Source organism: Rhinoderma darwinii, chromosome 10 (assembly GCF_050947455.1).
Source record: "Rhinoderma darwinii isolate aRhiDar2 chromosome 10, aRhiDar2.hap1, whole genome shotgun sequence".
Classification (NCBI taxonomy): Eukaryota; Metazoa; Chordata; class Amphibia; order Anura; family Rhinodermatidae; genus Rhinoderma; species Rhinoderma darwinii.
The window spans coordinates 46,506,638-46,609,377 of NC_134696.1; the positions used below are offsets into that span (position 1 = coordinate 46,506,638).

The 102,740-nt window shown below is 44.7% G+C and overlaps 3 protein-coding genes across 3 annotated transcripts; 2 read left to right on the plus strand and 1 right to left on the minus strand.

The window, feature by feature from the left end:
* Positions 1–11,354: 11,354 nt before the first annotated feature.
* LOC142662598 (circularly permutated Ras protein 1-like) lies at positions 11,355–44,035 on the plus strand. Its single transcript, XM_075840810.1, has 25 exons — positions 11,355–11,392; positions 12,476–12,512; positions 14,603–14,717; positions 15,330–15,404; positions 17,011–17,082; positions 17,583–17,720; positions 18,044–18,196; positions 22,265–22,327; positions 23,258–23,383; positions 23,975–24,052; positions 24,455–24,537; positions 26,615–26,800; positions 27,047–27,100; positions 29,699–29,788; positions 31,198–31,349; positions 31,492–31,573; positions 33,517–33,644; positions 34,295–34,379; positions 34,912–35,018; positions 38,468–38,580; positions 38,687–38,798; positions 39,375–39,515; positions 39,879–39,972; positions 40,581–40,637; positions 43,146–44,035. Exons 1-25 carry the CDS (start codon positions 11,355–11,357, stop codon positions 43,233–43,235), a joined length of 2,469 nt encoding a protein of 822 aa, XP_075696925.1. The 3' UTR covers positions 43,236–44,035.
* A 3,809-nt stretch (positions 44,036–47,844) lies between these two features.
* LOC142661422 (ferritin light chain, oocyte isoform-like) lies at positions 47,845–53,239 on the minus strand. Its single transcript, XM_075838813.1, has 4 exons — positions 52,977–53,239; positions 49,411–49,557; positions 48,991–49,116; positions 47,845–48,122 (listed from the first exon to the last, which is right to left on the minus strand). Exons 1-4 carry the CDS (start codon positions 53,076–53,078, stop codon positions 47,964–47,966), a joined length of 534 nt encoding a protein of 177 aa, XP_075694928.1. The 5' UTR covers positions 53,079–53,239; the 3' UTR covers positions 47,845–47,963.
* A 32,126-nt stretch (positions 53,240–85,365) lies between these two features.
* LOC142661423 (protein kinase C delta type-like) lies at positions 85,366–93,456 on the plus strand. The gene is made up of 7 exons (XM_075838814.1): positions 85,366–85,594; positions 87,320–87,408; positions 90,253–90,411; positions 90,574–90,665; positions 91,167–91,229; positions 91,995–92,454; positions 92,575–93,456. The coding sequence occupies exons 1-7, from the start codon at positions 85,390–85,392 to the stop codon at positions 92,671–92,673; spliced, it is 1,167 nt and encodes a 388-aa protein (XP_075694929.1). The 5' UTR covers positions 85,366–85,389; the 3' UTR covers positions 92,674–93,456.
* The last annotated feature ends 9,284 nt before the right edge of the window (positions 93,457–102,740 follow it).

The window sequence follows — 102,740 nt, forward strand, 5'->3', positions numbered from 1 at the left end:
GGGAGCAGCGTTTAAGGAGGGAGGCATGAAACACGTCGTGTATTCGAAAAGATGGGGGCAACTCCAGTCGGAAGGAGACAGGATTGAGGACTTCAATGACCTTATACGGCCCAATAAACCGGGGAGCAAACTTCTTGGACGGGACCTTAAGGCGCAAGTTCCTAGACGATAACCACACCAGATCCCCGACCATAAACAAGGGGTTAGCAGAACGTCTTCTATCAGCCTGAGTTTTTTGTACGCTCTGGGACGCCTCTAGGTTCTTCTGAACCTGGGCCCAGACTGTGCACAGTTCCCGATGAACGACCTCTACCTCGGGATTGTTGGAACTACCAGGTGAAACGGAGGAGAACCGTGGATTAAACCCAAAATTACAGAAAAAGGGGGAGACCCCTGACGAGTTACTGACCCGGTTATTAAGGAAAAATTCGGCGAGGGGAATGAATGAGACCCAATCATATTGACAGTCAGAGATAAAACACCTTAAATATTGTTCTAGAGATTGATTAGTCCTCTCAGTTTGGCCATTAGTTTCAGGATGGAAGGCAGAGGAGAAGGACAGATCAATCTCCAACTTTTTACAGAAGGCTCTCCAAAACAATGAAACAAATTGTACCCCTCTGTCCGAAACAATATTGACAGGGACCCCATGGAGACGCAGGATGTGTTTGACAAACAAGGTAGCTAACGTCTTGGCATTGGGTAGTTTCTTGAGGGGCACAAAGTGGCACATCTTACTGAAGCGGTCTACTACAATCCACACCACCGACTTGCCTTGAGATGGATGCAAATCGGTGATAAAATCCATGGAGATATGGGTCCAAGGTCTCTGGGGAATGGGCAAAGAACGTAGTAAGCCCGCTGGTCGGGACCTGGGAGTCTTGGACCTAGCACAAACCTCACAAGCGGCGACGTAGGCCTTAACGTCTTTAGGCAACCCAGGCCACCAATAGTTTCTGGCAATGAGGTGTTTGGTACCCAGGACGCCTGGATGACCAGATAGTGCGGAGTCATGATTTTCCCTAAGTACCCTTAGCCGGAATTGCAGGGGAACAAACAGCTTGTCCTCAGGAAGGTTCCCGGGAGCTGAACCTTGATCAGCCGCAATTTCAGAGACTAAATCAGAATCAATAGAAGAAATGATTATACCAGGAGGCAAAATACAAGCAGGATCTTCCTCCGACGGAGGGCTGGCCATGAAGCTACGCGACAGTGCATCGGCCTTAATATTTTTAGACCCAGCCCTATAGGTAACCAAAAAGTTGAATCTGGTAAAAAATAGCGCCCATCGAGCTTGTCTCGGGTTTAGCCTCCGGGCAGATTCTAGGAAAACCAGATTCTTGTGGTCGGTAAAGACTGTTACCTGGTGCCTAGCCCCCTCCAGGAAGTGGCGCCACTCTTCAAATGCCCATTTAATGGCTAAGAGTTCGCGGTTGCCAATATCATAGTTACTCTCAGTGGGCGAAAACTTCCTGGAGAAGTAGGCACAGGGACGGAGATGGGTGAGGGACCTGGTACCCTGGGACAAGACAGCCCCCACTCCCACCTCGGATGCGTCAACTTCCACGATAAATGGCTCCATTTGGTTGGGCTGAACCAGCACCGGGGCTGAGATAAAGCACTTCTTACGGACCTCAAAAGCCTGGACAGCCTCAGGAGGCCAGTGGAGGAGATCAGCACCTTTGCGAGTGAGGTCCATAAGAGGCTTAGCGATGACCGAGAAGTTAGCAATAAATCTCCTGTAATACTTAGCGAACCCCAAGAAACACTGTAACGCCTTCAGGGAGGCAGGTTGGACCCATTCCGCCACAGCCTGGACCTTGGCGGGGTCCATGCGGAATTCATAAGGAGTGAGGATTTGACCCAAAAATGGTATCTCCTGTACCCCAAACACACATTTTTCGGTTTTCGCAAACAGTTTGTTTTCCCAATGGACCTGGAGTACCTTCCTGACATGCTCAATGTGGGAGGACAAGTCCTTGGAAAACACCAGTATGTCATCAAGGTACACTACAAGAAATACCCCCAGGTAATCTCTTAAAATCTCATTTATGAAATTCTGGAAGACCGCAGGAGCATTACACAACCCAAAGGGCATGACGAGGTATTCGAAATGACCTTCGGGCGTGTTAAACGCAGTCTTCCACTCATCCCCCTCTTTGATGCGGATAAGGTTATACGCCCCCCGTAGATCAAACTTAGAGAACCATTGGGCCCCCTGAACCTGATTAAAGAGATCAGGAATCAAAGGTAGGGGATACTGGTTCCTTACAGTGACCTTATTCAGGTTACGGTAGTCAATGCATGGCCTAAGACCACCATCCTTCTTCCCTACGAAGAAGAAGCCAGCACCTACCGGAGAAGTAGAGGGACGAATGTAACCCTTGGCCAGGTATTCCTGGATATACTCTCTCATGGCTTCACGTTCGGGACAAGAAAGATTAAATATCCTACCCTTAGGGAGCTTAGCTCCTGGTACCAATTCGATAGCGCAATCGTATTCTCTATGAGGAGGTAACACTTCGGAGGCCTCCTTAGAGAAAACATCAGCGAAGTCCTGAACAAACTCAGGTAGCGTGTTCACTTCCTCAGGGGGAGAAATAGAATTAACAGAAAAACATGACGTCAAGCATTCATTACCCCATTTGGTAAGCTCCCCAGTATTCCAGTCAAACGTGGGATTATGCAACTGCAACCAGGGAAGGCCTAAAACCAAATCGGACGATAATCCCTGCATCAACAGTACAGAGCACTGCTCCAAATGCATGGAGCCAACAAGGAGATCAAAAACAGGGGTATGCTGTGTAAAATAACCATTAGCAAGAGGAGTGGAGTCGATACCCACTACCAGGACAGGTTTAGGCAAATCAATCAAAGGCATAGCTAGAGACATAGCAAATTCCACAGACATGATATTAGCAGAAGACCCTGAATCCACGAAAGCACTGCCGGTAGCAGACCTACCACCAAAAGAGACCTGAAAGGGAAGCAAGATTTTATTACGTTTCATATGTACGGGAAATACCTGTGCGCCCAAGTGACCTCCCCGATGATCACTTAGGCGCGGAAGTTTTCCGGCTGCTTATTCTTACGCCTAGGACAGGTGTTCACTTGATGCTTGTCATCCCCACAATAGAAGCAGAGACCATTCTTCCTGCGGAACTCTCTACGTTGTCGGGGGGACACGGAGGCCCCGAGTTGCATAGGTACCTCCGAGTCTTCCGTGGAAGAGCGAAGCAACGGGACCTCGGGAGGCATCATGGGGGAGTCAGAGGGGAAAACACAAGAACGTTCAAGTTGTCGTTCCCTGAGACGTCGGTCAAGTCGTACCTCTAAAGCCATAACCTGGTCTAGGGAGTCAGAAGAGGGATAGCTAACTAGCAGGTCTTTCAGGGCGTTCGACAGACCCAACCTAAACTGGCACCTTAAGGCAGGGTCATTCCACCGAGAAGCTACGCACCACTTCCTAAAGTCAGAACAATACTCAACAGGTCTCTTACCCTGACGTAAGGTCACCAGCTGACTCTCGGCAAAGGCAATCCTGTCAGTCTCGTCATAAATGAGTCCGAGAGCAGAAAAGAAACGGTCAACGGAGGAAAGTTCAGGGGCGTCAGGAGCCAAGGAGAAGGCCCACTCTTGGGGCCATTCCTGGAGCCAGGAAATAATTATACCCACCCGCTGGCTCTCAGAGCCTGAGGAGTGAGGCTTTAAGCGAAAGTAGAGCCTACAACTCTCTCGAAAGGAGAGAAAAGTCCTCCGGTCCCCTGAGAACCGGTCAGGCAGCTTGAGGTGAGGTGAGGGGCACTACCATGGTAGCGTCAGGCTGGTTGACCCTCTGAGCCAGGGCCTGGACCTGTAGGGAGAGACCCTGCATTTGCTGGGCCAGGGTCTCAAGGGGGTCCATAGTAGTGTCAGGGACCAGGGTAGACTAGGTATATGGGCTTGTGATTATGTAATGATGGGGGTAGGGAAACGGACAAGTGAGCCCTAATCTACCCGCCACTCTGTCCCTGCCTACTTGCAACGACCCTCCCTAGGCGACGGGGTACAACTGGGCGGCGGTCCCTACGCTCAGTAAGTGCACGAGACAAACAGACAAGGGTACACAAAGCTAAGGGAAATGGGGCAGTTGCCCACGGCAATACCGTGAGCAACAAGAGTGGTGAACGAGCCGAGTCAAACCAGGAGTGCACGAGGTACCAAACGCAGAGCAGGACAGTAGTCAGTAAGCCAGGGTCAGTATGGAGCAGGATCAAATTTTTTATTTTTTTTTATAAATTCTTTTATTTTGATTTTGTATTATGAATATCAACAGACAATTAGACAGAAATCATCAGAAAACACTCAGATGAGTTATTAACCATGGCCACAGGCCCGATACATACATTACATAAATTAAAAAAGAACAACATGAAGTGCAACATCTCTCAGAGTGATTTTGGAAGGCTTGCAGCTATGCACCCTGAACCCGCAGCGATGCATAAAATTCCATTGCAAAACAGAAATATAGAAAAGGAAACCAGAAAAGCGCAGAGACAAAAGGAAGGGAAAGAAAGGATAGACAAGTGTCTGACATACTTGGGCCTAGGGAGGGAAACCCTGAGCCATGATGACCTTGTATTCCTCAGAAGATTGAAACCTGATCCATTCCCGCCAGGTTTTGAGGAAGGTAGAGTGAGACCCTTTCATTGATGCTGTGAGGTCCTCCATTCTCATGATCTCCTGGATCTTGTGACACCACATGCCAACCGACGGGGGACATGTCTGTCTCCACAACGCTGGTACACATGCTCTCGCCGCGTTCACTAAGTGGCGGACGACTGAGCGTTTGTACATGGGCAATGGCATCTCACACAGATGGAGCAGAAATAGATCCGGTGATCTTGGCAGGGTGAAGTCCGTAAATTTAGAGGAAATGCGCCACACCTCAGACCAAAAATCAGCCAAGAGTGGACAGTCCCAAAAAATGTGTAAGATTGTACCCACCTGGTCCCCACATCTCCAGCACAGGGGTGAGACCGCTGGGAACATAACGTGCAATCTGGAAGGCACCCTATACCAACGAGACAGTATTTTATACCCTGCCTCCTGATATCTGCTGGCCATGGAAGACTTCTGTGTCATATTAAACAAGCGATCCTGTTGTTCAGAAGTGAATGTGAGCCCCAGATCCTGTTCCCAGTTTAGCAGGTAGGAAGTGGGGAGCTGATTAGGTGGTGAGACCAAAAGCCTGTATAATGTGGACAGAGAATGTCGCATTGTGCCCGTACCTGTGCATAAAAGTTCAAACGGAGAGCTAGCCCGCGCATACTCTGCTGGGTTGGGTAAGCTCACCAGGAAATGTCGTATCTGGGTGACCTGCCATGTAGAAAAGGGGGCAGGGTCTGACAAGGACTGTATGAGTGTGTTCGACATCCAATTTTCCTCCTGCATGAAATGTGTCGCACGTCCCTTCCCCGCGCTCCGCCATAGCAGGAAGGGACCACCTTCCTGCCCTGGAGGAAAAGCAGGGTTTCCCAAGATCGGGTACATGGGGGAGGGTGACGGAGAGATCCCTGCCCTGGGGAATATTCGTGCCGCCACTGCCAAGGTGGGCCCGATCGTCGGGTGCGTCCGTGCGGCTAGGGGAGTATGATTGCCTAACCATGGTAGGGTCTGCAAGGGGACCGGTAGGAATGTCTTGTCCATAGACACCCATTCCTTAATCTCCGTATGTCTGATCCAGTCTATGATTCGAGCCAAGTGGGAGGCGTGGTGGTAGGATATAAAATCTGGAAGACCCACACCCCCCTCCCACTTTGTACGAAAAAGCAAGGAACGGGCGATACGTGCAGGTTTCCCGGCCCAGATAAATTTGTGTATGAGAGACAACAGAGATTGAAAGAACGAACGAACGAACGAACGAACGAACGAACGAACGAACGAACGAACGAACGAACGAACGAACGAACGAACGAACGTGGGACGTGTATCGGGAGGGCTTGGAAGAGGTACAGGATCCTTGGCAAGATATTCATTTTGAAAATTGCGCACCTCCCAAACCAGGTGAAAGTACCCGAAGTCCATGTGTCCAGGTCTCGTTTCACCCGTTGAAGCAAGGGAGGGAAGTTCACTGCATAGAGGCGAGAGAGGTCCCCCGGAAGCTGCACCCCCAGATATTTAAGGGAGTCCTTTGCCCATTTAAACGGGAAGGACTCTGCCAAATCGTCTACCAATTTTTGCGGCAGCGAAATGTTGAGGGCTTCGGACTTCTGATAATTAACCTTGAAGTTAGACAGTTTCGAATATCTATTTAATTCTGCCATGAGATTGGGCAGGGAGATCCGGGGGGACGTGAGGAAGAAGAGCAAGTCGTCTGCATAGGCCGCGACCTTATGAACCCGTTCGCCCAGGGTTATGCCCGATATGTCTGGATTGGATCGAATATGACACAAGAAAGGCTCCAAACATAGTATGAAAATTAATGGGGACAGAGGGCAGCCCTGTCTTGTGCCATTGGTAATCGTAAATGAGGAGGAGTGATATCCGTTGACCTTAACCTGTGCCGACGGGGAAGAGTAAAGACCTGAGATCCACTCTATCATGTGTGTTCCTAAGCCCACGTGCCGCAGGGTAGCCTGCATAAAGTCCCAGTTGACTCTGTCGAATGCCTTTTCGGCATCCGTTGACAGAAAGCAAGTGGGAGGGGTAGCAATGGCCGCTTGGTACATTAAATTGATCGTTCGCGTGGTATTATCCCGTGCCTCACGCAATGGCATAAAGCCCACCTGGTCTCTATGAATCACGCTGTGCAGGAGCGGAGTCAGCCTCTGTGCCAGTATCTTGGCAAAAAGTTTCAAGTCCACATTAAGTAGTGAAATGGGACGGTAATTCTGGCAAAGAGAGGAGTCCTTCCCTTCCTTCAGAATGACCGTGATGTGGGCCCTCAAGGTGTCTCGGGGAAAGACCCCCCCCCTCAGTAATGGAATTGAATGCCTGGAGAAAGTGGGGTGAGAGTAAGTCCGCATAGACCCTGTAATATTGAAGGGGCAAACCATCTGGGCCTGGTGCCTTCCCCGTGGGTGAGTCCTTCAGTGCCCATGCCAGTTCTTCCGGTGAAATGGGTGCCTCTAGAGCCGTGATTGCCTCAGGAGGGATACACTTCATCCCTGATGACCGGAGATATTGGTCAATCTTTTCCAGGCGACCTCCACCGTCCGCAGGAGGTGGTGCACTGGGAAGATTATAAAGAGCGTGATAGTAGGCACGGAAGGCTTCTGAAATGTTTGTGGAAGCTGGAGTCGGCGATTTTGTGGACCTTGAACATAGGGGACGTATGTACGGGTGCGGGTCTTCCTAAGTGCTCTAGCCAAGGTCCTTCCGGGTTTGTTACTAAATTCATAAAAATGACGTCTACATTTGACTATGGAGGCCTTCGCCTTGGCCAGACATATTGAACGCACCTGTTCTCTCAGCCGTCTCAATTCCGTCCCCACCTCCCTATCCTGAGTTGTCTTATGTGACTGCTCCAGTTTGTTTATTCGGGTCAATAAGTCCCTCAAAAGTGCAGTTCGTTCCTTTTTAAGTTTAGTACCCACCCGGATGAAAGCCCCGCGCACCACGTATTTGTGGGCTTCCCAGATGCAAAAGGGATCTACCCCTGCTGTGACGTTTAGTGCAATGTACTCCACTAAGTCCCTGCGAATCTCCCCAGCCACCGTCTGGTCCTGAAGAAGCGTCTCATTTAGTCGCCACTGCCACGAGCGGGAGTGAACGGACGGGCGGGATAGAGTAAGAGTAATGAGGGCATGGTTAGAAAGTGTGATGCTATCAATGGATGCCGATGCGAGGCTAGGGAGGTGCGTGTGGCGCAGGAAAAAGTAGTAGAGTCTGGAGTAGGAGTTATGGGGCGCAGAGAAAAACGTGTAGTCCCTGGCTGCTGGATGTAGGACCCGCCATGTGTCCACTAGCTGGTGTTCGTGCAAAAGCCGACGCAGCCGGCGGTGCGCCGCCCGAGATAAAGAGGAATGGCCTCTTGAGTCTAACAAGGGGTCAAGTGTGATGTTCAAATCCCCCCCCAGTATAAGAGTGCCTTCCATAAAGCCGTCCAGCGCCCCAAGGAACCTCTCCAAGAAGGCCACTTGACCCGTGTTGGGGAGGTAGTAGGTAGCCAGTGTGTACAGCGTGTCGTCTAGCTTACCCTTCACGAAGAGGTACCGGCCTGCTCCATCTGTGCAAGTCTCCACATGTTCCCAATGTAGAGCGCGGGAAATCAGGATAGAAACCCCTTTGGTCTTGGAGTCAGGGGACGTGCTGTGATACACATCCGGGTAGTTGAGGTCTGTGAGCCGCTGTATACCGTCAGCTCGAAAGTGGGTCTCCTGCAGGAACGCCACATGTGCTTTCTTTTTCCATAGGAGACGGAGAATGGAGGACCTCTTCTCAGGAATATTCAGCCCCTGTGCGTTCAGAGAAATAACAGTTATGTCAGACATGATGGCAGACGGATATATGGAAAGGAGGGGGGGTGGGAGAGGGAAGGAAAGAAAAGATGAAGAGAAAAACGTAAGACACAAACACTCTAAGATTGGAGTGCTAAAACCTCCAGTACTCTACGAGAGCTACGCCTTCCCAGAGGAAGTCTCCCGCCACTGCGCAGCTCCCGGAACCCTAGTGGGGAACGCGGAAGGACAGAAGTGCAGAAAGAACAGTGTCACAAAACCACAGTAATTTAACAGTAAAAAATGCAATAAATTGTATCAAAGCTCCGAACCCACCCGAACATCTATCAAATGGGCCCAACCCCGTCTTCAAAACTTAAACTGCAGTAGTAGCCTCCCCCACCAATATAAACCTGCTTCCCGAACCCTCCATTTGAGCTTTATCTCTAAGGCGACCCTTTCAACGCCAACAGTTACCGCTCCGTGAAAATCCTGCTGGAAAGAAAAGGAAAGGAAAAAGGGGGGGAAAGCAGAGGTTTGCAGTTATCTGTCCATATTTAAAGACACGAGAGTAATCAGTCTCTTCGTGGAGAGCGGCGTCCTGGTGGACTGGCTTCCATAGGCCCGTTTCTGCGGTCTCCGTGCTGGGGTCGTCGCTCAGGAGGACGGGTCACCGATTGCCCCTCTCCATGCCGAGGCGGGAAGCGGGACACGAACTCTGGGAACGGACCCCCTCTGAGTGTGGACGTTGCCGGGGGTTCGGTCCAATCAGGTAGCCGTAGATCTCCAAGAACCGGAACGCTTCTTCTAGGTCATCTGGGGACCGAACTGCAAATGATTGTCCCAACCTGCGGAGAATAATATGAAAGGGATGTCCCCATCTGTAGGTTTTGCCAGCAGCCTTTGTCGCTTCCAGCAAGGGTCGGACCAATCTACGCATGGAGAGCGTCAACCGCGATACATCTGGCAGGATTGTAATGTCAGCGCCTTCAAATGGAACAGACCCTTTCTCCCAGGCTCTCCTGGCTATTTCTTCTTTTTGCTTGTAGAAGTGTATTCTACAAATCACGTCCCTGGGTTGGTTACCTTCTCTGTTCCGGGAACCCGCTAGTCTGTGGACTCTGTCCATTTCGATGGCCATGTCACGCGGTCGGTTAAGGAGAGTGTTGAAAATTTGTGACACTGTGTCATAAAGTCCATCCGGGGGGACCGACTCTGGTATGCCTCTTAATTTCAGGTTGTTCCGTCTCCCCCTGTTTTCTACATCATCCAGGTGTAAAGAGAAGTCCCGCATTTGCGTAGCTTGGATGGCCTGGGACTGTGATAAGACCGAGATGTCTAGTGAGGATATGGAATGCTGTCGCTCCAAAGTTTCAACCCTAGTGGTTAGTGCGCGTACCTCCTGTGTGACTGCGCCAATGGCCTGATCGTGTTTTTCTTCCAACCGGGCAAGACGGTGGTCAAGGTCGGTTTTGGTAGGGAGCACTTTTACCATCTCCCATAATTCTGCTAGGGTTCGCTCCATGGATAACGGGGGGCCATGGAAAGGGGCTGACTGTGGCTCCCTGGAGTATGTTGGCGTGGCCTGTGACCCCCTAAAGATGGCCGGCGTGACCTGGCTTAGGGAACCTGGTTGTGGCAGCGGGGGCTGCTGCTGTGCTGCCGCGTGTGATGGCGCCCCTGGTGTCCCCTGGTCGGGAGCTTCCTGCAGCAATATAGAGAGCAGGGCCGTGGGCTGGAGTGGGGAAGCCGCTCTTAAGCCACCCCCTGAACACTGACCTCCTGCCTGGGACGACATCTCTCCTCCTGGATGGTACCAGCGGCCGCCGGGCGGATCCCGTTCTGTGAGGAGAGGAGGCGGGGCGGCTCCACACGACGACGGAGGCTGAGTGCGGCCTACAGGCGGTAGTGAAGAGGAGCACGGCGGAGTGATGTCCTGTGCCGACCGGAGGTATCGGCCAATGGAGGGAGTTCCCGAAGTGTCCGGCGGGTTCCTTCGGCTTCTCCCCTTCGTCATGCTGCGCCGGGGGTCGGTAAGCATGCCCGTAACGGGCGATTTCTGAGGTGTGGGTCCGGAGCTCCGAGCAGACACGTCTCTACTCCCTCATGTCCAAGCCACGCCCAGGATCAAATAGTTAGTAGCTGTAGCTGGGCCAGGAAACCACACGAGAAGAATCACAAGTTGCTCTTGTTGCTCACGGTGTTGCTGTGGGCAACTGCCCCATTTCCCTTAGCTTTGTGTACCCTTGTCTGTTTGTCTCGTGCACTTACTGAGCGTAGGGACCGTCGCCCAGTTGTACCCCGTCGCCTAGGGCGGGTCGTTGCAAGTAGGCAGGGACAGAGTGGCGGGTAGATTAGGGCTCACTTGTCCGTTTCCCTACCCCCATCATTACACAAGCAAAGGAGGAACAGGAAAGGCAGGTATAAATAGACAGAGGGCGGGAGCTAGCTCCGTCTGGCCAGGCTGCGATAGGCTCTCCCACTCCTAAGCCTGCCATCCTTAGTGGTGGAAGATGGAGTCAGTCTCAGAGACATAGACTCAGGTGCAGACTGATTACCTATGGGCGTATACAAAGAAGTTGTGCCTGGCAGATCCTTTACAGATGGTATACTTGCCTAAATTTTTGTATCTATTTCGTGCCTGTCCTGTGGTGCTGCAGAAGAAATTCTGCAGAAGAAATTCTTTCAACAGTTTGATAGTATACTGCGATCATTTTACTGGCAGGGTGGTACTCCTCGGTTCAGCCATAGTCATTTGCAATCCTTGGTTGCCTCATTTTGAATCGCTCCAGGGAGCAGGGATGTGGTTGGGGGCAGGGGTCAAATTTTTGGGTCAGGTATTTACGGTGGAGTCTGGTTTTGTATCCTTTTCCGAACTGAAGGATAGATTTAACATTTCAGAAAAAGTGTTTTTTCATTACCTGCAGTTGCGGCATGCCTGGTGTGCCCAATTTGGCTCTATGTCACCTCAGGTGGGGTTCTCTAGGCTAGAGGACCTTCTTGGGGCTCCGGATCTCTCAAAGGTCCTTACCCAATTATACACCTTCATGACATCCCTGGGTGCTAGGCCATTTAATAAGGCGTATCTGCAATGGTGGGGTGATGTTCCCACCTTGACGGAGGTGGACTGGCGGGAGGTATAATCCTCCTTTTTTGATTCGGTGGTAAGCGCAAGGGACTTCCTCATACAGTTTTGGTTCCTGCATAGGATTTATTACACTCCAGTTAGGCTTAAGTGGATGGGGGCATTGGCTTCGGATAGTTGTTTTAGATGTCAATCGGAGGTTGGTACCTTTCTGCATTGTGTGTGGATGTGTCGTAGAATTGCCCCCTTTTGGTCGGAGGTGGTGGAGTTTCTTCATACCCATTATGATTTGCCGCTACTTCTTTCCCCCCAGATGTGCCTCTTGGGCATTATGGATGAAGTTATTCATAATCACTATGCTAAGATATTCTTTTCTTTTGTTCTTTTTTGTGCCCGGGAGATTATATTTATGGCTTGGAAGAATACATATAGTCCGAGTATACTGCACCGGCAACAACTAGTGAATAAATATATACCTATGTATAAAAAGTTGTATCTTAGTAGGAAATGTCCAAATAAACTTGGGAATATTTGGTCCAGGTGGATAGAGACTATTGGCACTGCAGTATAATAGTCGCTTGAAAATGACTGAGATGTGGAAGTGTGGGGGGGGGGGGGGGATGTTCAGAGCACAAGGATGTTTGTGTGTGAGTGAGTAAGTGTTTCGATTCAGTTAGGCTTTCGGAGGTAATGCAGCTGTCCGACTTGACATTTATATGTGATGATACAGCCTCTCTGAATGTCTTTATTTTGTACTGTTTGTATATTTGTACGTGTTTTTCACAACAAAATTTTGAAAATAAAGCCTTTTAAAAAAAGAAAGAAAGTGGAGTGGACCAGTAGGAGACAGAGACCTATTTTCTCCAGATTTTCTCCAAGATTGTTTGTTTACTTCAGGAGTTTTAGAACGTTTTCCCAGAGTAACAAATGGTAAATGTTGCTATCATTGTTTTTTCTCATTCTTTTCTAGGGTCAGTGTCCTTTTAAAAGGAGGTTCCGAACAAGAGGCAAGTACCTCCACACGTTTAAACAATACAAAAAAAGTGATCAAAGCCATGAGCTGATTACATTTTTACTAACAGAAGTGTTATGTTGCCCAACTGGCAGCATGGTGGGCACTGCATCTTGCCTACAGTGCCATGTCATGTATTTATTTGGTTGGAAGTGAATGAGCTGCTACAGTGTATAAAGTCTTTGACTAATGTTGTATTGCAGGAGTTGTCACTGCTTCTCATGTAGTGCTCTAAATTTCTTATATTCTCTGTGTTAAAATTCACCAACAAAGTAATAGACAGCGCTCACATCTCGATGCAAATAAAGTATGATAACTTTAGCTTTAATCCGGTCGTGCAACGTTTCGACTCAACAGCCTTTCTCAAGCACAGAGCAGAAACATTACATTACCGGATTTAAGTTAAAGTTATCATACTTTTTTGCATCAAGAGGTGAGTCCTGTCTATTAATTAGTTGGTGGATATTGTGTTGGGGCCTGCCCATGCTATTGGGAATTTGGTTTTGTATGCCATCTTTTTTTTGTTCTTTTTGCACCTGTGTCAAATTTTAGTCACCAAGATCTGATTGCAGGGACTGTGTCTTTGAGAGTGGGTGAGTAGTTGGTACACGTAGCTCCCATTTAGGCCTCATTTACACGAGCGTGTGCGTTTTGCGCACGCAAAAAAACGCTGCGTTTTGCGTGCGCAAAAGGCAATTGACAGCTCCGTGTGTCATCCGTGTATGATGCGCGGCTGCGTGATTTTCGCGCAGCCGCCATCATAGAGATGAGGTAGTCGACGGCCGTCACTGTCCAAGGTGCTGAAAGAGCTAACTGATCGGCAGTAACTCTTTCAGCACCCTCGACAGTGAATGCCGATCACAATCTACACCAACCTGTGAATAAAAAAAGACGTTCACACTTACCATGAACTGCCTGCTTCCTCCAGTCCGGTCTCCCGGCCGTTGCCTTGGTGACGCGTCCCTCTCTTGTCATCCGGCCCCACCTCCCAGGATGACGCGGCAGGCCATGAGACCGCTGCAGCCTGTGATTGGCTGCAGCCTGTGCTTGGCCTGTGATTGGCTGCAGCTGTCACTTGGCCTGAATTGTCATCCCGGGAGGTCGGACTGGAGGAAGAAGCCGGGAGTTATCGGTAAGTCAGAACTTCTTTTTTTTTTTACACGTATATGTATATTGTGATCGAAAGTCACTGTCCATGGTGCTGAAACAGTTTAAGTCTTTCAGCACCGTGGGCAGTGACTGTCTCCTGACGTCGCGTACCCGAACATTTTTTGACGGGTTCGGTTAAAACGAGTTCGGCCGAACCCGGTGAAGTTCGGTGCGCTCATCTCTAATTTGACACTCCGTTTGGATGTTTGTAACCAGAAAAGCACGTGGTGCTTTTCTGTTTACATTCATCCTTTTGACAGCTCTTGCGTGATTTTCGCGCATGCAACGCAGGACCGTCAGTGTGGCATGCGTTGTTTTCACGCACCCATTGAAGTCAATGGGTGCGTGTTGCGTGAAAAACGCAAGAATATAGAACATGTCGTGAGTTTTACGCAACGCACTCACGCTGCGCAAAATTCACGCATCGTCTAAACAGCCCCATAGACTATTATAGGTGCGTACGACACGCGTGAAAAGCACGCGCGTCGCACGCGCGTATAATACGCTCGTGTAAATGAGGCCTTATAGTGATCTATGTACTATATGTTTAAATGGATGACTAAATATAAACAAGCGATTTACATTCAGCCTACTGGCCCTATAGATCACTGCCCAGGGACCACACTTTTACAGAGCATATACTAGGAATTTACACAGCTATTGTTATCATAAGTCTGACCCTGGCCACTACTTTGTGGTTTGATATTTCTATGGGTTAACATGGGATGTATAATATTGCACCTAGAGTCCATTTTATTTAGCAGAATATCCCCAATTTTTTTTTTTTTAGCTTTGTGCCCTCGTTATTGCCTCTCCCTGTCCCAGTCTACACAGCAAAGCTAAGCTCAGTGTGAAAACTGAAAAATGTCAAGATTTTTTGTAAAATTGTTATTTTCCTGATGCTTCTAATATTCTATTTAATAACATTTATTTCAGGTTCGTGACATGGAGTTTAGCTGCAGATATATTTATGTAGATGAGTCCAGAGCTCAAAATAAGGCACAGCAAGAAAGTCACCTGTCTCCATTAACAGTCCCAGAGTCCCAGGATGGTATGTAAATGTACAGAACCTACAATGTATTATTTATTTATATAGCAACATATCCTGCAGCGCTGTATAGAAGTTGTCCCCACTCACAGTCCCCGGTTGGGCTCGCAATCTAAATTTCCCTTAATCAGAAGATGTGGTAACAATTCTTCCCATTATTACAAATCCCCTGCAGATTTTTTTCTCTTTCATAGGAAAACCTTGAAGTTACGCAATAGTCGCGGACCGCGGCTCGCGGTAACTTGAATCTTCACCATGAACATTGCACGACTAAAAGTCACCTTGTAGCCCAAGCCATATAGTCTGACATTTCTCCCACCATTTTCAAACAAATACACCCCCTAATTTACGTTCTTCTTTAGTTCTTTTTGGATCCTGTTTTTTAGATCAGCAAGGTCCCATGAAAATGAAGTATATTGGTAGATGTGCTATGATCAACAGTTTTATTGTTTTATTAATCTGAAGATTTACACCTCTTGACAGTATTTTTCAGTTCATAGAAGACCCCACTATGTGTAAAGTGTGTAAATCGAATATTTTTTATTAACGGATGACACATTACATCAGTTTTGTCTTAATTTTTAAGAGCTTTCGCCTTTTGATGTGTTATTACAGGTTTTGTCCTTGGCCCAGGTTTTTATGATAATTTCCATTGTGGAGAGAGAGCAAGAAATGATGTAGAGGTTAATGGTAAGAGCCAGGGCAAAAACAAACAGCAGAAGTCTGGACAGTCTGTGGGCCCCTTTATCTCTGCAGCTGATTTGTTGAGAGTGAAGTTCCTTAACAAAGAGTGTCTATTCCATGGTCCCTTAAGGCTTCATTCACATCTGTGTCAGGGCGCCATTTTGACGTTCCGTCAGAACGGAGCCTTGACTGACACAAACAGAAACCCCACATATATGAATCACATAAACAACGCAAAAGTTTGAACAGCACATTCCAACAAAATAAAACAAAACGTGTATACAGGTGCAGGGACGCCTGTGACTGCAAATTTATACAGCAGACAAAAAATGTCAACAGCACACTGCGAACACTAATACCACCTAAGCCACTAAATATAAATAAATATGCATTACTGCAAAATCTACTTACAACCGGGAGTTTCTTGGGGCACGTTCTGATTAAATTGTGTTTGCCCACCTGCCACGACAAGGCGTCCTCCATAAGTGGGGACCTACTCTGCTCATACACCCAGAACTGGGACTAAGCCTACATATATCTGGGGATGGTAGGAACCAGCATTAAACTAATTAAAGTGAAGTTCTTAGTGCACATTTTGATCAAATTGTGTTTGTCCACCTGCCACGGCAAGGTGTCCTCCAGGGGTTTCTGTGACAGATCCAGTGCCAATGGTTTCCGTTTGTTTCCGTTATGCAAGGGTTCTGTCGTTTTGACAGAATTAATAGCATAGTCAACTACACTATTGATTCCGTCAAAACGACAGAACCCTTGCACAATGGAGACAAACAGAAACCATTGGCACCGGATCCTTTACCATTTAAATCAATGGATAGTGATGGAAACGGAAACCTATGGTTTCCGTTTGTGTCAGTCAGGGCTCCGTTCGGAGGGAAAGCTACGACGGCATGTCGGAACGGAGACCTGACGCAGATGTGAACGAGGCCTAACAGAAATACTTTAAGGGTACTTCCGCATAGCATAAACACTGCAGAATTCCACAGGGTTTTTGCAAGAGAAATTGACATGTTGCAGATTGATAATGCGCAAAGCAATTCAATTTATGCACTTTTACTGCATATTCTTTCTGCAGCGTGTGGATGAGATTTGTTGAAATCTCATCCCATGTGCTGCTATTGTAATACAGTGAGGATTTTCTGCAATGAAATCTATTGTGGAGAATCCACAGCTAATCCACCCCGTGTGCACCTACCTTTAGAAAATTTTGAGATTCCGTTCTACTTGGGGCTCACACTGCTTCTTTTCTACATGGGCATCTAGAAAAATGGCTGCACTTTGTAGGGTACTGTCTTAGCGACAGGAAACATTTGAAACTTGATGTCTACGCTGTTTTCATAACTCCCCACCATATAACCAGGAAGTGGCCGGGAGTCAGCGAGAGCAGAAAAAGATAGAACAGAGTTTAGGGGGCCCAGTTCTAGGGATAGATGCGTGTCTATCTGACATTTATGACATATCCTGTGGATATGTCATAAATGTCCCTCATGGGAAAACCCCTTTAAGACAGATTTCACATTGCAGTTATGAACTTCATAACTTGCAGGTTGATTGCATATAATTATTAATGCACGATCTTATTTTTCTGTGACTACAGGTGTACTTGACCCAGCTGTTTATGACAACTTACATTCTGCAGAGGGGCCCAGAAGTGATGCAGGAGTTAATGGTAAGGGTGTAGCTTAATATATAGATATAAGATGGAGAGATAGATAGATAGATAGATAGATAGATAGATAGATAGATAGATAGATAGATAAATAGATAGATATGAGATAAGATTTTATTGATAGATCTTCTGTTGTATTAACTATTTATACTTCACAAGTTCTCAGTTTGATATTAAGGCCCTTTTACATGGGCCAATGAACGGGTGAATGCGCACACTTTCGTTCGCTGCTTCCAACATGCCCAGCAATTAGTTGACAAACGAGCAAATGCGTGCATAAACATCACCGGTTGTCGACAGCACGTCTCCCCGTGGAAACAGCGATGTGCTGCTGACAATTCCCAGCAATGTGGGAGCATGAGCTATTAATGCAGTATTAGTAGACATAATTACCATTGGGCAAGGTGGATGACCATCCCTGCGGAGTTATAATCACAAACATATAGCTTGTCACCCATATGTAATAACTTTGCCATATTTAGGTTGTGTTATCCTTTCAGGGCTGGAGGAGCAACACTGCAGACTCTCTGAAGACTCTAATGTATATGTGGGTTTACAGCCAACATCTCCTGTGAAGGTAGAACGCAAGAAGACACCTCCTCCAGTTCCATATCCCAGAAAAACGTCTACAAACTCAGGTGCAGTTATTTTATTTCTAGGGTTAGATGACCAGAATCTCCTCCAGTGGGCCAAGGATTAGGGTTATAGTAGAGCCCAGTCATAACAGGGCTCATAACAGGGACCACTTTTTCAGATGCAAATTGCAGATGCAAATGCACCATATTTATAAAGTATCTGGCCACCATTCGTTTCATGTTTTCCTTATGGCCAACAGTTTCCAGTTTGGTCTAATTTGTGGTAAATGTCTGACGGATTAAATTTGCAGGACGGGAGATATTATCTTTGCTAAAAAAAAAAAACTGTCAGCAAGCCTGTAGGTCTCTGATCTTTCTTGTTTCAGAAATACCAACCACCTCCACGCGTAATAGTATGTATCATGCCACCAATGAAGGCCAAGCTGCGCAGCCAACCATCATCATGAGTTCTACAGCACAAAACAGACGACCACCTATTCCGGACCGCAAGCTGAAACCTTCTATATATAAACCATCTGGTAAAAGAACTGCATGGGATTTCCTCTCTCTGTTCGACATTATTGATATATAATACAATACTAGCATTTCTACAGCATTGCATGCCTACATTCTGGGGGTAGTCCTCAAATATCGTGCCAGCAGCTAGAGCAGAGAATGGCTACAAGGAGCTTCTCGCTCTCTCTCTCCCTCTCTCTCTATCGCTCTTTCTCTCTCTGGAGGACCCAGCATGTCTGTGTGAGGACAGCCCGTTCATTTCAATGGGCACAATGTAATGCTTCATTTTCTCTATAGAGGCGCTGCAGGGGCATTGAACACTTCCTTCTATTCTCCCATTGATTACAGCTAATCCCTGGGGTCTTAGTGGTGGGACACACTCTAATCAGCTAATTTCCTGGGGTCCTGATTATAAAAAAGCATCATACAAATTGGAAAACCTCTTTAACAGATTTCCAATTATTGTGCTACTCCAGTCAGCACAAAACTTACATTTTCTTTGTTCGTACTTCTACTGCAAACAGGAAAGTACTGTGTATTGTTATATTCTTCTTTAGGGACAGAAGTGTTGGGTCATGGGCCAGTGGGACTGTCCTGCTTCATCTGGCACACTTTAAGGCTATATACACCTTTTGGAAGTAATTGTATTTATTAAATGAATGTATTTTGTATTTTATGCAACTTTGAAATTCATTTTATCTGTAAAAAGGTAATAAAATCAGCAAAAATACAAAATGAAAGGCAGGTGGCCAAGGATAGTAAAACAAATCCCAAAAAAATCCTTCAAGTATATGAATGGAAAAAAGCCAAGGTCTGAACATATGGGACCCCTAGATAGTGGTAATGGGGGGTTGGTCACAGGGGATCAAGAGAAGGTAGAGTTACTAAATGGGTTCTTCAGCTCTGTATATACAACAGAAGAAAGAGCAGCTGATGTAGCTGGTGCCAGTGCTGTTAATATATCAGTTGATATACTGAATTGGATGAATGTAGATATGGTGCAAGCTAAATTAAATAAAATAAATGTACACAAGACATCGGGACCAGATGGGTTACACCCTAGAGTTCTTAAGGAGCTTAGTTCAGTTATTTCTTTCCCCCTCTTCATAATATTTAGAGAGTCTCTCATGACTGGTATAGTGCCAAGGGACTGGCGCAGGGCAAATGTGGTGCCTATTTTCAAAAAGGGTCTAGGTCTTCTCTGGGTAATTATAGACCAGTAAGCTTAACATCCATCGTGGGGAAAATGTTTGAGGGGCTATTGAGGGACTATATACAGGATTATGTGACAAAAAATAGCATTATAAGTGACAGCCAGCACGGTTTTACTAAGGACAGAAGTTGTCAAACGTATCTGATACGTTTTTATGAAGAGGTGAGTAGAAGCCTAGACAGAGGGGTCGCTGTGGATATAGTGTTTTTGGACTTTGCAAAGGCATTTGACACTGTCCCTCATAGACGTCTAATGGGTAAATTAAGGACTATAGGTTTAGAAAGTATCGTTTGGAATTGGATTGAGAATTGGCTCAAGTACCGTATCCAGAGAGTTGTGGTCAATGATTCCTACTCTGAATGGTCCCCAGTTATAAGTGGTGTACCCAGGGTTCAGTGCTGGGACCACTATTATTCAACTTATTTATTAATGATATAGAGGATGGGATTAATATCACTATTTCTATTTTTGCAGATCACACCAAGCTATGTAGTATTGTTCAGTCTATGGAAGATGTTCATGAATTACAGGCAGATTTAAACAAACTAAGTGTTTGGGCGTCCAGTTGGCAAATTAAGTTTAATGTAGATAAATGTAAAGTTATGCATCTGGGTACGAACAACCTGCATGCATCATATGTCCTAGGGGGAGCTACACTGGGGGAGTCACTTGTTGAGAAGGATCTGGGTGTACTTGTAGATCATAGACTAAATAACAGCATGCAATGTCAATCAGCTTCTTCAAAGGCCAGCAAGATATTGTCGTGTATTAAAAGAGGCATGGACTCGCGGGACAGGGATGTAATATTACCACTTTACAAAGCATTAGTGAGGCCTCATCTGGAATATGCAGTTCAGTTCTGGGCTCCAGTTCATAGAAAGGATGCCCTGGAGTTAGAAAAAATACAAAGAAGAGCAACGAAACTAATAAGGGGCATGGAGAATCTAAGTTATGAGGAAAGATTGAAAGAATTAAACCTATTTAGCCTTGAAAAAAGACGACTAAGGGGGGACATGATTAATTGATATAAATATATGAATGGCACATACAAAAAATATGGTGAAATCCTGTTCTATGTAAAACCCCCTCAAAAAACAAGGGGGCACTCCCTCCGTCTGGAAAAAAAAGGTTCAACCTGCAGGGGCGACAAGCCTTCTTTACTGTGAGAACTGTGAATCTATGGAATAGCCTACCGCAGGAGCTGGTCACAGCAGGGGCAGTAGATGGCTTTACAAAAGGGTTAGATAATTTCCTAGAACAAAAAAGTATTAGCTCCTATGTGTAGACATTTTTTACTTCCCCTTTCCCATCCCTTGGTTGAACTTGATGGACATGTGTCTTTTTTCAACCGTACAAACTATGTAACTATATAACTTTTATTAAAAAAAATTTGCCCGGCTGAGTGCGGATCCCGTGTGTCTCTGACACACAGCATCCAGCTAATATCGCTCACATCTAAGTTATAAACTTAGATGTGAGCGATATTAACTGGATGATTTTGTGATCGATATTAGCTGGATCCTATGTGTCAGAGACACGCAGAACCCGCTCTCATCCGAGTCGTCAGTTCAGCTCAACTGACAAATTTGGCTGAGACAGAATGATACAGAATCTGTATTGTAAAAAGTTAATATTTTTTTTTTTTATAAAAGTGAATTTTAAAGTTGCAGAAAAATACAAAATACATTCATTTAATAAAAAAAAAATTGCTTCCAAAGGTGTACATAGCCTTTGAGAGGCATGCCACAGCTCATGAAGAATTGGTTTAAAACACGGCTCTATAGTTTCTAATCTTATCATTTTAAAGGGGTTTTCCAGCCACTAAAAATTGATGGCCTTTTCCCAGGATACGCATTTGGTGGTGATACACAGGTATTGCAGCCTTTTCTTCCATTGAAAGAGGCTCTGTCACCAGATTTTGCAACCCCTATCTGCTATTGCAGCAGATAGGCGCTGCAATGAAGATTACAGTTTTTACTACTTTTACTAGCTGGGCGTTCTGACGAGAAGTATCATCGACTTACCTGCAAACGCCGATGCTGCTGCAGAATCAAATGTAGCCTCTGGTGCCGATGTGTCCTCGCTCGTCTGACACGATGCAGGACCTGTGAGTGACGTCACAGCGTGATCTCTCGAGAACACGCTCTGTGTCTGCACTGCCAGAAGCTGGGCGTTCTGAAGAGAAGTGGATGATACTTCTCATCAGAACGCCCAGCTAGTAAAAGTAGTAAACACGCCCAGATGTACGCACATAATACACGCCCAGTTGGACTTTTACTTTAAACACGCCCACTTGGACTTTTTCAAGCCTCATTTGCATAAATACAAAAATGGTCATAACTTGGCCAAAAATGCTCGTTTTTTTAAAATAAAAACGTTACTGTAATCTACATTGCAGCGCCGATCTGCTGCAATAGCAGATATGGGTTGCAAAATCTGGTGACAGAGCCTCTTGAAGTGAATGTAAGAAGGCTGCAATACCTGTGAATTGCCACTAAATGTGTGTCCACGATTCACAGTGAGCAAGAAAAAATTAAAGGGAAGCAGCACTTGTCCGAGCGCTGCAGCCCCTTCAAAACAGCTGTTTGGTGGGGGTCCCGAAAGTCGGATCCTGACCTATCAGCTATTGATGGTCTATCCTGAGGATAGGCCATACATTTTTACTGGCTGGGAACCCCCTTTACTGATAGTCCCGACAGCTGCATATATGTAATATAAATGTGGCACTCTTCATATAGTTATTACTAGTCTTCAAGCTTCTTTGGTTTTTTACTTTTTCTTTTTGTTTTCAATTTCTCCTACTACCTTTACAATTCTCACTAAACCTATATGTAAATTTTTGTTCTATTCATTTATACGAGATTTACCAATTCTATAGTTGTACTCAAGCCTGAAGCACTCGTATATGATTATGCAACCTGTGAAGATTTGAAACCAACTGGTAAGAAGAAAACCTTTCCAAAAAGAGCACAGATAAAGATGTAAATGATTGCCTCGTAGTTGACACTCACATATGCTTAGTTGATAAAATGCTTATATATAGAAATATACAAAACAAATGGCTGTGCTATTATTTTTATACTATAAATACTGCAGTTTTTAATTTGGAAGCATGATCCAGCAAAGGGTAGTAGGTGCCCCATGTATGTACAGTACTAAGAATACAAATTTACAAACCTTAAGGTATTCTGAGAATTATTTTTCTGCAATCCAAGCACATAAATGTTCCCCCATAAAAATGTTAGGTCACAAAAAAAAGTTTATAGCAATCAATAAATGTCATTTACTGAGTTTCTACAAATACCTATAATTTTTCTTGTATAATAGTTTCTTCTGCTTTTAAACCACGGTGGTCGTTTTTGTTTATTCCACCACATACATTTCATATTTTCTTTAAAAAGTTCTAATTTTGCCCCAGTATGATACAACTTGTGGCCCAGACCCGACCACATGACACTCATGAAAGACGTGAATAAATCAAAAGTGTACATCAACTGTTCATAACTGTAAGGCTTCGTTCACATCTGCGTCGGGGTTCCATTCATGGGTTCCGTCAGACCTTTCAGTCAGGGAAACCCATGACCAGAAACCAAACAGAAACCATAGCTTTCCGTTTGCATTACTATTGATTTCAATGGTACTGCTTCCGTTGCTAATGGTTTCTGTTTCTCTCCTTTCCGTAAGGTTTCCGTTTTTTTTGGTGGAATCAATAACGTAGTCGACTACGCTATAGATTCCGCCAGATAAACAGAAACCCTACAGAACGGAGAGAAAAACGGAAAATAATATGATTACTATATATGTACAGATTTATGGATTTCAGGGAGGGCTGTTCATAGTTTAATCTCTACAACCATTTTCTTGTTCGTAGATGTGCCCCAGGGTATAACCATAGCACCATTTGGCCATGAGTACTTGACAGTGCTGCCCACACTCCCCAGCGATCTGAAAGTACAGACGGCTAAACCTCCAGACTGTCCGCTGGCAACTTCACCTGGTAACCGTACACCACCTACGTATTACTGATATTTTCTAGTGTTTGTCATCTGTACAGTAAAAATCCTATAATCGGGAATTATGGGGACCTGATCGTTTGGATTAACAAATTATTCTGTATGATCAAATATCAGCTATAACAGCCCTCTCTTCTTGGAAGGCTTTCCACAAGATTTTGGAGAGTGTCTGTGGGAATATATGCCCATTCAGCCAAAAAAAGCATTTGTCCTATCTATCTATCTATCTATCTATCTATCTATCTATCTATCTATCTATCTATCTATCTATCTATCGCCCTATCTATCTATCTATCGCTCTATCTATCGCTCTATCTATCTAATCTATCTATCTATCTATCTATCTATCTATCTATCTATCTATCTATCTATCTATCTATCTATCTATCTATCTATCTATCTATCTATCTATCGCTCTGTCTGTCTGTCTGTCTATCTATCTATCTATCTATCTATCTATCTATCTATCTATCTATCTATCTATCTATCTATCTATCTATCTTCAGAATACTTTTGGTTTGCTCATTCTGTTGAGATGGTGAGATGGTTTTCTAACATATCTTTATTATGTGTAGTCCCTTCTATTGAACAACGATTGCCAGCCAACTGCAACATACTGCTTCTGAACATTGGAAAGATGATCGAGGACTCTGGTAAGAGGACAGAAATATTTATACTATGAAGTTTTAGACATGGATGGTACATGATATGATATATAAAATTGAACATAAATAATACAGGAGTAGTCTTCCACACAGGAACACTCACATACCTGAGAAGACCATCACAAACGTCATACCACTTCTCTGCAGACAACCCTGGGCATACATGCTCTACATTTCTCAAGCCGAGGTTGGGTTAGACAAAAAACCACAGTGGCTCAGTTGCCAGGGCCCAAATCCACCTGAAAACGGCCCTCCTTTATTTGTCAGTTGTAATTAACCTTATGGCCTCAATGTCTGAGATAAGTCTCAGCACTTACATGTCTACGTACTGACGGGGTGGATCATTTCCTAGTAGTAATATGTGCTAAAAATCATGTTTTTATTCCTTAGATACTCATATCCAAGTACCCCCATTACTGTGCAGCGGCTGCTCTGCTGCCTGCTCGAAGCTCAACTATGTAGATGATACCAAGGTAAGTGACCGTACACAAAAACATCAAACATATGCAGTTGTCTGGTTTGTATTGTTGCGTCCCAAACAGATACGTAACAAATAAATTCTGGTTCTTGAGGATTGGTAGCATCTATTGAAAGCAATGCTGCAGCTTCTTTTTACCTTGCAGTTCTTCATTGATAGCATCTGCACAACCCCTTTAAAATATGGAGACACAAAAACAAATAATTTTGAAAAAAAAGTGTTTTTACTGTGTATAAAAGTAGTAAAACATAAAAAACCTAAGTTAATAAAAAGTTAATCAATAAATTATATGCAGCCCAAAATGGTGCTATTAAAAATACATGTCCTGCAAAAAAAAAAAGAAGTCCTTATACAGCTATGTCGATGGAAATATAAAAAAGTTATAGCTCTTTGAATGCGACGATGGAAAATCTTCAAAAATTGCTTGGTCATTAAGGTTTAAAATACCTTCAGTATTAAGGCACCCTGTCAAAACAAAACGAAAAATATGGTTTTAGGTAAGATTAGCATAATGAAATAACCAAATATTACTTTCTGGTCCATTATTCTGATAGGTAAATTGTCATTTAATCCTGAAAATCAAGACAGAAAAAAAAATATTTTAGGGTTATTTGCTATTAGGACACAGGGATTCTCTCTTTTTGTTCCTTTGTCAGCACCCCCCCCCCCTCAGGACCTGCCTTTGCTCATCAGTACCACAGCATATGGAGATGAATTGTCCAGTAACATAGTTAGCAAGATTGAAAAAAGTCTATCAAGCTCAACCTATTATCCTGCCGTGTTAATCCAGAGGAATCCAATGAGACAGTTGTTAATTGCCTGATTTTAAGAGGAAAATATTATTTCTAACTCCAAATATGGCAATCAGTATAAATCCCTGGATCAACGACCCATCTCTAATAATCTAGTCCTCATAATTTGTGATATTATAACTTTCAAGAAAGCCGTCCAGACTCCTAATGAACTCTTTTAATTATTCAACCATCACAACATCCTCTGGCAGAGAGTTCCCTAGTGTCACTGCTCTTACAGTAAAGAATCCCCTTCTTTGTTTGTGTAGTAATCTTCTATCTGTAGAGGGTGCCCCCTTGTTATAGTTACAGGCATAGGTATAAACAGATCATTAGAGAGATCTCTGTACTGTCCATTGACAATTTTTGTAGATAGTTATTAGATAGCCCCTGAGTCTTTCTTTTAAAACCCATTCCCTAATTAACCTGTTCGCCTTCCTCAGCAACCACTCCAGTTCAGTAAAGGGATTGTCGTACCAGGACATATTGTCGTCGTAGAAGGGGTCCCCTGCTAAGTACCCCATCTATGAGCCAGGCCAGGGAGCTGCATTGTAAGATCTAAATGCCCACCATGTAATATTACATTTCCCTTGCAGTGGCCGACTAAGTCAGACAAGGGTTCTCACAGCAAAATCAGCTGATTTTTGGGGGTGCCAGAAGCTGATCCCCACTGGGGCTGCATTCTAAAAGGCATTGTCTCTGATTGCTGTAAGCCTTTGAGATTTACAAAGCAAAATATGGCAAAAAATGTACATGGTATGCACCAACGTCAACAGTTTTTAAAACGGTCTAGAAAAAGAGATATGCGTAAGTCATAAGTCATAAAATGCGAATGGAAATTTAAATTTCCATTTAAAGGTATGCCCCATATTTTGGGAGAAAATACTGGTGTACAAGTAAAGCAACCATGAGGTGGTATAAAGAAGAAAAATATCCTATCAAGCCTATAAAGTTTTACTTGTCTTGTAAATTGATGCATCCTACATCAGGAAAAAAATCTCCTCCTAAAGTGTGAAAGTGCGCCCCTCTTCCGCTTTATCCTGCATTGTACACTGAGCTGGTTCTTTACCCCACCTATCCCTTTTTATAGAGTGTGTAGATCACATGAGCATGGCTAAAACGTAAACTAGCTGCAAAGATGAACTAGTCATAATAACAAAATGTCAGGGGAAATTATACAATTGCCTCACTTACCTTGTAATGTGAGTTTTGCACCTTCTGATAACTTTCACCCTATGGCACTTTAGTACATTTTTAATGCATTTATTGTATTTCCTTCAGGCATGGACTTGTGTTTTCTGTACTGCTGAAAATCCCTTGTCCGATGATAACAGATTTGAGATAAGAGAAGAGGGGGATGAAATTTACGCTCAAGACGCCCAGCCTGAGAGCGAATACTCATTTGCTGAGCAAACCATGATAATATTCTGCATTGATATATCAGGGAGCATGAGTGTGACCACAGAGGTGAGGAGTCAGTGTCCATATTTATCTACAGCTGGTTACCATTGACAATGTCCCTCCGCAACAGCTTTCTTACTCCGGTACTTTTTCGTCCTTCTCTTGCATGGTTTTATCTTGAAGCTGCCGGTTTCTTGTGTTAAACTAGTCTGTGTAGCATGGACAGGCAGTATATTGTACATCAAACAACTTCAGTACATTTCTTAAAGTGCTTTTATTATGCTGGAAAACATATTTCACATTCTATTGCAGGTGACACAAGACCAGAGCAATGATTATAATGTAGTCTACAAAACAAGAATGGAGGTAAACAACAATATACACAATCTATACTTTATTATAATATATATATTACATGGGAGTGCCTCTTTTGGTCTCGTTTAAAGAATATATTGGCTAATTACAGAAATCTCTGCCCTGGAATCTTACTTATGAGGAAAGAATTAAAAGAATTCTATTTTTTTTTAGTCTGAGAAGAGAAGGAAGCTGCGGGAGGGGGTGGGGAGTGGGTGGTTTCGACAAATTTGTGTGTGTATATATATATATATATACTAGTAGCTAGTAGCTTGAGATAGGTTCTGAGACTAACCGAAACGTCGCTCACTTGAGGTGAATAAATCCACCCTATTTCATCTACTCTGAAGTCCTGGTGCTGTTATTTTGTTCTATGGTATATATACAAGCTGAGGAACTGATTCATCCCCTGATAACGAGCACATGGCCTAATATATAGGTACATGGATATATATAGCCTGTACAAGAAACACAATAAACAGCTTTTCAATGTGAAGTTCACTCAAAAGACAAGAATCTCCCTCCGGGCTGAAGAGGTGCAATCTCCAGAGACGACAAGCCTTCTATATTTAGAGCAGTGAATCTGTGGAATAGTCTAAGCCTAAGGAACTGGTTTTATCAGAAACAGTTGATAGCTTCAAGAAAGGCCTAGATGATTTATTAGTATAAATGGATACCAACGGCGCCCAACGAACCCCATTGACTTACAATGTGGTCCGTCTAGTTCTGTCGGGTAAATGAATACTTATATATTTATAAATATAGTTAATATAGCAGTAATGCAATATGAAATACCCCATATATTCAATGTGTGCGTATATCTTAGCACCTGCAGAGTGCTGCTGTATGCTTGCGTTTGTTTGCTTTGCATTGCAGTCACAACAGACCTGCCCCTATATAATTATTTTACTTTTTAGGAGGTGCTGACCAACTTTGTTTTTTTGCATGGTTCCGTGATGGTGTCTGGTGCTTTGACAGGAAAAATAGCGCCATTCTTCCTGTGAGATTTAACAGAACTGAAGAGGTGCCAAACAGACCCTCCAATTCAGAAGTGACCAAAGCTTTAGTCATATCCCTCACGTAATGCCAGGGTGGTAAAATACCTCTTGCCATAGACGTTGAGTTGGCCTGGTGGCAACTGCTATTGACAGTAAATTCGCTATTGTAACATTTCCTATGGTGCTATGTAAATACTGCTCTGACTTAAAGAGGCTCTGTCACCAGATTTTGCAGCCCCTATCTGCTATTGCAGCAGATAGGCGCTGCAATGTAGATTACAGTAACGTTTTTATTTTTAAAAAACGAGCATTTTTGGCCAAGTTATGACCATTTTCGTATTTATGCAAATGAGGCTTGCAAAAGTACAACTGGGCGTGTTTAAAAGTACAAGTACAACTGGGCGTGTATTATGTGCGTACATCGGGGCGTGTTTACTACTATTACTAGCTGGGCGTTGTGTATAGAAGTGTCATCCACTTCTCTTCACAACGCCCAGCTTCTGGCAGTGCAGATCTGTGACGTCACTCACAGGTCCTGCATCGTGACGGCCACATCGGCACCAGAGGCTACAGTTGATTCTGCAGCAGCATCAGCATTTGCAGGTAAGTAGCTACATCGACTTACCTGCAAACGCCGATGCTGCTGCAGAATCATCTGTAGCCTCTGGTGCCGACACGATGCAGGACCTGTGAGTGACGTCACAGTGCTGCACTGCCAGAAGCTGGGCGTTGTGAAGAGAAGTGGATGACACTTCTATACACAACGCCCAGCTAGTAAAAGTAGTAAACACGCCCCGATGTACGCACATAATACACGCCCACTTGGACTTTTACTTTTCAACACGCCCACTTGGACTTTTGCAAGCCTCATTTGCATAAATACGAAAATGGTCATAACTTGGCCAAAAATGCTCGTTTTTTAAAAATAAAAACGTTACTGTAATCTACATTGCAGCGCCTATCTGCTGCAATAGCAGATAGGGGCTGCAAAATCTGGTGACAGAGCCTCTTTAAAGGGGTTTCCCATCAGAGACATGTATGACATATTCACAGGACATGTCATAAATGTCAGATAGATGCGGGTTTATATGACTATATGGTCGGGAGTTACGAAGACAGCATAGCTCGCTGAGCTACGCTGTTTCCGTAACTCCCACAGTAGTGAATAGCAGTTACGGAAGCAGTGTAGCATGCGAGCTACGCTGTTTCCGTAACTGACATTCAGTTCTATGGGACGTACGGAAACGGCGTAGATCAGCGAGCTACGCTGTTTTCTAATTCATGGTCGGAATTCACCTGGTTCACCCACAACACAGAGCAGCAGAACAGAGTTTAGGGTGCCCTGTTCTTGAGATAGGTGCGGGTTCCAGAGGTGGGACCCGCATCTATCTGACGTTTACGACATATCCTCTGGATATGTCATCAATGTCTCTCATGGGAAAACCCCTTTAATCCTAGAGAACACACATCTTTATTAGGCCGTTGACAAATTATTATTTAATTAAATTTGTCCAACCATTAAAATAACCATGTTACTTGAGTCTAGATTAATTTTTAACTAAGCTCCGATATAATCATGTAGTAAGGTGTATTTCACTCTGTTTACTTTCAGGCTGTAAAATCGGCATTGAATCAAACTCTGGACTTTCTTCATAAGCAGTATTCTAACAAGAGAGTAGCACTTGTAACCTTCAGTGACCAGGTAACAATATCATATGTATGTGCAAAACTCCAATTGTAAAGTAATGTCAACTATAGACTTTGCATTGTGTGGTTCCTCTGCTGTTCCTCCTGGAAATATATGAATAAATTGACAACTGGTCGTTACCATTTCCTTTGTCAACAGAGGGTGACCCCTACACTCTCTGATACTGTCAGCACTGATTGGACAGTGTCAGACTGTGTTGGAAATCATCCCATTGACAATAGGAAAGGTAGCACCCAGTTGTCATTGTATTCATACATTTCCAGGAGGAATAACAGAAGAGTGGCACACTCAAAGTTCGCATGTTATTTCTCGTGGAATACAAGTATTTACTAAAATTAACATGTCAGGAGAGCTGATCGGTCATATTTAAACGGGGTTTCCAGTTTAGAAAACCCATTTTCATATACCCTATTAGAAAATCCTGAGCTAATATGATTCAGGATCCTTATCTCTTGGCCAGGGTGGAGAGCGGTTATACAAAGAGCGTATCTCGTCCTGGAGTTCCTGTCCTATCCTGCATTATACATACAGCCCATTAATTTCAATGGCAACTGTGTAATGCCTAATTTCCGCTGTGGTGGCGCTGCAGGAAAATCAAACACGTATTGTCAGGTTTCCTCACAAATAACAGCTGATTGCTGGGGGTCCCAGCAAGGGGACATTTTGTGATCAACTTATTGTCAAGGGATCCTTCTAACAAGTAGGGATTGTCCTGTGAGACTAATACATATAAAATGTATATTCATTAAGAAAATAGCTGCATTAAACTATTTAAGAGATATGTTTTCAGTTGTATATGCAAGATATTACATCCCCCAATGTTTCATTTCTGTATGAAAGGATCTATTGAATAGAATAACATCCCCATCACATAGACAGGATGTAGATAACATCATGAGATATTCCGGATGTATTTGTAGCTAAGTAGGAATGCGTTACCATATGTAGAAGTGGCGTATATATTCTACAGTTGTCATCAAAGCGAAGATCCCGTTTAAGCCTACCCCAACTATTAAACTGGTAGACAGAGCAGTGGGAGGGATTCCCTGCTTCTCTTCCTGCTCTTGACCAATCGGCATTCATACAGACCCTCTTGGCATTGCTGATTTGCTGAGAACTAGGAAGAGAAGTCCTCACAAGGCACTTACTGACCAATGACGTGAGTAATCCTCAGAACTGTCTAGTGGTCACCATATCCAGCCACTTGTTTAACTCTTTAAAGTCCTCTTTCAGATGTCCTTTGTTTAAAATGCATATATCTGATGCCATAAGCACTATATACTGGTTCCATTACAAATTTAAATTATATTTTGTATGGACTTTCCCCGATTAAAAAACCCTAAAAAAACACTTTAGTTTCTGTGAATGATTTTTTTATGTTCATGTCTTTGGTTTGTATTCAGGTGAAGCTTTATGGTGATGGCACTAAACAGCCACTGGTGCTAGAGGATGCAGAGCTCTTAGATCCTGATTATCTGAAATCACAGGGTAAAGACCAACCCGTGCCGCTTCCGCTAATAGAGACTCTGCATGTCCTTAAAGGAGAGATTGAATGGTAATGTGCACTGTTCTCCTTCCTGTTTTACCTTATTATGACTTGTAGTATGATCTGATCTGGGATACGTGTTTTTTTTTTCCAATGCCATGCCTTGTAAATATAAAAATAATTGAATTTGATATTTCATTTTTTATTACAGCCTAGAAGAACAGGGAGCTACAGCACTGGGGCCTGCAGCTCTGGTTTCAATAGCGATGGCTTCCAAGTGTCCAGGATCCAAGGCAAGTGAGTGGTAGTTTACAAAATAATAGGCTGCCATGAATGAACCCAGGGGCGTAGTAAAAGGGGGTGCAGACGTAGAAGATCCACCTGACCCCTGATACCTATGAGCAGGGGCGTAACTAGGAAAGACTGGGCCCCACAGCAAACTTTTGACTGGGGCCCCCCCTCCCCTGGGTGTCACACAACCCCCCCCCCCTTGTAGATAGTGCCTTTTTTACAGCCCCCCATGTAGATAACGCCATACAGCCCCCCTGTAGATAACGCCATACAGCCCCCCTGTAGATAACGCCATACAGCCCTCCCTGTAGGAAACGCCATGCAGAGTCCCCCCCACTGTAGGTAATGCCATGCAGAGTCCCCCCCCTGTAGGTAACGCCATACAGAGTCCCCCCCCTGTAGGTAACGCCATACAGAGTCCCCCCCCTGTAGGTAACGCCATACAGAGTCCCCCCTGTAGGTAACGCCATGCAGTCCCCCCCCCCTGTAGGTAACGCCATGCAGAGTCCCCCCCTGTAGGTAACGCCATGCAGAGTCCCCCCCCTGTAGGTAACGCCATGCAGAGTCCCCCCCTGTAGGTAACGCCATGCATCCCCTATCCACAGGATAGGGGATACATGTGTGATCGCTGGCAGCGATAGGGAGAACGGGGGACCGAAAGTCCCCCAATGTTCACCATGACTAACCTCTGACTTCCGGCGTCTGCGCAGCTCAATAAAAATGAAAGGAGCGCTGGTCACGCATGCGCACAAGTGCGATCGGCGCTCCATTCATTTCTACGGAGCTGCCGACACAGACCCCGGAAGTCCGAGGTTTGTGATGGAGAACTTCAGGGGACTTTCAGTCCCCCGTTCTCCCTATCGCTGCTAGCGATCACACATGTATCCCCTATCCTGTGTATATCCTGTGGAGAGGGGATACATGTCTTGTGGAGAGGGGATACATGTCTTTTGTTTAATGGCAGAGCGGGGAGATACCTCCCTGCTCTGCCGTAGTGTTCAGTGGCGTCGCGCCGTAGCGGCTGCTAGCGGAGCCTCCGGCCATGGTGGGGGCCCGTGCCGGCGGGCGACACGGGCCCCCTCATGCCGCGGGCCCCGTAGCAGCCGCTACGGCGGTCGTTACGCCACTGCCTATGAGGGCTCAGCGTCCCATCTGCCAAATAAGAAGAAACCAGTATTATAAATGACACATGGTACGGAGGGGCCCTCTGACAGATTTTGTATTCGGGCCGAGAAGCTTCAAGTTATACCGCTGAATGAACCTAAGCTTGTTATGATATCTGGATGTACTCAAGATATTCATTTTGAGGATGGTCCTGTCATGTCTAAATGTTGTCATTCAGCTGATCAGACCATGGTGTACCAATTGAATAACCTTTTTATCCTTCGTTATACTTTCATTGTTTCAAAGCATCCATTCAAACTCATTGGGCATCTGAGAGGTTCAGCATAGGGTGAGCTCGGTGAGTCACCGGCTATACTCAAGTTGAAGCTCTCTCTGCAATGGTGATTTAGGGCAGACGGAGCTCTTCTGCGCCATCCAGCCTACCAATTCATCTGTATAGCAGAAGGAGTTTAAAGCACCCCAGAACATTACTGTCATTATCACCTGTAATATTCTGACATTACTGATTTATTCCACTAGTTGGCACTGTGAAGCCATGCCTGTGCACATGAAGCCACTGTATTGTGCTATAACAATGGTAACAATATAATAATATAATAAGGATATTATTCACAGGGATGATGCTTCATTAATAACAAAAATAGCTCAGGAGCATTTTCCAATGGGACAATCATACTTATCAACGCTCAGAGCTGCGAGACCTTTTCCTATTGAGCTGGGGCCACATTCACCTGGGTGGCTGGATTGATATAATAGCCCTGGCTAGTTACATACTATTTTAAACATTCGGTTTTATCATGTGGTTCATGTTTTCTTTTAGGTGATTATTTGCACAGATGGCAGAGCTAACACTGACCTAGGCAACCTGGAGGACATCTCTGAGGAATATGCCTACCAGTCCTCCAAACTTTACTACAGTAATTTGGGAGACTTGGCTCTTCAGCACAGGTTTGATTTGTGTAACAACTGAAAATGTCATTGAAAATCAACATATTGTAGTAGTAAAAGACCAAGTATAACTCGTAATTTATACATTTAAAACCCTGCTTATTCTGGGCTTAGGAGTGCAGTGGGTGGTCCTAATCACTGATTGACAGCTGTCTCTACATTCACATTCATACAAGGGAGGCTGTCAATCACTGTGTAGGACCGCTCACTGGACTCCTAAGCCCAGAATGAGCAGAGGTTTAAATGAACACATTACAGGTTATACTAAATCTTTTGCTCTAAACATATACATCAACCTGCTCACCTACTCCTGCTCTATAACATGTGTCCCTTTGTCATTTCCAACCATGTAATCCGAAAACAGCATAGCTCGCTGAGCTACGCTGTTTCTGTGACTCCAATAGAAGTGAATGGTAGTTACGGAAGCAAAGTGGCAGCGGAAAAAACGAGAAAGGTAGAACATGGTTTAGGGGGTCCCGTTCTAGAGATTGGTGTGGGACCCGCATCTATCAGACATTTATGGCATATCCTGTGTATAAGCAAAAAATGTCCCTGATGGGAAAACCCCTTTAAGAACTGATACTCATTGGAGTTGAGGAAGTAAACACAGATGATTTTAGACTGTACATAATTTGAGTTCTGTCTTTCAGTGTGGTTGTCTCTGTGGTGACAATAGAGGGAACTTACTGCCGGTTGCCCGAGTTGGGACAGCTAGCGGATAAAACAGGAGGCAAGGTACATTTTTAATTCATTTTTTAGTACACATGGCATTATGGAATGATATGGTAAAATATGTTAAAACGTAAATACATTGTAGAATTTCCACTAAAGGGGTTGTCCAGGCACAGACAACTGATGACCTATCAACCCAGACACCACACCATCAGCTGCTCCGGCTGCCTCCGGGCCCCCGGCTTCCATGACGGAAGCAGATGGCTCCAGCCACGGAATAGCAGCCGAGCTGCACTCTGTACATTGCATACTGTGCAATGACATCCGTTAACTGCAGGTAGCTGGAGCAGCTGATCGGTGCGGGTTCTGGGTGTCGGAAACCGCACCGATGATATACTGATGATCTATCTCGTGGACAGGACATCAGTTGTCCGCTAGTGGACAACCCCTTTAAAATCTTCCTGTATACAAGTATGTTGCATTTTACTTGCTTCACACCTTATTTCAAAGAGTAGTAATATGTACTTGTACAGCAGTATTAATCTCATAACCTATACAATACCTGGCTTTATGTCTTATACTCTGTCTCTGCTAGGTAAATATTGTACATCCTTTGAAGTTGGCTAATGAATTTCAGTCAATCATAGAGGAAGAAATTATTGCTACTGATGTGAAATTGAAAGTTTTTCTGCCTCAAACAATGTAAGTTAACAATTTTTACAACTTAACAAAATGTAGGCTTAATTTAGTCCCCATGGCGGCACCACATTTCTGTACAAATTGTATTCCAAATGTAAATTAGCTGGTAAATATGCAACATATTTCTTGTAACATGACACACATTAATATGGACCAGTCTTACTGTCCTTATTAATGTGTGTCATGTTGCAAGAAATATGTTGCATATTTACCAGTTAATTTACAGAGGTTAAGAGGTTCTTCAGTTCCTCATGGTGGTATCCCATTTCTGTACAAAGTTTCCTCTCATCTAGGCAACACATTTCTTGTTACATGTAATGTAACATGATATGGACCAGTTTTGTTATATCTTCTTATTTGATTATTTTTTAAAGAGGTTCCCAAATTAAATTTATTTGCAGCCCATTCAGTGTTGTTTGCACCCCTGATATTCTGGTCTGCATGTTCTGCAGAAGGACCTGTCATCCTACTTTTATCGATGCAGGTGGTTCTCAGATCTGGAAGCATGAAAAGACCACTACAGGGTGTAGCATAAGCATGTAACATTGTTCATAGAACTATCTAAATAGTTCTATGCTCACATTAACTGGAGAACTTTTTTGAAGAATTTGATTTTAATGTTTTTTCGTTAGTTATTTAATGATGATTATTATTATTATTAATAATATTAATAATAATAATATAATAGTCATTTTATATAGCGCTAACATGTTCAGCAGCACTTTACAATTCAGAGGGAACATGTACAGTCAAAATTAGATATTACATAGTGACAAAACTAATTTCCAATTCAAATAAGATGAGTGAGGGCCCTGCTCACAAGAGCTTACAATCTATGCAGAAATAGGGGTGACACAAAATGTTAAAATTGCTTGTTTTGTACAATGGTCCAGCCATCTTTTTTAAAAACAGGGTAGTACACATAAAGCTGCATAAGCAAATCAACCAGTATCTGTGTGTGACATATATGAAGTGCATGAGGGTGCAAGGAGTTTGAGGGATACTATTGCATGAAGAGATCTGGTTCTGAGTACTAATGTAGTTGGCGGTGGAGGGGGGTAAAGGAGAGGAGTAATATTAGGAAATGTTATAGACCTATTTGAAAAGATGTGTTTTTTAGGGCAGGCTTAAAACTGTGGATATTGGGAATTAATCTGATTGTTCGGGGTAGCGCTTTCCGGAGGACTGGGGCAGCACGAGAAAAATCTTGGAGACGGGAGTGGGAGGTTCAGATTATGGAGGATGTTAATCGAAGGTCGTTGGCTGAACGTAGAGCGCGAGTAGGGTGGTAGATAGAGATGAGGGAGGAGAAGTAAGGAGGTGCAGCACTGGGGAGAGCTTTGTGGGTGAGAGTAATAAGTTTAAATTGTATTCTAAAGGGAATAGGCAAATAATGCAGTGACTGGCACAGGGTAGAGGCGTTGGTGTAGCAGTTGTTTAGGAAAATGAGCCTGGCTGCTGCATTGAGGATAGATTGGAGAGGGGAGAGTTTAGTGAGTGGAAGACCGACTAATAATGAGTTGCAGCAGTCAAGACGAGAGTGAATCAGAGCGACAATGAGAGTTTTGGCTGTTTCCACAGTAAGAAAATATTAGATTCTAGAGATGTTTTTTCGGTGCAGGTGACAGGAGCGTGTAAGTGATTGAATATGAGGAATAAAGATAAGATCAGAGTCAAAAATAACCCCAAGACAGCGGGCGTGCTGCTTAGGAGTTATGATAGTGCCACACACTGAGATGGAGACATCAGGTTTAGGTAGGTTAGTAGATGGGGGGAACACAAGGGGCTCAGTTAAAGGTAATTTCTGTTGATTCTTAGATAAACTAATTTAAAACCATTATTTATTTCCTGTTGCTTATATGGTGCCAACAGATTCTGTAGCACTGTTTTGGATAGTCATTAGTCACATCATTCTCTGTCCCCAATGGGACTCACAATCTAATTTCCCATAAATACACATTATGGACAATTTTAATTAAGCTATCAGTATATTTGTGAGATGAAACCAGAGTACCCAGAGAAAACCCATGCAAACACGGGGAGAACATACAAACCATGCAGATATTGTCCTTGGATGTGTTAGGGGTGTTTGGACAGTGTTGTAGCAGTAATTATGGCTTATGGTGGGTGAAATAATATGCGTCATAGGGTTTTATGGTTCCTTGATATATACTGTTAATGATGTTGTTTGGTCCTATTATGGGAACTATTGTCATACAGTCGGCGGTATATATAAAATATGGTTTATAGCATTTAAGGGAAGTTTTCTTGGTGTAATTGTCCTTGGATGGTTTAGGACCCCAGTGCTAAACACTGAGCCACCATGCTCTCAGCCCTTTACCATTTAGTGGTCTCTGTTCCTTCATTGATGTTACTTATTGTAGAGGGAAGTGTTTTATATATTTATATCTATGTACATGTGAGTGTAGATACATACATACATATATATATATATATATATATATATATTTGTCCCCCCAGAAAGGTGTTTCTCCAGCCTCTGGGGGAAGAGGGAGAAGACAGTGGACACATTCTCACTGCTCCCCCCCCCTTGCCAGGTAATGAGATTCCATGGGGGGAACCATAAACCCATGTCCCCCCCTTGCATGTGCATGAGCATGTGATGTCACACAGATGCGCACGGGACTGTTTAAAAGGACAAACTGTCCCATACTCTTGCCTCTTTTTCCTGCCTCCCTCAACAGAGACCAACTTTGGACCACATGAACCGCTAAGTATCCACGTGTAGCAGCAGCTACATGTAACCCTCTCCACCCTACACACTTAACCCTTCACCTCACTCCCCCTATACACTTACCCCTTACTTCTCCCCCCTACACAACGGGCTGGTGACCCAACTGCCTACACAACACTTACCTGATTAACCCTTATTGTACAGGGACAGTTATACTAGGAGGAAGTGAGTTATACTAGGAGGGAGTGGGACAGAAACAGTGAGCATGTGTGTTGTATTGTAACGTAACTTCTATGTATTTTAGTTAGAGACAGGTGGGGGGAGGGTCTCACAGAAGCAAGCATGAGTGAATGCACGCCATGTTTAGGTAAGTGGGTGGTGGTATAAAGTAGGATTGTGATACTGTGTTTATACTGTACTACGCATAGTGTGAGTATACTCAGTATATATTAACTTGTTATATATATTGGGGTATACTGATACTATACTGTGATCGGTTACTGTGTTCTGTGTATTTTATGTGTAAGTGTGATTATTGTTAGTAATAAATATTACCCTTTATTTACTGTGAAGTATACGCTTACTTAGTAGTAAAGGAGGAGACTAACGTTAGTATAAGAAAAAGGTAGGGGAACTAGGCATAACCCTAGTGACCCTGATTAATAAAGGAGGTAGTAAAAGTGGGTGACACGAGTAAATGAACCCCGCTATCATACCAGCCCTTTAACACTTATTGTTTTGTTATTTTTCTATTTAGGTACTTCCTATATGAGGGAAATAATCAGTCTGTGCTGGAAAGGACTTTCGGTAGCACAACTGCTGACACTGTTCTATCTACAGAATTTGATATCCATTCATCCAAGATTAAAGGTTTGTTGGAAAAAATGTAAAAATTCAAAATGTAAAATCTAAACTAACGTTTTAACCATATATGTAACTCTTGACGGCTGCAACAGTTTGTTTTTTTTGGCAACAGAAGTGCTTCGATACTCGCAGCTACCAATACAATTACACTTAACTTACACCCTCCCAGATGGAAGAAGTAGATGGCGGATCCTCAGCCAGAGAAGGCCAGTCACAAATGATAGGTAAGGGATGTCAGAACTGACTTTCCAAGATGATGCTGGAAGAACTTTAAAATGGATTAGACTTGAATTATGGCCTCAAGCACACGACAGAGTACATGGAGCTTGTATGGAGACACACAGAGCCTAGCCATGCGCACTCCATGTGCCGCTGTATGGAGCCTCCGTATGGCACTGTATTATAAAGTTATTCTCCCAATATTTCTAAAATATGGCATCCAATGGAGCAGGATCCCAATCTGACAGGAATTTTTTCTTATGCCTCAGGATAAAATTGGAAGCGTACGATGGTGCAGTAGGACCACATAGACTTTTATGGATGCTGTATTGCTGCTCTGTACATGCAGATTGCTCTGAGATGTAACATGGTAATAGAATTATAGACCGAGCTGTATACGTAGTCAAGTGATTAGGGAGCGCCGACCAAAAAAAGCAAATACATTTCAGTATGTTCATGTTATTGATTTTTCAGGTTTTATTGTTATTTTTTGCATTGCGATTTCTATGTTTAGTAAACCTAACCTTAAAGGCATGATTCCCGGACGTTGCTCAGATTTCATCTATTTCTGTTCATTTCAGTACTGCTGCTCTGGAATCCATTGATCTGAGCGTTCTGCAGATCCACAGTGTTCAGTTCAGTGCTCGTCTTACAATGGAAGGACATGTGAATGAAGCCAGAAATGTGGCCCTGGAGTTGAAAGAATTAATAGACCTGGTAATGTAAGTAATGCAGGATTAGGACGATGATGCATCACAGGGCAAACAAACTGGAGCAGTCTATTCATTGGTTAGTACCAGGAATCCAAAGTTGTGTTTTAGCTCTATGGTTGAGTAGCCTACTGTATATAGCATTGTGTTAGCGCACACATCAGCCTATAGTTTGGGCATGCATACAACATAACCTTGGCAAATACAGTACCAGAGCCACAAAGTCAGCAGCGTAGGCCTTCATCCTTTATTTTAATCCACCCATTTGATATTGATAAGAACATTTATTTGCATACTAGACAACCGATCCAGGTCTAACTTGTAGACTTATTTGTTATCCGTGGTTGTACCATGACATCTTTGTGAACTTCTCAGGAGACATGAGAAGTATGAGGCTCATGGTGTTGTGTATGAAGACTGGGAGAACTCTATGGCTCCTATCTATGAAGATCTACAGGTGTATATGAAGGTTCGTACAATAATGATATGTTATAAGTGCAGCGGATGATTTAGCTGAGATAGCGGTTATATTGAGAAACAGGATCCTGAAAAATCTAATACTTTAATATGATTTAATCTATAGTGATAGGTGAGATGTGCTTCAAGAATATATTTAGCGTGGGATATACCCTTGCTTGTATCTTTACACATGTTATGTGATGGGAGTTGAGCAAGTTGGCGGTCTCAAGTTTCTTCCATATTGATTCATTCTTGCTTCCAACAAGTAACAACCCAATGTCTTGGAGAACAGGAGTGCTTGGAGTATTTTGTGAGGTCTATGAAGTCTTCTTGATCACTGACACAGGAGATATTAAGGGGTAATCAAAAGCAACACAAGCAATATTGAGGTAGAATATAAAACTATCCAGGGGTATAGCTATAGGGGTGCAAATGTAGCAGTCACATCAGGGCCCAAAGGCCCCTCTGTCACATAGAAAAACACCAGTATTCTATATAGCACATGGTCGGTATAGGAACCTGTTTCTGATTTTGCATTGGGGCTTCAACAAATACAGATTTTATTCAGGACTAGACAATAATTCTACATTCTGGCGGCTACATACTTTTTGTTTTCAGGAGAAATCATCGGAGAAAACTGGTGAGGGTAGCAACGTAGAAGTTCATGTCATAAAGGTAAGTCATAGACCTATAATAAATAGGCTTCACATGATTCCACCCATTTAATCCCTTAGATGTTGCAGTCAATCACGACATCTAAAGCATTAGAATGAGAAGGGTTGCCCTGTCCGTTGTAGCATTGCCCCCCCCCCAAACGCAGGGTGCCGATGGTCGTCATGGCAGCCTGGGTGCCTAATGAAGGCCCTCAGGTCTGCCCTCTTTGTAATCCTATGAAGCCCTAACTGTAAGAAACACAATATACGGCAATACATTAGTATTCCAGTATATTATGTAAGCAATCCAATGATCACTGGTTCAAGTCCCCTAAGGGAACTAGTAAAAAACAGTTAAATTCCCCAAAAAAATATATTAAAAGTTAAAAAAAAAACCTTTTCCCATTTTTTCCTTAAAGTAATGTAAAAATAAATAAAAACTTAACAGAACTGGCATCGCCGTAGCCATAAAAGTCCGAACTATTACAATATAATGTTTTTAACCCGCTCGGTGAACACGGTAAAAAAAAGTAAAACACCCAAATTGCTGTGTTTTGGTTACTTTAGCTCCCTCAAAAATGGAATAAAAAGCAATCAAAAAGTGGCATGTACCCCAAAATGGTACCAATAAAAACTGCAGCTCGCCCCACAAAAAATAAGCCCTCACATCATTCAATTGACTGAAAAATTAAAAGGTTATGGCTCTCAGAATATGGCGACACAAGAAATTATTTTTTATACAAATATTTTTTTTTTATAAGAGTGGTAAAACATATAAATGTGGTATCGCCGTAATCGTATCAACCCATAGAGTAAGTGAACATGTCGTTTTTTACTGCCTGATGGACACGGCAAAAACAAAACCTCCCAAAAAAAAATAAATCGCTGTTTTTTGCCCATTTTACCCTACAATTTTTTTTTCCGTTTCCCAGTACATTATATGGTACATTAAATGGTGGCATGAAAGCTACAACTTATCCCGCAAAAAACAAGCCCACATATGGCTATGTCGACAAAAAATAAATATACGAAATTGGCCGTCATTAGGGGATTACTTAGAAATAAGTATATAGATGATAAATCATGTTTATTTATTTTTTTATTTTTTAAAATGTAGCTATTTTTTATTTGTAAAACCTCTTCTCAGGGTGGCCATATTAGAGACACACTCTTTCTTCCTGTGTAGCCAGTACAGCCAGGTGTGCTTTATGGCAGCTGAAAAAAATGGTAATCAATTGATGAGAAATCTCATTGATTTTTACAGTCTCCAGGAAGTGATGGAGTAAAGACCCTCCCCCAAGGACCAGAGGAGCTGCATACAGAGCCTTAGGCCCCCTTCACATCACATTTATTGCACTACATTTTTACATCTATGCCGGTAAAAGCTCCCGACACAAGTTAAAACGTAGGCTGTAACGGATGTCCTAATAGTGACATCCGTCACCACAGACTATAATGGTTTACGTTAAACAGATATGTCACGATCTGGAGACTAATATGGTATCTATTTAACCCCTTTCTGCTGCCCATGAGCATGCTCCATACACCCCTCCTCCCGACTATGGCGTACGTTTACCAGCCCGACGGAGGCAAAAGGGATATTCTTTTGGCCTCCGTCGTGCTAATGGAGCTCTATGTACACGTTCAGCATGTATGCTGGGAGTTTTTCTGACGTACATTCTAAACATAGCGAATAAATGTGAACGGGGCCTTTTCAGTGTATAGTCTTTCGATGCTACCTTTTCTAGACTTTCAGTAATACATTAGATCTGTTATTATCTCTAATGATAAGGAGATGATTCTCCTTATCCTTTGCCTGTATGTACTGCAAAGCTGAGAAGTGAGCTATGGAGAACAGGAAAGATCAGCTAAGGCCTTATTTACACGACTGGGTTAAATGTCCCTGGGATGACCGTTGAATCAGCAGCCGTCCCACGGACCTATGTAATTCAATGTGGCCGTTCACACAGCTGTTGTTTCAACGGACCGTGTGAAGGGTCCGTGGGAAAATAGGACATGTACTATCTTTTCACGCATCACTCATCCCTCCATAGACTCATCTATGGGGGATGCGAGACATCGTGTCCCGCAGCGCCGAGCACGGATGCACCTCGGATGTGAAAAACTGTAGTTTTTCACGGCCGAGGGGCGAAACGCTCGTGTAAATAAGGCCTTATAGTGCGGGCTCTATTGGCCAGTGTGATTTATTTTTCATGTGGACAGTCACAAAAAAAATACCACCAACATTTTTTAAAAGGTGTGTAATAAAAACCTGAATTAAGTAATGCTATTGCTTGCTGATACACTCCCTTTAATTGGTCCCCCCCTCTTTCTGACACAATAATCTGATTTCAATTTTGCCATACACATTGTATTAAATATGTTATATTATGTGTATGTGAGTGGCCTCTTGACAGTCCCCCAGAGGAAGAGGACTGGGGCCTAATGTAGTGAATTCTTAGATCTATTTATAAACTATAAAATTGTGTGATATGGCATGATATTGATGTAATAATTCTTTGTATTCCAGACTTTTTCAGACGAAATGGCAAAAATGATATTCCATATGAAGAGAGCCAAAAACAAAGTGTTGAGTAAACTAAAAAACCAGACAGAATAATAATAAAAAAAAGTGTGGGAAATATTGAAACAGATTTACACCATTTGACTTTTCTCGTCACTTTCTAAATGTGTTGAGAAAAATAAGCGCGGCTAAGCCAAAAGGAATGGGAACCTCAACCAGAACAAAGTTATCATAATTTACCAGGAACTGGCTTAAGTTATTGCGCAAATCTACAGTTGCTCAGAGCAGGTGTAGACTTGCATTTCTATCCCATGGACAGCCAAAGATGCGCCATATACTGTATATTAAGAGGTGTGCACCTAATATATTTGGCACATATTCCACCACTGTACATTAGTTTAAGACTGCCATTTGACACCCAAGTCTTAATATATTTCCCCCACTGAGTTTTAATGTTAAGTATATCAGCATATCAAAAAGAGGTTCTGCAGCAACACAGAAGTCTATGAACAAGATGTCTGAATGTACATACTATATACAGAGTCTACACTATAAGATCTTTTAATGGGAAAGTAGCACCAAGCCAGGCCAAGTTTAATAGGGCATCTGCACAATGTCACATCAAAGCTGAATCAACTGTCTGGTCCACCGCCCAAAGACATCCATTGGGAGCGTGGAAGACGTCTCAGAATTGGGACTGCACTACTGAAACGGGAACTCTGAAAACAAGGACAGCTTTATTGATGGCTTTTCTGCCCTGGGTTTAGGAGTGCTCCAGTTTTTACTGCATAAAGTGTCTTAACTATGACGGTCATTGTATTCTTCACTCCAACAGATTACATGTTAATATTGTATTTGATTATAATTTTTTTAAATATATATTAAAAAAAAAAGCACTGACAGAAGAATGTATATACAATAAATTTTATTATGGTATAGTGTATTTTGTACTGGCGGCATGGTTCTCACCACTGCAACTGTTGCTTGGGATGGTCTGACAATCCCAAGTTTGTGTACATCTGCTCAATCATGGAAACCCAACCTATTAAAGGGGTATTCCCAGAATGGAAAATAAATAAAAGTCAGACACAATATAACGCATGACAATCCTTCTAACAAAGCTAGAACCAGCCCTGTATCATACATGGACTCAGAGATCTCCCCATTCATTTCTCGGCTAGATTTTTTTTAGGCCGGCAGCTCAGGGGCGTGTCCTTTCTGCTGCAGCTCCTCCCTGCTTGCTTGTATAGGCATATTTTTGTTTTACTGCCTCCCCTAGTAGAAGCTTTCCAAATGCCCCACGTTACAGGGCAGCACATTTGCTCACACTGTTGTCTTACAGCACAGGGTTCAAAACAAACATCTGCATGGAGTTTGTATGTTCTCCCTGTGTTTCCTCACACCCCAAAAAATATACATAAGGAATTTCAATTGTAAGTAAGAAAAACCTCCGTACAGCGCTGTGGAATATGTTGGTGCTATGTAAGTGACAAAAAGTAATAAAGCCCAGCCCTATATAAACGAAGACAACAAGCTGCATTTCTGAATAAGCGTTCTTCCACTGGTTGGTGGCAGTTCAGGGTTGTCAACCGTCCGTAAATTTATGGACAGTACGCAAAAACTGGTGTTTTTCCTGCTGTCCGTAGAGTCAGTCAGAAAAAAGCACCGCCCGTGGTTTTTCTGCAGTCTACTGGAACTTTGCACTGCGCATGCGCCAAAATGTACACAGTGCAAAGGAATAGTAGGCTGTGGCCAGGCATATTTTCAGATTCTGTGGAATCTGAAAATATGCAGGCCGGCCGCCGCCAAGTTAGGTCGGTGACGGGAGTGAACCAATCAAGTCACCTGACATGGTCAGGTACTGGACTGGTCCAGTCATGTGCCATCACCAACCCCACTCAAAAGTGATCCTCCGCCGTATGATCACCTGTGCGGCTATCTACAAGGGGGTGGGTGGGGGCGCTGCGCGGCTATTTACAAGGGGGGCGATGTGCGGCCATCCTCAAGGGGGGGTGGGCGCTGTGCGGCCATCCTCAAGGGGGGGTGGGCGCTGTGCGGCCATCCTCAAGGGGGGGGGGCGCTGTGCGGCCATCCTCAAGGGGGGGCGCTGTGCGGCCATCCTCAAGGGGGGGCGCTGTGCGGCCATCCTCAAGGGGGGGGCGCTGTGCGGCCATCCTCAAGGGGGGCACTGTGCGGCCATCTTCAAGGGGGGCACTGTGCGGCCATCTTCAAGGGGGGGCACTGTGCGGCCATCTTCAAGGGGGGGCACTGTGCGGCCATCTTCAAGGGGGGGCACTGTGCGGCCATCTTCAAGGGGGGGCACTGTGCGGCCATCTTCAAGGGGGGGCACTGTGCAGCCATCTTCAAGGGGGGGCACTGTGCAGCCATCTTCAAGGGGGGGCACTGTGCGGCCATCTTCAAGGGGGGGCACTGTGCGGCCATCTTCAAGGGGGGGCACTGTGCGGCCATCTTCAAGGGGGGGCACTGTGCGGCCATCTTCAAGGGGGGGCACTGTGCGGCCATCTTCAAGGGGGGGCACTGTGCGGCCATCTTCAAGGGGGGGCACTGTGCGGCCATCTTCAAGGGGGGGCACTGTGCAGCCATCTTCAAGGGGGGGCACTGTGCAGCCATCTTCAAGGGGGGGCACTGTGCAGCCATCTTCAAGGGGGGGCACTGTGCAGCCATCTTCAAGGGGGGGCACTGTGCAGCCATCTTCAAGGGGGGGCACTGTGCAGCCATCTTCAAGGGGGGGCACTGTGCAGCCATCTTCAAGGGGGGGCACTGTGCAGCCATCTTCAAGGGGGGCACTGTGCAGCCATCTTCAAGGGGGGGCACTGTGCAGCCATCTTCAAGGGGGGGCACTGTGCAGCCATCTTCAAGGGGGGGCACTGTGCAGCCATCTTCAAGGGGGGGGGGTGCTGTGCGGCTAGTTATCTGCATGGGGCATGGTTACTGATGGGGCACTTTTATTTTGTCGAGCACTAAGGGATCATTACCATCTGGATTACGAGTTGTTTAGAGGATGGGGTATAGGAGGAAGCAGGAAGAGCGAGAGAGAGAAAAACCAACATGTCAGTCAAATTCTGCAGAGACTAGACGTGGCTGGAATAAGTAGTCACAGTGGTCTGGGCCAGGTGGAGAAAAATCTGAGAAATCACGCAAGTTAGCGGGGGAAAGATACAAGCAGAGCGGTGATTGGGGGGAGTCACTCCTAGCACACTGCACTGGCAATGATTTTGTAATGAGCCCGTAAAATTTGTCTGCCCGTGAATTTTAGCTCAGTTGTCCAGAAATTTCTGAAGTGGAGGTTGGCAACCCTGTGGCAGTTGCAAAGAGTGGAGCCAAGTATGTGTCCTTCCTCAGGTTTGTCACCATGTTCTACAGATTGAACTCCAGGGGGCACCATTATAATTATAGGGAATATTTTGCAAAAGTGAGCATTTTGTATTAAGAAAATTCCAAAACAAATATTTATTTCTTTGTTACACTGCAACAAACGTTTACTAGTGGGACAACTCCTTTAAGGATGGGAAATTATGGCTGGTAATATTCAGCACTTGGTAATCCTGGATATTTTGCTACGACAGCATTTATGTTTTACTGGGGCAGCTTAGAAGCACGATAAACTGACTTGGTATAGTAAAGTTAAGGTATGTTGCCCCCTCAGGTGTTCTGTTGGGGGTTTTACACTTTTGACAGTAACGCAGCATGTACTGCTATTCTTGCCATCAATTCGGACAGCATCGTGAGACCCCATTACATGTCGATGTGGTGTGTAGGGCACCCTTCAACTACGGACAGAAGCCAGTGGTGTAGCTATAGGGGGGGGGGGGGCGGTAAATTACAGCACCTCTCTCCACAGAGAGTCACTCACCAAGGTCCCGGTTCCATTCAATGCTGGAGCAAGGAGCTGATGTCTCCTTGCTCCAGCATTCACTGTGCCCTGAGCCGCTTGAAGCAGGCAGGATGTAGCATCATCGCGCCTGTCTGCGCCGAGTCACTCATAGCACACACCGGAGGAGGCAAAGGATCCTCCACCCGGCGTGGGGGGGGGCGCCCCCAAGCCGCATTCTTGCACCCGGGCCCATGAGCCTTTAGCTACGCCCCTGACAGAAGCCATTGTGTAGATGTAAACAAAGCCCAAGACCTTATGCACATGATTGTATTTGTGATCTGTATTATATGGATCCTAAATATAACAGTGTTAATGTATTTCAGTAGAGCCATGTATAGAGTTATGGTGGTATACAGAAGTTATACAAAAATTGCAGAATGCACCATGGTGTGGTATATGGTTCTCAAGAACTTTGTCCAAGACCGAACACACCTATGAATTACTGTTGCAGAGAACGCCTGTATTACAATACATATCTTGCACTGGTGATTTGCATTCTGGTAAGTATGGTTTGTACAGTAATAAGTCAGTGGGGTGGGGAAAGATCTGGCATTGAATCACTGCACTCACATTTCCATTTACTTGTATAGGCAGGTATTAGCTACTGCAGGAGTGGAGTAACACTACATACCCATGGTTGTGCTGCCCATCTCCATGAGGGGGCAAGGGTACCAGTCAGCACCAGAAAAACGTAACTCCAGTAAAATTTCATTAAGCTCTTCCATCATTATTAAATATGTCCAGTTATAAAGTACCTTCTATAGTTAAGTTTTTTTTTTTCTCCAAGAAATACAGACACCATGTACAATGTTTTGCTGCTTACACAATTTTATTATAGATTTGAGAGCATGCACGTCACTCATTCCAGAGATCTCATCCCTTCCCTTTGATGGTAACACTACAGCTCTTGCATAATCAGAACTAGGACATTATTCGCTGTCCTCTCCCAAGGTCAGCTTGTCAAACAGGTATTCTCCCATGCCATCCTCAGCTGCCTTCACACGCTTCAGGTTTGTAATGTTGTCTCCCAGTTTCTTGATCAGTTCCACCTCCTTCTTCAGATATTCATTCTCTAGGAAGTCACACATCTGTATGTGGAAGTGATTAGTTATTTCACCGCACTAAACTTATCCTCTGATTCAAGCGCTTCAGACCAAGTTAATTTAAAACCCCAATCTAGATTTTTCTAAATTCACAGCCCATGTCCATTTGGCCTATCAGGGAACATAGATGTCAGTGGTCCCTCTCAGAGAACTATGACCCAGAGCCAATAAGTTAGTGAGGGAAGATCTGCTGAATTTAGAGAAGGGGTTCTCTAGAAAACCTGTTGAACTAGAACTGCTTTAGCTCTATTAAAGGGCCAAATTGTCAGTCTACCATTCCCAAAGGCTGCAAAAAAAAAAGTATTCTCATCTCATTCATGAACTAACAGTAGGTCAAATGTCTGATTGGGAGTGGACAACCACCTAATATCCAGAGGATGGGAGTCTTCTGCTCCACTGTCACTCTGAGAGGAAGAGACAAAATGGCCAAACAGTTCCCCCCTATAATAGAGCCAGCCACAGTGCCCCCCAATAAATGTACAAGCCTCTCAATGGTTGTGGGCCACAGAATTGAAATGCGGGCCAGTTGTGCCCCCCCACTGCAGGTTGTGCACCCCTGAGCTGAAGTAGATAGCTTGCCCAGGAGTTCTGTACAGATTTTAAAACAAAAAGGTATTAACATTACACATCTCCTGGATTTAAACAGTGGGAGGCATATAGCCATTTTATAAATGAAGGACCATGTCCTGATCACCTCTAAATGGCTTAAATCCTAAACAAGACAATCGAAGAACTACTAACTACCATGTTGTATTTGTAATTCAGAAAAAAAATAAAAATAGTATAAGTTGAATTTGGGCAGGGGGTGAAGTAATGCTGATTGTCATTCTATGTCCAAGAAGTTCAGACTTACATGAGGGTCAGCATGGTCTGTAGCAATCTTGTGGAGGTCCAGAAAAGCCTGATTTACACTCTTTTCAAGTTTCAAGGCATAGTCCATAGCACTGGTGCCATTTCCCCACTCATCGGCCTCAGGTTTCTGAAGAGGAAACACATTTTACTAATTTAGTAGAAATACTAGTTCTAGATTTAAATAATGCATAACCTGAAAGAAAAAAAACGACTTCCTTCCATGTCAATAGGTGCAGAAATAGCTTTCCAAACTTGTGCAATACAGGACACGTCATCTAGTTACAACCATGTATGCAAGACTGAAGCAAAGTGCTTTATATCTTTCAGGACTGTAGATGCCTTCTTGGGACCTTCATGGACATTGAGCGAATGCACTCACGTTATAAGTAAAGTCTACAAGCCCCACAGTAGATGTTCTCACCTTGACATCTTGAAGAACTATACGTCCTCCACGTTTGTTCTGGAACTTCAGAAACGTCTCAGCCTGTTCATTCTTTTCCTCAGACCGTTCATGGAAGAATTTAGAGAACTTGGCCAATGCCACGTCATCCCGGTCAAAGTAGAATTGCTATGATAGAAAACATTCAATAATTAAAGCAAACTTGGAACATTGTAAAGTTGAAGAATCTTGTGAGATGAGATTTCCATCATTTCAGTTCAGACACTTTACCAGAAAGTCTTGTACACAACCACCTCAGAGACGGAAGAAGGTCAAGACTCAGAATCAGCCCTAAAGGTCATGATCCAAACTAAGGCGAGCGTGTGCGTTCTGCGCACGCAAAAAAATGCGCCGTTTTGCATGCGCAAAATGCACTTAACAGCTCTGTGTGTCAGCAGCGTATGATGCGCGGCTGCATGATTTTCGTGCAGCCGCCATCATTACGACACTCCGTTTGGATGTTTGTAAACAGAAAAGCATGTGGTGCTTTTCTGTTTACATTCAGAGTTTGACAGCTGTTGCGCGAACCACGCAGTTCGCACGGAAGTGCTTCCGTGCGACCTGCATGCTTTTCACGCACCCATTGACTTCAATGGGTGCGTGATGCGTGAAAAACGGGGAAATATAGAACATGTCGTGAGTTTTACGCAGCGGACTCACGGACTGTCTGCATGCCCCTATAGCCCAATATAGGTGTGTACGACACGCGTGAAAAGCACGCGCGTCGCACGCGTGTATATTACGCTCGTGTAAATGATGCCTAAGGGGCGAGACTCTCACTGTTGGGGACTACGGTACTGGTTTCAGCATGTGTCCCACCCCCCTTGTGTTCACCACGATAGTGGTCATATGGACAGTCAGTTAATTGTCCCCTCCTGCGCCTCCCCACTAATTTCTAGTGTTCTTAATTATGCAGTTTAAAGACTGTTTTTTTTAATATCTTTTAGATACATAATTTGCACCCTAGGCAAAAACCTACAGATGTCCTGCCCAACTTTTATGCTTTTAAAAGCTACGGTACATAAACACCTTATAGTTGCACACCTGTAGTATAATATACGGCTTGTTAGATTTATGCATCGTGGCTCTCATACAAGCAAAACTAAATACCTTAGCAACGCTTCATCCCATGGCCAAAACAAAGAAACAAGCTCATGACGAGAACCTGTCAGGTCTTCATACATGAGCAGATATCTGGACTACAGATTGTTCTCTTGGTCCTAACTATAGCAGCAATATGTTGGGTTGACACTGTCAGTTCTACTATGTAAGTTGTCCTTTGTGTAGGACAGCTGCTATATGGCACTACTTTCTATGCCTCGATTGCTGCTCAGCCAGGTAGTGGGGGAGTTTGGACTTTGCAATGGGGTCCTATAAATCCTAGTTATACCCCTGAATGTAATATTTTATATAGTTTAGAGAAACAACTTAAACTCCACGTAGTTATGGCATCTGATTTAGACCTTGTTCACACAGTGCATATTTTGCAAGCCAAAACCAGGAATGGAGATGTATGTACACTGTTTTCTGTTCCTGGTCTTGGCTTAAAAAAAAAAAAAAAAAAAAAAAGGAAGCTCCAGAATATGCACTGTGTAAACAAGGCCTTACATCAAAGTAGGTAAACGTCTTTCAGTCCAGTTCAGGGAACCTGGTTGGGCAACATTAAACTAGAATATGCCAAGAGTTTGTCAAGACAAAGCCCTTTAGGCTGCACTTACTCTGAGCCATTATAGTCTGAGGGATTAACCAGGTGTCTCTTAATAAAGAGTGCTACAGCCCCTTCATTCTAGTGATCAGAGCGAGTCCTAGCAGTCGGACTCCATCTTAACATTTATGGCATTTTCAAGCCACATACCATGAGGATATGTTCATACAGCTCATTTTCATCCATTTTTCGGGCCATAAACAGATGGGGGGGGGGGGAAATAATTGGGAGCAGAATGCCTCCAAACAAGCTGCCCATTGACTTCAAATGGGAAAAACAGCGTTCTGTTCTGACAGGGCATTTTTTTTTTTTTATGCCGCCGTTTTGAAAAAAAGACTGCATATAAATTTTTTTTTAAAAAAAAAAAACGAAATAAAAAGCCTGTGAAGTGCATGTCACTCCTTGAGCCGTTTTCTATTAACTCCATAGAAAAACAGCTCCAAAAACGTCCGTAAAAAACACCACGAAAGACGAGTTGCTAAAAAAAAAAAACAAAAAAAAAAACAGAAAATCAGGAGCCCTTTTCCCTTGAAAACCTCTATTTTCAGAATTTTTTTTTTTTAATAAGGGTATGTTCACACGGCTCATTTTCCACCGTTTTTCAGGCTGTAAACGGCCCGAAAAAAAATAAAATCAGAAGCAGAGCGCCTCCAAACATCTACCCATTGATTTCAATGGTAAATACGGCGTTCTGTTCCGATAGTGTTTTTACACCTCATTTTCCAAATACGGCACGTAAAAAGACGCCCGCGAGAAAGTGCATGTCACTTCTCGGGACGCTTTTGGAGCAGTTTCTCATTGACTATAGAAAAATAGCTCCAAAAACGTCCGTAAGAAGAGCCGCAAAAAACAGGAGCCGTTTTCCCTTGAAAACGGCTGCGTATTTTCAGGCATTTTTTGGTCAAGCATGTGAACCTACCCGAAGGGTTGCTTCACACGCAGCATTTAAGAAAACAAAGCTGTTTTTTTACAACAAAGAATGAGGGAGCGGCACCTCCTAAAGGGAGCGGCACCTCCTAAAGGGCAACTGTCCCCTCTGAGAAGTAAAAGACATATGGATTTTAGTGGTATATAAATTATCTGCTAATGCGAAGCAGTTGGAGAGACTGCGTGGGGAGCATCTGCTCACGAATACGCCAAACTCTCTAGCAGCGCGCCGCCGGTAAAGATTAAAAAGCACGTTTGCCAAAACAGCTTCACATTAATATAGTTCACATTTATTCTTAAAGGAGTTGCAACAGTTTGACCCCTACAGTCAGTAAGTGATGGCATATACTAGGGATATGCCATCACTTACTGACATGGTACCACCCCTTTAACAGCTGGGTATAGCTGAAAGACATACAAGGTAAGAGCAGGGAGTTTATTTTTTTATTAACAGTATAAACTGCTCAGGACACCAACAGGGAGAGATCCTGTTAGTTTCCTAGAACATGCAAGATGATAATAGGATTGGAAGAAGTAGAATATTGAATAAGGACAATAAAAATGTGGATTGTATGTCACGCCCCCATCATTCTTAATAACAATGCAGACATAACAGATTACTACGGTCATAGTAAAGGTTCGGGAAACATCTTACCAGCTCTGCAAGGAGACGCAGAACAGGAGATTCCTCAAGTTCTAAGAACTCAAACCCTTACTCCGGCCTATTATAAAACACCTACAGCGCCCTAATAGGAGGACAACTGCAAGAGTCCTTCATGGAACTACAGATATTCTAAACATTATACAATAAGAAACTATAACCCCATGCATAAACTCAAGCCATCTTGTAATAGGGCATGCATTGACTTGTAGTTCCACAACAGCTGAAACCTGAAGAGTGTGTTCATATACTCACCAAGGACTGGTAGACATAGGAGGCCTGTAGCACCAGGTTGACAGCACGGTTGACTCCAGCCTCACTGTCTTGGTGGTAGTTCTGGCGGATCTGGGAGCTCATGATGATGGTGGTAGTAGTAGCTGTTTTCTCAGGGAATAAGACAAGGTTCTGGAGATCAGGACAGGTATATTAGAATTCCTGTTCCGTTCAAACACTGTTGAAGCAAGAACTAGGAAAGTCTAGGTGTCTCTCTGCTCTGCTGGATGTATTGCTGCTCTCTGGCTTTTATACACTCACTGGGTGGAGTCTTCTAAAACATAATCCACCCATGTAACCACCTCACATTGTTAGGATTGGCTTGTAATTTAGTAAGGATTGCAAAAAACAGTGTGAGAGTTCACACTGTGCACTCTGAAAAGGAAAGAGTTAAAAGAATACTCAGCCTGTGTAAAAAAAAATCGTCTTATGTAAATGCACCCTAAGGTCAGGATTCAACGGTAATAAATTGTATAAGATTATAGCACTAATGTGATCTTAATAAGGCGTATAATGTATTCCTATGGTTCTCGTCCAGGAGAGAATATCTGCGTCTACAGACTGTGTGTCCTGAGCCACATGATCTGGTGTCATATCGCATAACAAGACATTGCATGCAATAAGTTGTCGTGGAGACTAAGGGTACGGTCACACGACTTATTTTCAGGCCTAGTTTGCAGCGTAAAAGCCTCATATTACACTCCAAAATGCACTTGAAATACGCCTGCAAACCGTTTCCCATCGATTTCAATGAGAAATACACGGTGCTGTTCACATGACTTGTATTTTACACTGCTGAATTAAAAAAATACCTCGTAAAAAGAAGTAGCATGTCACGTTTTGAAGTGTCTTTGGAGCTGATTTTCCAATTACACTTCAAAAAAGCCTAAAAAAAAGCCTCAAAAAAGGTTTACATTTTAAACGTTTCATTTTTAGCTTCAAAAACCCCTTGAAAATAATTTTTGTACGTGTGAACATACCCTAAGGCTAGATTCACACGAGCGTTGCGCATCTCGGACGTGAGAAGCAGAAGTTTTTCACATCCGAGGAGCATCCGTGCTGTGCGCTGCGGGTCGCGTTATCAGGTATCCCTCATAGATTAAAGTCTATGGAGGGATGCGTGAAGTGCAAAAAAATAGGACATGTTCTATTTTCTCATGGACCCTTCACACGGTCCGTTGAAACAACAGCCGTGTGAAGGCTGATATTAATAGAAAACAGCCTCTAAATCCACGCAATTTTCAACTGATTTTCAAAGCGTACTTGATTTTAAAGGCATATTTTGAAGTGTCAATGGAAAATGAGCTTGTAAAATCTTTAAAAAAGTGTCACTTCTTTTTTAAGAAGCAGATTTTTACGAGGCAGTTTTTAAAATATGCTTCATATATGTTACACAGTGTATTTCCCATTGAAATCAATGGGAAGTTGTTTAAAGGTGTAATTCAAGTGTATTTTGGAGCGTAATACGAGCGGTTTATGCTCCAAAATACCCTGGAAAGTAAGTTGTGTAAACATAGCCTAAGGCCGTTAAAACAACGGCCGTCTCACGGACACATGTATTTCAATGGGGCCGTATTGAAAAATAGAACATGTCCTATTTTGTTCCGTTTTCACGGATCCCTCTATAGACTCAAGTCTATGGGGATCCATGAAAACAAAGCCCGCACGGGGGCACCTCGAACATGAAAAACGTCACATTTTGCACGTCTGAGTTTCCCCACGATTGTGTGAATCTGGCCTATGCCTTGCCTGCGAGTTGGAGTAAAATAGCAGGATTGCTTTAACGTTTCCCTAAATAAATATCACGAGGGGCCATGCAATCACTGCAAAAAAATCCAACATGGTCAGGTTTTTTTTTGCGATGGTTGCAAGATGCTTTGCAACTTTTTTTACACAGGAAAAAAAATTGAACTCCGTGTTGCTATAGCCTTGATTTTGCGCTCCAGAAAGGAAAGAGTTAAGGGTGGTTGCACACATAAAATTTTTGGGAAAATGCAATGTTTTGTTTTTTTAAATTTTCCATTTTTCCTGCCGTTTTCTTCTGCATTTTTCTTTTTTTAGCCAAAAAACACTGCAGCCAGATGTTAGCATAAAATCTATAGTAAAATAAAGAATGATTTTTTTTGTTTGTGGCGTTTGTCTGGTCTTTTGGTGGCTTTGTGGGTCAGTGGCGTTGTTTTCAAAACGCAGCATGCTCTAGATATGGCTTTGTTTTGGGCGTTTTTACCATAGGACTGCAGAAAAAAACTGCAGAAAAAACGCCAGTTCTAAATGTAATTAATAGAGAAAACAGCACAAGAAAATACATAGAAAAACACAAGTACCTGTTTTTTATATGCAGTTTTTTTTTCTACAAATAAGGGCAGATTCAGACGAACGTTGCGTTTTTGCGCACGCAAAAAACGCGGCGTTTTGCGCGCGCAAAAACCACTTGACAGCTGCGTGTGTCGACTCCCATCACTGTCCAAGGTGCTGAAAGAGCTAACTGATCGGCAGTAACTCTTTCAGCACCCTCGACAGTGAATGTCGAACACAACATCGAGAAACCTGTTAAAAAAAAAGAAAAAGTTCGTACTTACCGAGAACTTCCCTCCCGGCAGTTGCCTTGGTGACGCGTCCTTGGTGACGCGCCTCTCTTGACATCGGGCCCCACCTCCCTGGATGACGCGGCAGTCCATGTGACCGTTGCAGCCTGTGCTTGGCCTGTGATTGGCTGGAGCTGTCACTTGGACTGAATTGTCATCTCGGGAGGTCAGACTGGAGGAAGAAGCCGGGAGTTATCGGTAAGTCAGAACTTCGTTTTTTTTTACAGGTTCATGTATATTGGGATCGGAAGTCACTGTCCATGGTGCTGAAACAGTTTAACTCTTTCAGCACCCTGGACAGTGACTATCTCCTGACATCGCGTACCAGAAATTTTTTTGCCGGGTTCGGCCAAAACGAGTTCGGCCGAACCCGGTGAAGTTCGGTTCGGTTGTCCGGGTTCGCTCATCTCAAAGACACTCCGTTTGGATGTTTGGAAACAGAAAAGCACGTGGTGCTTTTCTGTTTACATTCATCCTTTTGACAGCTGGTGCGCTGTTTCAGTCGGTTCGCACGGAAGTGCTTCCGTTCGACCTGCGTGGTTTTCACGCACCCATTGACTTCAATGAGTGCGTGATGCGCGAAATACGCGGAGATATTGAGCATGTCGCGCTTTTTGCGCAGCTGACAAACGCTGCGCAAAAAGCACGGACTGTCTGTACTGCCCCATAGACTTGTATTGGTCTGTGCGTGGCGCGTGAAAACCACGCTGCCCGCACGGACCCAATACACGCTCGTGTGAATCCCCCCTAATAGGCATAAATAAAGCGTAAAGGAAGCCTAAGGCTGGGTTCCCACACAGCGTAAACACTGCAGAATTTTCATAACGGAATTCTGTGCGGATATTCCGCCACATTTACAGTAGCAGCAAAGTGAATACGATTTTGCAAATCACGTCAATTTATGCTGTGGCTTCTATTCGAAGAGGCTGTGTGTATGCTTTGAATTCTGCACTAAAATCCGAACGTTGAGATTAGTTCAGTGTTTTGTACAGCGTTTACACAGTGGAAATGCAGTAAAAACCGCATGTGATGCAGATTTCTGTGATTGTTGATCGGCACTCAATTGCTCCTGTCACAAGGAGCTATGGATGGGGACGAGCGGTCGTTACTCCGATCGCTCGTCCCCATACGTTATTATCAGGTCGGCAGCGCGTCTCCCTATTTATACAGTGAGATGTGCTGCCGACAACGATTATATTTCAGTTTTTTGAAACTATACAATCAGCAGATGATTGAGCCTTTGGTCGTTAATCTGCTGATCGTTGCCCTGTTTACACAGGACAATTATCGACAACGAGCGTTAGGCCTCATTTACACGAGCGTAATATACGCGCGTGCGACGCGCGTGCTTTTCACGCGTGTCGTACGCACCTATATTACTCTATGGGGCAGTGCAGACAATGCGTGAATTTTGCGTCACCAAGGCAACGGCCGGGAAGTTCTCGGTAAGTACGAACCTCTTTTTTTTTAAACAGGTTACTCGATATGGTGATCGGAATTCACTGTCGAGGGTGCTGAAAGAGTTACTGCCGATCAGTTAACTCTTTCAGCACCCTGGACAGTGACTGACGTCGACTAGCCTCATCTCTATGATGGCGGGTGCGCGAAAATCACGCAGCCGCGCATCATACACTGATGACACACGGAGCTGTCAAGTGCCTTTTGCGCACGCAAAACACTGCGTTTTTTTTTGCGTGCGCAAAACGCACACGCTCGTGTAAATCAGGCCTAATATGAACACTTGTGAATACCTATACAAATATAGACCATAGACATACGTCAAAAAATTAAACGTCCGCACATATCACAAAGCAAAGATGAATACCTATAAAGATGTGTGAGGACATATAATGTATCCAAAACTGAATAAATAACACACAGCACAAGGTTTGTACCATGAAAATATAAACAGAGCTTTATTACAATAAACATAACAGCATATTGACCATCAAAAGTTAAAATCCATTATACAAACAAATTAAAAAATATTATGAAGATAAAACAAATAACATGCTAGTACAATATGAACATCATGTGATGCGGTAAAGTACAGAAAACTAAATCCAAAAGAGATATGTATGCACCAAAAACCGTATCATAGGGCAAGAAAGGCCATAGATGAACTGCACACCAGACCAGTACCACATAGGAATGTGCACAGATATATGGATAGATCCAAAATGAGACTATATAGGTTACAGAAGGAGTAGCCCAAACCAAAGGCTCAGAGAACTGTACAAATCCGTAGATTGCATAGTGAGTCACACACAAAGTATCTCCACACTAAACGCCCACATATATCTGTGCGCATTCCTATGTGGTACTGGTCAGGTGTGCAGTTCATCTGACCAGTACCACATAGGAATGTACTTTGTGTGTGACTCACTATGCAATCTACGGATTTGTACAGTTCTCTGAGCCTTTGGTTTGGGGGTATGTATGGCGTTATCTACAGAGGGGGCTATATACGCCATACAGCCCCCCCTGTAGAGAACGCCATACAGCCCCCCTGTAGAGAACGCCATACAGCGCCCCCTGTAGGGAACGCCATACAGCCTCCCCCTGTAGGGAACGCGATACAGACCCCCCCTGTAGGGAACGCCATACAGACCCCCCCCTGTAGAGAACACCATACAGCCCCCCCTGTAGGGAACACCATACAGCCCCCCCCTGTAGGGAACGCCATACAGCGTCCCCCCTCCCAAAAAAATGCGACCTACAGCGTGTCCTACAAAAGACATGTATCACCTATCCACAGGATAGGGGATACATGTGTGATCGCTGGCACTGATAGGGAGAACGGGGGACTGAAAGTCCCCTGCAGTTCTCCATGACAAACCTCTGACTTCCGGCGTCTGCGCAGCTAAATAAAAATGAAAGGAGCGCTGGTCACGCATGCGCACAAGCGCGACCGGCGCTCCATTCATTTCTACAGAGCTGCCAACACAGACCCCGGAAGTCCGAGGTTTGTGATGGAGAACTTCAGGGGACTTTCAGTCCCCCGTTCTCCTTATCGCTGCCAGCGATCACACATGTATCCCCTATCCTGTGGATAGGGGATACATGTGTTTTGTTTAATGGCAGGGCGGGGAGATACCTCCCTGCTCAGCCGTAGTCGTGTTCAGTGGCGTCGCGCTGTAGCAGCCATAGCGGCTGCTAGCGGAGCCTCCGGCCATGGTGGGGGCCCGTGCCGGCGGGCGACACGGGCCCCATCATGCCACGGGCCCCGTAGCAGCAGCTACGGCTGCTACGGCGGTAGTTACGCCACTGCTAGCATGTTATTTGTGTAGTCCTCCTCGTATCTTCATAATATTTTTTAATTTGTTTGTATAATGGATTTTAACTTTTGATGGTCAATATGCTGTTATGTTTATTGTAATAAAGCTCTGTTTATATTTTCATGGTACAAACCTTGTGCTGTGTGTTATTTTTTCAGTTTTGGATACATTATATGTCCTCACACATCTTTATAGGTATTCATCGTTATATGAACACTTGTCTGCCCGATAATTGCCCAGTGTAAAAGGGCTTTTAATTATTTGAGGATTTTTAGAATTCTGCTGCAGTTGCAAAAAATCCTGCCTGTGGGAACGTACCCTTAGGCTAGGTTCACACGGTAGAATTTGGAGGCGGAAAAAATTAAATATGTGCTAAAAATTCATTGTGTGAGTTCAGTTGTAGCGTCCCTCAAAACGTAAATGTATTTTATGATGTTATGCAAGATGGAAGTTTCCAGAAAGTGGGAGGGGTTTAGTCTAAATATTGGGGGCCCTCCCCCCTCAGAGTAGTTAGTTAGATCCAGTTGGAGCCGGTAGTGACCGGTTCTGCTGGAAGGTCCGCACGTAGCAGTTAAACCCCTGAAGACAGGTTAGAGCAACTCACTGAGGAGATAAAGCAAGAGAGAGAAATCACATTACAAGGGCCCGTGACTACAAAATCTGTGAAGTTAAAGAGGCTCTGTCACCACATTATAAGTGCCCTATCTCCTACATAATGTGATCGGCGCTGTAATGTAGATAACAGTGGTTTTTATTTTGAAAAACAATCTATTTTTTACCACGTTATTAGCAATTTTAGCTTTATGCTAAATACTTAACCCCTTAGTGACCAACAATACGCCTTTTCACGTTCGTCACTAAGGGGCTTTAGGCTAGGCTGACGCCTTTTCACATTAGCCTAGTCTAAGTACTGCACGGGTGTCCCGTGCAGGCTGGAGCCGGGGCTCAGCTGTCTGATGACAGCTGAGCTCCTGCTCCAACACCCGCGATCGAAGTTTACTTCGATCGCGGACGTTTAACCCGTTAGATGCCGCCGTCAATAGCGACTGCGGCATTTAACTTGTTTACAAATGGAGTGAGCTCCCTCTGTTACCCATCGGCGGCCCGCAAATGCAATCGCGGGTCTCCGATGGGTTGTCATGGCAGCCGGGGGCTTGATAAAAGCCCCCAGGTCTGCCCTGGACATATGCCTGTTAGGACGCGCCGGAGGCACGTCCTAATAGAATGCCTGTCAGATTTACGCTGACAGGCAATAATGCTCTGGTATACGAAGTATACCAAAGCATTATAGCAGTGATCTGAAGATCGCACAGTAAAGTCCCCTAGTGGGACTAATGAAATAAATAATAAATGTGAAATAAAGATTAATAATAAAAGTTACAGTAAAAAAATAAATAAAACCATTTTTTTACATAAAAAGTGGTTTTATTTAGTAAAAGTGTAAAAAAAAATAAAAGTACACATATATGGTATCGCCGCGACCGTAATGACTCCATTAATAAAGTTAATATGTCATTTAAACCGCAAGGTGAACACCGTAAAAAAAAAACGCAAAAAACAAAGGCGAAATTGCAATTTTTTTTCATTGCCCCCCAAAAAAGTAATAATAAAAATGAATCAACAAGTCCCATGTTCCCCAAAACAGTACCAATCATAACGACCTCTCGTCCCGCAAAAACAAGCCCAAAAAAATCACTACATTGATGGAAAAATAAAAAAGTCACGGCTCTTGGAAATCGACGATGCAAAAACAAATAATTTTAGTTCAAAAGTGTTTTTATTGTGCAAAAGTCGTAAAACATAAAAAACCTCTACATATGTGGTATCGTCGTAATCGTACCGACCCATAGAATAAAGATACCATGTTATTCACGCCGCACAGTGAACGGCGTCAATTTAAAAACGCATGGAACAATGGTGGAATTTCAGGTTTTTTTTATAACCCCCCCAAAAAAGTTAATAAAAGTTAATAAAAAAATTATATGTACCCTAAAATGGTGCAATTAAAAAGTACAACTAATCCCGCAAAAAACAAGTCCAGCTATGTAGACGAAAAAATATAAAAGTTATAGCTCTTTGAATGCGACTATAGAAAAACAAATAAAATAGCTTGGTCATTAGGGCCTAAAATGGGCTGGTCACTAAGGGGTTAATGGACAATTGGGCGTGTTTTTACTATTGACCAAGTGGCCATTGTACAGAGGAGTCTCTTTAAGTAGCCCCAGGAATTGGGAACAGAGCCAGAGAGCCTGACAGGATAAAGAGGTACTGATTTAGGTTAGGGAAGCCCTATACAGCATATATTCCTGGTATCAGACAAGCTGAAGGCCGCTGTCAAAGCAACCTGGGCTTCCATAACACCTCAGCAGTGCCACAGGCTGATCGCCTCCATGCCACGCCGCATTGATAACACCTCAGCAGTGCCACAGGCTGATCGCCCCCATGCCACGCCGCATTGATGCAGTAATTCATGCAAAAGGAGCCCCGACCAAGTATTGAGGGCATATACTGGACATACTTTTCAGTAGGCCAACATTTCAGTATTAAAAATCATTTTTGAAATCAGGGATGGAACCTTTTTTAGGCAACAACAACATTAACAGTGTTAGCGTCACTTTAGGTTCGTCTTCAGGGGAAATTTCCCCTGACGACGTTCACACTACAGAGCATGGACGTGCCGGGCCTAGAAGCGCTGTAGTGCAGGACAACATGGTCCCTCCAGTTCAGGCTCTTGTATGGGCACCTGCTCCATCTTTTGGCCCCAGAATCCACACATTTACTGCCATGTGGACAATTCAAATTTTTCCCAAATGGATTACTTTAGTTTGTTTATTATTGATGACCTCCTAAACATAATTGTCCACCAAACTAGTTTATATTTTTTTATCTCTGGCGGGCACTGTATAAATATTGCCACATACCCTATAAACCACAGTATATATCACAAAGCACAAACGGGTATGTATATAAGGCAAAAAATACTATAGAATCACTATGTATGTCACAAAAGTATACATTTTATTCACAGTAAATACACCTCATAAATGATAAAAACACTTAAAAAAGCATAAACATGCTCTACAAAATCTTGGGGGGGGGGGGGGGAGAGGGGGGGGGGAGAGAGAGCTGCCACCCTGATAAGCGGCCAACAAACAAATATCCCCACACTTCCACCAATTCCCCTAAAAATGCATTTCTATTATATAAGCATGAGTCTAAAGAAAATATTGCATTAAACCGTTTGCTGGAAACAGCATAATCCCATTATAGTCAGGGAGGGGAAGAGGGGAATGCAATTTTACACCCCAGAGCAGAATGTAAGTGTGGACGAATCCCTCTTGAGCTTCCATGGAAGACTTAGCTTTCGCCAATATCCACCTTCAAAAAGGGTAAGTATAGGTTATACTGCCGCCTTCAGAATTTATGAAAGGTGGGACCGATCAATAAATGTTCCTGGATGCCCCCCTGATCTTTCCACCAGCAGTAAGATAGTGTGGGAGATAATGCAGCCTCCGCTTCACAAGTACTGCGACAACTTTTATTCTAGTGTGCCCCTGTTTAGGCACTTGCATGCTGTGAACACAGGGGCGTCTGGAACCAAGCGCAAAAAAACGAATTGGTTTTTAGCAGCAATTAGTGGGGAAGCGCATGGTAAAGGTGGAGTACTCTGCTTATACATGTGAGGAACTGCTGGCGGTCAAGTACAGGGATAGCAAAGACGTTTGTGCTAAGCACAATTCGTTCCTCAATAACAGTGGCAGTGAGGGAAAGAGGGGCAACATCAGACAAGCACAAACCAGTGAGTGTGTCTGAGTATAACAAGTATATGGGGGCAGGGGGTGTATTTAAAGAGGCTCTGTCACCAGATTTTGCAGCCCCTATCTGCTATTGCAGCAGATCGGCGCTGCAATGTAGATTACAGTAACGTTTTTATTTTTAAAAAACGAGCATTTTTGGCCAAGTTATGACCATTTTCGTATTTATGCAAATGAGGCTTGCAAAAGTACAACTGGGCGTGTTGAAAAGTAAAAGTACAACTGGGCGTGTATTATGTGCGTACATCGGGGCGTGTTTACTACTATTACTAGCTGGGCGTTGTGTATAGAAGTGTCATCCACTTCTCTTCACAACGCCCAGCTTCTGGCAGTGCAGCACTGTGACGTCACTCACAGGTCCTGCATCGTGTCGGCACCAGAGGCTACACTTGATTCTGCAGCAGCATCAGCATTTGCAGGTAAGTAGCTACATCGACTTACCTGCAAACGCCGATGCTGCTGCAGAATCATCTGTAGCCTCTGGTGCCGACACGATGCAGGACCTGTGAGTGACGTCACAGTGCTGCACTGCCAGAAGCTGGGCGTTGTGAAGAGAAGTGGATGATACTTCTATACACAACGCCCAGCTAGTAATAGTAGTAAACACGCCCCGATGTACGCACATAATACACGCCCAGTTGTACTTTTACTTTTCAACACGCCCAGTTGTACTTTTGCAAGCCTCATTTGCATAAATACGAAAATGGTCATAACTTGGCCAAAAATGCTCGTTTTTTAAAAATAAAAACGTTACTGTAATCTACATTGCAGCGCCTATCTGCTGCAATAGCAGATAGGGGTTGCAAAATCTGGTGACAGAGCCTCTTTAAGCAACCAGGTTTCACTGTCCTATTTAGTGAAACAGAAAACGAAAAACTGGTACAAAACAGTGGCAATCCACAATTCATTTGTGCTCTATAAAAAAAAAAAAAGAGGCAGAGACATCTTGACTTCCACGAGAAAATTATTGAAGGCCTCATATTTGAAGATCTTGAAAGGAATTTTTATCAGTCTTACTCCCCCAACATCAACATCAACTAGAAGCAACCCCCAGAAAAAGTGCCACGTCTGCAGAAAACGGCGCCTCAAAGATTGTCCCTCACAACCAGGCCCGTGCATTCAAAAATTCCATATTGTTCTGAATTATTCGATTTTCTATTATTAGTCGAAAATATATTTGCCCTACTTTACATTTTTATTTTCCCCCTTATTTTACTCCAAGGGTCAGGAAGGGAACGGGTGGGGGATGTCATGTTTGCATATTTTGTAATGTGCGACTGCTGGAAAGCCCCTTCATTTGCATAAACCTGCAATTTCTTATTTAAGGAAACCAAAATAAAATAAATTCCCATTATACCCCTAGATGAATATTTTTGGGATATATGCTTCAAGAGAAGTTATTTTGAAGGTTTTCTTTTTAAAATCAGTTTAAAAAAAATAAAAATAAAATAAAAGGTGATTTGTGAAATAAGCTTCTTCTATCGTCCGCCCTCCTAATCTCTATGTGATAAATAAGGCACACATATTTGGTATCCCCATGCACAGGAGAAGTAGAATTGAAATGAGATTAATTTTGTCCGTGGTCTATACTGTGTGTGAAAAATGCTGGTATAAACAGACGCATTTGCCAAAAAAATGCACGTTTTATTTTGTTCCATCTTATTCAAGAAACTTTCAGAAGAAAACTGGACTTTCTAAAACTATGATAAACCCCTTGAAGAAAACCTTGGGGGTTGTACTTTTGTGAATGAAGTCATTTATGGGGTGCTTGTAATGTTTCAGGGGTATTAGGCCCAGAGGCGTAGCTAGGCTCTCCAGCACCCGGGGCAAAGATTCAGTTTGGCGACATCTCCTTCCCCCTCGCCGTGTTTGTTTTCTCTACCAATCAATGACGTGTCATTTCTTTTCCACATTCCTTTTTGTGTAACGCGATCATAAAAACATTTGTACATTTTACAAGCAATATAGTTCTATACACAACACCAGAACCAAGCTCAGTACATAAATACAGCCCCAGAACCAAGCTCAGTACATAAATACAACACCAGCACAAATACAGCTCAATTTAGTGCAACACCTGCTGTATAGGTTTGTACGGCGTAAAACTACAGCTCCCAGCATGGCCCGAACAATGGTGAGAATATGCTGGGAGATGCTGTTTCACAAAAAATAAATCCTATCATAATCACACCACCCATCATCTCGCTGCAGATCATACAGTGACTACAGTGCTGATTAGAGGCAGAATAAACATTTACATTAAGTGACTCACCGGTGATGTCTCCGATTCTAGCTCTTTTTCTCCATCCGGTCCAGACCTCTATGGTGACTTCTCCCGGTCACAGCCCATTTCTGCAGTTTGCCGCTCAGATGTCTTCAGCTTCTCACTTTTCCAACATTTCTGCACCTATAAATAAATATAAATTTCTCATTATACCACACACTACTCCCCTAAATATAATAGTGACATACACTGCACCTCTAATTATAATAGCACCATACACCGTGTCCCACACACACACACACACACACACACACACACACACACACACACACACACACACACACACACACACACACACACACACACACTGTTCCCCCTGTAGATAGTGCGCCCATATAGCCCACCCCTGTATATAGTGTCCCACAAATAACTCCCCCTATAGTGCTCTACAGATACCCCACCCCTGTATATAGCCCCCCTGTAGATATAGCCCACCCCTGTATATAGCCCCCCTGTAGATATAGCCCACCCCTGTATATAGTGCTCCGCATATAGTCCCCCCTGTATATAGTGCTCCACATATAGTCCACCCCTGTATATAGTGTTTCACAGATAGCCCACCCCTGTATATAGCCCCCTGTACATATAGTCCACCCCTGTATATAGTGCTCCACAGATAGCCCACCCCTGTATACAGGGGTGGGCTATCTGTGGAGCACTATATACTGGGGTGGACTATATGTACAGGGGGGTTATATACAGGGGTGGGCTATATCTACAGGGGGACTATATACAGGGCTGGGCTATATCTACAGGAGGACTATATACAGGGGGACTATATCTACAGGGGGGCTATATCTACAGGGGGGCTATATCTACAGGGGTGGGCTATATCTACAGGGGGACTATATCTACAGGGGGGCTATATCTACAGAGGGGCTATATCTACAGTGGTGGGCCGCCAGACGATGCGGGAACAGGATTAGGGTGAATTTGTATATATATATTTTTCCTAATACAAAAGTGTGTGCCATTATCTATGGGGGTGGCTTTATCTATGGGGGGGGGCTTTATCTACGGGGGCTTTATCTACGGCAGAGCTCTATCTACACGGGGGTTATATACAGGGGTGGGCTATCTGTGGAGCACTATATACAGGGGTGGACTATATGTACAGGGGGGGCTATATACAGGGGTGGGCTTTCTGTGGAGCACTATAGGGGGAGCTATTTGTGGGATACTATATACAGGGGTGGGCTATATCTACAGGGGGACTATATACAGGGGTGGGCTATATCTACAGGAGGACTATATACAGGGGGACTATATCTACAGGGGGGCTATATCTACAGGGGGGCTATATCTACAGGGGGGCTATATCTACAAGGGTGGGCTATATCTACAGGGGGACTATATCTACAGGGGGGCTATATCTACAGGGGGGCTATATCCAGGGGTGGGCTATATCTCCAGGGGTGGGCTATATCTACAGGGGGGCTATATCTACACGGGGGCTATATCTACAGGGGTGGGCTATATCTACAGGGGGGCTATATCTACAGGGGGGCTATATCTACAGAGGGGCTATATCTACACGGGGGCTATATCTACAGGGGGGCTATATCTACAGGGGTGGGCTATATCTACAGGAATGGGCTATATCTACAGGGGGCTATATACTATATAGCCCCCCCTGTAGCTATAGCCCACCCCTGTATATGGTGCTCCATAGATAGCCCCCCCTGTAGATAGACACCCCCCGTAGATAAAGCCCCCCGCGTGTAGATAAAGTCCCCCCGTAGATAAAGTCCCCCCGTAGATAAAGTCCCCCCGTAGATAAAGCCCCCCGTGTAGATAAAGCCCCCTTGTAGATAAAGGCCCCCCGTGTAGATAAATGCCCCCCCGCGTAGATAAATGCCCCCCCCCGTGCAGACAAAGTCCCCTCCTGTGTAGATAAAGTCCCCCTTGTAGATACAGCCACACTTTCATTACAATTAAAACAAAAAAAAAAAAAAAATATTTCAACTCACCTTAATCCCGCTCCCACGCCGTCCAGCAGCCATGGAGACCTGCTCTCTTCTGCGCAGGTCTCCTGGGGGTTGAACGCAGCATCTATGAAAGGTGCGGATTGGCTGGGCAGGATGACTTTCCCTGTCAGTCAGCGCCTTTCATCGACGGAAGCTTCACTGGTACAAAAGGTACCAGTCGCTTTACTCGTCGAAAGGCGCTGAATGGCCGGGCACGGAACGTGCACGGTCATTCATTGCTTCTAATTGTACCTGTGTCCTATAGACACAGGTACAATTATAGTGCAGGAGGAGGTGGCGCTGGCGCCCCCCTCTAAGCTGCGCCCGGGGCACATGCCCCGCCTGCCCCCCCTAGCTACGCCCCTGATTAGGCCCCCCCCAGACGGTATGCTACTATAAAATCAAGTGCAGAATTTCTGGACCCAAAAGGCTAAATAAGTCTCCTTTTATGCCAAGCCCTGGCACATGCCGTACAATGAATAAAGCACACATATTGGGATCCCCATGCACGGGAGAATTGACAAAACTGGAAATGAGATCCATTTTATCCGACGTCCATACTATGTGTGATCACTGTTTGCATAAAATAACACATTTGCTAAATTCTTGAATTTTTTCTCCAATTTTGACCACTTTAGAGAAAAAAATTTAAATGATGTATGCTGACAAATACCATTAAAACAAGCCCTATCTGTCCTTTAAAAAGCGTGTCAAATTCAAAGATAAACTTAATTCACCTATAGAATTATATTCATCTAAAGTAGCGCATAGCAAATTTGTGAAACTTTCTCCGGTCATTTAACCGGTTAAAGTAATGCTCCATTAAAAAGTTGTACACTGTGTTCTAACTGGTGCAGGGGGCTGTGAACGACCCAAAGATTCTCTGATGTTCTTTGAATCCCTGTGTCATGCTCTGCCTTGCACAGGCATAACATAATGTATCTGTTTTTGTTGGAGTGTTCCTTTAAGAACATTTGTCATTTGCATCTTTTTTGCTTGTTCATACTCCACGCTTCTGTTTCTGGTTTCATTTAAAAAAAAAATTTTTTTTTTTAAATCTGACCAACCACATTAAACAGACCAAGGGTTATATGATTCTACTGCCTTTAAAACTATAGGGATTAGAGATTATCAAATGGAAAAGCAATGTCCGCTGTCATGTTTCTTATTATTTTTCCATCTCCGACAGCCTTGAAGCATTGATCTGTTAGTTAATCTTTTACACAATGTTCATTTTAGTTGTTTTCACGTTCCTGGCACAGCAATTCCTAGCTACACTAGTAAAACATATTATCAAGTGTTGGTATTTAATATATTGCTGTACTGAACAGTAAAAGATTTGCCCTGCACTACTGACACCAGAGTTGATATCGGCTTGTGTAGCATTATAGTCACAGGATGGGTGTACTACTGGATAACAGGCATCAGATATAGGATTATAATGTATAGTGAATCTAATTAGAATCATTAATATTTAAACCATCAAAACTGAGGATCTGTTCACCATATGTGGACATTAAACACATCCAGCATACATTTCTATGCAAAAATTCTGCTGGAAGTTCTAGTGAGATGTGGTAGGTGCACACTACTTCATTTACGGGTCTTGAAAACCCTATTTGCAGGACGTTTCGTCTGATGAGCTGGGGGAGTGGCAGTGTAAATACATTGCCATCCACATGCCCCCTCAACAATGTCAACCATATGCCCTCTCAACAGTGTCAGCCATATGCCCATGTGCTTACTCAGCAGTGTCAACAGTGTTAGCCACATGCCCCCTCAACAGCATCAGATACATGCCCCCTCAACAGTGTCAGCCACGTGCCTCTCAACAGTGCCAACCACATTCCTCTTTAATAGTGTCACTTACATGTCCTCTCAAAATTATCAGCGATATGCCCACTCGGCAGTGTCAGCCACATGCCACGTCAACAGTGCCAGACACGTTCTCCTTCAACAGTGTAAGTCAAAAGCCTCTCAACAGTGTCAACCACATGCCCCTTTAATAGCATAAGTCACTTGTCCACTCAGCAGTGTCAGGAACATGCCCCCTCAACAGCATCAGTCACGTGCCTTTCAACAGTGTCAACCAAATGCCCCCTTAGCAGTATCAGACATATGCCCACTCAGTAGTACCAGACACATGCCCCCTCAAAAGCATCAGTCATATGCCTCTCAACACTGCCAGCCATATTCCCCTCAACCGTGTCAACCAAATGCCCCCTCAACAGTGTCAGGACATTCCCCTCAACAGTGTCAACCACATGTCCCCTCAACAGTTTTCAGCCATTGCCCACTCAGCAGTGTCTGCCACATGTCCCCTCAACAGCGTCAGTCACATGCCTATCAAAAATGCTATCCACATGTACCTCAACAGTGTCAGACACAGGATCCATCAATAGTGTCATTCACATGCCCCTTCAACAGTGTCACCCTAATGCCCCCTCAGCAATGTCAGACATTTGACCACTCAGTAGTGTCAGCCACATGCCCCCTCAACAGTGTTAGTCACGTGCCTCTCAAAAGTGCCAGGCACATGAGATCTCAACAGTGTGAGTCACATGTCCCTTCAACAATGTCAGTCACATGCCTCTCAACCAGCCGCATGCTGCCTCAAAATACCATCACTGGGGTAGACAGGAAGTCCATTCTGACGTTTCTAACCAAGGATCTATTCTAACCTAGAACTTGCACTGAACTGTATCAAATGGCAGCGCATTGTGTATAGGTCTTGTATATAAGGTTGTTTTTGTATGTGTTTTGCCAGGAGACGGAAAAAGAGAGAAACCTTTAGAAACGTGTGGCACGCTGCCAGTTGGGCACTACTGAATAGGCACTGCTTTCGTATATATTTTGAATCTGATACTGTTCCTCCTGTCCTATCCACCACTCTTCCCACATTTCCCCTTTTTTCTCCAACCCATACCTACTTTTTTTTATCTCTCTATTCTTTCCTGTCCTTCCTTTTTTCTACCAGGATGTCACTGACATTCTCTGAAATGTAATTATTTTACAACATGATGATGTGAATAATTAATTTCATGACCTGTGTGCACCGTGACTGGGCACAATTTATTTTACAATGACTAAGCAACTACAAGTGTTACCAGTGCTCAACTGAAAACGTAAAGGTGCCCATACACATTAGATAAACGATGGCCAATTTCAACGGGACCGGCCAACTATCTAATGTGTATGGGGAAGTCCGGACTCTCCCCCTACGGCAGATGTCGGAGGAAAGAACATGTCTGATCCTTTGTTTTCATAGGAGATCAGCCAGAATCCCCCATCCAAGCATCTTTAAACAGGTTGAAACCAGTTTGCCATCCCTACTATGTGACAACTCTTACTACCTCTGTCTGCTGGGGAAGCCTTGACTAATTTTCAAGGAAAATAAGGCTTCAAGTATCCCTGGTTGAGAAACACTGTCATATTCCTTTTTCCCCAGTAGCTAAAAGCCAAGAGCAGAATCAAGAAGATCTTAGCACTTCGGCAGTGCAGGGGATAATCATTGACAACGATGGATACCATGGACATTCAGTTATTTCAATGGAAGCCCTTTCATGGCATCACTTCCCTGATGAGGAGGGATAGAGCTACAAACCAGACTCTTTTACAAGTTATTAAGGGGTGTCACAATAGTGGGTGCTGAGGTAGCAGTCACACGCAGGCCCTGAGGAGGCTCGAAGGCTCCTCTGTCATTAAGAATACACCAGTATTAGAAATATCACACAGTAGGGGGGCTCTGTTACAGATTTTGCATTGGGGGTTCAAGAGTTTCAAGTTACAACTTTGTATCCAACCTATTGCCTGGTTCAGTAAAAATGTTCTCTGGAGAAAGTGTAACAACAGGCAGCATTTTTATTTCATTTACAATACCAGAAAGGGGGCTGTAAAAAGAACTGCCCACCGTGAGTACAAACATGCGAATATTAGCAACCAATTAGTACTTGACTTCCCAATATATCGTAATTTATAAGCCCTATGTAAGCAGACCATGTCTGCAGTACGTAATTTGGTAAGTGTGATACAAATGGGTCATACTCATGTTTTACATTATCTGTGATAAAGGGTTATTATTATTATTATTATTATTATTATTATTATAGGACATTCTGCTGAGTCACTTTTACAAAGTTTATGCTGAGTCACGAAGCATGCAATATTCATAGATCATGAGATCACTTGTCAGCATCTCAGATCCTCCTGGCACCACGGCTTGTCAGACAAGTCAAGACTAAACTGGTTTTCAGACCTCTGAATTCTTGAGTAATTGGAATATGACTTCTTTACTGCAGGGTTACCTAGAAACTTTTCATGTCAGAAGTATTGATTCTTTGTATAATTATGTTCTACCTTACGGTCGGCTCTAGTGAAAGAGGCTACAGAATACCTCCATTGATTCCATCAAGAATGAAGACACAGTACAAATTGTACAAGTAGGAAGAAACATCCATGGCACTCACCCCTTAAAGGCAATAGTTCCACTTTATTTCAGCAACTTCACTCAGGTATAAATAGTATTTGTCCTACGGTCGTTTCGTGTCACTTAGACAATTTCTCAAGGTCGGATGGAATGTCACGTAGCTATACTTTATATCCATCTGTGTCAAACATATACATTGTAACATAGCATTTATAAAATACAATACACATAAAATAATTATCAATACAATGTCAGTAAGCGTATCTAAATAATAATATACCACAAGTGTTCATTACTAGTCCTAGTGCCTCTGCCCGGATAATCTAGATTGCTTCACATTGTAATAATCTTGTATGCCTATTCCTTCCATTTATGGGGTAAATACTCATTGGAAGCCACAGCGATGTTGGATCCCCACCATGAACATCTTTTGCACAATTCATTAATTTTGGAAATCCTCTTCCTGTTTTCAATGAGTACATATGCTCTGTAAATCATTTAAACAACATGGACACAAATAGCACAGACAATAAAGTCGGATCGGTAAGTAATTCATTCCAATATGGTATTGTTGCTATTCTTATAGATCTACCTTTACGCCTGAATTAACAGAAATAGTGGCCACCCCATTTTCAGTAGGGGAATTTTCCTGTCACCAATTCAGTTTTGGATCACCCCGATATCTCCTACTGCCTAAATCGTCTTGCAAATTTTTGCAGCGACATAACATAACAATTAGGCTGGGTTCAAACTACCTATTTTCAGACGTAATGGAGGCGTTTTACGCCTCGAATTACGTCTGAAAAAGCGGCTCCAATACGTCGGCAAACATCTGCCCATTACTTTCAATGGGTCTTACGATGTACTGTGCCGACGACCTGTCATTTTACGCGTCGCTGTCAAAAGATGGCGCATAAAATTACAGCCTCGTCAAAAGAAGTGCAGGACACTTCTTGGGACGTAATTGGAGCCGTTTTTCATTGACTCCAATGAAGAACAGCTCCAAATTACGGCCGTAAAAGACACCCCGCAAAACGCGAGTACATGCAATTACGTCTGAAATTCAGGTGCTGTTTTCTCCTGAAAACAGCTCCGTAATTTTAAACGTAATTGCAGTTATCGTGTGCACATACCATTAGCGTATGTACACACGCTTAACAAAAAATGTCTGAAAATACAGAGCTGATTTCTGAGAAAACAGCCTCTGATTTTCAGGCGTTTTTGAAGCTGAAATAGAAATTTGGAGCTTCTTTTGAGGGTATGTTCACACGAGGGCGTACGTAACGGATGAAATTACGGGGATGTTTCAGCCTGAAAACATCCCCGTAATTTCAGCCGTAACGGCATGTGCAGGCGCCTGAATGCCGCGTCAATTATGGACGTAATTGGCGCTGCTATTCATTGGAGTCAATGAATAACAGCTCCAATTACGCCCAAAGAAGTGACAGGTCACTTCTTTGATGCGGGCGTCTATTTACGCGCCGTCATACTTGACAGCGGCGCGTAAATTACGCCTCGTGTGAACAGACAAACGTCTGCCCATTGCTTTCAATGGGCAGATATTTGTCAGCGCTATTGAGGAGCTATTTTCGGACGTAATTCGGGGCAAAAACGCCCGAATTATGTCCGTAAATAGGCCGTGTGAACATACCCTGAGACTTCTTTCCAGGCATTTTTTTTAGGCGTTTTTCATAGTGTTCAATGGAAAATCAGCTCCAAAAAACGCCTCAAGAAGTGACATGCTGCTTTTTTTTACGGAGCGTCTTTTTACGCCCCATTTTTTGAAACAGAGGCGTAAAAAGACGCCCCGTATGGACTACATGCTGTTTTTCCCATTGATTTCAATGGGCAGATGTTTGTAAACGCCCCGAGATATGCCTGAAAACACTGCGTGTGAACATACCCTTAGGGGTCGTAATGCTTTATCGCTCAGATCTTCATCGACTTCAACAATATTCCAATATTTTATAATAGTTCATTTGATCTATTTTGCAAGTAGACTGTATTAGAATGAAAAAACAAATCTGGTATTTTCAGGTTTTTTTCTGATTACTGAACAGAATTTATTTTATTGCTCTTTCATAATATACTGTAGATTTCAAGTGATCCATAAGTTCACGGTTGTTCCAAAAATTGCTTATAGTCACTATTTAGCCTTCTTAAAGGGGTTTTCCCGAATTAAACTTTTATCTGGGCTCCCCCACACTAACCTTTTAATTAACTTACTATTTCCAAAGTGCCCTGTTTCTCCGCTATCGCTGCGCATCACGTGACCTCTGATGTCACTTTTCCATACCAGTCCAAGTAGTAGGACAGTGGCTCAGTTACAGAGCCACAGCCCGTTACTATAGGCCTACCTGGGGGGTCAACCATTGTTTTGTGCACTTTGGGTAGAATTAGTGGCGTGGCTATAGGGGATCACAGCAGTCACAATTGCAACTGGGCTCTGAAGCCAGGGGGGCCCTGGGAACCCCGCACTACATTTGCCTGAGTTGATTCACATACAAATGCTCAGGATAGATGCTGTTTCATAGTGGGCTAAAGTACCTTTGATGATGTCATGCCGTGACCCTGCCCACCAATCAAGTCCTTCTATCACAGTAAAGAAGCAGCATATATGCAGGAGAGAAGGCCACCCACCAGTCAGGTCCTTGTACAGAGCCTCAGGTGGTGAGTTCTTCTCCAAACCCCATCCCTCTATCCCTTCACCACTCCATCCCTTCATCACTCCATCCACCAATCCCTTCATCCCTCCATCCCTTCATCACTTCATTACTCTATCCCTTCATCCCTTCATCACTCCATTACTCCATTACTCTATTACTCCATCCCTCCATCCCTTCATCACTCCATTACTCCATCCCTCCATATTTCCATCCCTTCATCCCTCCATCATTCTTTTGTCTCTTCTTCACTTGTCTCTCCTGACCCCTCTTGTAGAGTATGTTAACTTTTTTTAAATTCATCAAGCTTTTTTGGCATGATATTTGTTATTACAGCAAAAAGGGAACGGTTTTGCCACTGTTATGAAAATTGTGGCAAAACTGCGCCATTTGCACTGCAATAACGAAAATTGCTCCAAAAAGAAAAATAGTATGCCACTAAAAAACAGTAGGCTTTATTCACACATTGTGGTTAACCTCACTTTTTTTGCTGAAATCGTGGCGAAAAATGCAATTTCACCGCCCAGTGAATACTGCATACCCTAATATCACAAGTAGCAAAAAACTTTCATGAAGATTTTGCTGGGGATTTGCACGTATGGTAATATCACAATAATATTACTTTATTGATAAATACTAAGCGTTATGGTACCGAACCGGTGCCTTCATCAGGTAAATGATTACAATCGTAAATCAATAAAGTAATCATCTAAATTAATTCAAGGACTACTGGCTTCATGCTGCAGCGCTTATCATACCTTGGTTTTCTTGCTACTTGTGATATTACCGTACGGGCGTGCAAATCCCCAGCAAAATCGGCAGAAACGTTTTTAAAAACTCACCCTACGGCCCTGTTCACATTTTGGAATTGACGCAGATTTCAGTGCAGATTTCACGCTGAAATACGAATGAATGTCAATGGGGTTTCTGTAATCCGGGCGGGAGGGGAGCCCAAGCTGAACTTTTGCACCAGGGCCCATGAGCTTTTAGCTACGAGTCTGGGTTGAAGATTACAATTTAGTCAGGATGCTTTATGACAGAGGAGTTTTTCAGCTAAATTTTATTGATAAAATATTTCATTCAAATCCTTTCCTGAGCAGGCATCGCAATTTCTGCTGATAAGCAATATTGAGGTCACCAGTTACTGTATCATATGTCTCTCTATTCTGCAGCTGACACAATGCGGGAGGGAGACTCCCTCTACTAGTGACCACACTAACCCCCCTCCCTATTTTTGGCTACAAGCCAGGAAGCAGTGTCTTCAAATTGCCAGGCATTGTCCAGCTCCATTTTGGAAGTGATTCTACAATTCACAGCAGCTACAGTACACACCAAAAGGCTAAGGCTATATTCACAAGACAATGAAAAAAAATGGTCAGCTGTCAGTTTTTCATCGCTGTTTTGCATCAGTGTGTCTCCAAATTTTCATCCATTTCCAGTGCGTCTGATCGTTTTTAATGGCCGTTTGACATCCCTTTTGCATCAGTTTTTCATGGCTGTTAAAAAAACTGATGAATTTCATTGGTCAGGCTTTTTACGCCCCAACCCCCTGAAAACACAGAAAGGAAGATCATTGTCATGATTGATTCATAGCCCCCCTGTAGTTGATGACACATAGCCCCCTGTATATGATGCCACACAGCCCCCCTGTAGATGATGCCACACAGCCTCCCTGTAGCTGGTGCCACACAGACCCCCTGTATATGCCACACAGACCCCCTGTAGATGATGCCACACAGACCCCCTGTAGATGATACCATACAACCTCCCTGTAGATGATACCACACAGACCCCCTGTATATGATGCCACACAGCCTCCCTGTAGATGATGCCACACAGCCTCCCTGTAGAGATGCCACACAGCCTCCCTGTATATGATGCCACACAACCTCCCTGTATATGATGCCACACAGACCCCTGTATATGCCACACAGCCCTGATGTGAATGATGCCATACAGCCCTGATGTAGATGATGCCACACTGACCCCCTGTAGATGATGCCACACAAAAACCCCCACCCCCGGTAGGAATTTTCAGGAACTGTCTCTGTAAATTCTGGACAGTCCTGGAAAATTCACTACAGTTAACCACTATATACAATGCCTCCTGTACTAGCGCCACACTACCCTTGTAGTGAGCGCAACAATACACTACATCTGACTTTCGGCTGCCCTACATATTCACTGATGCAGTGCTGTCTCTCGCCTTCTTCAGGTGTGGTCTGTCATCTGCACGGGATCTGCCAAGGTGGCACGATGTCATCACGTCGCCTTCGCAGAACCCGTGAAGACGAGAGACCACACCTGAAGAAAACGGCACTGCATCGGTGAGTATGCCAACGATAGCCAGCAAGGGAACTAGTAGTTCTCTTGCCAATCCCCATGTCACAGATCCGTTTTTAACGGTTGTTACATGTATCGACAGCCGTTAAAAACGGATCCATTGACTTCTATGGTGGCCGTCTGGTTGTGAAAACGTCCAAAAATAGGAGATGTCCTATTTTTTGATGCCCATTGTTCACGGGCCGTTAAATAAACGGCCGTGTGAATACACCCGTAGAACATCATTGTTCTAAAAACGGCCGTGTGATGGACGTTTTTCCACTGTCATGTGAATAAGGCCTAAAAATGATGAAAGTCAAGAGAGAAGACCCTGTGGTGAATGACTTTTCAGTTGACAGGTCTACACGGCGTGTATTTGACACATTTTTTGGCTAATTTTACATGACGAAATACCCGTAAAAAACGCTTCATTAAGCTTCATATTTCTATCAATGGGAAAGCACAGTGCGTTTTTACGCGAGCGTTTTTTTAAAAACGCATTGTGGAAAAAAAGAAGCTTTGAACCACTTCTTTGGCGCGTAAAATGAACCAAATGTTCCCATAGTCAAAGGGATTTTCTAATTACGTGCCAAAAAATACATAAAATGTGTTCACAAAATGTGTAAAAAAAAGGCGTCAAAAAACGCTTGATTAAGCTTCCTATTTACGTCAATAGGAAAGCGTGGCGTTATTACATACAATGCACTTTATTACCCGAGCAATTTTTTTTAAAAAGCATTGCGGAAAAAAAAGGTTCCGGTCAATTCACTTGTTTTGGCGGAATCAATAACGCAGTCGATAATGCATAACAATGGAACCCTGCCACAACGGTGACAAACGGAAATCTTTAGCAACGTTTCCGTTACCATTGAGAACAATGGTGAGGGAAACTGAAGTGGAGGTTTCAGTTTGCCTTTCTGTTGAGGCGTTAACCCGACGGAACCCATCAACGGAAGGGCAGCGGTGATGTGAACAGGCCCTTACTAATGTTTTTTTTTCGTGTTTTTTTACAGGTTTGGTCGTTGAACTACGTCAGATTCGAGGACTACTTCAATGACTGCTTTTTTATTCTCAATAAAATGGTTAATGAGGGTTGTGTGGGGGTGTTTTATTTAAATAAATAAATTTTTTCTATGTCTTTGTATTTTTTTTTTTACTTTATCGCTGCCAACTTCCTAATGGCCGCTGACAGATTGACAGCGTCCATTACTAAGGCGGGGCTTAGTGTTAGCCGGTGAAAAGGCTAACACTAACCCCCATTATTACCTTGGTACCCACTGCCACCTGGGGTGCCAGGAAGAGCCGGGTACGATCCAGTATTATTGAGAATAAAAAAAAACGCAGTTATCGAAGTAGTCCTCGAATCTGAAGTAGTCCAACAATCGAACTTGTAAAAAAACAAAATACAAAAATAATTAGTATCTTGTCAAAAAGGAAAATAATTATTATTCTTACCTTTCCTGGGTCCAGCGCTGGAGCTGCAATGTCAGCGAGCTGGGCCCTATAGCTAATTCAATCATGTGTGATACTGTATGCTGAGCCACTGTATCTAATCCTATCATGTGTGATACTGTTTGTTGAGCCACTGTAACTAATCCTATAATGTGTGCTACTGTCTGCTAAGCCAATGTATCTAATCTTACATATTCATACACACACACATTTTTTTTGGGGGGGGGGGCACATATGTTTTGGGGCTATTTCCCCTGATGAGACCCAGCAATGCAGCTGAAAGCTGCGGGCCATCGGCCATGAGAAGTTTGGGGGGGGGGCCAAGAGGAACCTTTGCATCGGGGCCCATGAGCCTTTGGCCTCGTTTACACGTGCGTGATATACGTGCGTGCGACGCGCATGCTTTTCACGCGTGTCGTACGCACCTATATTAGTCTATGGGGGCATGCAGACAGTCCGTGAGTTTTGCTCAGCGTGAGTGCGTTGAAAAAACTCACGACATGTCCTTTCTTTGTGCGCTGTTCGCGCATCACGCACCCATTGAAGTCAATGGGTGAGTGAAAACCACGCATGCCGCACGGAAGCACATCCGTGCGAACTGCGTGATTCGCGCAACAGCTGTCAAACTTTGAATGTAAACAGAAAAGCCCCACGTGCTTTTCTGTTTACAAACATCCAAACGGAGTGTCACACTGATGACACACGCATCTGTTAAGTGCCTTTTTCGTGTAAATTAAGCCTTTAGCTACGCCCCGCCCGGGCGTCAACACATTGAATCAAGAACTCTCTTCCAAACTATTCATTCCCGTAACCATCATTGCTGGCAAGAGGTCCCATCAGGTCTCCGCATATCTGGACTCCGGTTCTGCATCCAACTTCGTCTGCCAGGACCTTGTGGATCTCCTACAGTTGCCTACTATCCCGCTTGAAAGGCCGCTGATCGTTGCCTCGGTGGATGGACTGCCATTGCTGGACCCAGTTGTGTCCATAATCAAGCTATTGAGACTCCAAGCGGGAGCCCTTCATGCTGAACTCATATCCCTGTTTGTCCTGTCCAAGGCCGTCAACCCCGTGCTGCTGGGTTTGCCTTGGCTTCGTCTGCACGCCTCCGTCCTGGATTGGAACTCTGGAAAGGTCCTCCAGTGGGGCTCGAAGTGTCTTGACCGCTGTCTGGGCCATATCCAGTTACCACAGCCTGCCCCTCTTCAGTCTTTGTCTTCTTGTTTCTCCATGTTCTGCGATATCTTCAATAAAAAGGAGACTGAGACCTTGCCGCCACACCAGGCATGACTGTCCGATCGACCTGGTTCCTGAATCGTCTCCTCCTCGTGGTAGAGTGTACCCTCTCTCCCTGCCAGAGACCCAGTCCATGTCAGCCTGCATTAAGGAGAACCTGGACAGGGGTTTCATTCATAAATCCTCATCCCCGGCCGTAGTGTGGTTCTTCTTTGTTAAAAAGAAAGATGGATCGTTACGTCCTTGCATTGACTACAGAGGCCTAAACCAGAACACGGTGAAGAACAGGTACCACCAGCCTTTGATTTCTGAACTGTTTGATCGTATATGGGGTGGGGGGCGAAATTATTTTCTAAACTAGCCCTGCGGGGGGCCTACAATCTGATCCAGATTAGTCGAGGTGACGAATGGAAGACTGCCTTTAATACTCGTGATGGGCACTACGAATACTTAGTTATGCCCTTTGGCCTGGGTAATGCCCCCGCAATATTTCAAGAATTTGTCAATGACATTTTTCATGATCTCCTTTATGTTTGTGTTGTGGTGTATCTCAATGACATTTTGATTTTTTTCCCCAGATCCAGTAACTCATCAAAGTCATGTCCGCCCGGTGTTGCTCCGTCTAAAAGAGAATCGCCTTTATGCCAAGTTAGAGAAGTGTGTTTTTGAGAAGAAGTCTCTATCCTTCCTGGGCTATATTATCTCCGATCAGGGCCTCAAGATGGACCCTCAGAAGGTAAAGGCTGTCCTTGAGTGGCCGCGCCCCCAAGGCTTAAGGGCCATACAGCGCTTCCTAGGATTCGCCAACTTCTACCGACTGATCATCCCCAACTTCTCATCTTTGACTGCTCCTATCTCCACTCTCACTAAGAAGGGTATGAATGCCAAGATGTGGACTTCGGAGGCTGAAGCCGCATTTGAATCCTTAAAGAAAGCCTTCACGTCTGCCTCTATTCTGCACCATCCTGAAGTATACCTACAGTTTTCGTTAGAGGTGGACGCTTCCTCGGTTGGTGCTGGTGCACTGTTGTTCCAGAAAAGATCGAAAGGCAAGGCTGTGGTATGTGGCTACTATTCTAAGCTGTTTTCTTCCGCAGAGCGCAACTACTCGATTGGGGACCGGGAGTTACTGGCCTTCAAGCTGGCTCTGCAGGAGTGGAGACATCTACTGGAGGGCGCGGTTCATCCTATCCTGATCTTCACGGATAACAAGAATTTGACCTACCTACAGACGGCCCAGCGGTTGAATCCTAGTCAAGCCAGGTGGTTGTTGTTCTTTGCTCAGTTCAGGTTCGAACTCCACTACCAACCCGCCGACAAGAATGTAAGGCCGATGCCTTGTCTAGATATTTTGAAACCGAAGACGCCATAGAATCTCCACAGAATATTATTGACCCATCCTGCATCTTCTCTGTGAATCCCCTGCAAGTTAGAGACATTCCTCCTGGTAGGACTTTTGTACGTCTGGCTGACCGAGGAAGAATTCTTCGCTGGGGTCACAGTTCTAAGCTGGCAGGTCACGCGGGTGCTCATAAGACCCAAGATCTAATCACCCGTCAGTTCTGGTGGCCCACGCTGCCCAAAGACGTTATGGACTTTGTCTCCTCTTGCACAGTATGCGCAGCAAATAAAGTTGCTCACTCCAGAACTGCTGGCCTGCTCCAACCACTGCCTGTGCCCGTTGCCCCGTGGCAACATGTCTCTATGGACTTCGTCACGGATCTTCCTTCTTCTGCGAGTTGCAGTGTGATCTGAGTGGTGGTAGATCAATTTTCCAAAATGGCTCACTTCATTACCTTGACCGCCCTGCCGTCTGCTACGCGATTGGCTGACCTCGTCATACAACACATCTTCCGTCTGCACGGCTTGGCCCTGCATATTGTCTCTGACCGAGAGGTCCAGTTCAGATCGAAGTTTTGGAGAGCACTCTGCGGCCTCCTCGGTGTAAAATTTGACTTCTCTTCAGCCTATCATCCCCAGTCCAATGGGCAAGTCGAGGGAGTTAACCAGATTATGGAGAACTATCTACGTCACTTTGTTTCCAGGCGCCATGATGATTGGGTGCAGTTGCTCCCGTGGGAGTTCTCTTATAACAACCATACCAATGAGTCGACCACCTCCAGTCCATTCTTCATCGTCTATGGCCAACATCCTCGGATACCTCTTCCTGTTTCTGCTATTTCCCAGGTCCCTGCAGCCGATTCTACCTTCTGGGACTTTCTACAGATAAGGCAACAGACCCGATCTTCTATCCTGTTGGCGGTGGACCGCATGAAGAGAAAGGCAGATACAAGAAGACAGGCAACTCCGCAGTTCCTTCCAGGGACTAAAGTCTGGTTGTCTTCTAGGAATACCTGGCTGAAGGTGTCGTCATGCAAATTTGCTCCTAGGTTCCTCGGCCCCTTCGAATTCCTGCTACAGATCAACCCGGTATCCTACAAGCTGCGGCTCCCCCCTACTCTCAGGATTCCTAACTCCTTTCACGTCTCCTTGCTGAAACCCGTGGTCCTGAACCCCTACTCCAGGACTCCTAGCTCCACAGTGGCCCCTGGCGGCTCATCGGGGACTTTCGAAGTAAAGGAGATTCTGGGTACCAAGAAGGTGGGAGGAAGGACATTTTATTTAGTGGATTGGAGGGGGTTCGGCCCAGAGGAGAGGTCTTGGGAGCCAGAGGAGAACATCGATGCTCCTGTCCTCGTTAGGAAGTTTCTCTCCCGCTCTGGTCCCAAGAAGAGGGAGCGTAAGAGAGGGGATACTCTAACGTCTATGGCCACGGTCCGTCGTTCGGTCGTTAACCTCGACGGCTGTGGCCATGGACATCTTACCTCGCTGCAGCGTTGTCCTCTTGTGAGGCGCCGACGCTCACTTCCGGACTTCGTGTGTCTTCGGCGGGCGCGCGCCCGCGCGTGCACGGCCTTAAAGGGCCAGTGCGCTCATTTTTTAAGGAAGTCTGCAATCTAGCCCAGGATGCCCTGGGCTATAAAAAGGGCTCTGTCCTCTTGCTCTTTGCCAGAGCGTTGTTTGTTACCCATCGTTTGTCGTGCTTATGGTCTCCCAATGTCTTCCAGTTTCTCAGTGTACCTTACTCCTGTATCCCGTATCCCGTTTCCATGCTACCTAGTTCTAGTGCCGTGCTGTGCTATTGCGGTGCTGTGCTACAGTCTACGCTTGATCTGTTACGGCTCACCTGACCACTTCTTGCTGCCTGTTCCTTGACGTGCCTGCCTCGCTACTGCCTACGATTGCCTCAGGTACCCTCGCTGAACTAATTGTACTCTGTACTTACTTGTTTGGCCAGCTGCCATCCCGCTACGCGTTACGGCCCAGTGGGTCCATACCCCGCTTCGTGACAATAATTTCCTTCATGCTGATGCGGCATTCTGTATTTCTCTCATAGATATATACTGTATATATATGTATGTAGTGTATAGAAGAAATTATAGCAGTTAGACTCTGCCCACTAGATCAGAGACTACTAAGAATTAGATACAGAGCCTGCAGAGGGAAAAACTGCAAAAAAAAAAATCCAGACTACAAATCATATAATGCCAGAAATAGTGTTATTCCTCATGTACACACATATGACAGCTTATTCTGAAAAGTCACCTGAAAAGTTAGGCATCCTTTAAATCTCACTCTTTGTATAGTACACAGAATCTGCATTAGAGTTTCTAACATGCACCGCTTTCCATTCTCAATCATTTAGTACATAAAATCAGGCACAAACTCACTTGCACAGCCCTGCACAGGCCCCTACCTGACGAGGCCCCTGCACCACATAGGAACATCGCTAATCTATGTTAGTTCACTACTTACTGGAACTGCTCCAGTGGCTGCGCGTTCTCCTGACTTGTTGGATTCATAAGAAGAAATTGTGAGCTCTGAAGATGGGGCAGTGATATACTGTATAAGACGAGGATCTTTAATTAGCCCCAGATGAAATCTAAATTGCCAAATGGAGGGTGACTCACTATTAGCCTCACGATGGTTGTGTGTGGAAGTGACACTGGTGATTTCAATTTACAAAGATATTTTTTTTAAATAAAATTACATTACCAACATTTTGCATTATCCTCCCTCATTGTTTAATGTTCCCTTCCCTCTCCTTATACAGATAGCTAAATATAAGGATGTGAAGTGGTGGGGGGTAATGGCCCACTGGGTTTTGAGGCCCAGTCTCCGGAGTGACCAATGCGCCACCAAACTCTGCCACCGAAGAGTTGCAGCCCCTTCACTGCAGCACCAACACACTTTTTCCATGCCGCTGTATGAGATACTGAAGCGCAGTCCCAATCACTTGAGTGAATTTTCTACTGCTCCCTGGTGTTGCTGATCATTGGAGGTCCCAGGGTTGGGACACCCACAGAATACACATTGAAGGAGAGGCCATTAATGTAAAATTCCAGAAAACTCCTTTAATCCACAATATCCTCAGGCACTGCCCTACTAATTGACTATTTTGCATTTGATTTTAGGTGGTCTTAGCAATTTTGTCAGATTATCGTGCCGGCCTTAGGTTACGTGATGCCCCGTGCAGGATTAATTTTTGTCAATGAGTCAAGGCACACAATTTAGTTTACCTATTTGTAAGTAGATTTAGCTTTAGTGCATATTTATTTATATTTAGTGGTTTAGGTGGCATTAGTGTTCGCAGTGTGCTGTCGCCATTTCTTTATCTTCTGTATATTTGCAGTCACAGGTGTTCTTCCACCTGTATACACGTTTTGTTTCATTTTGTCGGAATGTGCTGCTCAAACTTTTGTGTTGTTTATGTGATCCATATATGTGGGGTTAGTGACTGCCTTCATTTTTGTTCTTGCACTCCTCCCATTCTGCCCTGGGTGATTTTAATTAGTTTAATGCTGGTTCCTACCATCCCCAGATATATATGTAGGCTTAGTCCCAGTTCTGAGTGTATGTGCAGAGTAGGTTCCCACCTTAGGGTATGTGCACACACACTAATTACGTCCGTAATTGACCGCAAGTACCGGACCGAACACAGTGCAGGGAGCCGGGCTCCTAGCATCATAGTTATGTACGATGCTAGGAGTCCCTGCCTCGCTGCAGGACAACTGTCCCGTACTGTAATCATGTTTTCAGTACGGGACAGTAGTTCCACGGAGAGGCAGGGACTCCTAGCGTCGTACATAACTATGATGCTAGGAGCCCGGCTCCCTGCACTGTGTTCGGTCCGGTACTTGCGGCCGAAATACGTCCGTCAATTACGGACGTAATTAGTGTGTGTGCACATACCCTTACAGAGGTCGCCTTGTCGTGGCAGGTGGGCAAACACTTTTTGATCAAAATGTGCACTAAGAACCTCCCTATTGTAAGTAAAGTTAGCAGTAATGCATATTTATTTATATTTAGTGGCTTAGGTGGTATTAGTGTTCGCAGTGTGCTGTTGCCATTTCTTTGTCTGGCGTTAACATTGGTGCAGTATTTTCGCATTAAGTATCATTTAAACATTATGTCCCCATACTATTTATTATAGGAGAACACCGGGGCAGACAGTATTTTTATCTCTTTTCTCAAAAAAAATAGCAGAGACTCATTATACACCATAATCTACACTGACGAGTGCCCATAACATGCTAGTCATTTTACACCACAATTTACACTGAGAAGTGCTAATACTATGCCAGTCATTATACACCATAATCTACACTGGGAAGTGCCCATAACGTACCAGAGACTCATTATGCACCACAATGTACACTAGGGAGTGCTCATAAATGCCAACGTCAATGTAAACCCCCAGTATGGAATCTTCACCATTGGGAAAACATTCAATTTTTCTTGGGAAAACTGAAACCTTGTTGACTTGAGCACCCAAAATTACAGTGTTACAATGTTCTTCTAGAGGGATGGTCCTCTCAAAGAAGAAGTACAATGTAAATAGGATATAAGTGAGAATCTGGCACTGGAAAATCTGATCTACATCAGGGGTCGTCTTCTTAAAGAGATTTCACTGTAAAAATTCATCAAAAGAAAAATGTCCAGCACCTGACGTTATTATCAAACCCCATAAAAAGTCTGTTATAAAAATATGGGCATCGCAGCCAACACAGATATAACAGTCATATCAGCTGAACCCCATCTTCCATCTATTAATATTATTATTACAGTAGTGGAAAATCCAGCCATGAATTTCTATATCCATCTATACACTAGATGCCAAGCATGATCCCTACATTACAGTGGCAGAGCAGGTAGATGGAGTACCAACATGGCAGTTGCCACCTGAAGATTCTATTTCCTGTCCTGAGGTCATGTGACTGGCACACGGTCAACTGTCGTTCACTTTTCAACTGTCGACTGCAGCGAGTGGAAGAGAGTTGAATTGATCGGTGAGATTTGATAGAAAATGGCGTCCTGTGGACAAGAAGACGATGAGAAGAGGAGAGAAGAAGAGGGAAAGATGAAGAGAGGAGAAGAGACGGAGAAGAAAGAAGTAGAGATGAAGAGAGAAGAGAAGAGGAAGAGAGGAGAAGACAGCCTGGAGGAAGACATGAAGAAGAAGAGAATTGGACCCAACACCAGAGAGTTGGAGGATGAGGAGCCAAGAGAAGGTAGGGGGGGGGGACACTTTATCCATATGGGGTACTTTTAAGTCCTTCCAAGTCTCATGTACAATGTGGTTGCAGTTAATCTTCTACCTGTCTACATTTATTTATTATTGTAAGTGGTCACATGACACAACACTTTCCCCGGCCCCATTCCTCGGGTGTTTTCTCAGTTTTCCCCACATTCAGGTGTAAGAACGGCCTGTAAATAACACAAGTGCAGCTCCTACATGCGGCATCACACATGGGGCTTCAACTGGAAACTCCTCTAGAACCGTTTCTGTACTTGATGGAAAACGTTCTACTTGCTGAAAATTGTGGAGCAGTCTTTTACAATTCCCTCCGATCCTTACACTACAAAGTGACAGTTTCCAGTCTGATTCTAAGGAACATCTGACAGAATTATAGTTGTCTGTGTGGGAAATCACAGCGCAACACTAACCCCGTTATATTGTTGGGCTAGCGACGTCATTTTTGCATTGTTTTTTTTCGTAGACAATGCTAGTTTCTTTTATAAATATTTCTAAACTCATCCTTTTTGCTATTTTAGAATATTTAGGCTTAAAGTTTGAAAATGATAGTAAAAAAATAAGATTTTTTTTACATTTTAGCTATTTTGTTCTGGTAATAACATAGTTTACCCTAAAATATACCTTTTATTTGTGATCGTCATTGTCTACCGTGCATTTTGATATATTACATGTCTATTTTAGAGTAATTGGGTCAGGGCTAGTGTTATGACAATGATTGGCGTGGGGAAAGTTTTTTTGGGGTGGGTATTTTCTGTGTATAATTAATTTTTTTTTCACTGTATTTTACTTTTATTTTTTGATTACTATGGTCTGTCCCTCAAAGATCAGAAAAGACCTTTGGGGGATTTTTTTTTTCTCTCTCTTCTTTTACACCATGTTTTTCCACTGTAACTGGGGCTGCACAGCAGCCTCAGTTACAGGGGAAATCAGCCCTCCTATAGTGACTATTGTCACTAATAGGGCTGTGCTGGGTCTAGTAAGACCTAGCAGCAACCTGCCACTAACGGCACCCAGTGATCAAGTGATTAGTCACATGATCCACAGGACCACTGCCACTGCCTCTATTCATATACACAGTGCTCATTGAGCGCTGTGTAGACAAGATCAGAGAGAATAGAAGCAGCAAAAGCTGCTTCTATCTTCTCCTCAGGGTCCCCGACAGTCACTGACTGCCCAGCACCCGACATTCAGCTGCCTGATCGCTCGGGCAGCATGCTAAAACCCGCGCGGTAAATAGTCTATGGCGCAGGTTTTAAGGACCCCAACCACCGTACGTATATACACAGCCAGCGGTTAGGAACCGGTTAAAGGGACACTAAACCTAAGGTCTATTATATTTACTATATGATTCTCTGTTGTATTTTCTCTATTGTTCCCTGTTATCAGACATTGCAGGATGGACGAGGTTAACTGTATGGTTCCTCAATGAGATTACTGACTCGGACAACTATCCACCCATCATTACTACTTTATCTCACGTATCTCCAGTTCTGATGCCCTCAGGAAGTATTTCCATACATATGTGTGAATGATATCAGTGGCTCCTACTATAATCTTTGCCTTCATAATAGTAAATGATTCTGTAATACAATCACTGGACCTTGTAGGATAATTTCTGTAATAATCTCCTGTTCTCGGCTTTTCTCATTACATGACTTCCAAATAAACTAATCTTCTATTTCTTATTTTCTCCCATCAGGGCCCAGCACCGCTGTAGCATCCAGTGCCCGACTTTCTATCAGCGGGTTCACATTCCATCAGGTGCTGGGCAAGGGCAGCTTCGGTACAGTAAGTTTGAGAACTTTCTACTTCATACTAAGGTCGAGCCAGAACAAGGGGCAGGAGAACTAGGCTCCATTTAGGGGATGGAGGGGAGCTCAAGGTATGGATTAAAAAAAATAAAAAAAACTTGTGTCTGAGGTGCTGATAAGGATCCATACATGTGGCAGAGTCGACTGCACAGACCCTGTAAGTTGGCACTCGGAGAAATCACGAGACTATATTACAGAACCAGAGGCGTTCAATGTGCTACCATATGGTTAGGGTATGTTCACACCGCGCTTATTTTCGGTCTTTTTACGTGATGTAAACGGACGAAAAATCGAAAGCAAAACGCCTCCAAACATCTGCCCATTGATTTCAATGGGAAAAACTGCGTTCTGTTCCGACAGGGCGTTCTGTTCCGACAGGGCGTTTTTTACGCAGCCATTTTGAAAAAGCGGTGCATAAAAAGACGCCCCTTAAAAATAAGTGCATGTCACTTCTTGAGACGTTTTTGGAGCCGTTTTTCATTGACTCTATAGAAAAACAGCTAAAAAACGGACGAAAAAAACGCGAGTTGCTAAAAAAAAGGCTTAAAATCAGGAGCTGTTTTCCTTTGAAAACAGCTCCGTATTTTCAGATGTTTTTTTAGTAAGCGTGTGAACATACCCGTACTCCGTGAGGCACTGTATCCTCATCTATAAGCAATGCATTGTGATGGGTGGAATTGGCTACAAAATCGTGCATAAAGAATATGTGAACAGGATTTTAAACAAGGATTTAACGGATTTACGTTGCAAAAATATTCAACAACTGATAAATGATTGGTGGTATAATAAGTTGTGCAATGAGTATCTGAAGGTTAAATCCATTGGTACCAGGCGTGTCATTGTTAGTGACAGCTGTTATGAGAGCTGTGATCTAGGCACCAATGTCTATTGTAAGGGTAAGTTCACACGTAGCATAAATACTGCGGATTTTCTGCAACGGATTCAGTTGCGGAAAAACGACAGCATAATACAGTAGTAGAAAGTGGATGAGATCTGAACAAATCTCATCCACACGCTGCGTCAATAATGAGCGGAAAAAACGCTCAGAAATCGACCTGCGGTGCGTTTTTTTTAAATCTTTAACATGTCAATTGTATTTACGTAATCGCTACTTATTTGTTGCAGGTTTTCCCCTTTGAATTAAATGGGGAGGTGAAACCCGCAACAAATAACAGTTGTTGCATTTTTTTTGTGGTGGAAAAGCAGCGATTCAGCCGCAAAAACGCAACTCAGAAAAAATAAAATGTATACTTACCCAGAATTCTGTGTATCTTCATCCAGGCCGGCCTCCTGGGATGACGTTTCTTCCCATATGACTGCTGCAGCCAATCACAGGCTGCTGCGGTCACATGAGATGAAACGTCATCCTAAGAGGCCGAGCTGCAGGAAAACTGAGGGAATCCTCGCCATGGCTACGTAAGTATCAAACTTTTTTCTTTTTATATGTGCAGTTTTCTGCAGCGGACATTCCAGCCAAGAAAATGCACCACAATTTGGTGTGTTTTTTCAGCCGGAATTCTCTGAGTTTACCAGGGCGGATACGCGGTGTACTTATAACAACATATACTGATCCTGCCGTCGATAACGATCATTTTTACAACACGGATCAATGAGGATCAACAATAAACAATCGTTTTTGTGTTGAGATTTTTCTGCATTTACGCTGAACAATTATCGTTACGAAAATATTAAAGGGGTTATCACAGAATTAAACATTATCACCTATCCACAGGATAAGTGACAGTGGTCTGATTGCTGGGCGCCCCACCTCTGGGACCCCCACTGATCTTGAGAATCGGGATCCCGAACCACTTGATCCCCCTTACTGAACAATCCGCAGTGAGGAGAAGCTTGAATGTCGCATTAAATGTCTATAAGAATGACGAAAACAGCTTAGCACCATACTCGGCTGTATCCGTCAATCCCATAGACTTTGAATGAAGCACGCCTGCTTGAGCGCTACTCCATTCAATGTCCTCCTCACTAAGGTCGAGCAGTGAGGAGAAACAGGGTTTCAGAATCCCCATTCTCGCAATCAGTGGGAGTCCCAGTGGTGGGGCCCCCAGCAATCAGACAACTATCACTTATCCTGTGGTGGGGCGATCAGACGATTATCATCTATTCTGTGGAGAGGTGATCATTTTGGATTTTAGGAATACCCTTTTAATGATAATTGGTCAATGTAAACGACCTTTCCATAACTTTACACAAATCAATTTTTTATAAAATTACAATTCCAACATTTTACATTATTCTATCCCATTTTATAATTTTCCCCTCCCCGTCCTTACACGTATAAATAAATATAAGGATGTGATAGTGACAGGATAATACTGTGTGATAGGAGCTGCTCTGTAACCAATGAGCGTTCCTCTTTAGTCGAAGGGAAACATTCGTTGGTTTTCTCCCTCCCTGCATATAATTTGCAGCACAGACACAACACTGAGCAACTGTATGGAAAAAGGTGCAATAAAGTGGTTGGAGGTAACGTCCCACTGGGTTTTGAGGCCGGTCTCCAGGGCAACAAATGTGCCACTGGGCACTGCCACCAAAGAGCAGCAGCCACTGGTACCAACACAATTGTCTATGCCGCTGTATCTGGTACTGAAGCGCAGACCCGATGAGCTGAGCTGATGCTTGATACTGTAACAAGTACTAAAGCGTAGGAGCTGAGGTGATCTATTGCCTTCCACTGCTCCCTCGCGCTGCTGATCACTGGAGGTCCCGGGGGTGGTACACCCACCGAACACACGTTGACGGAGAGGCCTTCAATGTAAAACTAAGGAATACTAATTGACTATTTTGCATTTGTTTTTCTCAGGTGGTCTTAGCATCTGTCCCCGGCCACAACATCTATAAGGCCATAAAGATCATCACCAAGAGGGATAATGCAGAAAGCCTACTGCAAGAGAGACGGATACTCCTGGCGGCCAGAGACTGTCCATTCTTGTGTCATCTCTGCGCCGCACTGCAGTCTCAGGTACAGATGGGTCTGCCTCTTCTCTCTCTCACACTATATATATATATATATATATATATATATATATATATATATATATATTATATATTCTGCTTTATAACACAGATGACACATAATAAAATATGTTTCTCTTTTTCTAATATTGTGCTATTTGTTATGCAGGACGTCGCCTATTTCATCATGGAGTATTTGTCCGGCGGCAGCCTGAGGTCACTCATTAAAATGTGCGGCAGCCTGAACATCGGCAATGTGCGGTGAGTAATCATGGAATAGATGGCAAAATATAGGAAACCAAATGGCCTAGAGTTAGGGGGTTAAGAGGTTAGTGCTAGTATTCCTGTAATACTCCTAGTAGTCTACAGTGGTTTAGAGGTTAATACCTATTATCTCTAATAGTCTAAGGTGATGAAAGGTTTAATATTAATATTCATTCGAAAGAGTGGTTTAGAGTGGTCATGAGATAACATCTAATATACCTGGAGGTCTCAGTGATGAACACCTAATATTATATAATGAAATAATCATTCATGTAAAGTTTAGGATGGTGAAGGGGTCAATGGTGGTGGTCTTGGGCAGGAGAGTGAACCTTTAATTTCATTCTAATGACGTCTGGAATTCTTTGAAGGGATCGGAGATCGGTTCTTCTGATACAGAGGTTAAACTATATATTAGAGATGATGTTGGAATTCTCTATTATATAGTCCTACAGAATGATCTCATGTCATTGATACTAAGCACTCTGCTCTCTTTATCAGGTTCTACACAGCAGAATTGATTTGTGGTCTCCAGTTCCTCCACAGGCATGGCATCGCCCATCGGTAAGAGCAACAGTAGTTATAACAGTCTCTCTGTCTCCTTTACATTGTTGAGAATGATTCACTGTCCGGGGTATTATTACATTTAAATTTATATATGTATTTAGAGGAATAAGGAACATAATAAGGGCGGATTTACACGAGCGTGTAATACGTCCGTGCAACGCGCGTGCTTGCCACGAGCGTCGCACGGACCTATGCTAGTCTATGTGGCAGTGTAGACTGTCAGTGATTTTTGCGCAGCGTGAAACTCACGACAGGTCCTATATTTCTGCGTTTTTCACGCATCACACACCCATTGAAGTCAATGGGTGTGTGAAAATCGTGCGCACCACACGGAAGCACTTCCGTGGGACGCGCGTGATTCGCGCAACAGCAGTCAAAAGTATGCTTGAAAAAAGAAAAGCACCACATGCTTTTCAGTTTACAAACATCCAAACAGAATGTCATAATGATGGTGGCTGCGTGAAAATCACGTAGCCGCACATCCTATGTGATGCCACACGGAGCTGTTAAGTGCCTTTGCGCACGCAAAACGCCGTGTTTTTTGCGTGCGCAAAACTCACACGCTCGTGTAAATCCGCCCTAAAAGACTTGGAGAAATCCTGATCCCAGCCCTTTACTTTCTCCTGCTTCTCTCTTTTTTTTGTGTCATCGGTGTGCATTTGTTACCCCCTGCCAGAATCGTCTAATGCTCAGTCACCTTTCAGATGTGTCCTGTGGTTATATTTCAAAGCCACAGACAGAAATGTTCTTATTTAATTGCAGAGACATCAAGCCAGCCAACATCATGCTGGATAGAGATGGTCATGTCCGAATTATAGACCTGGGTCTGGCGCAAGACGGTCTGACCGCGTCTAGTAAGATCTATGGACAGACGGGAACGTATCGCTACATGGCCCCAGAGGTGCTCCTGGATGAAGGATACAATGTAGCAGTGGATTGGTGGAGCCTGGGGATAGTTGTGTCCAAAATGTCATCTGGACTTTCCCCGTTTTACAATGGCCCCAAAAGGCAAATGGTCTACAAGTCAGTTACCACCGAGAAGCCAATATTTCCATCTTGGCTAAATGTAGACCTGAAACATCTTATAAAGAAGCTGCTACGGAAGAATCCTGACAGGCGCCTGGGTGTGTCAGGAAACATCAGAGACCACCCATTTTTCGGAACCATCTGTTGGGAGGAACTGGAGAATAGGAGAGCATGGCCTCCATTTACACCTTTCCATGTAAGTAAAGGCATATTGGATACAGGTCTCTGGAGTTACAGAGTGTATACTGGCCTATAACCATAGTTGGCAAGTGAAACGAAACTAATAGTCCAATCTCTACATTTCTTTCTCTCGTAGCACGTTCTGGAGATGAACCATCTGGATGTGCCAGTAGATGAACCAGATCTTCATCCTGTGTCCGGTTTTTCATTTCTATCACCAAGCTGGACACAGTAGAAAAAAACCTGTGCCTCCTGCCTAGAACCTTGTGCCTCCTCTGCCTGCTGCTTGTGTACCTGACCTTGGCTTGCCCTGGACCACGTCTCTCTCTGCTGATTTAGTGCCGTTAATACCATCATATTGCTGCCCCAGACTCTTGGCTCTGAATCTTCTGACCTCTGGCCTGACCCCGACGTCCCTTCGGATCTTCAGAATCCTTAGGCCCTTAACTTCTGCTTCCAACTGGGGCCGGTAAGTTCAGGTTAAAAGTCCTGCAGCCAGCTGAGTACCGGGGAACAAGTCAAGTTCTAAGGGAAAGAGAAGATCCATCTGATCATCAATGCTGAGCTGACAGATTTCCATCTCTACATAATATGTTTGTGAGGTGAGTATTTTTATGGGCTTTTGATCCAGGGATTATTTTCACCGACTGCTATATTTGGAGTCAGGAAGGAATGTTTTTCCCCTTATATTAGGACAAATTGGCAAATGTCTCAAAGGGTTTTTTTCTCGCCTTCCTCTGGATCAAAACAACAGCCCCCCACCCCCCACCCCATTCGGCCACTGCCCTAATCCAAAATACAATTCGGCAATTTTTTTTAGGGGACAAATTATTATGTAGTAATTGATCCAGGGACTTGTCTGACTGTCATGCGTGGAGTCGGGAAGGAATTTTTCCCCATTTGAGCTGAATTGGCACATGGCTCATCCGGGTTTTTCGCCTTCCCCTGGATCAATGAAAGTCAATGGATCTAACATATCCTTGACTTTAATTAGAAGTCCCCTTCATTAATAAAAAACACAAATTAAATAAAATTCTCAATTTTACCCCCCTATCTCTTTGTGTACCTGGTTTTACTTCCATTGACTGTCCACGTGCTGCTCAGGGTTGTATTTCGTGGGTTCTCTGGTCTCGTCATATGAGAAGTTTCTGTTCTTTACATTCTGTACTTAAAATACGAACACATCTTATACAATCTTGATTATGAGGGCACAAGAACAAAGTGGAAGAAAAGATAAAACCATTGATTATTCTTGGCCGCAAAACGTGGAGAGTAAATTGAGGGTAAACCTATAGACAGAATACACTGTAGAGGCCCCCACACCTATAGATTCTATAGTAACGCTCTGTATAGAATATTAGATGAGTAATGTATGACGAGGTTATTAGGGTAACTACAGACTGTCATGGTGCGAGGTGTGAACCCACTGGGCCGTACCGCGTAGCGGGATGGCAGCTGGCCAAACCGGTAAGTACACAGTTCGATAGTTCAGCGAGAGTACCTGAGGAAATCGTAGGTAGTGGCGAGGCGGGTACGTCCAGGACCAGGCGGCGGGAAGTCGTCCGGTGAGGCGTAGCAGGTCAGCGTAGGCTGTAGCACAGCACGGCAAGTAGCACAGCACGGCAATAGCACTAGGTAGCACGGAAACAGGATACGGGATACGGGATACAGGAGCAAGGTACACTGGGAGGCGAACAATGGAAAACTAACAACGCTCTGGCAAAGGGCAAGAGGGCAGAGCCCTTTTTATAGCCCAGGGCATCCTGGGCCAGATTGCAGTTTTACTGCAAAAACGCGCGCACTGGCCCTTTAAAGAGGCTCTGTCACCAGATTTTGCAACCCCTATCTGCTATTGCAGCAGATAGGCACTGCAATGTAGATTACAGTAACGTTTTTATTTTTAAAAAACGAGCATTTTTGGCCAAGTTATGACCATTTTTGTATTTATGCAAATGAGGCTTGCAAAAGTCCAAGTGGGTGTGTTTAAAAGTAAAAGTCCAAGTGGGCGTGTATTATGTGCGTACATCGGGGCGTTTTTAATACTTTTACTAGCTGGGCGTTCTGATGAGAAGTATCATCCACTTCTCTTCAGAACACCCAGCTTCTGGCAGTGCAGACACAGCCGTGTTCTCGAGAGATCACGCTGTGTCGTCACTCACAGGTCCTGCATCGTGTCAGACGAGCGAGGACACATCGGCACCAGAGGCTACAGTTGATTCTGCAGCAGCATCAGTGTTTGCAGGTAAGTAGCTACATCGACTTACCTGCTAACGCCGATGCTGCTGCAGAATGTACTGAAGCCTCTGGTGCCGATGTGTCCGACACGATGCAGGACCTGTGAGTGACGTCACAGATCTGCACTGCCAGAAGCTGGGCGTTCTGAAGAGAAGTGGATGATACTTCTCGTCAGAGCGCCCAGCTAGTAAAAGTATTAAAAACGCCCCGATGTACGCACATAATACACGCCCACTTGAACTTTTACTTTTAAACACACCCACTTGGACTTTTGCAAGCCTCATTTGCATAACTACAAAAATGGTCATAACTTGGTCAAAAATGCTCGTTTTTTAAAAATAAAAACGTCACTGTAATCTACATTGCAGCGCCTATCTGCTGCAATAGCAGATAGGGTTTGCAAAATATGGTGACAGAGCCTCTTTAAGGCCGTGCACATGCGGGCGCGCGCGCGGCCATAGACGTTACAGTATCCCCCCTCTTACGCCCCCTCTTCTTGGGACCAGAGCGAGAGAGAAATTTCCTCACGAGGACAGGAGCATCGATGTTCTCCTCTGGCTCTCAAGACCTCTCTTCTGGACCGAACCCCCTCCAGTCCACCAAATAAAATGTCCTTCCTCCCACCTTCTTGGTTGCCAGAATCTCCTTTACCTCGAAAGTCCCCGATGGGCCGCCAGGGACCACTGTGGAACTAGGAGTCCTGGAGTAGCGGTTCAGGACCACCGGTTTTAGCAGGGAGACGTGAAAGGAGTTAGGAATCCTGAGGGGGGGGGGGGGGCGCTGCTTGTAGGATACCGTGTTGATCTGTAGCAGGACATAGAATGGACCAAGGAACCTCGGGGCAAATTTGCATGACTGCACCTTCAGCCGGATATTCCTAGAAGACAGCCAGACTTTAGTCCCTGGAAGGAACTGCGGAGGCACTCGTCTTCTTGTATCTGCCTTTCTCTTCATGCGGTCCACCGCCAAAAGGATAGAAGATCGGGTCTGTTGCCATATCAGTAGAAAGTCCCTGAAGGTGGAATCGGCTGCAGGCACCTGGGACATTGTAGAAACAGGAAGAGGTATACGAGGATGTTGACCGTAGACGATGAAAAATGGACTGGATGTTGTCGATTCACTGGTGTGGTTGTTATAGGAGAACTCTGCCCACGGGAGCAACTGCACCCAATCATCATGGTGCCTGGACACAAAGTGACGTAGGTAGTTCTCCATTATCTGGTTAACTCTCTCGACTTGCCCATTGGACTGGGGATGATAGGCTAAAGAGAAGTCCAATTTCACACCAAGGAGCCCGCAGAGTGCTCTCCAAAACTTTGAGGTGAACTGGACACCTCTGTCCGAGACAATATGCAGGGGCAAGCCGTGCAGACGGAAGATGTGCTGTATGAAGAGGTCAGCCAATTGCGTAGCAGACGGCAGAGCGGTCAACGGAATGAAGTGAGCCATCTTGGAAAATCGATCCACCACCACCCAGATCACACTGCAACTCGCAGAAGAAGGAAGATCCGTGACAAAGTCCATAGCGACATGTTGCCATGGGGCAACGGGCACAGGCAGTGGTTGGAGCAGACCAGCAGGTCTGGAGTGAGCAACTTTATTTGCTGCACAGACTGTGCAAGAGGAGACAAAGTCCATGACATCTTTGGGCAGCGTGGGCTACCAAAACTGACGGGTGATTAGATTTTGGGTCTTACGAGCACCCGCGTGACCTGCCAGCTTAGAACTGTGACCCCAGCGAATAATTCTTCCCCGGTCAACCAGACGCACAAAAGTCCTACCCGGAGGAATGTCTCTGACTTGCAGAGAAGATGCAGGATGGGTCAATGATATTCTGTGGAGATTCCATGGCGTCTTCGGTTTCAAAAGATCTAGACAAGGCATTGGTCCTCACATTCTTGTTGGCGGGACGGTAGTGGAGTACGAACCGGAACCGAGCAAAGAACAACAACCACCTGGCTTGACGAGGATTCAACCGCTGGGCCGTCTGTAGGTAGGTCAAATTCTTGTGATCCGTGAAGATCAGGATAGGATGAACCGCGCCTTCCAGTAGGTGTCTCCACTCCTGCAGAGCCAGTTTGATGGCCAGTAACTCCCGATCCCCAATCGAGTAGTTACGCTCTGCGGAAGAAAACAGCTTGGAATAGTAGCCACATACCACAGCCTTGCCTTTCGATCTTTTCTGGAACAACAGTGCACCAGCACCCACCGAGGACGCGTCCACCTCTAACGAAATTTGTAAGGATATATCCGGATGGTGCAGAATGGAGGCAGATGTGAAGGCTTTCTTTAAGGATTCAAATGCGCCTTCAGCCTCCGGGGTCCACATCTTGGCATTCATACCTTTCTTAGTGAGGGTGGAGATAAGGGCTGTCAAAGATGAGAAGTTGGGGATGAAGAGTCGGTAGAAGTTGGCGAATCCTAGGAAGCGTTGGATGGCCCTTAAGCCTTGGGGGCGTGGCCACTCCAGGACGGCCTTTACCTTCTGGGGGTCCATCTTGAGGCCCTGATCTGAGATAATATAGCCCAGGAAGGATAGAGACTTCTTCTCAAACACACACTTCTCCAACTTGGCGTAAAGGCGATTCTCTCTTAGACGGAGCAACACCTTGCAGACATGACTCTGATGAGTTACTGGATCTGGGGAAAAAATCAGAATGTCATCGAGATACACCACAACACAAACATAAAGGAGATCACGAAAAATGTCATTGACAAATTCTTGAAATACTGCGGGGGCGTTACACAGGCCGAAGGGCATAACTAAGTATTCGTAATGCTCATCACGAGTATTAAAGGCAGTCTTCCATTCGTCACCTTGACGAATCCGAATCAGATTATAGGCCCCCCGCAGGTCCAGTTTAGAAAAAAATTTTGCCCCCGTATGCGACCAAACTGTTCAGAAATTAAAGGCAGAGGATACCTGTTCTTCACCGTGATCTGGTTTAGGCCTCGGTAGTCAATGCAAGGTCGTAACGATCCATCTTTCTTTTTTTATCCCCGGCCGGGGATGAAGATTTACGAATGAAACCCCTCTCTAGGTTCTCCTTAATATAAGCCGACATGGACTAGGTCTCTGGCAAGGAGAGAGGGTACACTCTACCACGAGGAGGAGACGATTCCGGAACCAGGTCGATCGGGCAGTCATATGCCCGGTGTGACAGCAAGATCTCGGCCTCCTTTTTATTGAAGATATCGCCGAACATGGAGAAACAGGGAGGCAAACCTGCCAACGACTGAAGAGGAGCAGGCTGTGGCGACTGGATGTGACTCAGACAGCGGTCAAGACACTTCGGGCCCCACTGGAGAACCTCTCCAAAGTTCCAATGCAGGACGGGGGCGTGCAGACAAAGTCAAGGCAAACCCAGCAGCACGGGGTTGACGGCCTTGGACAGGACAAACAGGAAGATGAGTTCAGCATGAAGGGCTCCCACTTGGGGTCTCAACGGCTTGGCTACGGACACAACTGGGTCCGGTAATGGCAGTCCATCCACCGAGGCAACGATCAGCGGCCTTTCAAGCGGGATAGTGGATCCACAAGATCCTGGCATATGAAGTTGGCTGCAGAGCCGGAGTCCAGATATGCGGGAACCTGATGGGACCTCTCGCCAGCAATGATGGTTACAGGGATGAATAGTTTGGAGAAGAGTTCTTGCTTCAATGTGTTGACGCCCAGGGTTGTCTCTCCAACCAAACCTAGGCGCTGGGGTTTTTTGGCTTGTGAGGGCACAGACGCACGACGTGGCCAGCGAGGCCGCAATATAAGCAAAGTCCAGAGGTGCGCCTGCGCTGTTTCTCCTGAACCGATAATTTTAGTCGGTCCACTTGCATCGGAACCTCGGGCAAAGCAATAGAAGCAGGCAAGAGGGGTTGCTGAAAGTTGGGCGCCAGCGCTCCTGACGAACCTCATGGGATCTCTCCCTCAGCCTTATGTCAACCCGAGTGGCGAACAGAATCAAGTCGTCCAAAGCAGAAGGCAGGTCTCGAGCAGCCAGTTCATCCTTGATCTCGGGCGACAGGCCATGCCAATAGGATGCCATGAATGCGTCATTGTTCCAGGATAGCTCTCCTGCCAGAGTCCGGAACTGAATAGTATACTCGCCCACGGAGGTGTTCTCTTGGCGAAGGTTGAAGGTGGCGGCTGATGAGACTCGCCCCGGCTCCTTAAAAACGGTTCAGAATATTCGTGCGAACTCCTGGAAGTCTCGGGTCTCGGTTCCCTGACGTTCCGAGATAGGATTAGCCCATGCCAGGCCTTGCCGGTCAGGAAGGAGATGATAAATGCGATCTTGGCTCCATCTGACGGAAATGCCCGAGAGTGCAGGGTAAAATGAATGTGGCATTGGTTCAGAAACCCCCGACAAGCACTGGCGTCTCCATCGAACCGAGAGGGCAATGGCGAGAACCGAGGATCCATACAGGAACTGCCAGGAGGAATAACAGGAGGGTCGACTTGAGGAACTTGAATAGAAGCAGGAATAGAGGCAACTAGCGTCCCTAGCTGCTGCGCCATAGAGTCCACGGCCCCGAAAAACTGGTCCTGCCTAGCTCGGAGATCCAGCAGATCCGCCTGCATGGCTTGGGAGGGTGTCAAGCCCTTGAATTGGCCAGCGGGGTCCATGGCCAGAGCGTACTGTCACGGTGCGAGGTGTGAACCCACTGGGCCGTATCGCGTAGCGGGATGGCAGCTGGCCAAACCGGTAAGTACAGTAGGCAGTGGCGAGGCGGGTACGTCCAGGACCAGGCGGCGGGAAGTCGTCCGGTGAGGCGTAGCAGGTCAGCGTAGGCTGTAGCACAGCACGGCAAGTAGCACAGCACGGCAATAGCACTAGGTAGCACGGAAACAGGATATGGGATACGGGATACAGGAGCAAGGTACACTGGGATGCTGGAAGACACTGGGAGACCATAAGCAAGACGAACAATGGAAAACTAACAACGCTCTGGCAAAGGGCAAGAGGGCAGAGCCCTTTTGATAGCCCAGAGCATCCTGGGCCAGATTGCAGTTTTACTGCAAAAATGCGCGCATCGGCCCTTTAAGGCCGTGCACGCGCGGGCGCGCGCGCTCGCCAGAGACACCGGAATCCGGAAGTGAGTGCCGGTGCCTGACTGCGGGATGACGCTGCAGGGAGGTAAGCTGTCCATGGCCACGGCCGTCGAGGTTAACGACCGAACGACGGGCCGTGGCCATAGACGTTACACAGGTGACTGCAGACCTTCGGGTTGTGCTTGTGCTGAGTGACGGCTCTTTATCTTCTATATATACCTCCTCCTCCTAATTATCCCCCTCCTCCTCCTCCCATCCATCTCCTCCTCCTCCCATCCATCTATCCATCCATCCATCTCCTCCTCCTCCTCCCATCCACCCTCCTCCTCCCATCCATCCATTTCCTCCTCCTCCTCCTCCTCCCAACCATCCATCCATCTCCTCCTCCCAACCATCCATCCATCCATCCATCCATCCTCCTCCTCCCATCCATCCATATCCTCCTCCCATCCACCCATCTCCTCCTCCTCCCATCCATTCATCTATCTCCTCCATCTCCTCCTCCTCTTTCTCCTCCTTCCATCCATCCATCCATCTCCTCCTCCTCCCATCCATCCCCTCCTCCTCCTCCCATCCATCTCCTCCTCTCATCCATCCATCCATCTCCTCCATCTCCTCCTCAGCCTCCTCCTCCCATCCATCCATCCATATCCTCCTCCTCCCATCCATCTATCCATCCATCATCCTCCTCCTCCATCCATCCATCCATCTTCTCCTCTCCCATCCATCTCCTCCTCCCATCCATCCAGCCATCCCCTCCTCCCATCCATCCATCTCCTCCTTCTCCTCCTCCCATCCATCCATCTCCTACTCCTCCTCACATCCATCCATCCATCCATCTCCTCCTCCCATCCAACTCCTCCTACTCCCATCCATCTCCTCCTCCCATCCATCCATCCATCCATCCCCTCCTCCTCCTCCCTCCCATCCATCCATCCATCCATCCATCTCCCGCCTCCTTCTCCCATCCATCCATCCATCATCTCCTACTCCTTCATCCATCATCTCCTCCTCCTCCTTCATCCCTCATCTCCTCCTCCATCCATCTCCTCCTCCTCCTATCCATCCATCCATCTCCTCCTCCTCCCATCCATCCATCTCCTCCTCCTTCATCCATCCATCCATCTCCTCCTCCTCCTTCTCCCATCCATCCATCCATCCATCCATCTCCTCCTCCTCTATCTCCTCTTCCTCCTCCTCCTTCATCCATCATCTCTTCCTCCTCCTCCATCCATCTCCTCCTCCCATCCATCTCTTCCTCCCATCCATCCATCCCCTCCTCCCATCCATCCATCTCCTCCTCCTCCTCCTCCTCCCATCCATCCATCCATCTCCTCCTCCTCCTCCTCACATCCATCCATCCATCCATCTCCTACTCCTTCATCCATCATCTCCTCCTCCTCCCCTCCTTCATTCATCATTTCCTCCTCCTCATTCATCCATCATCTCCTCCTCCTTCATCCATCATCTTCTCCAACTCCTTCATGCATCATCTCCTCCTCCATCCATCATCACCTTCTCCTCTTCCTTCTCCTTCATCCATCATCTCCTCCTCCATCCATCATCTCTGCCTCCTCCATCCATCATCTCCTCCTCCATCCATCATCTCCTCCTCCTCCTCCTTCATCCATCATCTCCTCCTCCTCCTTCATCCATCCATCTCCTCCTCCTTCATAAATCCATCCACCTCCTCCTCCTCCTCCAATCCATCCATCCATTCATCCATCCATCCATCTCCTCCTCCTCTCATCCACTCATCCTTCCAGCCATCTCCTCCTCCTCCTTCATCCATCATCTCTTCCTCCTCCTTTATCCATCATCTCCTAGTCTCCTTCATCCATCATCTCCTCCTCCTTTCATCCATCACCTCCTCCTCCTCCTCTATCCATCATCTCCTCCTCCATTCTTCATCTCTTCCTCCTCCTCCTTCGTCATCATCTCCTCCTCCTCCTTCGTCCATCATCTCCTCCTCCTTCATCCATCCATCCATCCTCTCCTTTTCCTCCTCCATCCATTCCTTCCTCCTCCTCCCGCTTCATCCATCATCTCCTCCTTCCCCTTCATCCATCATCTCCTCCTCCTCCTCCTTCCATCATCTCCTCCTCCTTCATCCATCTTCTCCTCCTTCTTCTCTTCTCCTCCTCCGCCTTCCATCAATCAGCACCTCCTCCTCCTCCTTTATCCATCATCTCCTCCTCCTCCTTCAGCCATCATCTCCTCCTCCTCCTTCATCCATCATCGCCTCCTCCTTCATCATCATCTCCTCCTCCTTCATCCATCATCTCCTCCTCCATCCATCTCCTCCTCCCATCAATCTCCTCCTCCTTCATCCATCCATCTCCTCCTCCATCATCCATCCATCTCCTACTCCTCCCATCCATCCATCCATCTCCTCCTCCTCTCATCCACTCATCCATCCATCCATCCATCCATCTCCTCCTCCTCCTTCATCCATCATCTCTTCCTCCTCCTTCATCCATCATCTCCTAGTCCACCTTCATCCATCATCTCCTCCTCCTCCTTCATCCATCACCTCCTCCTCCTCTATCCATCATCTCCTCCTCCATCCATCATCTCTTCCTCCTCCTCCTTCGTCCATCATCTCCTCCTTCGTCCATCATCTCCTCCTCCTCCATCAATCCATCCATCCATCCATCATCTCCTTTTCCTTTTCCATCTATTCTCTCCTCCTCCTCCCCTTCATCCATCATCTCCTCCTCCTCCTCCTACGTCCATCATCTCCTCCTCCTCCTTCATCCATGATTTCCTCCTCCTCCTTCATCCATCATCTCCTCCTCCTACTTCATCCATTATCTCCTCCTCCTCCTTCATCCATCATCTCTTCCTCCTCCTTCTTCATCCATCTTCTCCTCCTCTTCCTCCTTCATCCATCTTCTCCTCCTCCTCCTTCATCCATCATCCCCTCCTCCTCCTTCATCCATCATCTCCTCCTCCTTCATCCATCATCTCCTCCTCCTTCATCCATCAGCTCCTCCTCTTCCTTCATCCATCATCTCCTC

Coding starts and splice junctions, on each gene's coding strand:
- LOC142662598 (XM_075840810.1), top strand. CDS start 11,355: ATGCCTGGTGTGCCCAATTTGGCTCTATGTCACCTCAG. Junction 14,718..15,329: donor AGTCCCAGAGTCCCAGGATG/GTATGTAAATGT, acceptor GTGTTATTACAG/GTTTTGTCCTTGGCCCAGGT. Junction 38,581..38,686: donor CCATTCATCCAAGATTAAAG/GTTTGTTGGAAA, acceptor TTTTGGCAACAG/AAGTGCTTCGATACTCGCAG.
- LOC142661422 (XM_075838813.1), bottom strand. CDS start 53,078: ATGAGCTCCCAGATCCGCCAGAACTACCACCAAGACAGTGAGGCTGGA. Junction 49,117..49,410: donor TAGTTCTTCAAGATGTCAAG/GTGAGAACATCT, acceptor TTTCCTCTTCAG/AAACCTGAGGCCGATGAGTG. Junction 48,123..48,990: donor CAGACCATGCTGACCCTCAT/GTAAGTCTGAAC, acceptor TTCCACATACAG/ATGTGTGACTTCCTAGAGAA.
- LOC142661423 (XM_075838814.1), top strand. CDS start 85,390: ATGGCGTCCTGTGGACAAGAAGACGATGAGAAGAGGAGAGAAGAAGAG. Junction 90,412..90,573: donor GCGCCGCACTGCAGTCTCAG/GTACAGATGGGT, acceptor TTTGTTATGCAG/GACGTCGCCTATTTCATCAT. Junction 90,666..91,166: donor CTGAACATCGGCAATGTGCG/GTGAGTAATCAT, acceptor TCTCTTTATCAG/GTTCTACACAGCAGAATTGA.